The 144,179-nt window shown below is 38.3% G+C and overlaps 1 protein-coding gene across 1 annotated transcript; it reads left to right on the top strand.

Moving 5' to 3' along the window:
- The first annotated feature begins 37,325 nt into the window (after positions 1–37,325).
- On the top strand, positions 37,326–98,981 carry IFT57 (intraflagellar transport 57). The gene is made up of 11 exons (XM_021669064.2): positions 37,326–37,640; positions 40,210–40,372; positions 41,193–41,311; positions 45,810–45,900; positions 53,691–53,759; positions 68,043–68,165; positions 91,878–91,949; positions 92,745–92,876; positions 94,222–94,284; positions 95,986–96,052; positions 97,057–98,981. Exons 1-11 carry the CDS (start codon positions 37,429–37,431, stop codon positions 97,233–97,235), a joined length of 1,290 nt encoding a protein of 429 aa, XP_021524739.2. The 5' UTR covers positions 37,326–37,428; the 3' UTR covers positions 97,236–98,981.
- The last annotated feature ends 45,198 nt before the right edge of the window (positions 98,982–144,179 follow it).

Raw genomic sequence — 144,179 nt, 5'->3', positions numbered from 1 at the left:
CTCTGTTGATCTACACTTGACATGTTCATTTCTCACTCAGGCTTGGAGCCTGTTTTAAGCCACAAAGATCTGGGGGATGTTTGGTAGTGCAACATAGTCTAACCAATCCTGACTGGTAAAAGAACCAATGGGGAAGATGAAGGAAAAAATAGGGACCGTTTTCTTTTTTTACACAATCCCTAAAAAGTATAAAATTATGGGCTTCTCATTTTAAGGGCTAGATATTAATGGTACTTAAATTTGTTCTTCCAAAGATATTTGCAGGATATAAAATTGATGAGAGATTAATATTTAAAATGTATGAGACAGAAACTCCATGGCAAAAAAAAATTGTGCAAAGTATTTATCTATTGGCTATTCATGGAAAAGAAAACCCAAAACACTAGCAAGAATATAAGAAGATACTCAAACTCTTTAGTAATCAGAAATGTAAATTTATGAAACATATGACTTTACACCTATTAGCCTGGAAATAGCAAGCTTGATAATTGTTGAGTGTTGGCAAGAACGTGGAGATATGGAAGTCCTCAAGAACAGCTGGTGGGAAGTTGACTAAGTGCAGTCTTTCTCTTTCCACAGGGCAATTGGTCACTAACGTAGTCAAGTGAAGAATCCTTAAAACTAGTTCTGGGTGTAAAAGGTATTAAATATAACATAATAGAATGAGATAAACTATTTCCGTAAGCTCATAGATTTATGCAGAACAGTACACATTTTATAAGAACATATGTAAAAGAGGCCTGACATTAAATTGATTAGAATGTTTGCCAATGACACCAGAGGGCAATGGGAGTAAAGAATGAAGATAAATGGAAATGATAAAAGCCTTAATGATAATGAGCCACAAATTGATTAACACTACCATTTGCACTAAAGATCTATCCCGAAATAAGTAACTTTGTTATTTTCTTCATTCCAACCGGTTATGGCAAGAAGGCAAATAATTTTTTCAGTAGTTGTCATATGACAAAAGACTTTATGTCCTATAAAGAAACTCTGAGAAAGCCAAGATCCTCTGAGTGTAATCAAAGGCCAGTAGCTATAGGAGAATGATTTTATAACCTTTAAACAGTAGTTCACAGATAAATGTTTAACAGCCGGCTCTGGGTGGGAGGAGTAGAGACCTGATTTGTAGGGCTTGCTGATTTCTGTGATGTAAATATTCCCATCATGAGCTGACTTTAAATTATCAGCAGTTTAACCCATGCAAAATTCTTAAAAATTTAACAACTGACCTTCACGAGCTGGTAGGAGCATGCTCCAGCACACTGCCTTTGAAACTCCAGAATCAAAGCACAAGACCCAGTATAATTTAAATGTAGACGTGCTAAGGGTGGCGCATAAAACACTTAGAGATTTTCTGTCCATAATATCTCAGAAAGTAGTTCATTTCACTTGCATTTACTCTCTACACTGAGCTAAGGGAAACCTCTTTCATTGTTCAGATTGAAATGTTTATTGTACAAACTTAGACCCTACTGTTTAACAGGGATCTAGCTAGACCTGAATCAAAAAGCCTAAACCTTGGGTGGTCTATTTTGTTACTACCATAGGGAGCAAAGTACAACAGTTGTATATTCTTACGACTTGGACAAAAGATGGCAGATCAAGTTAAAAAGCACAGAGTGCCTGGACCTACCAGTTCACAAATGCTTTCCATTTCCCTCAAAACATACTGATGTCTCTCACCCAGTGAGCCTGCTGGCCTATTCAACAGAATGAGTAATTTCCAATATGCCCCATTTCCAACATTCCGTTTTCTCCTTGTTCCTCTTTTTGGCAGATTCTGTTTTTCAACAGAGGTACAATTTCTCAGAAAACCATTTTCCTCCACTATTAAGTGATGACAGTACTTAATAGGAGATTCCTGAAAAAGCTTTTATGAAATTAGATTCGGAGGTATCAGTAGAGCCTTGGTAGACGGTAAATACTTACATATCAGTTTTTCTTTTTAAGTTTTCTTATCTTAACCTACCTTTGTGGACTAAAACAATGAGAACAAGAAGAATGTAAGAGCAAATTAGTTTCTAATCTAAGGTTTCCTGCTGTCTTCTTTGCTAATAGCTACTTTACTCCTTAAGAACATTTTTGAGGCCCCTTTAAAAAATATGACACTTGTTTAACTTCAGCTCTAAAACTCTCATTTCATCAAACATATATGTTATATCCTCTTCTGACACCAGGAAATCATTACAAAACCCATTTGTCCAAACTTCCATTTTATAAACTCAAACAGCTGAAACTTACAATACTCTTCATGCAAGGGTAAAATTCATAGATTTAGGCTGAGTGGTTCTTAGCAAGTCAGGTACTGTAGGTTAGGGGCATCTTGGAAACATAAGAGCATTTTTGGTTGTCTGATGACTGGAGACAGAGATATAGAAGCTCAAGCATTTAGTATTTAGGAGCTGGGATGCTAGATACTGTAAAACACGCAGGAAAATCCAATGCAGGAAATACCCTCTTGCACAATGTTTTAATGTTTCCTGATGCCAAACCCACTACAAGTATAAATCAATGATACTTTACTAGATGAAATAATGAAAAAATTTATATATATTTATGCAAGAAGTCAATGTAATTTTTTTTTTTTTTTTTTGGAGATGCAGTTTTGCTCTTTTTTGCCCAGGCTGTAGTGCAATGGCGCAATCTCAGCTAATTGCAACCTCCGCCTCGTGGGTTCAAGCAATTCTGCCTCACCCTCCCAAGTAGCTCGGTGGCATTTGCCACCACACTCGGCTAATTTTATTTATTTATTTTGTATTTTTTAGTAGAGACGGGGCTTCTCCATATTGGTCAGGCTGGTTTCAAACTCCCAACCTCAGGTGATCTGGCCACCTAGGCCTCCCAAAGTGCTGGGATTATAGGCATGAGCCACCATGTCCAGCCGAAGTCAATGTAATTTAAGTGAAGAATGTTATAGTCAGAAAAGCTTAAATGGGATAAAGACATTATTTTGAAACTATTGAATAATTTATTTACTCTCTGCTTTCCATCTACTCAATAGTATGGCTTTCCAATTGCATATTAGTTAAGTAGAGTTTTAATGCAGAAGTGAAATTACTGCCAAAATGACAAGGCAGATTGCAAATACATAATAGGTGTGAGACTTCTTTTAAGTGACTTGATGCCAAATATTACTAAATTATCAGAACGCATGGGGAATCTCACTACATTTCACTATAAAAATGTTCTTTAATTTCATATTACAATCTTACATTATTTTTGTAGTACAAGGATAAAAACTTATGTTGTAAAAATAGCATTGAAACTACTCTGGGGTTGTCTGTTTTCAGTTCTTACTCCACCACTATCCCTGATGGTTTACCACACAATTTCTGTATAGCCTCTTATTTTACTGTTTCTTTCTAATCCACTCTATAATCCCTATTGCTTACTCAAGAATATAGCCTCCCATGCCTTTTTAGCTGAGACTGAACATATGCTCTAATATGTAATGGAATTTCAAAATAGGAGATGTGACACTTTGTCACTATTTATATCTTATATCATAATATAGGAAATTCTAACACCATATTTGTAATACTGAGCTCGTTTGCAGAATCATATGTCTTCATTGTTTCCACTTCAAGTCTATAATTTATTCATACTTTGACTGGGGTTGTACCCTCTCATTATATACAAATAAGCCCTTTTTTTCTCATACACAAGAGTAATACTAGATTTTATTCCAGTGTCTGCCCATACCACTTTTAACAGGCTAAATGTCTGTGCCCCCATCATGAATGGGATTAGTACCCTTATACCAGAGACCCCAGGGATCTCTCTAGCTCTCTTTCAGTCAAGTGAAGATAGAATGGAGAGTCAGCAACCTGCAGTGGGGAAGAACACCCTTACCAGAAACCAACCATGCTGGCACCATGATCTGGGACTTACAGCCTCCAGAACTATGAGAAATAAATGTTTAAGCCACCCAGTCTATGATATTTTTGTTATAGCAGCCCAAATGGACTAAGATACCACTGCTTCAATTTCTCTATTTGTCTTATATAGAATGACTTTCGGTCTTCTTACCTGCTTATTCAAGAAGGTACTGATATCTAACTACTTCATTGTCTTTTAATGTGATTAAGACTGAATATTTACATATTGGGACATAGAATTTCTTAATTTTTAAAAATTTCTCTTTTACATAGCAGGATATTATGTTGATTTATAAAAACTGTATAGTTACGTTATATTATTGATAACTTTCATTTTGGCATAGCAAACGTTTGTTGTAAGGGACCATTGAGTCCGACAGGGCTGAGAACCATAGATTTAAGGGAATGTTTTAAGCATGAGCTCTCCCAGGCTTTAACGCAAATTCTTTAGCAGTGAGGTCAATCCTCATTTTGTAAAATGGAGGCCAAGTCAGGGATTCTCAGTGTTCGAACAGGGATTCTCAGTATCTTTGCCTTAAATTCTACTGCATTGTCAGAAAAATAAACAAAAAATGCTGTCTTTCAGTAGTTTTTAAGAATAAAAATATGACTGACTACTACACATCAATTGTAATGTCTAAAATTTAAAACACAAACATAAAACCAATTGCTGGTGAGGATCTGGAGCAATAGGAACCCTCATTCATTGCTGGTCGAAATGCAAAAAGGTACAGTCATCTTGGAAAACAGTTTGACAGTTTCTTATGAAGTTAATAGTCTTAGCATACAATCTAGCAATCATGTTCATAGATATTTACCCAACTGATTTGAAAATTTATGTCCACACAAAAATCTGCACATGAATGCCTATAGTAGTTTTATTCATCATCACAAAAGACTGAAGGCAACCAACATGTCCTTCAATTGGTGTTGGACAAACAAGCTATGATACATCCATATGCACCATATTGAATACTATGAATATTAATTTTATAAATGTTAATGAGTGATTAAAAAAAGAAATGAGACTTCAAACCACACAAAGACATGGGTGGATCTTAAACACATATTACAAGGTGAAAGAAGCTAGCCTGAAAATGCTACATACTATATGATTTTAATTACATGACATTCTGGGAAAGATAAAACTGTACAGACCATAAAGAGAACCATGGTTGCCAGGGAGTAAAGAGAAGGCTGAATAGGTGAAGTGCAGGAGATTTTTTTAGGACATATGTTCTTTATGATAATGTAACTGCAAATATGTGATATTGTACATTTGTCAAAACCCACAGAACTTTATAGCACGAAGAGCAAACCTTAATGTACCAAAATTTTAAAAATGCGTTTAGAAGGTCAGGAAATCCCAGGACAGAATGCAGACGGTGATAAAATAATCCAATTGTATTACAAATATATGTAACAGTCTCACTGAAGAGGGTGAGGAAACAGATGTTGACGTAAGTAACTTCAGAAATGAGTGGAATCTCTAACACTACAGTAAAAGTTACTGTACATAAGCACGGTGCTCTAGTTAGTAATGTTATTTCCCACTGGGGTACAGCCTAACAATTCTGATACCACCACACACGGATACAAGAATGAATAATTAACTAAATAGATGGTAGGTAACAGGAGTCAATTTTCTTGGGAATTTACAAGTAAGCAAAGAAAGGAAGATAGAATGATCCATGTGGCAGTAGATTAATGTGGAAGACATCAATATAAAGTCACATTTAGCTTAATATATAGATGTTTGCATATAAAATATTTATAGATACATATATGAAAACTTTAGTACATGGGTTAGTGTATTTTCTTCCTCTGTGGACTGGTAGACTCTAAAAGCAATGACACATCATTAACAATGAGCATGCCTACACCCAGATCTTGGTTTCTAACACCATTCTCCAATAAAAGAAACAGGGGCTCCTTAGAGAAATTGCCGATTCTAACACCAGGATAAGAAATGTCCAAGATAAGCCTGGCCTTAAATGTAAAATATAAAACTGTAAAACTTTTTAGAAAAAAAATATGACAAAAATCTTCAGAAGCTAAAGCTAGGCAAAAAGTTCTTGGACTTGACACTAAAAGCATGATTCCATTAAAAAGAAAAAAGTTTCAAATTGAGCTTCATAAAAATTTAAAACTTTCACCCTGTGAAAAATTCCATTTAGGGAGGCCAGACACAGTGGTTCACTCCTGTAATCCTAACACTTTGTGAGGCCAAAGCAGGAGGATTGCATGAGGCCAGGAGTTTGAGACTAGCTTGGACAATATAGTGAGATCCCATCTCTACAAAAAATTTTAAATTATTAATAGCTGAACATGATGGCTTATGTCTGTAGTCCCAGGTACTCGGGATGCTGAGGCAGGAGGATACCTTGAGCCCGGGAGGTCAAGGCTGAAGTGAGCTATAATCCTGTAACTGTATTCCAGCTTAGGCAACAGAGTTGAGACCCTGTCTTTAAAATAGAAGAGAACGAATTTTTAAAAATCTACAGGCTGAGAGAAAATATTTGTAAAGCACATTTCTGGCAAGGGACTAGTATCTTGAATAAATGCAATAATAATGAAAAAGCAAAGACTACAATGAGATAATGAGCAAAAGACATAAAAAAAACCATTGCATTCAAGAGGATATACAGATATCAAATAAGTCCATGAAAAGATGTTTGACATTATTGGACATCAAGAAAACACAAATTAAAACCACAGTGAACTATCCCTACATGCCTTTCAGAATGGCTAAAATAAAAAATGATGACAACAACAAACACTGGCCAGGATGTAGAGAAACTGTATCATTCATACATTGCTGATGAAAATGTAAAGTGATACAGCAACTCTCGGAAACAGTTTGGCAGTTTCACTGAAAACACAACATTCAACTACCAAATAGCTCAGCAATTATGCCCCTGAGCATTTATCACAGATATTAAACCTTAGTCTTACAAAAATGTATACAGTAGTGTTCCTAGCAATTTCATTTATAATATCCAAAAATTGGAAATAACCCAGATATCCTGCAATGTGTGAATGGTTAAATAAATTGTGGCACTTCCACACCGTAAACTACTACTCAGCAATAAAAAGGAATTAACTATTGCCACATACATCAACCTGGATGAATCTGCAGAGAATTAGGTTGAGTTTAAAGAGCCAATCCCCAAAGCTTGCATATTGTATGATTCTATTCACTTAACATTTTTAAAATGATAGATTATACAAATAGAGAACAGCTCAGTAGTTGCCAGAGGTTATGTGGCATAGGCAGGAAGGTAGATGTGGCTACAAAAGGTCAGCATGGGGGAATCCTTGTAGTGATGGAAATGTTCGTATTTTGGCTATCAATGTCATAATGTAGTGGCAATATTGTACTACAATAGTTTTGCAAGATGTTACCATTGACGTATACTGGGTGAAGGGTATGTCTGAGCACTTTGTATTATTCTTACAGCTGCATGTGAATCTAAAATTGTTTAATTCAATAAAAAAAATTGAAGGGCTGGGGAATGGAGTTTTATTTTTATAATTATTTGCCTAATTATTACATAAATAATTCTGTAAGGGGCTTCTATATTATCCAAGTACTATGCTATGGAAGAAGTATGGTGATGTTGTTCACTTTGTAGTAGAAAGATTATGGCTTTGTCATTATAGACCTTGTGTCAAATATATCCCATCACATGTCAGCTGTGTGACCTTGGGCAATCTCTCTGAGCTTTAGTGTCCTCATCTACAAAGCACAAGATTTCTTTTAAGGCAAGGTAATATCTAAATTAGCTACATAAAACACTGTACTTTGAACCCTGGCACTGTGCCTCACACATAATAAGTTCTTAAACGCTAGCTGTCACGAAGGAGAGAGAATCAAAACAACTACTTAGCAAGCAACTGTTTCCTCGGTTCTCTGTGTTATACCTGATAAGTGATTATTAAACAGATTCTAGGATAAGGTGTAAAAACAAGAAACTCAACTAGGCATATTACCTACACAATGAGTAGGTTCAGTCACTTAGGGGATATCAGCCCAATGACCACAACCAAGGAGGATTTAATAAGGGAAACTAGTAATGCTGTTAACTCTTTATGGAACTGGTAATGTTGTTAACTCTTTATGGAACTGGTAATGTTGTTAACTCTTTATGGAACTGGTAATGTTGTTAACTCTTTATGGAACTAGTAATGTTGTTAACTCTTTATGGAACTGGTAATGTTGTTAACTCTTTATGCCTTTACCTAGAACCAGATGGGGATTTTATTACTTGTAACAAGTAAGGAGAACACTGGGCATAGTTCCCAAAGCAGTGTTTCCCCAAGCTGGGGCTGGATCAGGTCTTACAAGCAGAGTAATGAGCCGTGACCTGACTGGATCCTGCAGTGAGGTGATGCCAGGAGGTATGATCTGACTGGATCCTGCCATGAGTGACACAAAAGCAGTTTGGATCTGCTTATTAATTTAGTTCCCACTCCTTGGCCCAAGTACTTAGAGGTTTTCCTCCTGTGGTTACACACGTGGTTCATCTGGGCATGCTCAGGTTGATTGACCTGTGTCCATAGCAACTGAAAAACAGCTCACAACTTTGTTACATAAAAGTTGAACCAGATTGGCCTGGTGCAGCTACACATTTCCCCCTTTTTAGGTCCATTCCTCAATCTTGAGGGAACACGATCTATGACTACTTTAGCCATTTCCTGCTGATTGGGGGTGTAGAGCTTGGTCAGAGGAGTGAAATTGTTTAGTGCCCTGGCATCAGAGTTACATTTCAGATGTTCTGATCTGGTTCTGAGTAAAGACATAATGAGTTAGCAACATTACCAGTTCCAGAGAACAAAGAGAACACTAGGTCTTATGGCAAAAGTTTCCATCCAGGTTCCAAATCAAGATTGTCTATGCAAATGTAGGGTTGAAACTGGAAACTAGCTTAGATGCTTAGATCTGAACAGTCAATACAGCTAAGCCCTGATTAGCCAACTTGGGTAAGCTTTAATTGACTGCTTTAGGTGAATCCTGAAAGCCTCAAAGTTAAACGCTGCAGGCTTTCCAGGAACTGAGAGCATGTATGTCACCCCTACTCAGCAAATGGCTGCTTTGCTCTATTTTAAATGGAGGCCCAGTTAGCCACTCAGGATCCATCTTGAAGAATTGGCTTAAACCTGTTGGCGGACAGCATTGTCCACCATGACAGAGCAGAGGTAGTTGACTACCTGCTTCAGGTCCATCCGGTCCCTTACAGGGATTCTAGAGGGAGGACAGTGGCCAACTGAGCAACTAGAGCCACTTACTTATGAGAGGCACTAAGGGACCTATTAAATTTGAACTGAAGTCTCTTGGGTTAAGTCTGTTCTGATTTCCAGCTGGAGTGAATTTAAAGTCTCAAAGATTGCATGAGCAGGATCTTGGTGGGGGTCTCTTACAGACATCTGTTAAAACAGGCTAGAACAATTTTAAAGAGGAGTTAAATGCTTAGCTCAAATATAAGGGGAATCATTAAGACTCGTAGTGTGGAACACAGAAGAAATCCTATAGTGGGAGAAATCCACTGAAAATATCTGGACATTAGATGGAAATTGTACTAACTAGGTTCAGGCAGGAGAATCCCTGAAGGTGCCCCTTTCAGAGATTTGGCTAGCTTTAGGCCTTAGGTGTTCCCAATTAAACCTGACTGGAAACATTTACCCAGGTACAGCAACAAGCGTTAGCGACAGCACAAATACCTCCCTGCACAGTGGGGTGATAGTCTAAGGCAATGTGGTTATCTAGGGACCTCTGCTGTGCCCTGATGCCTTGGGTGGTAAAGTGGGCAACTCTATTAACAGTGCAGGAAAGGTTTCTGACCATATATCCATTCCAAACTGAACCTAGTGCAAACAGGACCCCAAAAGCCTTCCTAATTTAGCTCCTTCACGAGAGTTAACGCCTCTGGGAAAATCGCATCCTTGAAAGTGGCCCCAGTTATAATCTTTAAGGTTATCATTGGTGTTGGGCTGTGCCCCAAAACTCTCATGTAGCTCTTGGAAGGCAGGATAGGTAGCACTGATGAGGTCAACTGAATAGAGAGGCACTTGGGTAAGAGCTATTTCTATGGCCAAATCTCCTGGTAAGGATAACTTAAGTATTATTTCCCCCTTTTTGAGAGAGGGAAATGTGGGCCTAGCAGCTTTCTAAGAATGTTTGTATGGGTGAAGGGGAACTAAAGAAAAGGTCTCCTTCTTTTAGCCATGGCTCTTTTAGCTAAGGAGTCATGGGTCTCCTTCTTTTAGCCGAATGCTGCAGATATTCACCAACTGGGCTTTATTATTCTGTTGGTCCACAGGTCTATTTCTCTAGTCCAGAGGACTAGGGGTGGTAAGCCCAATGGAGGTGTTGATAAATAGTCAAAATTTTGCAACATTTGAATAATTTGCCCCGTAAAATAAGTTTCTCAGTTACTATGAAGCTCTCAAGAATTATACCAGGTTGGTATAATTTTTCCAATAGGGTCTTAGTTGCCTCCATGGATGTGGCCTGTTGATACTGGCCTTTTTCTTTTGGCTAAAAGACATGCCCTGGTAAAAGCATGCAGTTCTTGTTGGGCAGAGTGGGCATGAGGAAAGCTAAAAAAAGTGGTAAGATTAAGCAAGTTACATTGGGTGCTGGTAAGGTGAAGTGAGGATAGAAAGAGATCTGCATAGTTTGCTTGACAGCTTGTGATGTAAATTGAGGAGTGCCTCAACAGAGCATGGAACACAGACAATCAGCAGTGGCCCCATAACTATCTTCTCTGTGGCTTTTACAAAGGAAGGGACAGCATCAACTGCTTTGAGACAAGGAGACCCTAGTACCCTAAGAGTCTAGTTTGTCCCCAATTCTGACATCAAATTTCTCTAGTTGGACAGATTTAAGAAGGAGAACTCCCCTGAATGTCAATAGAGCATTCCTAGCCTGGATTGAAGGAAGAGGGCTGGGGGAGTTCATCAGGAATTAGTTAAAACCAAATATTAGGGAAACTGAGAAGAATTCAGGATCTAGTCCAGTGTACAGGCAGATAACAAGAACTTGAAGACAATGCACAGGGTTACAATCTATTAAGAGGTGGACTTTTGCTTTCTTTAGAAACATAACTTTTTCTTTCTACGTTGATCATATAGGAAATCTCAGGTTGCAAGAGGTCCTAAATCTAATTTAGGACCTCTTGCAACTAGAAATCCAAATCAAGAAAAGCTTTAGATTTTACTTACTGTCTTAAGGTTCTTGGGCCTGCTAGAAAGTGACAGTTTTCATTCAGTCATTGTAAAGCTGGGAACTCTTAAAACCAGGCATTTCATGTGCATTTTAAAATGTGACACTTCAGTCCAAATTTTAGTAATATAACCAGTGTTTCCAACTGTATCCTGTTTATAAAGAGATTTAATTGGACTTACATAAATAAAAAGAATACCCACAAAAAGTTTCTGAATTTTGTAGAAGTCAAGAAATCAGGTAGAAAGAAACAAATGCTTCCACCATTGTTCACAAAGGATACTCTATCCGATTACTGCAAACTACAGAGAGCTTACAACAAAAAATGTCCTTACATTTGGAAAATAAAACATTTAAGTCATAAAACATTATCCTTATCAATTACTTAATTTCATGTCATTAATTTTGTTTTGCACAGTCTTAATTGGTAATTTTGGACTACAGCCAATTGCAAATGCTTCCAGACAAGAATTTAAAATAATTAACTATGGATGACAAAAACCTAGAACAGACATATTCAGAGATCTGTTGAGAGTTTACAACTGACAAGGAAATTTACATATTTCTTTGGCATTTAACCGTCCAACACCATAATCATAATTATGACGTGTATCTTGGCATATCAGTATTTTATGACTCTCATACAATTTCACACATCTTAATAACTTGAAGGAAGTTAAGCATCATTCCTTATTTGACAGCACTTCTTTATATTATTTACTAAATAAGTTCAATCATTTAATAGCTCCACAACATGAGAAATATACTCTTTAAGGCTCTCCAGGGGGCCCACCTGGAAAAATCTCAAAGTTAATTTTAGGCTAGGAGGGTTGAATTCAGATTTGGATCCTGGAAAATCTGCCAAAGATGAAAAAAAAAAATCAAAGTACTTCCTTCAGTAGAATCATAGGTTGCTTCTAAATAATAGTTACTCATTGAACCAGAGTGACAATCAAAAGACTTCTATAGGAACACAGGAAATCCCATGGATATAAAAACCTTAACCTTTTTAAAGCTCAGTTTTCCTAAGCAATCTTTCCTTTTAGGCCAGTAGCCTTGAGCAGGGGAACACACTTAGAAACAGCATAGATGTTCTGGTTTCATAAAACAATTCAGACACATTAAGACAACACTAATACAAAATCAATTTATACTGGAGTAAGACATTACTTTTCTAAGACCTTCAAGATAAACCTGAAACCAGGGAAACTAGACAGTTCTCAGGAAGGAATGTGACAGAAATAGAAACTAATTCATAATTCAAAGAAAGGCTGTTAAAAAAACAGATTTCAGAATTAAAAATCAAAACCTCTTGCAATCTCATTAATAACAAACCAGTATTTTAAGAAACCTCTGTTTTAATATAGGGAAGCCAAAATTATAAGTTCTGTATCAATGTGTTTTTACATCAAAGTTCATTCTATAGAAAGACTGTTATAAATAATCCTTTACTTATAGCCAACTTAATCTCACCCCAAATTTCCTTCAGAAACTTTTTTTATGAACCTTATTATTACTTACTCACATGGTCAACAACAGGCTTGGACTTTCTGCCTTATTCCTTACACTAGGAAAAAGATGTACTACACATAAGTATTCCTCATACAAACTATATATCTTCACATTTATCACTTTCTTCACAACTCTCTTTCTCTATTTGCTGGCTCCCATCTATCTTGTTTCCAATTTCTTCTTAAATCCATATTTTAGACTACCCTTTAAATAACTTTCAAATAAGACAAAATTACTCTTTATCAATAAAGAACACATTTTATGTCTTTCTTATAATTTTTTTCATTAATAACACATCTACTTTTGGCACACCTTATAGAATTATAAATTAGTTAGAATTTTTTTTTTTAACTCTCAGTAGTCCAAGATTTTATTAAAAGCAGAGGAACCACAAAAACTTAAATTGCCTATATTAGTATCATAAAAAAAAATTTTATAGTTTTTAGAAAAACGTTTTCCTTTTGCATAATTTTTATGCATATTTATAGACTCAAACATATTTAGTCTTTGAATTAGTTTGTTCTCACACTGCTAGTAAAGACATACTCGAGACTGGGTAATTTATTAAAAAAAGAAAAAAGAGGTTTAATTGACTCTAGTTCAGCATGCGGAGGCCTCAGGAAACTTACAGTCATGGCATAAGGTGAAGCAAACACATCCTTCTTCACATTGTGGCAGCAAGGAGAAGTGCTGAGCAGAAGTAGGGGAGGGGCCCCTCATAAAACCATCAGATCTCATGAGAACTCACTATCAAGAGAAGAGCATGAAGGTAACCAACCCCATGATTCAATTATCTCCCACCAGGTCCCTCCCACAATACTTGGGGACTATGGGAACTACAGTTCAATATGAGATTTGGGTGAGGACACAGTCAAACTGTATCATTCTGCCCCTGCCCTCTCCCAAATCTCATGTCAAATTCTAAACAAATTCATGCCCTTCCAACAGTACCCCAAAGTCTTAACTCACTTCAGCATTAACTCAAGAGTTTAAGTTCAAAGTCTCATTTAAGACAATGTAAGTCCCTTCTGCCTATGATGCTGTAAAATCAAAAGCAACTTAGTTACTTCCTAGATACAATGAGGGTAGAGGCACTGGGTAAATACATCCATTCCAAATGGGAGAAATTGGCCAAAACAAAGAAGATATAGGCCCCAGACAAGTCCAAAATCCAGCTGGGCAGTCATTAAGCCTTAAAATTTCAAAATGATCTCCTTTGATGCCATTACATCTAAGGGCACACTGGTACAAAAGGTGGGCTCCCATAGCCTTGGGCAGTTCCACCTCTGTGACTTTGCAGGGTATAACCCTGCTCCTGGCTGCTTTCACAGGCTGGTGTTGAGTGTCTGCGGCTTTTCCAGGTGCACAGTGCAAGCTATCGGTGGATCTATTATTCTGGGGTCTGGAGGACAGTGGCCCTCTCTCCATAGCTCCACTAGGCAGTACCCCAGTAGGGACTCTGTATGGGGGATCCAACCCCTTTTCCCTTCTGCACTGCCCCAGAAGTGGGTCTCCATGAGGGTCCCAACCCTTTGCAAACTTCTGCCTGGACATCCAGGCATTTCCATATATCCTCTGAAATCTAGGCGGAGGTTCCCAAATCTCAATTCTTAACTGTGCACCTGCAGGCTCAACACCACATGGAAACTGCCAAGGCTTGGGGCTTACACCCTCTGAAGCTATGGCCTGTACTCTACCTTGGCCCCTTTTAGCCATGGCTGGAGAAGCTAAGATTCAGGACACCAAGTCTCTAGGCTGCACATAGCAGGAGGGCCCTGGACCTGGCCCAGGAAACCATTTTTTCCTCCTAGGCCTCTGGGCCAGTGATGGAAGGCGCTGCCTCAAAGGCCTCCGACATGCCCTGGAGACATTTTCTCCATTGCCTTAGTGATTAACATTCAGTTCCTTGTTACTTATGCAGATTTCCACAGCAGGCTCGAATTTCTCTCCAGAAAACAGGGTTTTATTTTCTGTTGTATCATCAGGCTGCATATTTTCTGAACTGTTATGCTCTGCTACTTCTTGAATACTTTGCTGCTTAGAAATTTCTTTCACCAGATACCCTAAATCATCTCTTTCAAGTTCAAAGTTCCAAAGATCACTAGGGCAGGGGTAAAATTCCACCAATCTGTTTGCTAAAACATAGCAAGAGTCACCTTTATTCCAGTTCCCAAAAAGTTCTTCATCTCCATCTAAGACCACTTCAGCCTGGATTTCATTGTCCATATCACTATCAGCATTTTGGTCAAAGCCATCCAACAAGTCTCTAGGAAGTTCCAAACTTTCCCACATCTTCCTGTCTTCTGAGACCTTCAAGTCTATAGGAAGTTTCAAACTTTCCCACATTTTTCTTTTGAGCTCTGTAAACTGTTTCAATCTCTGCCTATTATCCAGTTCCAAAATCACTTCCACATTTTCGGGTATCTTTACTGCAGCACCCTAACTCTACCAGTACCAATTTACTGTATTAGTCTATTTTCATGCTGCTAATAAAGATATACTTGAGATGAGTAATTTATAAAGGAAAGAGATTTAATTGACTCACAGTTCAGCATGGCTGGGGAGGCCTCAAGAATCTTACAATCACATAAGAAGGGGAAGCAAACACATTCTTCTTCACATGGCAGCAGCAAGAAGAAGTGTCAAGCAAAAGCAGACAAAACCCCTTATTAAACCATCAGATCTTATGAGATCTCACTATCATGAGAACAGCATGAGGGTAACTGCCCCCATGATTCAATCACTTCTCACTGAGTCCCTCCCATGACATATGGGGATTATGGAAACTACAATTCAAGATGATATTTGGGTGAGGACACAGCCAAATCATATCAATCTTTCTATCAAATATAAGAAGCCAATCAGCAATTTGTTCCAGCTTTTGCCTAATTTGGAACTGAGCCACAGATTCAATGAGTAGTCATTATTTAATTTAGGATTTCAAATTACATTAACATTTATAGATATTTATCCCATTTACCTTTACCTAATTTTTAGCAGTTTACCTAGATTACTTATGAGAACTGACATATTAGACAAAGTTGGTCATCATTACAAATTCTCTGTTAATTACCTTATATAACTGCATATCAGGTAAGTGTCATGAAAGTAAGAACCTTAAAGTTAAATTTCAAAGACATCCATCCCCATCAAACCAACAGTTTTATTAAGACTTAAGACTAGTCTTATTCTCTAAACAATTACTAAGGCATGTGAACATGAGAAACATTTGCTTTTATTTGCTTAGTTTATAAGAACTCATTTTTTTATAAGCCAATGTGATGCCATAGGCAAATACAATCAGACCCGTACATACCACCAGATGTATAATGATCTTGTAGCATTAATTTTTTAAAGCTTTAACCGTGGGTTAGGTAACACTCACTAGTTAAAAGGACAGATTCAAACTGTGTCTCTGTAAAACTAGCAATTTTAGCTGAAATTAATCTATCCCACATGGCTGAAGCCCTTCATCAAATTTTAGAGAGAACAGGGTAGCAAAAGACAGAGGCAGAGCAGCAGGAAGAGGAGGCTAGTGGAAGAAGTTTAGCTCTAGTGTCAGAAAGCCCATGAGTCTCTTTCCCACAGCAATTGTTACACAGGGTTCTCAGATTGTAGAGGAGCCCTTGACCCTCAGGGTCCCATTATTTCTGGTTACTATAAGCAAACTGTGGCATCTAGTGGGCTGATTTACGGGAAGCCTCTTTTTCCTCCCTCTTCTATCCCTCGGAGATGGTTAGAACACTCCTATTTCTAATTGCCCTCTAGTTTACTATATGCACACTGTTGTGGCCTCGAGGGTGGATAGCCCTTTTGGCTAGGCAGTGGAGACTCTGGGGGTCTCACCCACGACTCTGTCTTTTCCAGTAAATGCCTTGTGTGCTGGCTAACTGCAGTTAAGAACTGTGGTAAGCAGCATAGCTTATTGTCTCATCTCCAGTTGTTTTTGTGCTTCCAGGACATGGTCACAGCTGTTAAATGCCTTAAAATAAAAGCAATCTTGACCAATTAAGATATCAGCATTCCCAATCCCCCTTGTACTTTTTGTAGTTTACTTGTGAGGCTTGTGCTGCTAGAGTCCTGCTACAATGTTCCCCATTTCCTAGGATCTCTATTCAGGGTCCAGTGTGAGCCCCCAGTGGCTTAGAGGCAGGATTGGTGGTGACACAAATCCCACAACACTTGACCCACTCCAGATTCAACTTTTTTTTTTTGGAAATGGAATCTGTTACCCAGGCTGGAGTGCAATGGTTCCATTTCAGCTCACAGCAACCTCCACCTCCCGGCTTCAAGTGATTCTCCTGCCTCAGCCTTCCTAGTAGCTGGGATTACAGGCACCTGCCACCACGCCCAGCTAATTTTTGTATTTGTAGTAGAGATAGGGTTTTGCCATGTTGGCCAGGCTGGTCTCGAGATCCTGATCTCAGGTGATCTGACCACTTCGGCCTCCCAAAGTGCTGGGATTACAGGCATGAGCCACTGCGTCTTGCACTTTTTTTTTTTTTCTTTTTTGGAATCAAATGACAGAGCTCCAGTTTCTGGTGGGTGACCCAGGTTATGGCAAACAGTGGGCTCAGGGAAACCAAGCCCTCCATCCTCCTATGAAAATCTGTCTCTCAACAAAACTAATTCCTAAAACTAGTCCCACAGTCAGCTATCTAGCTCCAGATTGCCGTTGTCAGGACAAGGATGTTTCTCAGTCTCCCATATCACAAAGCAGCCAGGGACAGAAACACAATCAGAGGTGTGCTATGTTTGGTCAAGAGATCTCACTGCTAGTTCCAGAGAATTACTCTTCTAATCAGCCCACAGGGCAAAGTCCACTTACTGCCCAAATGAATGCCAAAAAAAAGGTCCCAGTGGTCCATCAGGGTAGGTCCAAGTGACAGTCCACTGGACTGGACACCAAGCTGGAGGTCCGTGGGAATAACACCCAACCTCTCTGAGGCAATGTGACTTTGTTAGGTCAGGCAAGCTACTCTGCCTACTGTTTCATTCATAAGGAGCCTTTGAGGAGTTTGGGTGAGGACTTGAGTCTCAGTTCCATCTAGGTCACCAGAATTTTGTTACCTCCACAGTGGGTGGGTTTGGACACCTGGCAGGTATCATCAACCCAATGACCACAACGAAGGAATATTTAGCAAGGGAATTTTATGACTTGTAATAAGTAGGGAGAACACTGGTGATAATTCTCAAAGCAATGTTCCCCCAAGCTGAGGCTGGGTCAGGTTTTATAAGCATAGGATAATAAGCCATGACCTGATTGCATCTTGCAATGAGGTGATGCCAGGAGGCATGATCTGACTGGATTCTGCCATGGAACGATCCCAGAGCTCTATCTGATTGGATCCCAGATCTTGTCATGCAATGTCAGCTTCTTAATTCAGTCCCCACTCCTTGGTCCTCGCACTTAGCTTCCCCCTGTGCTTGCACACTTGATTCATCTGAGCGTGCGACCTAAGATTATATGATGTAAGAGTCCATGGCAACTGAAAAACAACTTACAACTTTGTTACATAAAAGTTGAAGCAGATTGGTCTGGTGCAACTACAGGCAGATCACTGACAGAATGTGTATATGATAAAAATGATCTAATAAATTTTCATTATTTATACAGTAGGATATGATGATAGAGACTTTGGAAAATTTAAAAAAACATAAAATAATCATAATAAAATAACTTAAAAATCTAATTTTTGTATGCATATATTTTTAGAACACTTTTTTAACACAATTTTCAGATGTACTTTTGTATTATGTAAGTATTTTTCCATTAAAACACCTTTTTCAATGTTGCCTAAATTAGCACCCATATATACAGTTAAACATTAACTATGGACCACTGGACACATTAGTTGATTCCAATTTTTTTTCTATTATAGAAACTAATTAAAATTCTATCTACATAAAATCTTGTCTGAATTGACTATTGATATAGAAAGGTTTGTATAGAGAGAATATAAAAAAAAAATAAATTCAAATTCTTGATTTGCCTGGCAAATCCTTCAGAAAAGAACGAAGCAAGATTTTTAAGAAGCTGGTTTTTTTTGGAGAAAGTATTTGTTCCCCTTGAATTCATTTCACTCTGACCAACATAAATTAATGCATTTTGAAGTAGAAGTAATAGAAACTTTGAGAGAAAGTGAAAACACCTCACAATCCATTATAACCAAAGAAAAGAATGTCAAGCACACTGTGAAAAATGTGCCAGATATAAGAAAGGTTTACTTCAAAACATTCAGAACATTGAAATGTCAGATAGCCTATTATTTGAAAGACAGTTCAGTCCTGATGGGAGGCTCAAACTAAACCTGAATCACTTAGCAGGTAACACAGGAAAGAAAAAAGAGAAACATGTAAACAAATTCAACAACTCAGATTATAGTTTCAAAAAAGGATATAACAAAAAACAATAAAGATTTGCATCAGGAAGTTGAAAGTAGGTTTGCAGAAGACACGAGTAAAGACAGAATAGACTTCACTGCTTGAAAAATATGATTTTTAAGTGAAATAAGGTAGAACTGCTTAATTTTGGTTTTATTTTCTCTTCATAAAGAAGAAAAATCTTTACTGTAAGGTAGAATGGTATGTATAGGAAGTCAAAGCCCAGGATGAATGGAATGAATTGACAACTAAGGAAGGAAAATTCACATTGCAAAATGTCACCAGGAAGTGTAGTTAATCTGACAAGCAGTAGTTTGTGAAATAGAAAGAAGATGGTTCTGAATTCTTATCCATGGCAACAAGATGCAAGCTAGGAGCAGTGACTTTCCTTGGAGGATAACTCCTAGTTGCATTTCAGAGTTAATGGTGGAAATTTAAACATATAGATGTACAGCCTCCATCCAAACACCTAAGTCAGAAGGCCCTTGGTGGTGGAGGATGGGCATCTACGTAGCAGCACAACTGCTGTTTGGTGAACTGGTTTTCAGTGGACCAGGATCACTTACACCACGTGTTTGAGAAGGCTCCCATCAAATGTTAATTTTGGTCACTAAAAGGATTAATTCTCAATTAATTACATTGGCTTAGTAGCTAGAAACTACCAAGGATAAATAGGTATCACAAAATACATGTATTTGTGAATATACATTGAATGATTGTGTTCTCTTAATACTCAGGTAAATTCAATAAGTTTCTCAAACTAAAAAAAATCTTTATTTTTGCAGCCTTAATTGATGTCAGACATAGCTGCCCTGCTTCCCCTCTCTCTGTAATTCTTAGAATTGACCTCTAGTTGGGATATAGCTACCCAACTAGAAGCTTTTTGGATTCATAATGCTTTACAATATTATTTTAAGCATTCAACTCAGTAGAATTTATGCTAAAGCAACGTAAAACAGCTACTATCTCCCATCTCCACATATATATTCTCTCTTTGATCAGGACTGCCAGAAGTGAGATAGGAAGATCATAGAGACAGCAGGCCACTTGGCTCTGTTCTAGTCTGACTACAAAAACAAGGGAACACAAGAAAGATAAAGGTATAATCCTACCAATCTGCAAGAATTACAGGACTAATTCCAATAATTACATTCTGCACAATTGAAGGCTAACCTATTGCTTTATTAAATCAATTATAAAAAGCATGGATTGGTAGAAAAGCTGTTTTCCTAATTTTAATACATCTTTGTTTTGTCTTTAAAATTGTGTAAATTTCTTAAATTATTGAATGTGCAAATTGTCACTTGATGAATAAATGATGTCTATCGCTCCACAGGACTAAAATGAGAATTTTATATTTCCTGATAGGTCAAAGCTAAGTCTCTAATAAGGATTTCATTGTGATATAGCTTTGTCCTGAGTTTTAGCTAGTCCCTGAGCCAATTTATTTTAAATGGTGGATTTTCTTATCTTCCCAACTCATTTTAGTTTGGAAAAACTGGTTTCATTCTGATACCTCCGAGTTCTCCAAACAATATCACAAATTAGCTAGCTCTTCATGTATAAATCAGAGATTAAACAAACTCAAGAGTAATTTGATGCATAGCCATAAGATGTATTTCACTTCAATCTCATTCATTTCCTGTTGGTTCTTTTGTTACTTTGCATTTTAACCATTGTGCAGATACAAATTAAATACTTTATTTTATACTTTAATGTTTATTTTCATTTTGTTAAGATTTTTAGAGGCGATATGACTAGTAAAAAGCTAAAGAACTTTTCTGAACATCCTTCAGGACAAAGTGCTGTCATTCTTCCCAGCTCTCCTACAGTTCCCTCACAGTGACTGCACTGAGAACACCCTTACAAAGTCATAACTTACCTATTTGGGGTCATTTAATTGCTTTTGGGTAAGAACTCAGTTCCCTAATTCCCAGTTTAGATAGGCCATTTCTGGAGGCAAGTTTGGGTTTTGTTATTTTGGGATAATACGTCAGATTGTTGTTGAAATGTTTATCAACCACCTCAGAAAAAGAAAGAATCCTGAAACATTTCCCTATAATTTGTTATCTGGATAATTCCTGGATTTCATTAACCTGGATTTAATTTATAATAGATGAGAAATCAAAGAAAACTTAGCTCTTATGATATGATTTGGGCCACATGAACTTTCAATTTTATTAATCTATCTTATACACTATTATTACGTATATTAGTTTTGTGTCCAAAGTAGATTTAAAAGAACAGTCAATTAAGTGCCTATTAAGCACCTGTGTACCAGGTGCAGGGAAAGAAGGAAGACTGAAACAGAAGCAAATAGGCAAGACAATACAATATAATTGCACTGTATCTTCAATACAAGCTGAAGATGGGTGTGATGAGTGCAGATCCAGGAAGCTCGCAATGGCAGCAGAGTTGAGAAGCAACAAATCAAGCTGCAGGTTTTCTGAACCTTCCTTACAGGAAGCCCGTTGGCTGGCTGTGCTAGCTTAAAAAAAAAATTGCCACGAAATTATGTGGTACTCCTTCCATCAAAAGGTGAATAGGGAGTGAACAAGATGGTCAACTAGAAGCAGCTAATGTGTGTGCCTCTCACAGAGAGCAATGGAAGGGGCAAGAAAATACATCACCTTCAACGGAAACTTTCAGGTACTTGCATTGGGACTAATCAAGAAACAACCTGGCCCATGGAAAAGGAAGAAAAGCAAGAGAGGACAATGACCCATCTGGGAGCAACACAGAACCAGGGGAACTGCCCCTGCCCAGGGAGATGGTCAGTAAATATACAACCCTGGAACCACACTTCTCCCATGGATCTTTGTAACCCATGGATCAGATCTCTTTGTGAGAACTCTCCATCAGGGCTTTCAGTCTGACACACAGAGCTATGTGGAGTCTTGGTATAGCACTCAGGCATGTGTGGAGTCCCTGGAGCCCTAAATTCTCGGGCTTTCCGGCAAAAGTAGCTGCAGCTCTGGCAAAGTAGGACAGACCCCTGTACGTACAGGGGAGAAGGCTGAATCCAGAGGGCTGAGCAGTAACAGCCTACAGGCTGCACTTACATGGCACCTCACAAAATAAGATCCACTGTCTTGGTATTTCAGCCAGCGACAAGTAGCAGCATTGCACCTCTCTGAGAAGGAGCTCCTTCAGGGAGGGGCAGGCCTCCATCACTGGTGTTTGTGTGCCTTAGCCATTCCAGCCTTCAGGCTTTGAAGAGTCTGAGCCGATTGGGGGTGGAAGGGATCCCCCAGCAAAGCACAGCTGCTCTACCAAAATGTGACCAGACGGCTGCTTTAACAGGGTGTCCGATCCTGTTCCTCTTCACAGGGTGGGACCTCCCTTCTGGGGCCTCCGGACATCCCCATTGGTGTTCTCCAGCCAACAGAGAGTTAAATTCTCCTTGGGACAGTGCTCCCAAAGGGAAGGGTGGGCTGCCATCTTTGCTGTTTGGGAGACTTAACTGTTTCAGCTTTCGGGCATTGTAGTGTCTGAGCAGACTAGGGGCGAAAGGGATCCCCTAGCACAGCACAGCTCCTCTACCAAAACATGGCCAGACTGCTGCCTTTTTTTTTTTTTTTTTTTTAAAGACAGAGTTTCACTCTTGTTATCCAGGGTGGTGTGCAATGGCACAAACTTGGCTCACTGCAACCTCTGCTTCCTGGGTTCAAGCAATTCTCCTGCCTCAGTCTCCTGAGTAGCTGGGATTACAGGCACGTGCCACCACACCCAGCTAATTTTTGTGTGTGTGTATTTTTAGTGGAGATGGGGTTTCACCATGTTGGCCAGGTTGGTGTCGAACTCCTGACCTCAGGTGATCCATCTGCCTCGGTCACCCAAGGTGCTGGAATTACAGGTGTGAGCCACCACGCCTGGCCCAGACTGCTTCTTTAAGTGAGTCCCCAATCCCATTCCTAGTCACTGTGTGGGACCTCCCAACCAGGGCCTCCAGCGACCCTCATCAGTGTTCTCTGGCTGACAGATTTGTAACTGCCCCGGGATGGAGCTCCCAGAGGGAGGAGCAGGCCACCATCTTTACTGTTTGGACAACTTAGCCATTCCAGCCTTCAGGCTTCAGAGTGTCTAAGGTGACCGGGGGCTGAAGCAGAAATGCAAATCAAAATCACAGTGAATACTATTTCACACCAGTCAGAATGGCTGTTATTAAAAAGTCAAAAAGTAACAGATGCTGGTGAGTTTGTCGAGCAAAGAGAACACGTCTACCATAAAAACACATGCACAGAAATGTTCATTGCAGCAGTATCCACAGTAGGAAAGACATGGAATCAACATAAATGCCCATCAGTGACAAACAGATAAGAAAATGTGGTACATAAACACCACGAAATACTATGCAGTCATAAAAAAGAATGAGATCCTGTCTTCTGCAGGAATATAGATAGAACTGGATGCCATCATCTTTAGCAAACTAACACAGGAACATAAAACTAAATACTGCATGTTCCCACTTCTAAGTGGGAGCTAAATTATAAGAACTTAGGAACACAAAGAAGGAAACAGCAGGCACTGGGATCTACTTGAGGGTGGATGGTGGGAGGAGGGAGAGAAGCAGAAATGGTGACTATTGTGTACTGGGCTTAGTGCTTGGGTGATGAAATAATCTGTACAACAAACCCCCATGACATGTGTTTACCTATGTAACAAACCTTTACATGTACCTCCAGTCTAAAATCAAAGTTTTTTTAAAAAAGTTATTTTTGTTCCCTCCTCCTAAGACTGAGTAGGCTTATGATTGCATTGACCAATACAACACAGTAGATGCTATCATAAATGATGTTCCTTTCTTACTGGAATGCTTAAACTTGAAGGCCTAAGAAGTCTCACTACTCTGAAGTAGTCAGATATTTTAATGCTCAGCTAAGGCAAATCAATTTTGCAAGTATCAGTTCCCTGATGGAGAAAACCTGGAACTCTGAAAAAAGATACTGAATGTTCTGAGGAAGTTGACTCTGCAACCTTCCAGATCCAAGTTTGCAGAGGTAGCCCACCCTTCCTTAGTAAGAACTAGTATTTCTGCAGCATCTGCCAGCACAGCAGGAGTCTCACCCATACAAGGCAACAGACAATGCCCTCAAAGGCTACCCCTACCTTAGCTGCCAGGCCAATAACTAGGGTTAATCCCAGTGTAACCCACCTGGGGATGTGCTGGGTCTTATAAAGAAGGAAAGAGACTTTATACCTGAAGAATTATGTGAATGAGCTGGCATATATGAGCAGGAGTCAGCAAATTCCTCCCGGAAATGGGTTTTAGAAGTGCTTGATCAAAGGGGCCAGAAAGTACAACTGCATAAAAAGAAATCATTGACTTGGGAGCACTTTCTCAAGACCCAGGATTTAATACCCTAGCAAGAACCCTAGGGGATGGGTAAACTTACAGCTGGTGTAGCTCCTAGAAGCCAAGCCAATTCTTAATCAAGTGGGAATATTCAGGTGCCCTATAAGTAGGTAGATGAAGGAGCTGAGGCTGAGGAAAGCGGACATGTGGAATGGATATATGCCACAAGGCCAGAAAACCCACCAGAAGCTTATGTTCCTCGGAAGGGCCTAGAGAACACACAGTTCCCCAAGGCCATCGGGAATATACTGGTGATAGGAACACCAGCACCAGTAAGGAACTATGTGATGGTTCCCTCTGCAGGCAAGGGATGATGATTCTAGAGGCAGTCACATAGCTGGCCTGATTAATATCATTAAGATGATGGGGCCTTGACGTAATAGAGGCCAGATGGCAGCACTTATCATCAAGAGGCAGGAGGCTGTAATTACCATAATGACTGGTAAGGCCAGGGGGCAGCCAAGGCTGCCTGACCCACAGGGAATTGTGGAGATGGTTAATAGAGCATCATAGTTCTAGGGGCAAGACAGATGGGCAGTTAACAAGGGTGCTGCTTAACACGACGACGAAATGAAGACAAGAATGGAGGGGCAGGATGCTGAATGGCTGCCTAACAGTGTCACGATTGCTTGCTTGGTCATTCCCAGACCATAACAAAGCTTCACATCTATAACTCATAGACTAAAGAAGGGTCTGCGGCCTTGGGAGAAGAACTCTGCCTCACCACAGCAACTATGTTTCCTGACAATAGAGTCCTTGATGCATCAATAAAACTGATACATTTGGTAAGTAAAGTAATTCCCGCACTAGGTTTCTAGCCTGTGGAGTAAGAGCTATCACAGTGGGAACCGTCAAATGGAAACTTCTGAAAATGCCATCCCCAAACAGTAAATAAATAACAACATAGTATCACGTGGAGAAGCAAGACAAATATGTGTGACAGTATCAGCGATCTGAAGGATGCAGGGATCATGGTTCCTATTGTGTCTCTATTCAATTTGCTACTCTGGCTCCTTGAAAAACCAAATGGTTCCTGGAGAATGACTGTAGAGTATCACAGGGTCAACCAAAAAGTATCCTAGTTTGTAGCTATTGTGCCCAGCATGATATCCTTGATAGAATAAATTAGTATGTCCTCAGATACACGTTATGCAGCCAGGGATCTAGTAAATGCATTCTATTAAAGCACAATCAGGAAAGAGGATCAGAAATAGTTTGTATTCACAGGAATAGACAACAATATTTATTTAAAGTTTTCCTCAGAGCTATGTTAACTGTCCTGTCCTCTGCCGTAAGAGTCCAAACAGATCTGGACCTTCAGGACATTCCAAAGAACATGACACTGGCCTATTACATCCATGACATGATGCTGACTGAGTGGGAGCAAGAGGTGATTAGTATGCTGGAGGCCAAGGTAAGATGCATGCACTCCAAAGGATGAGAAATTAACCCAAAGAGTCAGGTGCAGTCACTTCAGTTAAGTTTTGGGGATCCAGTGATTGGGGGGCCTGATGAGACAATGTCTCCAAAATAAAAGACAAACTATCATATCTTGCATCTCCTACACAAGGAAGGAAGCACAGCATTTTGAAAGCCTTTTTGGTTTCTGGAGATAACATATTCCAACCTAAGAATATTGATCTGGTCCATATGTAGGGTAATGCAGAAGGCTGCCAGCTTTAAGTAGGGGCCCTTAGACCGCATGGCAGCATACAGCAAGCACTTTCACCCAACCTTGCTTCCCTTTACTCTTCACTTGTGAACAGTCTTACATCAAGATCTGACCGTGGTCCCTTCCCATGTTCCATCTCAGGCAAATAGCCTAATAAAATTTTTACATATCTAATCCTATTTGGCTTCTGCTCTTGGAGGACCCAACCTAACATAGATACTTTGAGAAAAGTCACACACAAAAAAGAATAAGGAATCACTGCTTTTTTTCTTTTTTTTAAAAAAAGAGGCTATAGAAGAAACAAAAAGGAGGACTTAAATTTACAGTGTGAAGAGAGGATGATTATATAGGGTAGGACAAAATAATGACAGAATATGTGTAGTACTCCTATCATTAAATCTTCTCCAGTTCCAACTGGGAAGATCCCTTGTCTGGCATGAGGAGTTAATCATAGCACCATGAGCATGACTTTAGGGGTATTGACTGCAGTGCCAGACAAAGGTGTAAAAGATAACAGAATCCAATCAGCCACCATTAAAATATCATGAAGAACTGTGACTCAGCCAGACAGAAAGATTGTTAAATAAATGTTTTAACCAGATAATAAAGGATTAATACAGGAAGCTAGTTGCTGCCTGGGTAGAGGGTTGTAATCTCAAATCACAGGAAAGTAATTTAACTAATTTTATTTAATTAGGTAAGTTAGGGGCCAAACTTGAACCTATATGAAAACAACTTAGTCTGAAAACCATGAGCCTAATATTCTCCTTATAACGGTGACTATAATAAAGGGTCAGCATGTCTATTTCTTGATAGGAAGCACCATTCTGGCCATATGCAGCTACCTTAACTCTTGAGTTCTAGTCAGAGATCTCTGGACTATAAGCAATGTCAGCTTGTTGGATAGTTACTTTATCTTTATCTTTATTTATTTAAGACAGACTCTTGCTGTGTTGCCCAGGCTGGTCTTGAACTCCTTAGCTCAAGCAATCCTCTTGCCTCAGCCTCCCAGAGTGCTGGGATTACAGGCATGAACTACCATGACCCAGCCTATTTTGGTCATTGATCTGGTGACATCACTTCATTTGAGATAATAAAACAATTCCTTAGTGGAGGTAGATGTAGCAAGAGAGTAGTGCAATTTATGTTTTAGGGAGCTTTGCTTGCATGCTCCCTTCCAAAGTACTGTGGCTGATTTCCAATTCAAAATTTTCTATTTCTTTTTATTAAAAATTATGCCTCCCCACCCCCACCAACTATATAAGCTTCAAGCCCTACAAACCTGAATCTGTCCCTGGAGTTTACAGAGCAAGCTAAGAAAATTGAACGTTGTCCTTAATAGGGGAACTATGTAAGAATGTCGGGTAGTACAGAGGCATGTCCATATTTGCATTTTAGGAAGATTACTTTGGGAACAATGTAGACAAAAGACTGAAAGAGGGTTAGCTCTGGAGGGAAAACTATAAGGAGGCCGTCATTGTATCCCAACCAAGAATAGAGACCTTTTGCCTTTTATTTTATAAAAAGAGTTGGTGTTTCCTTTGAAAGAGCAAGATCCTCAGAGGCATTTCTAATTTTACTTATAAAAGCTCCCTCTTCCCATTTCAGAAATATTATTCTTCCTCCAAGAAGCTGAGGAGATTAAAACCTTTCACAGTATAATAGTCTGTTCTTGCCTTCATAAAATATGAAATTTTCATACTCAATAATGCTAACTTACTAGCATAAGGAAAATAGCAAGTATTTGTTTTAAAATAAAATGTCAGCGTAATAATAAAAAAAAAATGAGAGTTCTTCAGTGACCTTTTTAGCCCAATAAGAGACTCAAATAGTATACACTGTATCCCTGGATGATGTACTCAATATTATCTTTTAAAAGTATATTTAGAGTGTGTGTATATATATTTTAACATTAAATACATTTAGGGTTCATCTTAAATAATAAATGTATTGTAATCAAGAAGACTGAGAGAAAGGAAAAGGTGGGGGGTTCTACCAAAGAACAGATCTTACTCTAAAGCCACAAAAACAAAAACAGCTTTAGAAGGCATAAGAATAAGCAAAAATATCTACTGAAGTCATTTTGAAGTTTGAAGTCTAGAAATAGAGCATATAAGCTGTCTTAGTTCACTTTGTGCTGCTCTAAAAGAATGCCTGAGACGAGTAATTCATAACAGACAGAAATTTATTAGCTCAGAGTTCTGGAGGCTAGGAATCCAGTATCAAGGTGCTGGCATCTGACAAGGACCTTCTTGTTATGTCCTCACATGGTAAAAAAAATGAGATGCAGAGATAGACCTAGAGGGGGCTGAACTCATCCTTTTATAGCAACCACCAATCACACTAGGAAGATGAAGACTTGTGGCCTAATCACCTCTTAAAGGTCTTACCTCTTCATACCAATTCAATGGCAATTGAATTTCAAAGTCACTTTTGGAGGGGTCAAATATTAACACCATAGCATACGTGTAAACATTTCACATTAATAGAGAAAGAATGAGCCGGTAGATGATCAGCCATTTTTGCACAACTCTATGAGGTAAAAGGCAAATCATCAATGACTTCCACTTTATGAGTAAACTATGGAGAGGATCTCCCCTTGTTTCTTGGGGGTTAGACAATCACAAAGACTACATTCAATTGTCTACTCTTACTCAGAAAGTTGCTATTACAAATCCACACTCTGCCCTGTGGTAGTGGGTAGAAGGGAGAAAAGTCTTTTACAGAGCTTATGAGTATTCCTCTGAAGTCTGTAGTTACAATTAAAAGAAAAAATACATACTTGGCATGTAGATCAAGCAAAAGATCTAATGAAAATTGTAAGTTGTTAGAAAATCATTAAAAATATTTTAGTTTATGCTTTTGATTAAGATTATTTTTGGGGTGAGTTCTTTGGAATGAAATTAAACACATTCCAATTAGAATTCTTAGTGGATAGACATGTTGCTTCTAGATTCTGGAAATATATGACTATATATGGCAGACCCCTTACTGAGTTCTTAACCAAAGAGAGTCAACTTATGCCCCTGTACACCTAGGCAAAATGGTAAACAGCACCAGCCTCCATATTAGACACAAAAGAGAGGAACCATCACCTTTACTCTGAAGTTTGCCTCTCCAGGCAGGATAGCTACTTCAAATACATTGCTTCTCCTACTAATTTCCCTTGCCTAATTCTTCCTGATCCTTCCATGTACAGGATAAAAATGAGACTCCAGAGAGAGGAAGTACCATAGGCTATGGGGGTGCAGAAGGGAAGAAATCAATTCTGTTTTTTGGAGGGATTAAATGTCTGGAAAGCTTCTTGCCAAAACACTCTCTACCCTCTATCATACTATGTTTCAGTTGCCAAGTACATGTGTCTCTGCATTAAAGCATGAGCTATTTGGGCATAGACACCAGGCCCATGAGCCTTTGTGTTACCATCCAGAACCTAGTGCCTGACATATTATATGTACTAAAGTGTTTGTTGTAACAAAATAAATAAAGACACACATAAATCTTAGAAAATACTCTCTCCCTCTCTCTGTGGTTGCCAAAAGGCCAAAATCTGATCCCTGGATCTATTAGTTTGGTTTTTCACAGTCTCACCTTCAAAAGAAAAGACTCTCTCATTAAAATCTTACTAGACGCAAATGCAAAATGGATTACTTTTTTTATTTAGAAGCAAAGTGTACAGGTGTGGAGTAGGAATTCATCTCCACAAATAGGAAGGAGCTAGGAATAGAAATAAGGAATTTGGACTTAACATTTTATTACTGTGTAATGGTTTGGGCAACCGTTGTGAAAACCTCAAGATAAGGTGCCAATAACTACTTGTGAAACAGGCCATCAGAAAGTCTGGCATACTGTGCATCGAGATCCAGAGTTGTACCATGAAAGTATGGTAATTCCACAGGAGGCAGCATCTAGCAGATTCTGCGTTTGTTAGGCTCTAGGGAGCCCTATTAAGAGAGCTTTCTCCTATGACATTTATTTTTAACTCTACTCTCTGTGTTAAATCTAATTTTTCCTTAGGGGAAAAATGCTGTCCCAGACTGTAAAATAAATTGAATCTTTTAAATCTAGCCCTTGAAGAATAAACCAATTTCTACCTAACCTTCAAAACTCTGACAGATCAGATCCATCCTTCTTGTTAGTACCCAAAATGTATCAAATCAAAGTGTTACTAATATCACAATGCAATAGAACTCGTATCAGGAAACTACGCTCAATGGATCAATATTTGCAGTTACTTATATGCTATTTTTCCTATCTGACAGTTTGTAGGGTTTGTATGTTTAGCAACCTTATTATTTTTTCTAATCTAAGTTTCACTGCTTCAGTACATATCCCACATAAAGAAATTCAGAAGAGCTGTATTTTAACATCAACTACTGTAGCAAAAGCTGCTGGTGCCTGCCCAGATTCCTCTTTTATCAGGCCGATGTACTCACTCTCCAGCTGCTACGAGTATTGGCTGTTCAGTGTTCACAGCTGCATCTTTTTTTCCAGAAAATTACCCGTGGCCAGTAAGAGCCACCTTACCCACAGACGTCTGGGAAAGCTCAGAGAGTTTCCAGTGATACAGGGGTATAAAGGCTAGCTTTCTTGCCCGAAAGTGGGCCAACTTCATAGTGCCTTTCATGCCTTAGAGAATATCTCATGGTGTCAGTTACTAACTTCTGTTGAATCTGCTTCCTAAAACCTGTTAACTATCATATTTCAATTGGCACGCAGCCTAGTTTAGGACAATCTCTCATCTAATTATTCAAAAAAGCTTCTGAATCGATTTTCACCTTTTTATAGTCCCTTCTCTACATTATTGCCAGAACTCTAAAATGCAAATTTGAATGCCATCTACCCCAGCCCCCACCAGCACACATTGAAGCCCTTAAATAATCATCCTCATCACCTACACAGGGCTGGTAAGCTGAAGTCACTTCACACATACATTTTGTTTTTCCCTGAAGAAAATGACACCACAGAGCCAAAGAAAGCCTTGTAATATGCACAATATAATTGGATGGCATTTGCCTACCTTGAGAGCAAAACTCAGCTGAAGCAGTTAACTATTAGGTTGCTGCGAAAGTAATTGCAGTTTAGACAAGGATTTCTTCTACACCTGGCTCAGGAATCTCACAGTATTAATACACTGGATGGGGAAATTTCCTAATCTTATATTGGGATAATAATTCTTTTCTAGGATGAACATATTTTGATCCTGGAACGTTTTGGCATTAAGTACAATAATGATGAAAGTAAACCCACAGCAGTGATAATTATGTTAAAGAATAATGTGCGCATGTCTGATATTTAAGTATCTAAAGGTAATATCTGGGCCTATTAAAGAAACAGACTGATTTGTGGCTCCAGTTTATAACATGTAATTGAATAACTTTGACTTTTGGTTTTACATTGAAAGCTATGTTTACAAACAGTATTGGAATACTTAACAGAGCTTACCCACTGAGCTAGCCCACCCCCGCTCCACCTCTTTTTCTTTTACTTTTAGATTTAGGGAATTTATCAGTATCTCGAATGGTTTGTCAGACAATATTAAAGAGATATAATGAATTTATAAACAAGAAAAGCCTCTACAGGAATTTAAATTGTAAACTCCCTCCTAAATGACTAACAAATTCACTACATTTATAAACTGAACAAGATTTGAATGTCAAATTAAGAAGTTCAGAACAAGGTTTCTCAATTTTGAATTTGAATGCATTAATAAAATATGTTTAATAACTAAAGTGGCCCGTGAAATATTTTCTGTTCAAAAAGGTAACCCTCAAGAGCATTAGAATCTCACATTGACATACAAATCTAGTTTCAGATACCTGCAAAATCAGAACACACAGCAAAGTTGGGCTGCATTCTTACCTGACACAAACATCCCCTCCTCAAGCTGGTGCATGAATCCTCAGGTTCCTCAGAGCTCTCTCAAACACGTCACTCATTTACCTTTACATGCCTGGTCCTTATAAAGGCAATTTCCACTCACGAATTTGGAGCAGTGTTTCTCAATCAAGTTGATTTGCCTCCCCACGCCCCGCCCCTCACCACCCACCCCTACCCCAACCAGGGGCCATTTGGCAACGTCCAAAGATATTTTTAGTTGTTACCATTAGGGGTGGTACTAATGGCAACTAGTGAGTAGAGGCCAAGGATGTTGTTAAACATCCTGCAATGCACACAGCAGTCCCCTAACAATGATCCAGCCTGAAATGGAAGCAGTACTTAGCACAAGAAACGCCAACCTAGACAAACACATCTACCATCCTCTAGAATGGCAGAGCCTTTGCAGTGATCTATCTGTGTATCCTGGAGCTCAATCTATTGATACTATATGGGTCACAAATACCTTCTTTATTCACTGTTATAGAGCCCTATTTTGTATCTGGGTTCTTAAATTTTTACATGTTTCTTTTTTTAAATCTTTTATTTCTTTTACGAATTCTTTCCCCACATTAAGGTTAAAGAGGACGCTTTCTTCTACACAAGGTACAAATATTTTACATTTGTCTTCAATCCATCTGAAATTTATGTGATAGTAGTCGATATAATTTTATTTCCATATGGATAGCCCATAGTTTTAACAGCATTTTGTGAATAGCTCATTTTTCTCCACTAGTAGGTAACACTGATTCTGCTGCTTAAAGTTTCCATATGAATGCTCATCTGCTTTCAGGTTATTTTTTATATATTCTTATATCATTAATTTTATACTTTTATTAGAAACCTTGCTATATGACATATCATAATTCCTTTCTCATACTTTTATAAAATTTACACTTACCTATGAATTTCAGGATGGCCCTCCTGAAATTATAGTTGAAATTATACTAAATTTATAGGTGGAGCAAATATGCTGATTTTTCTCACTATGAACATTGTTTTCTATTTGAATTTTTCCAAAACTTTCAGTGAAGTTGAACAATTTCTCTATAAAGATGATATGTTTGTTCCTGGGTGCTATATGTTGCTTATTATGAGTTTTTTTGTTTTTCTATCATCTCCAATAACTTTTTGGGTTTTAAGTGCTTTTAATTCAAAACAGTCAATAGAATACTATGCATCGAATAATGTTTTTTAGTTTGGATCTCATATAAGGCAAATTTGCTGAGCTGTCTTCATAGCTTGTCTGTAGATTCTCTTGGGTATTTTACTTGATTAATCATAACACCTGCAACAGTAACTCCTATTTTGTCTCAGGGCACTGGTGCTGATCTATAGAACAGTTTTGAAGAGGTAGTGTCTTCACATTGCTTTACAAGATATCACTTTTTAAGATTTACATATAAATATGACTTTTTTTCTTTCTAGATTTTTGGGAGACACTTTTGATTAGGTTGAATGGGGCTTAGAACATGCCACCCCAAAATATGCTGCTGTTGCATACTGATTATTGTGATCTGAAGGCACCTACGATACAGCAGATATATGAAGGGCTCTCTGACCTTCCTCTTTCTACTTAAAAGCAAGTCATAAAATTTTCCATGAGTAAGAAGACATCCCTGTATCAGGAAAAGATAACATTTTTATGATGGGAGACTGGAAATTAATGCTGAAACAGTCTGCAGAAACAAACCTATTAAAATAATCCTTATCTTCCACTAATTTTACTCATATTTTTCCTGTTCACTTCTGTACAATTTGTCAAGTCTAAATCCCTTTCCCTTTGTCTTGTCACTTCCCTACAAATGTAACATTCTTTCTTTGTCTTTTTTTTTTTTTTTAAAGGCATATAAGCTCTCGGTCCTTTCCGCTTATAGGAAATGCTCCCATGTGCATGTAAAAATATTAAATCAAATTTGTGTGCTTTTTTCCTGTTTACCAATATTATGTTCATTTAATTCACAGGCCCAGCTACTGAACCAAAGAGGGCAGAAAAAGTTTTTCCTTCTCTATAGTTTCAAGGAAGATTTATTCAGTTAGAGATTTTCTAAGTTTTTAACAACCTGAATGGCTGATACTAAGCCATTTATAACACAGCGCAGCTTTGTTCTTTAAGCTTACCCAGTTTGCCTGAAGGACTTGCTCTTCTATTTGAAGATGCAGCTGGAAAGCCTTCCTCATTCTAGAAGCTGCCTACTTTTCACCCCCAGCCTTGTTAAGCACGTCTCAGGGAAATCCATTTGGCTTAAATCAGCTTTGACTGGGATGCTTTTTTTTTTCTGAGACAGAGTCTAGCTCTGTTGCCCAGGCTGGAGTGCGGTGGCACCATCTCTGCTCACTGCAACCTCAACCTCCTAGGTTCAAGCAATTCTCCTGCCTCAGCCTCCTGAGTCGCTGGGATTACAGGAACCCACCACCACGCCTGGCTAATTTTTGTATTTTTAGTAGAGACGGTGGGAGGGGAGGGGTTTCACCGTGTTAGCCAGGCTGGTTTTGAACTCCTGACCTCAAATAATCTGCCAGCCTTGGCCTCCCAAAGTGCTGGGATTACAGGCACGAGCCATCATGTTCAGCCTGGAATGCTATTTAGTTTTCAGAGTTTCACAGAAATACCCAAGAGTTTTACCTTCAATTACCTCAGTTTGTAAGACACAAAAGTCAAAGTCAGAAGGCCAGCTATTAATAGTGGTCAATGTCGGCTGGGCGCAGTGGCTCAAGCCTATAATCCTAGTACTTTGGGAGGCTGTGGCGGGCGGATAACGAGGTCAAGAGATCGAGACCATCCTGGCCAACATGGTGAAACCCTGTCTCTACTAAAAATACAAAAAAAAATTTAGCTGGTCATGGTGGTGTGCACCTGTAGCCCCAGCTACTCAGGAGGCTGAGGCAGGAGAATTGCTTAAACCTGAGAGGCGGAGGTTGCAGTGAGCCGAGATTGTGCCACTGCACTCCAGCCTGGTGTCTGGCAACAGAGTAAGACTCTGTCTAACAACAACAACAAAAAAAAAGTGGTCAATGTAATAAAACCAGGAATGAAATTGAGATTCTTTACAGGAAGAATGAACATGGCTCATTCTCTTCAGGCTCTAACTCCTTAGTCAACAAATAAGCTAGTCCTGCCAAAACAAAAACAGAAACAACAAAAAATCTGGAATCCAAAATAATCCCCAAAGCTTCCAAGTGGCTGAAACAGCTAGAAGAGGATTTGAGTGCATTTACACTCACATGAATAAAACTATCAAGGAAAAGACCTTTTGATGTGTTACAAACTATTACGGGTAAACAAGGAATCAGCAAAAATCATCCCTGGGCCTTATAAAACAATGACGTTTCAGTGTTCTTTCAAACATTTTTTTATTGGAGAAACATGCAGTGTTGAAGAGTTAGCTTTTTTGTTCTCTTTGTGCCACAATTACTGAAAATACTTTCTATTTTTGTTTTTATTTTCTTCTTCACAATTAAGGGGGGAAAATTATTCTTTATACTGCTTTCAAGCCAGCCTGCGTCAGTATTGTACCTGGGAAGGAAATGGCTAAGGCTCTGGGAGTCGTTTTGTTTCCCCCAAGTTAAAATGCATACGTCGTTGGAGGATTTATCAGCTAAAAATCAACGTTTGACTATTTGATACTGTGTTACATAACTTCCCGAAAATGTCAGCACATCGTAAGAAGGCAGCATGCCCTGCGAAAACATCTCCCTGAATGTAATAAATTTACTTCCAAAGTCTGAGAGCTTTTTGAGAGTCATTTACAAAGCCACGGTTGGCTTGTTGGTTAACTTAGGACCCCAAAACATATATCTAAGCTTTCACTCTTCAGTCTTCTAAAGCCATACCTCTATCTTACACTACTGTGACTGTTATACAGATATGTAACGCCCAAGCCCTGCACATGTGGTGTTGATTGGGGGTATGGACATATCAGGGAGAATCACTGTTCCAAAAAGGCAAAAACCAGGAAAGATCAATTTGGTAGTGGAGTAACATCAAACCCCATTTTCTCACTCAACTTTATTAAAAGCAGCTGGCTCATGACTTGTGGTAGGCAAACAATGTTATTTATTTAAAAAGCAATTCTCAGTGGGCTTCCCGTTCAGGTTATTCTCTACATAAGTCAGTAATTTTATGTACTTCCTTTAATGAATAGAAACGGTATTTGCCTTTCTGACTTTTCATTTTGATAACCTTAGAAGTATCAGAAACAAGTTAGCTGTAGACTGATTAAAATGAAAAGTGTGTTCTCATTTTTCTAACAAAAACAGGATATTGTAGATAACATCTCAATTTTTAGTTATCCAAAAATGTGGCCCTTCTCTAATTTGTAGTGGCAGATACAAGAGATCAGAGAGTCCTTAAAAGTCACGTTGTAAACATGAACACACGTTCAACCTCTTGTATTTTTTTCCAAAAAACTACCAGGCATCTACCACCTACCTCACTTTTTGCAATGGTTAAGAAAATTGCCTGATACACAAGCCTTTTGAAAACTATAAAGCTGGGCCCTTTCTGTGGTCAGTTATGTCCCCTTTCTTGAATTTTCTGGGTCAATAACTGCAGAACACAGTAGTAACACCCTGTCTTCAGCCACACTTTAGGGCACGGAAATTTAGAGCTTTAGGGCAGGGAAATTCCTTTTAAGACCATCTCTATTCTGTTAGATTTGGCGAGGTACCCCAAAACTTTATACTACACGTAATGGGTTTGAAACAGATTAAGCAGCAGGATGGAAGCTTAGTGTTCTTGTTTTTGAAGTAAAACAAATCCTTCCAAACCCCTCCTTTGTTCGTTGTCTTTTTCCTCATCCTTCCAACCACTTTCCTAGCACTGGAGTAATAGAATAGCCAGGCAATGTAATACAGTACTTCAAGCTTTATAATATACTGTTAAGTACAGCACTGCCTAGTGAGAAAAAAAAGTTAAAAAAATAAAGAACGAGAGAAACCTCTTGTTGGAAAGCCTGCAGTGAAAGTGAAACCTGTGGTATGGACTGTCTTTACAACTATGAAAAACTTTTCAATTCTGAGAAAATAAAGGTATCAGTGGGCTACTGCAGGCTTCTAAACTGCGCGTCTTCATCTCCCTTCAAACTTTTTAACAGCTACTAGTTGACCTAGATGCCCGCTTAGCTGCCTTTAGCAACCACCAGGTCCAACACACCTCACGCCAGTTCAGTAACCAGGCAAGCTGAGCAGAATCGAAAACAGCCCCTCCTCTGTCTTCCACAGGCCGAGGGAGGAGATGCAGCTGGGAGTGCGGCGCAAACGCCACGCCTCCACGAGGGGCGGGGCTGCTTCCCAACCACCTTTTTCACCGCAGAGGAGGGGCAAGAAGCGGGTCACAGGTGACGTCATTCAGGAAAGCCGCCCTGATTGGAGGGAAGGAGGCGGAGTCCAGTTTCCCTGGTGACGGGTTGTCCGGTGGTCGCCTGGTAACCGGTCTTGGCTGTACTGGTGGCAGCAGGGCGGCTGGCGTAGTCCGGAGGTCTCGGGCCCGATCCCACGCTGGACTCTCCGTCCTGCGATGACTGCTGCCCTGGCCGCCGTCACGACATCGGGTTTGGAAGATGGGGTGCCTAGGTCCCGTGGCGAAGGGGCCGGGGAAGTGGTCGTGGAGCGGGGGCCCGGCGCGGCCTACCACATGTTCGTGGTGATGGAGGACTTGGTGGAGAAGCTGAAGCTGCTCCGCTTCGAGGAGGAGTTCCTCCGGAAGAGCAACCTGAAGGCCCCATCCAGGTGGGTACCCGCGTTCCCGATCGCCTGAGTGCGTCCTCGGCCCCTGGGAGACACCTTCCGTGGTCCTACTGGGAACCAATTCCGTGAGCGCGGGTTAGCAGTTCCTTGCCTCCGTCTTCCTAGCCGGGGGAGGGTACTTCACCCCAAACTCCGGGGAGGGTCGTGGAGCTCACGCAGCCCTGACTTGGTATTTTTGTAGAGAAAATAAATAAGTTTTGGAACGGCAAAAAGGATTGGAAGACAGCTTACCTGTTTTTTAAACACACATGCATTACCACAAAACACAAACTATATTTTCTGATTATAAAGGTAATGCAAATACTCATTGTAGAAAACTCAGAAAAACACAAGAAAATGTGTAGAAAAATTATAAAACCGCCCACGATCTCGTCTCCAGAGAGGAATGCCATTATCATTTAGGGCTTTTATTCTAGTTTGGGTTTTTCTTGTTGTTGTTTAAGACCCTTTTCCTACAACTGCGGACCGTGGGTACTTAGGACCCTGTTAAAGAGCACTTTAAATGCGGTTAGTAAACTTGACTACTTGCTATGGTTTAAAAGACTTCTGCCTTTGCGATAACCATACTTCCAGAAACTGAAAAGTGGAAAAGACAAATGACAACTATTGAATTGTCCCGTATCATAGAAACCAAAGTTCTACCCTTGTTCCGGTGGGGGCAAAGTGCAACATATCCTGAAAGCAATGCCATTACTTGCTGAGGGTAGTGGTCAGCTAGGACCTTCTCCTCAAATCACTGTAGCTTAGCAATAGTCAGATAAATCAGTTTTATAGCCTTTCCTTCACTTATTACTTACATTTGTTTATTCCATAAAAGGCAATCAATATTAAGAATCTATAGTACTTAACGTGTACAGCCAGGCTCAAATAATTTCCCTTGACAGTTTTAGTTTCATTCCACTATTCTCTTCCAATAACTTGAATTGAAAGATATGTAGACTTTACGTAAACTGTTCATATTAAATTAGTCCATGGTAGGAGAAAAGATAGAGGAAAAAGTAGTGTTGCTTGACCCATGTTAGAAAAAGGTAGTCTTGGGATTATTACTGAAAGTGAACTGATCAGGATAATATAGACAACCAACATTTCCTATGTTAATAAAAAGGCATTTTTTTCCAAGTATATTTTTCAAATGAAAAGAAAATGGCCTTCAGGTTCTGTTGATATCATCTCTTGCACTGTGTCCCCAGGGTTTCAGCAGGATACTTTGAATCAAGGATTTGTGTGGGGACATCCTAGTCCAATGGTTCTCGAAGTGTAATCATCAAACCAACAGCATCAGCATCACCTGGGAACTTACTAGAAATGAAATTCTTCAGGCCCTTTCCCAGGTGTACCTTTTCAGTAATTATATGAATGGGGGGCTAGCAGTCTGTTTCAGTAAGTCTTCCAGATGATTCTGATGGATACTAATGTTCGAGAACCACTGTCCTAGGCTTACAGTATCTATTGGTGTTCCTTCCTCTGCCCTAGAGGAGTTATCTGCCGATAAGGAAAAGATGACTTTTTGGTGGATGGGTGCTTTGAAAGGGTAGTGAGCATATACCTGGAAGGACTTCATGGCCTTTTTCCTTTCCAGCATTCTTTTATCTTCCAGAACATTTATACTGCAGGAAAAAGTTTGGGAAACATGAAGGAGTACATAACTTTCTTATGACAATGGTTATAATTGTTGTAAATACATTGTAAACATAATAATGGTAGCTGCACATGAACAAAAAGAATAACATCTTTGATTAAACTGACTTGAATGTTGTTGCTAGTGAGTCTTATTCCTATAATGTTTTGGTATAAATCATACTGATTCTCATAGAACTGTGTTTAGTAAACTAGAGGATTAAGCAGGAGCCTACAGATGTTTGTTAGACTGGTGATGTGACATTCACAGGTTCTTAATCCTGACTACACCTTATGAACATGTAGGAAGCTTTTGAAATATACCTGAAATATACCTCATACTGGGTCTGCATTCACAGAAGTTCTGATTTAATTCATTCATGAGGGAAGGAGCAGTGTATGGCCAAGTACCAGTATTTTTATGAGCTCCTCAGGTGATTGAATATGCAGCCAAGATAAAAACAAGTGAATACCATGGTAATAGGTTAGAAACAGTAAACATGCATAATAAATAATCTTTGAGATCTTTTTTGAACTGAGAGTCTTCTAAGTTACCATTTTCATTCATAAGTTACTCACATATTATTCCTGACACTTAAATCATTTTGGTAAAAATTCTACGTACTCTGTGCACTACATGTCCTGGGTGTAAGGTCTTTGATCTAATATTTTGGATACAGTAGTAATTGCCCTAATCCTGCTGATTTAACAACTTTAATGTGAGTGCTGTGGATTACTGGAAACTTCAAAGGGTGAATTATTCAGGTCTTTTGATTTGATGGCCATGTTGGGGGAAGAAAGGTTGTTGGGCAATTGTGAATTTGGCCCTGTTAGTTATTATAGATTTATTTGCATTATTTATAGATTTATACATTATTTATAGATTTGTTTGCATTATTTCACATCCGCCCCATTCCTCCTTGTTTTGAAACAGACACTATTTTGCACTGCCTACCAACCCTGGCGAACAGTTCTACATGTTTTCTACTCTTGCTGCTTGGCTGATTAATAAAGCAGGACATCCCTTTGAACAGCCTCAAGAATATGATGACCCTAATGCAACAATATCTAACATACTTTCCGAGCTTCGGTCATTTGTAAGTGTAAACGACTGTTCTTTCTCCATATTCTCAAGTTACGAATTTTAATATTGGTAATTTAATAACAAATGCTAGCCATTTAGATGACTTCTCTGTAAATATAATTATGTATGAATTCATTTTGAGGTAAGGCCTCAAAATAGTTGATATTATAACATTAATGTCACTTCTGAAAATGTTCAGTGTATACTCTTTATTAGCCCAAAGTAGTATTTTTTTAAAAAAAATCTTGATGTGTCTGAGAAGTAGACTTTTGGGTGATTAATTCTTGATCTAAAAAATGATAATTAAACCCTATAAAGTCAAAACACTTTCTATTCTGAAAGGGAACTTGGACTTAAGACCATGATAGCATTGTACTTTTTCATTTCTGACTTTTCCTGGGCAGGCAGTAAGATATTTTTGGCACAAATCTTACTAATTTTTGACAAGTGAATATTCTGTCCTTAAACATATTTGTTTAAATGGTTTTACTGGTTTCATTTTCCCTCTAATAAGATCAATAATTAGACTAGAAAACACTAGAACTTATTCCTCCTAACTGTAACTTTGTACTCACCCACATCAATATGCTATGATGCTATGATGTTATTACCTTTTAATTTCATACCTTTAACAATAAAAGTATTTCCAGTACTTTTATGTATCAATGGATTACAAACACTTAAAATGGATTTCTAAGAAACAATGTAACTACAGTTATTGTAAATCTTTGAAAGAAAAGTGATACATCTATTCAGCAGTTCTTTGCTTAAAATATTTAGATATTTGGAGTATAACTAACAAATAACACCCTGTTTTATCTTTTGTTTTTCAGGGGAGAACTGCAGATTTTCCTCCTTCAAAATTAAAGTCAGGTTGTGGAGAACATGTATGCTATGTTCTTGATTGCTTAGCTGAAGAAGCATTGAAATATATTGGTTTCACCTGGAAAAGGTAAAAATTACCCAACCTGATAATAGTAATTCTATGTGCATAGCATTTTCCTCTGAGGGTGCAGAGCTGTTCAATTAAACATAAAATAATTATTTCTTTTTGACTATTCTAAATTGAAAATGCCACAGATAATTAAGAAAAGCCAGTATAGACAAAATTAGAATGTCTGATGTCTTGAAAATTAATTCTGAAGGCATTACATATTATTGTGCCTCTTCCCCATTCAAATATGTAATTATTGAAGGTTTAACTGTGACTATATATCTTTGTAAATTCTGGTATTTTTTAAAAGTCTCTCTTACATATATTTATATACAAAAACATAGTATGTACACGGAGGGAACTGATAGCTACAGATTTAAGGAAAAAATGGAAATTAATGTAGTACTTTAAGTGGGATTTTCTCCTTTACTTATAGTTACTGGGCAGGAATAATGAAGAAACTACCTGACCCTCTCCTAGACATTGTTCATTGCTTTTGTGTTCAACTTGACAGTGCTTTGTTTATTTCTCTTATTATATTGCATTTATCCTATGGTATTAAAATTGTTAATTTCTTTACTGTTCTGACGTTCTTGCTAGAAATCATGAAATCTTCACAAGTACTCTGGAAGTTAGCATGATGCGTGATGTATCTTAGATGTTTAATAGATATTGAGCATATAGATGAAACAGAACATTTGAAAACTCAATTTAAAGAGGTTATAATTAGAAAATATAAATTTTATGCTCTGCAGTTTGGGATTATTAATAGGTTAGAATGTAGAAGGCACTATGCAGGTAAAATGTGAGTAAGCAGTGTTTTTTTAATTAGAACTAACTTCTGTAGAAAGATATATATATATTATTTCCTGTTAACATTTTAATGTATATTCAGTTATATTCTTTTAGATACAATCTCCCTATTAAGTTTCTTTAATAACTTCCTTGAATTAGGTTATTGGGATGAGCCATATGAAATTACTCATATTCATCTATTTTTAAACTAAAAAATGGCAATTTCATATGCTTCAATCCAAACATTCAAGAGAATATGTTATGAGGTGTGCTGCTGTATTTAGCATTTTCAAAAATTACTAAATCCATATCCCAATATATTCTAAATTCACCAGAAGCTATTGTGTAATATCTCAACCACTAGTCTATTTTGCACTTCCTTTGTTTCTTGACACATCTTATTCCTGGCCTATGTATTGTAATTTGGATAATTTATTTTTTAGTTTTGTTTTTAATTGACACATAATAACTGCAAATTTGGGGGTACAGTGTGATGTTTCAATGCATGTATACAATATACAATGATCAAATTAGTGAAATTAACATATCCATCATGTCAAACGTTTATCATTTGTTTGTGGTGAGACCATTCCAAATCTCTTTGAGCTATTTTCAAATATATATTATTGTTAACTAATATATAATATTGTTAACCTGTAGTCACCCTACTGTCCATTGGAACACTAGAACTTATTCCTCCTAACTGTAACTTTGTACTCACCCACTTTGACCAACTGCTCCCCTTTCTCCTTTCCCCCTACCCTTCCCAGCTTATGGTAACCACTGTTATACTCTCCATTTCTGCAATATTTGTATTTCTGTGCCTGGCTTATTTCACTTGACATAATGTCCTCCAGGCTTATACGGGTTGCTACAAATGACAGAATTTCATTCTCCTTTATGAATAGTATTCCACTATGTAAATATACCACATTTTCTTTCTCCATTCAACCTTTGATGGACACTTAGGTTGGATTCCACGTCTTGAGTATTGTGAATAGTGCTGCAGTAAACATGGGAGTGCAGATATCTCTAACATACTGATTTTTTTTTTTTTTGGATATATAATCAGTACTGGGATTGCTGGATCATAGAGTAGTTCTATTTTTAGTGTTTTGAGGAACCTCCACAGTGTTCTCCATAGTGGCTGTACTAATAATGTACATACCCACCAATAGTGTACAAGGGTTCCCGTTTCTCCATATCCTCACCAGCTTTTGTTATTTGTCGGGGCGAGGGGTTGAGTAACAGCCATTCTAACTGGGGTGAGATGGTATCTCATTGTGGTTTTGATTTGCATTTCCCTGATGATGTTGGGCATTTTTGCATATATCTGTTGGCTATTTTTATGCAAGTTTTGAGAAATGTCTGTTAAGACATTTCTTACAGACATTTCAATGTCTATTTTTTGCCCATTTAAAAAATTGGACTACTTATCTTTTTGTTGTTGTTTTGCTACTGAGTTGCTTGAGTTTATTACACATACTGGGTGTTAACATCTTGTCAGATGGGTGGTTTGCAGATATTTTCCCCCGTTTTGTGGGTTGTCGCTTCACTCGTGATTGTTTCCTTAAGTTTGATGTAATCGTATTTGTCTATTTTTGCTTTTGTTGCCTGTGCTTTTGAGGTCTTATCCACAAATTCTTGCCCAGATGATGTCATGAAATGCTTTTCCCCACATTTCCTCTAGGATTTTCAGTTTCAGATTGTATATTTAAGTCTTTAATCCATTCTGAGTTGGTTTTTGTAAGTGGTTAGAGGTAGGGGTCTAGTTTCATTCTTTTGCATGTGAATATCCAGTTTTCCCAGCACCATTTATTTTTCTTTTTTTGTTTTTTAGCACCATTTTTTGAAGAGACTATGACTTAGATAACTCATGAGGACTATGTATAAATGAGGACTAAAAGGAGGGAGCTGAAAAGTTATCAAATTTAGAGAATATATCAGCTATGTAACATGTAAATAAGACAGACGTGACATATAGCTGAATTTTTCATATATCTAAATATGTCATAATGAATTCTAGAAGAATATTGCTTTTGAGATATTTTCTAATTATAATTAATGAAAAATTAGGAAATTATTTAAGATGATTGATTTGGTTTTCAGTATTTTGCATAATAGTAAATATGGATTTTTGTACTTTGTTATCATGATTGAGGCATGGGTTTTCGATTTTAGGACAGGGTCTCACTCTGTTGCCTAAGCAGGAGTGCAGTGGTATGATCATGGCTCACTGTAATCTCTGCCTGCCGAGCTCAAGCCATCCTCCCACTGCAGCCTCCCACATAGCTGGGACTCCAGGCGTACCACCACTCCCAGCTAATTCTTTACTTTTTTGTCAAGATGGGGTTTTGCTATGTTGACCAGGCTGGTCTCAAACTCCTGATCTCAGGCAATCCACCTACCTCGGCCTCCTAAAGTGTTGTGATTACATGTGTGAGCCATCACACCCAGCCAGGTACTAGTAGTTAATATAAGTTTTCTCTTTAGCTTTGTTACTGGAGAAAAAAGGAAAAAATAAAGTAAGTTTTCACAAATAAGCCCAAATACATTCGAGTACTTTTATTATAGAAAATGTGTCATTAATCTTGATGAAGAAATGATTTTTCAATGCTTAATGTTAGGACCACTAATTAGATTTTGGAAATAGGAAGAAAGCTGGAAACCTTCTTATTACCTATGTTAAAATAAACTTCAGATTGATTAGAGATATAAATGTGAAAAGTAAAACTGTAGAAGTATTAAAAGACCAGAGGAGTACAGGGGTTGTGGTATGACAGAAAGCCTCAAATATATGATGTTAAAGCTAGGGTCTGTGCACGAGAAGGTTACCAAGTCCATCTAATGAGAACTCTAACAATCTTCAATAGCCAAGGTTATAAGTAATACACTAGGGTAACTATTTTTGAGAGGTTAGGCAAAACATTAATTTTCTTAATATACAAAAAGCCAAAAAGTAACAGGTATTAATAGACACTTCACCAGAAAAGAAGTGAAAATAACCAATTAAAATGTGAAAAGATATTTAATCACTTTCATGCCAAAGAAATGCAGTTAAAACAAGAATGAGATTTTATTTAGTTGATTAGCTAAGATTAAAGTTTGTACTATACATCAAATAGTGATATATATGGTGAATATATGGAAATGGAGTCACTCTCCTTCACTACTGTTGGGAGTCTAAATTAGGGTAACATTTTGGAAGCCAATTTTGGCAGTATATAGCAAAACAATAGCATGCAGAAAGTTGTTTACCCAGCCAGTTCACATGAACAAATTTACTCTAAATGGTATATGTAATGATAAATGTACAAGAATGATCTTTGCAATATTGTCTAGCAAAATACCTAGAAACCTCCATGTTTAGTCATAGGCTGCCAATTACTTTAATTATGGTACTGATTGTTCAATGAAATACAGTATAAGTATGTAAAAAATGAGAAATACATACATATTTAAATATGGTATATTTGTGAGAAGCATTACATGGGATAACACCATGCATAGTATCAACTCATTTTTTTGTAAATTTGGAGATAAACACTTTTGCTTTTTGCATAGAAAGTTTTAGGGAAAATGCATGAAATATTCAACAGTGATTATGGAAAAGGAGTGAAAAAGGACAAAACCTGGCACAGAGGAGATAATATTTGCATTATGCTTTTTTGTCTCACTAAATATTAAAATTCTCATCTCATGTTTAACCTTGTTATTTTAGGCCAGTATACCCAGTAGAAGAATTAGAAGAAGAAAGTGTTGCAGAAGATGATGCAGAATTAACATTAAATAAAGTGGATGAAGAATTTGTGGTATGTGTGTAGCTGAACTTTCTGTTCATTTTCACCTTTAGGCCCCTTTCCATTCACTTAATTTCCCCCAGACTTCCATTATCTGGAATATATTTTATGTCATTGTTTCTAAAAATGAAAAGCTTTTAAATACAGTGCTAAGTATCGTCATTTAGACCTTTGGTTAAGTTAATGTTTGTATTCTCTAATGATTGAGATCTGAATTTTAGCAGAGGTTCTTAAACTGTTCATGGAAATATATACCATTGATTATATGAGTGAATACTTTATTAACAACCATTCATGATCTTAAATAGACTGTGACTAATAAAGAGTTTAAAACAGAACAATATAATTGAGGATTAATACATTCTGCTTTATATGAATACTGTTCATTTCTAAGGAATTCCTTTATTCATCTGCAATTAGGATGAGTAGGAATTTTTTTAAATGCTTTTAAATAATCAACATTATTTAAGTTGTTTGGTAGAATCTGGACCTTTTTACATGCTTCACATGTCATCCATAGTGTGACTCTACGGATGACAGAGACAAAAGAACTTTTTCTCAAGATAATTCTCAGAATTAGAATTAGATTGACCCTGGTATTTTAGGAAGTGTACCTGTGATCTGAAGCAGAAATGGTGGGGGAAAGAAACCAACCTTATAGTATACAGCTGACCCTTGAGCAATGTGGGGGTTAGGGGGCATTGGCTCCAACACAGTTGAAAATCCACAGTCTGGGCACAATGGCTCACGCCTGTAGTCCCAAATGGGAGGCCAAATTGGGTGGATCAACTAAGGTTGGGAGTTCGAGACCAACCTGACCAACATGGAGAAACCCCGTCTCTACTAAATATACAAAAAAATTAGCTGGGCATGGTGGCACATGCCTGTAATCACAGCTACTCGGGAGGCTAAGGCAGGAGAATTGCTTCAACCTGGGAGGCAGAGGTTGCGGTGAGCCAAGATCCTGCCATTGCACTCCAGCGTGGGCAGCAAGAGTGAAATTCCATATCAAAAAAAAAAAAAAAAAGAAAATTCACATATAACTTTGGACTCCCAAAAAGTTTTACTAAATAGCCTACTGTTGACTTGAAGCCTTACCAGTAACGTAAATAGTTAACACATATTTTGTAAAGTTATATGTCTTATATACTGTATTCTAACACTAAGCTAGAGAAAAGAAAATGTTACTAAGTAAGTCGTAAGGGAGGGAACACGTATATACTATTAAGTGGAAGTGGATAATCATAAAAGTATCTTGCCTGTCTTTATATTGAGTCGCCTAAGGAAGAAGAGCAAGAGGTTGGGTTGGTCTTGCTGTCTCAGGGGTGGCAGAAGTGAAAGAAAATTTGTGTTTAAGCGGACCCATGCAGTTCAAACCCATGTTGTTCAAGGGTCAATTATACTTTGCTATCATAAACCAATTAAAATTTTTAGGTGATTTTTTAAATCAATAGAAAATTATTTTAAAATAAGTTTTTAAGTAATTGAAGTTTAGCATTTAGGTTAATATAGTATTTAAGTTAGTATATGCTATAGAGGTTTTAATCACTGCATAATTTTAATAGCAAATGCTGAAAAATGACCATTAAATAGATTAGATGCTATCAGAAAATTATACAGCCATTTATTTTAGTCCATTTTGTGTTGCTGTAAAGAAATACTTGAGACGCTGGGTAAGTTATAAAGAAAAGAAGTTAAAGGCCGGGCGCGGTGGCTCAAGCCTGTAATCCCAGCACTTTGGGAGGCTGAGGCAGGTGGATCACGAGGTCAAGAGATCGAGACCATCCTGGTCAACATGGTGAAACCCCGTCTCTACTAATACAAAAAATTAGCTGGGCATGGTGGCGCGTGCCTGTAATCCCAGCTACTCAGGAGGCTGAGGCAGGAGAATTGCCTGAACCCAGGAGGCGGAGGTTGCGGTGAGCTGTGATTGCGCCATTGCACTCCAGCCTGGGTAACGCGCGAAACTCCGCCTCAAAAAAAAAAAAAAAAAAGAAAAGAAGTTTATTTTGGCTCACAGTTTTGCAGACCGTACAAGAAGTGTAGCAATGGCATCTGCTTCTGGTGAGGGCCTCAGGAAGCTTACAATCATGGTCAGACAAAGTGAGAGCAGGCATGTCACATGGCCAGAGAAGGAGTAAGAGACAGAGAAGGGAACATATATCCAAACTACACCATTACAAATTGTTGAGTGGGCATGCTGACTCATACCTGTAATACCAGCACTTTGGGAGAGGCTGCGGCAGGAGGATTGCTTGTGGCCAAGAGTTTGAGATCAACATGGGCAATAGTGAATCCTCATCTCTACCAAAAAACAAAACAAAAAACAACTGCCATGTGTGGTGGTGCATGCCTATAGTCCTAACTACTCAGGAAGGTGAGGTGGGAGGATCACTTGAGCCCAGAAGTTTGAAGCTGCAGTAAGCCATGATCATGCCACAGCGCTACAGCCTGGGTGACAGAGAAGACCCTGTCTCTACAAAAAAAAGTTTACAAAGAAATGTTACTGACATGGGAATGTAACTTGTACTCTACTGTATGCTATAAAATTAACTGAGAGGATTCCAAAGTTTATGTTATTATGACAATTATTATGTAAAATATGTTTAAAATTATTATATTAGCATTAATTATATATGGGTAGAGGAATTAGGGATGATTGTTTTCTATGCTTTGTGTTTTTAAGGTTTTTAACATGTATTTTTTAGCAGCAATGTAAACATTATTTAAACAATATGTAAAAAAAGATGACTGTTACAGTTAACATTATTTAAACAATATATGTAAAAAAAAGATGACTGTTATTTTTAAGGTTTTTAACATGTATTTTTTTAACAGCAATGTAAACGTTATTTGAACAATATTTGTAAAATACGATGACTGTTACAGAAGGAAAAAGACCATTGTAAAACTTATCAATTTAAAAGATTTTTTGAATGTGATAAATTTTAAAAGTCAAGACAGATATATTTATTCATTCTGCATATACGTATTGAGCACTTGTTACTTAACAGGCATTGGCAAGGCCCTGGCTGTGTAGCATGTGCCAGAGCTTTGAAGGCAGGAAGAAGCTTAGCATGATCAAGGATCTAAGAGAAAACTGCTGTGGCCAGAACTCCTGAGTGAATGGGAGGGTGACATAAGATTAACTGGGAAGATAGACCAAGTTCAGATTGTTTGGGCATGAAAATTAGTTTAGACTTTATTCTTTGTATAACAGATCTTTCCATTCAAGCTCAGAAATTAAGTACTCATATATGTCCAGTTCACCTCATTTATTCTGCTCAGGTTCATCTCATTTATTCCCCCATCTTGTCTTCTTACTATTTAATAGTTATGAATAGTTTATTAACAGATACCTGGTCGTAGTACATTAACAAAGTACATTAACATTTAACTTCAAAGGCATATAACTCAAAACTGCTAGTCTGGGGAATAAAGGAAAATAAACCCACTAGTCAGAAGAAAAATATCTGCGCGGGCAGAAACCGTGTCTAATTTTTCTTATTGTGTGTCTCCCACTTATTGTGCAGGGCCTGGTGCATAGTATATACTCATTAAATATTTGACCATAAAATCAAACTGTCAGCACATCATTGTGTAACATTTAGAAACTATAGCTCATTTTAAAGCTAGGAACCCTTTAAAGTTCAAGGCGCCATTATTGGGAGTGTGAATTTAGAGAAGTATACTGGAAAGCCACCTCTTCACGCATTTCTTTTTTTTTTTTTTTGAGACGGAGTTTTGCTCTTGTTACCCAGGCTGGAGTGCAATGGCGCGATCTCGGCTCACCACAGCCTCCGCCTCCTGGGTTCAGGCAATTCTCCTGCCTCAGCCTCCTGAGTAGCTGGGATTACAGGCACGCGCCACCATGCCCAGCTAATTTTTTGTATCTTTAGTAGAGATGGGGTTTCACGATGTTGACAAGGATGGTCTCGATCTCTTGACCTCGTGATCCACCCACCTCGGCCTCCCAAAGTACTGGGATTACATCTTCACGCATTTCTTCCCAGCCATGAGGTGAAGACCTTCTACTATCATAAGAGCAAACTGAAGGCCTTCCTCAAAGGGGTTGACCCTGAGGCTGTTCATTCCCTTGCATCATGTCTCTTGAATTTCTTTTCTTCTTTATTGTCATCATATTATTCTAAGGGGTCCTCTGTTACTTCTACTCCTCTCTCTAAGGAGGACTGGGTCACCACCTAGAAGCCTGTTGATGGTGGGATATTACTTGATTCTGTGGTCTGAGTTTGTGGCATTGCTCAAGGATGGTAAAGGTTGGCCAGGCGCGGTGGCTCTCACCTGTAATTCCAGCACTTTGGGAGGCCAAGGCTACCAGATCACTTGAGGTCGGGAGTTCGAGATTAGCCTGGTCAACATGGTGAAACCCATCTCTACAAAAACACAAAAATTAGCCAGGTATGGTGGTGCGTGCCTGTAGTCCCAGCTACTTGGGAGGCTGAGGCATGAGAATTGCTTGAACCTGGGAGGTAGAGGTTGCAGTAAGCTGAGATTGCACCACTGGGTGACAGAGCAAGACTCTGTCTCAAAAAAAAAAAAAAAAGATTTCTGACAGTCACAGTTCTGCTATAATCATCTAGAAACTAGTAACCTTCAATTTCGGACTGCTCATATTAAGCTAGGACACAATAATTATTTTTATAAATATGTTGGTCATAACACAATATATTCCCACCTGTTGTACGTAATCATATCCATGCTAATTGGCAGTCAGAATTAAGAGGGTATATTAGACAAATAGGAAATTTTTGAGTGTCTTCTGAATTACTGAGATTAGAATCCTAATATATTCTAATAGTTTGAAAAATAATTTTCTAATCCTGCTTACATTTGAATTCCTCTTGAGTGCTCTCAATAATACTTAGTAACTTAAATCCTTTTCCTATAAATTAGTTTGGGTTCTCCAGAGGAATGGAAGCAATAGGAGGTACACACACACACACACATAGAAAAAGACTAAGGAATTGGCTCACATGGTTATGGAGACTGAGAAGTCCCAAGATCCACAGTTAGCAAGCTGGAGACCCAGGAGAGCTGCTGGTAGTTTCAGTTTGAGTCTGAAGGCCTGAGGACCAGGAGAGCTGAGCTGATAGTTTGTTTCAGTCCAAGTCAGAAGGCAAGAGAAGGCTAATGTCTTTAGTAACAATGAGGCAAAGACAATAAATTCTCTTTCTCAGCTTTTCTGTTCTGTTCAGGCTTTCAATGGATTGAATAAAGCCCATCCGCATTGATGATGGCAATGTGCTTTACTCAGTCTACTGATTCCATTATTATCGCATCCAGAAACACCCTCACAGACACACTCTGAATAATGTTTAACCAACACCAAGGAACCTCGTGGCTCAAATTGACATACAAAATTAACCACCAAAAGTCAACCCTTCGTCAACTTAGCTCTCATATACATCTTCTTAAACTACAATCTTCAAATAAAGACCATACATAGCAAGGTCATAATTTCATCTGATGGAATGTAACTGTTCTGCATACAACATATTGCTGTAGTCCCTTCTCCAGAAAAGGAGAAAAAGTTCATAAGTGATGTTTACTTCTCCCTGATATCACTTAAATATTATAATGTAAAAGTAACAATACTTAAATACTATGATATAAAGTCAGTATATCTTATGTTACACGATAGTGGAGTAAGAGAGTAAAGAAAACAAAAATACAAATATATTCATAACAATTAGGAAATATTCATGACAATCACTGCTCATTTCTGTAACTGGTCGCATGCTTGTAGTTAGTGTTTATAACTACCATCTTTCACTACCTATTCTGTATTCCCTCAGCTGGTTATTACTCTTTACCTGGTGGGGTGACTCAAACCTTTATTCCTGAAGGGTCTGGGCCATTAATTAGACCTGCCTGGATTTGGTTGTTGTATTTTTCTGTTTACTTTTAACCACAGGGTATGGTAATACCATGCCTTAAAGGATCCTCCTGTATTTAGAATACTCTTCCTTCCATTTTGGAGTAGTCCAATGTCCTGTTAATAGGATCAGTCATGCCAGTCAGTACAGTAATGACCTTCTTTGCTATGTTGATTCAGAGTGACCAGGTGGTAGTCTTAACTTCCCGTTCAATCAAATCATTGTTGAAGAATCTCCTGGTTGAAGAATTCTTCTTTTTGGAACTAAGACCTCTAGGCCAGCAAAGCATAAGATGAGAACAGGAAGCAAGAATTTTGCTAGCAGGCTACTAGGGGTAATAACAAGTGGTTCCACTCCCATTTCCATCCCTTGATTCCTGGACCTGTAAATTCTGGCTGTGGGAGAAATAGCACCATATGGCGGTTGCTGATTAATTCTAGTACCTACCATTAAAGCTTTTTACCTGTTAGTGTTCAGTCCAGTATAGTTCAACAAGTATCTATTGATTGCCTATATAAACAGCACTGATCAAGTTATTGTAAAAGCGTTACAAACTTGTCTCTTCTCTCATGAGCATTGAATCATTGGCATTTCAATCATTTACTCTGGTTGTTAGGTAGACTCTTACTAGTGCAAACACAGACTAGACCAAGCCATTTGTCAAAAGCGTATACCTTTGCTTCAGTTTTAAGATACAAAGTGATCACTTTTGTCTACACTTCTGTCCTACTACCCCACTCTAAAAAAAAGTAAATGTCACTTGAGTGTATAGAATCTACATTTATATTGTTTCCTGTTTTACTAAAATCTTTCTGGTTCTCCAAGGTTTAGCATAGTTCTCATGCCTTACCTTAGTCGCTCCACCCCCATAGTTTCTGAGGAGATATGGGATAAAGCCTTAGAATTTCCATTCTAAGGAGTACCTCTCAGAACCACACTTGGAGAACCCAGTACCTTATATATTTTCAAATTGTTAAGGATAAGGATTACCTTTGAAATCTACAGCTTCATACAATTCTACATATGGAAGTGTTCCCCAACTGACATTTTCTTTTTTCTTTATAAGTTGATGACTTGAGGACCAAGTTCCATTGGCTTCATTACCACGTCCTTAAGGTTGAAATATCCTTGTTAAATTTGTGTTACTATGTCACTTGTCACCACAGACGTTATGAAGAAAAGGAGAGCTCATGTTTTCTCCTACATGCTCATAGAACCTGCTCGGACTCCATATTTACTGCATATTGGAGAGAGAGTTGCTTCTCAAAGGGTCACTTTCCACCCTCCTGTCTATATCCAGTTGGTCTGCAGATTAGGATTAGCTTGGCATCCACCTAAACTATCCTTTTTAATAGATTTAAGTACCATGGGCCAACCAGTACTGCTAACCATGATTTTATCAAGCTTGAACATAGCAGAGTCGAGATGTCAAAAATATTTATAAATGTGATTGGTCCCTGGAGCAAGTGAGAATATTCTGTGTCTGTCTACCTCTCATTTTTGACCATTTCAGTCATATTGCTCAAAAATATCCATTAACTCCTATTTATGCCAAATATGCCAGCCACTTGGGTTTGTTTCCTGCCCTGCTTTTATACTTATCTGTAGTTCTCCAGCAGTGGCTCTGTTCTGTTCCCTCCCTGCAGTTTTTTTCCTTTCTTTAATGACTGCAAAAATGGTCCTAAGTAAGTAGTAGTACCATCAAAACCTCAAAAAACACTTGAACTGTTAGTAATATTGTGCCCTCCTTTATGCACATGTTCACTAGGCTTTTAAATATCCTTTTCTACACTAGGCTTTATATCAAGCTTAGTATAGCTTATTATAGCACGTAGGTGAAAACTGGAAATATATTTTTAGTTATAATTTTTAATAATTTTTTAAAAAATTGTTTCTATTTCTAAGGAAGAAGAGACAGATAATGAAGAAAACTTTATTGATCTCAACGTTTTAAAGGCCCAGACGTATCACTTGGTAAGTTTCATCAGATACATGCCGGACCAACAAGCAACGAATGTACATGATGTGCTGGAAATTTAAATGAGTAGAAACCGTTGTTGGCCATTGTTTTGTATGCTGTTTGTAAAGTAGCTCTCCAAATTGCTTTGCTGTATATAAAATGTTGTAATTATAGCAAATATACAAATCCAGAGGAGAGAGTGAGGCAGCCTCCTGTCTATACCATGGAAAATTGACACAGTGCTACTTATGCAGACTAAAAATAATTTGGCTGGTGGCATTTTTTATTATGAAGAGACATCAAATATTCTATTTCAAGTTATTTTACATTTTAATGGGCAAAGATTTAATGATCTTGATTATAGGAAAATATTTAAATTATAGTTCTTTAAATAAAATGGATCGACTGGTAGTTATATGGATAAGTAATCGGACATTGCTTTAAGTCTCTTTCAATTATGAAATATAGTCTCTAAAAGTGCATATTCAATGAGATATTTCAGATATTTACGGTATTTTTACATTTGCCATGTATATAATATGTATATTATATGTTATATATTAATAAGGGATGTATACCTATTGCACCCTCAAAAAGTACATATGGAAAATAATACTGTTTTAGTCCTTTATTTAATTTTTCTTGTGTGAATCCTCAAAACAAGTTTGAATCTAGTTTTAGTTTCATATCATGAGGATTTCCTTGACTACTCCCCAGGATGATCTTTGTATTTATCATGCTAATGAGGATTAATAATACTAAGGCAGTACGGATGACAACTAGTTATTATTAATGATGCATATATGTGTGTGTGTTTTCTGCCCAACTTGAGATATAATGTTGTGGTCAACTTGCCTGAGTTTATGACTTGACTCTAATACTTACTTGGGCAAGTTTCCAAACTTCTTGTGCCTCATCTTTTTAAACTGTAAATGAGATAAAAATATGACCTCTGCCATAGGATTTTTGAAAATTAAAAGTTACTGCATGTAAAGCACTATAATATCTGTCACATAGAAAGTACTCAGTATTGGCAAAAACCAAAACCACATCTTTTTTCCATATTCCCCCCTCTGAAATCTGATTTGTAAGCTCCTTGATAACAGAGATAGCTATCCTTTTTAATATTCCCCATAACGTAACACAGAAGGTACCAAATAAATACCTCTTAAATGAATGAAGGTATCTTTTATTGATCAATTGAAAATTATATCAGAATAATATGTTAAAATTTAAATCTTTAGTTGTATCAATACTGTACATTTGCAGATCATTTTGTAGTTTTCAAGTACTATAAAACACATTCTTTACTGACCTTTTAAAGTATTTGGGTAGATGTTATCTCCATTTTACAGATATAAACACTGAAATTTATAACCTTGGGACAGTTTAATCTTTTAAGAAGCTTATAAATCAAAGTACCCGAATTTAAACTGCTTCTCCAAACTCCAAGTCTATTACTTTTTCCTCTTTACCTCATAACAAGAGTTGAACAAGGTGTAGATATGTTTTGATTCCTGCCTTTAGCAAGGACATTGTAATGTTGGTGTTTATGTAATGTGTGTGTTGAAGACGATGATGACAAAGTGCTCCTCAACTATGAGAAGAAAAATAAAATAGAGATACACATAATTATTCTTGGAAAGAAACTGTGGTTTGTGTTATTCATTCTTATATTGACGGTGTAAATAGAGAACTGTGAAGGCCACCTGGGATTCCTTCTGGACAAGTAATCTGAGTACTGAGAAGGAGCAAAGTAATTTAATGTGCTTCTGCCACTGTGCCAATTCCTTATTGGTCCTGATTTCAATTTTTCATTTCAAGCTACATGAGGAAGGGTTTTTCTCCAAATGGTGCTTTTGTAAATTATCTAAGTATTAGATTCTTTGGACAAAAATTATATAACATATAACCTTTAGAGCTAAGACTATGTGTAGTTATATTTCCACAAGAGGAAGAAGCATGAACACCAGGTGTCTGTGGATGGTCAACCATGGAGTACTAATGAGGCAGAAAACCCTTTCATATTTTAAAAAACCTGGCAAGCTCATGATATTGCCCACTAAAGCCATCTGCCTGAGACAGCTGTGTCTGACTACAGCTTATGATGGTTCGGGCTGCTCTTTCCCCAAGACAAAATTGCTATATAGGTTAGTATCATAGATTAAGATTTTATGTCTCATGCAGCAGGTGGACTTCACAATGCAGAGGAAATATTATTTTAGGAAAGTTGAGCATGATGAATTCTTCACTAGAACGATACATACTGTCAAGGAAAGTGACTTTCTAAATGTATATGTGACTGTGCAAGCCCAGCAGTGTATGGATTACAGCAATCCCTCCCTGTCTATGGTTTTAAAACAATAAGATGTTTCTCCAATCATTCTCTATCGTTTCACCCTACTTTTTATTTTTCCTCACAGACCCTGGTATTGCATTATGCTGTGTTAATTACTGGTTTATTTTTTCTGTCGCAACCACTAGCATGCAAACTCCTTTAGAGTAAGAGCTTTTTCACTGCTTTTTTCACCTGTGCCTTGTGTATAGAAGTTGCTCAATAATCAACAATATGGTATGAATACATGACTGAATGTGTGCCATTTTTGTATTTATAGTTTTATAGGCTATTTTCATAGAGAAAAGAATTTATCACCAGTAATTATATCCTCTTCTGTGTACCATGTGGGATAGTCCAGGGAGAAATCTACCTATATTCCTTCCTTTCATTAAATAAAGTGAAGTCTAGACCCTGAAAAGTGTGCTCTTTAAGTATCATAATAATTCCAAGACTTGAGCCTACACGAGCATATTCCTGAGATTTGCAGTAACATGAAGTGAGAATGCAAGTGAAAAAGACATGTCATAAGCAGGTTTGTGTTCTCTGGATGCAAACACTGAGACAGTTTAGAGTGCAAAGTGTTTATTAGAAATAGACACGTGTGAAAGGAAGGGAGAGGAAAGCAGGATTGGGCAGAGGGAGAAGTCATGCTGCAATACAGGCCTGACAAAGATTGGCCAACCTGGTAGAGCCAAGTTTTACCTGCTTAGCTCACCCCCTGGAGGCCGGTTGCCCTGGGAAGGGCAGGTGAGATGGCTCTCTGCGGGAGCTGACAGCAAGAGGCTGTCTGCTGGCCATATTCCCTGCAACTCAGCAGCAAGATCTTCCTTGAAAGAGGACCTGGTAACCCATCTTCCTAACTACCACAGCATAGTTGAAGCCTGTAACTGCTGACTTGAAGAATTTGTAAATAGATACCATCTGCCCATTGACTAAACTTTAAATGTCTGCCTAAGTGGATCATGACACAGCAGTAGTTCATGAACATTGAAAAAGATATGTTCCTCCTACTGATGAAGAATGCTTATAACAATCACATTGGTTTGTTTTGGAAGCAGTTGCTTTTCAGATCATTTATCTGAGGTTTAAAAAATGTGAAGTCATTCTTATTGTGTGATTTTTTTCCCCCTCTAATTCCCTTACCCCAATTAAGATTTTGCCAACAACTGCAATTAGTGAGGCATTGCTTCATCTTCCACAATTTCACTTATAATTTAATTACTTGGGTTTTGAAATAGCTTTTCTGAGAAGGAAAGCATTATGAACAGATGTTAGACTTCAAGGCTAGTCCACAGAGTTCCACATTCTTTATGTACCTCTCATTCCTGAGTGTTCTTGAAATCTGAAATTTAGCCAAAGCTACCCTAAGAGTGGCCATGAGAAAGGGCGTTGGTGTGGAATTAACGTTCTGACAGTTGGGCGGGGCCTGTGATGTTAAGGAGTATAGTAGAATATTCCAGAGCGGTAGGGAGTGGAAGCAGGAAAGGAAGACTCTAGTGATGAGGTGGTAGCAAGGTGTGCTAGTAATTTCCATTTCTAATTTGCATATGTCAGTTGGGCACTGCTTGCGTGTTCACAGTGGCTATGCTGTAATTACGAGTTGTCTTTGTGTCTCCCATCACCATTGTGAAACTCAACAGAATCACGGAAGCAGCATTCTGGCAGCATAATGCAGATATGTCATTCACCTCCCCCAGTGAAAAAAAGGGGAGAGGGAGCTATGCACTCTGTGAATTCTATTTTTAAATGCCCATCACTTCATTTCAAAACATTTTTTTCAAACATGCCATAGATACTATTCTTCCTTGAGATGCTAAATTTGAGGTTTTGGAAACCAAATCCTGAGTTACACAGCGTAAAACTAAGTATCTCAAAAGGTTTAAACACAGTTGGTTTTTAATTACTTAGCAAGAAATTCATTGTACCAAGTAAGAATGAAATACTTCAGCTTAAAAGGAAAAAGCCGAAAGGAATATGGGCTTAGAGTAAAAATGTCATTTCAGTTTTAGTTTAGAGTTTCATCTAGGCAAGACTGCAGTGTTGTAATCAAAGAGAGGAATAAGATGGATTTTTTTGGTTAATATCTTAAATATTTTTTTTCATTTTACATATATTTTATATTTTTCTTCTAGATAAAATATCCTTTCTGAGTAATATAAGAGAAAAAACGGTTCTATGTATAGCTTGCCCTATCAGTTGCCATTAATTTTTGATTCTTGCTTAAGGAGAATATTTTTTCTTCTGCTTTCCTGCAATAGTTGAGTGTTAGGCCTCCTATCTATGAGAGAAGTCTACAGTTGGTATTTCACGGGAGAAATTCAAATGCCACATGTTAGAGTGTGATGGAACAGATTAGGACTGAGTAACTGCTTTTATTTCTCTGGTAACTAACCCTTACCACCCCCATCAGTTTTACATCTGGAGGTGAATAGGAAATGTGGGCTAGAGAAAAAAGCTCTGCTTCTCCCTGCTCAGCAGAGGCTCAAATGGCATTTCTTGCTGGGTGTAAAAGACAGAGTTTTGCTTGATCTCCAGTGTAGCTTTTCAACCCACATTTGAAATGAGATCCTTATTTTCTTACTGGTTTCATTGTGGGCCTAGCAAAAAGTAGGAAGCAAGGACTTTTCAAGGTCCCTTCCAGATCTGAGTCCATACCTTCAAGGTAGATTCTATGGCAGAAGTAGCAGCTGTGTATGAATTCCTGTGTGTCACTCGTCCCATGCAAGTGACCATAGCAAGTTAATTCACCTCTGTGACTCTGCTTTCTTATCTGGCAGTGGGGCACAAATAATTCTACCCAGTCTTGTTTTGAGATTATTATAACCTAACTTGTGGACAGTACCTGACATTGTGCTGGCATAGAGTATGCGCTTTGTGCATTTCTTATTTTGTATAATTTTTTACCTTTCCTAGAAACTGGAATTAGTTACCAACATTCTTATGTGCCATAGAAGAGTAGAAAAAGCCCCAATCCCTCAGTACAAATAAGTCCCTAGATTGTCATGAGTATTTTTGAGTAAGAAGCTTACATAGGATATAAGTTATCAAGAAGCTTGCATTTCTATGTAAATTGGGAAGCCATGGTGATGTCATGGCTTTATTTTTGTAATCGGTCACATGGATTATTATTGAAGGCCCACTAGACTAAATTTGCTGTTACACAAGTTCTCCCCTACAGAAATGACTCAGGGAGATCTGATGAAAAGTAGTATATATATATATATATTTAGATATTATTTGAGACCTATCATTCTATAAACACCTGTTTATAGAGGGATATATTTCCTGTCCCTCAACACTAGTAGCAGATATTTATTATATAATTCAATATATTAAATGGGTACCAGAATATATGCATTTCTTCAGTCTTCTATAACTCTATTTTTTAAACGCACCCATCTCTCAAACCTTTCATCACCACTTACCACTTACCCCTGGCAGTGTTAGTGCTTTGAATATATATCTGATTCATTTTCACCCAGGCCATCTAGGTAGTCATTAAGACCCATGGATGCTGCCTTTGAAACATCTCCCATATCCATCCCTTCAGCCATCTTTCAAGGCCATTTCACCCTAACTTCTCTGTCTGAGTTACTGAAACATGACTATTAGAGGTCATTCTGAATTCAATAATGTTTTATGGCTTTCATTGCCTACAGGTCCATTTATATAAAGTATAGAGCAATAAAATTTCGACCTGGCTTTCAAGGCCCTTAGCAATTTGACTACTGTCTACACAGCTAACCTCATTTTCTTCTGCAAACCTTTATTCCAGTTAAATGGGTGCCCTCATAGACTTTCAAACACCTTGTGAGCATATCTGCTCCCCTCCAATCCTTCTCTTTCCTATTGTCTCTTTTCTAAAATACCTTCCCACTGTCTCTCTACCTGATTCAGTAGTTCAAGGTTCAGCTCAAATTCTGTCTCCTCAGTGACACTTCCCATATCACCTTGTCCCATTTAATCCCACAGCCAAACCAAAAATCTACGGCCCATAAATCCTTATAAAACATAACTAGCATATTTTGTTCATGAGGATTATTGTTTTAGTCACTATTCCTGGACTGTAACAGTATGTGGAACATAGTGGGTACTAAATAAATATTTGTTGGATAAATATTAATAAATGTGGTAATTATACTTTGCCTATAATTTCTTGGCTCTTTTCTGGCTTGGAGGTCAAAATTCATATTCCTTACCCTAGATTTTAAGTTCTTCCGCAATGTACTTAACTCTATTCCTCTCCAGTATTCACCTTTTTAAGCCCCCAGATTCTTTTCATTCCTATTTCAGTATTTTGGCTTATGCTGTTTTCCTCACTGTAAATACTTGGGTTGTCTCTTTTCTGCCTATCTACATCCCATACATTTTTGTAAGGCTAAACTTAAATCTCATTATTGCATTAAAGCATACTTGTCTTTCTCATTCAGATTCCTATAGCATGCCACCTGTACCAGTGAGTTTTTGGAAGTTAATCAAATTTTATTTTTACCTGCTTATGGAAAAAACTTTATTCTTTTTTAAAGTGAAATATGTTCCTTGTGTTTAAAAAAAAATGAAAGCATGAAGGAATATAAAGAAAAAAGTGAGAAGTTTCCCAAATATCAGCATCCAGATATAAACATTGTACCCCTTTATTCATAATTAGCCCAAAGTTATTTAAGATGTGAACATTTGGAAGTGGTATCTGAATGAAAGGTGTATGGAATTTTTTTGTGTAATACTGATGCAATTTTTTATAAATCTGAAAATATACACAGAAATAGATTAATGAAGTAGTATAGAATCTATAAGATAATACACATATGTAGTCATGTTAGTATATGAAGCAATTTAAATCAGCGAGGAAAACAACTATTCAGTTAAATGGTGAAGAGATCACAGGCTAATCCATTTGTAGAAAAAGCTGGATTCCTCCCTCATATATTATAGCCAAATCAACTCCACATGGATCACAATAAAAAATAATAAGGCACAAAAATAAAATAAAAACACGAGGCCAGGCATGGTGACTCACTGCCTTTAGTCCCAGCACTTTGGGAGGCTAAGGCAGGTGGATCACTTGAGGCCAGAAGTTGGAGACTAGCTTGGTCCACATGGTGAAACCCCCATCTCTACTAAATAAACAAAAATCAGCCAGGCATGGTGGTGCACACCTGTAATCCCAGCTACTCGGGAGGTTGAGGCAGCAGAATTGCTTGAACTCTGGAGGCAGAGGCTGCAGTGAGTCAAGATTGTGCCACTGCACTCCAGCCTGGGCGACAGAGCAAGATCCCGTCTCAAAACAAAACAAAACAAAAAACCACACACACACAACAAACATGAGTGTCAAGTATTAAAGTTTGTAGTAGGCATAATTGAGCATGACAAGAAAATCAAAAACAGAAAAGACAAATCTAAATGCATAAAAATTAAAACTTTATATAATGGGAAAGCAGAGTGGGCAACACTATAGAGTTAAAATGCAAGTGATGAGCTGGAGAAAAGTCATTACAGCCTATATGACAAAGGGTTGATAGACATATGGTAAGGTGTTCTAGAGCTTGTGCGCTAGAGTAACACTGTCTGCCCTACCACTCACTATATATGACATTGGAAAAGTCACCTAACTATTCTGTGCCTCAGTTTCCTCACTTTAAAAGATGGGAATAAGACTCCTTGTTTCATGGTGTTATTATTGGACATTTAACCCACTTGTAAAAGCATCTAGTACCACGTTTAGCATGTAATAATGATGATAATAACTGCTAAAGTATACCAGGGATTAATATGTATTATACACTGTACAAGCCTTTTAAATACATCATCTCATTTAATGCTCACAGCAACCTTTCCAATGAGGAAGTTGCTGTTGTTATTCTCATTTTACAGATAGGTACTCTGAGATGTGTAGCTTGACCAACAGCTAGTAAGTCATGGAGGTGGGATTTGAGCAAAGATGTGATTCCAGACCCATCCTCTTAACATTTATGCCATACTTTTGTGACTCTTAAGACAACTTGATTCCCTTTTCCTTGAGTCTTGGGAGTATTTAATCTTGACTGTTAATTGGACTTTCAATAGGTGGGTATATGAATTCAATAGGTAGGTATATATACCTCTGGGTAGGTATATGAATTGAGCTCCTTAAATGAATCTGGACACTAGTGTATCCATGAGGTTGCCATCTTATACATGTTTTTACAGAACATAGTCTTTCTTTGATGCTTGACCAAAGATGACTGGAACAGGATTCTGGGTAGGCTTTTAATGCTGTATGTTTGATTCTTGAGCTGACTTCCATGGTGTGCCCCGCTGTTTGAGCCCAAGGTTACTTTATGGGATAGTGTAGACAGTTATTTTCAATTCTTCTTTTGGCAGTCAGGATCAGTTCCCATCTCATCAGTTTCTCTTTTTACGTAGAACCAATTATTACTCCCATTAACTGGCCTCTGACTCTTCCTAGTAGGCTACAAACTCTGCAGGCAGCAATTAAATCCTTTTATCTTTCCACACCAAGCACAGTGCCTAAATTCTTACCTTGAATGCTGTAGTTTAACAAATGGCTTATTGGTTTAATTAATTAATTATAAGTGAGACTTCTAGATAGCTTGTGTCTTATGAGCTTCGAATTCTTTCTTCTGCAGTAACCGGAAAATGAAATTTCCCAAAAGCAGTGCTTTATCTTAGTTAACGTGTTAGAGAGGGACTTTGTCATGATGATATAAAATTTAGATTAAATGAAACAGCAGTTTATTTCTCTTTTACAAATGACCCTACATAAAGTACCATTTGTTAAATGGAAAAACGACTGGGAAGAAAAGTTTTCTCAAAGTATTATAACCAAGGCACAGTATAGTTTTAAAATGATTTATACTTTATATGTAGGGCTTTCTCAGTTAATGTATCCAGTTATTAGGCATTAAGAAATGTTGAGTGAGGAATGAGATTATGAAATAGATATGTAAACATGGATGTAGAAAGAAACTGTACAGTTTGAATAAGTTAATGCTACTCTGCCAAACCTAATGCTCTCTTTTGGCCCATTATTCATTTAGTAACTGGGCCATTTCCCCTAGTATATTAATTATGGCCTACAAGTGAGTGAAAATTTTAAGCTCCTACATTAAATCATTTTAGGACATTGGGAGTAGGAGTTAGGAAGTCATTGCTTAAGGTAACCAAATAATAAGCTAGTAAGGGTAAATGCAACTTACTAAAGGGCCAAACATAAACACAAATAGCTTATGCACCAGAATATCTTAATGCAGTGTTTCATCTTTATGTACCCTACTAACACAGATCCTAGGTCTGGTTCAAGTGGCCACTGCAAACGCATCTGCCTTTATGAACATGCCCCTCCTTCAGTAAAACATTTTGAATATGTTATTCACAACTTGAACAATCCCATATCCAGGCCTGAAGAAAGTGGGAGTATGGATGGGTGTCCCCCCTTGTCTTGTTTGGTGATTGGGACTTCAGTCTTGTACAGAGGGAAAGAAAGAGGGGGTGGAAATGAGGGGATGGGGTTTGAGAGCACTGGCTTTGGGATTTAATCAACATCATATAGCTTCAATTCACCAACTGGTGCTCCATAAATCAAACTTATTTATTTTTTAATCTTTAGTTATGAATACATAGTGCATAATTATTGGATGTATGTGATATTTTGATACAAGGTATACAATGTATAATGATCAGATCAGGGTAATTGGAATATCAATCACCTCAAGAATTTATCATTCTTTGTGTTAGGAACATTCCCATTCCACATGTTTAGGTATTTTGAAACATGCAATACATTATCCTTAATTATAGTTGCCCTATTGTGCTACTGAACACTAGGTCTTATTTTTTTCTATAAAACTAATGCAGTTTTAAATAACTATATTTTCATACCCACTAACCATTCCCTGTTTATCCCTTCCCCCCTCTACCATTCTCAATCTTTGGTAAGCATCACTCTCTCTCTACCTCCATGAAATCTACTTTTTTTTTAGGTTCCAAATATGAGTGAGAACATGTGATGTTTGTCTTACTGTTCCTGGCGTATTTCATTTAACATAATGACCTCCGATGCCATCCATGTTGCTACAAATGATGGGATTTCATTCTTTTTCTGTCTAAATAATATTCCATTGTGTGTATATACCATATTTTCCTTGTCCATTCATCCCTTGATCAACACTTAGGTTGATTCCATATCTCGGCTATTGTGAGTAGTGCTGCAGTAAACGTGGGAATGCAGATTTCTCTTCAACATACTGATTTCCTTTCTTTTGGGTATATGCCCATTAGCAGCATTGCTAGATTATATGATAGTTATATTTTTAGTTTTTTTGAGACACCTCCATAGTGTTCTCCATAGTGGCTGTGCTCATTTACTTTCTCACCAACACTGTACAAGTATTCCCCTTTCTCTACATCCTTGTCAGCATTCGTTATTATCTTTTTGATAAAAACCATTTTAACTGAGGTAAGATGGTATCTGGTGGTTTTGGTTTGCATTTCTCTGGTGATTAGTGATGCTGATCTTTTTTTTAATAACTGTTGGCTATTTGTATGACTTGTTCTGAGAAATGTCTATTTAGATCTTTTGCCTGTTTTTTAATTGGATTATTTGAGTTTTTCCCTACTGAGTTGTTTGAGCTCCTTATATATTCTGATTGTTAATCCCATTTCAGATGCGTAGTTTGAAAACATTTTCTCCCATTCTGTGGGTTGCCTCTTCATTATGTTGTTGTTTCCTTTGCTGTTCAGAAGCTTTTTAGCTTGACATGATCCCATTTGTCCATTTTTGCTTTGGTTGCCTGTGCTTTTGAGGTCTTCCTTAAGAAATCTTTGCCCAGACCAATGTTTGGAGTGTTCTCCCAACGTTTTCTTTCAGTAGTTTTACAGTTTCATGTCTTAGATTTAAGTGTTTACTCCATATTGATTTGATTTTTGTGTATGGTGAGAGATAGGCATCTAGTTTCATTCTTCTACATGTGAATATCCAGTTTTCCCAGCACCATTTATTGAAGAGACTGTCCTTTCCACAATGTGTGTTCTTGGTATTTTTGTTAGAAATGAGTTGTCTATAAATGCATAGATTTAAATCTGGATTCTCTATTCTTTTCCATTGGTCTTTGCATCTGTTTTTATGCCAGAACCATGCTGTTTTAGTTACTGTAGCTTTGTAGTATAATTTGAAGTCAGGTAATGCGATGATTCCAGCTTTGTTCTTTTTGCTCCAGATTGCTTTGGCTATTCTGGGTCTTTTGTAGTTCCTTGTAAATTTTAGATTTTTTTTTTTTATTTCTGTGAAGAATGTCATTAGTATTTTTATGGATTGCACTGAAACTGTAGATTGCTTTGGGTAGTATGCATGTTTTAATAATATTTATTTCTTCAGTCCATGAACTTGAAATATCATTCCCTTTTCTGTGTCCTCTTCAATTCTTTTGTCAGTGTTTTTGTAGTTTCGTTCTAAAGATTTTTCACTCCTTTGGTTAGGTTTATTTCTAGGTATTTTATTTTAGCTATCGTGAATGGGATTACTTTTTTGGTTTCTTCTTCAAATTGTTCACTGTTGGCATATAGAAATGATACTGATTTTTATATATTGATTTTGTACTCTACTGAATTTATCATTTAATGCAATATCTGCATTCTATTAAGAATCAATCAAAACTGCTGCTGAGAGGACATGCTCTCTTGTTTCAGCCTGGTTTTGCAGGATTGGGATGTGGGGGAGGAGTACCCTGTGTGTATACCCTGGCAGGAGTAACCCTGTGTGTATACCCACACACATGCCCTGAGATCAGGACTCACATACCATTAGTAAGGCATATGTCCTCCCTACCATGGACCCTACTGGTCTGTCCTGTGTGGTATAGAAAATGAGAGAATTAGGTTTGTAGAGCCTAAGACATGTACCCAGATGTGCCAGTGAGTGTGCATATACCTAATTCTTCTGAACATATGCATCTTATTGGGGCCAGTGTGGGTTTACATGGAAGAGAACCTTCCCTATTGCTTTAGGTTTCGACACAGAGACCCATTATCTCTTTTCCTGCCATCATACACATTCTCATATAACTTCACACGTCTACTTTGTGAATGCTGCACCTCCTTTTCCAGCTACTATATTCTTGTGCTACCCAAGATCCAATTTATATAGAAGTATAGAGCATTAAATACTCAAAATAATACATTTCCATATTTAAATGTTTAAAGTAGAATATTGAACTTTTTTTTTAACCTAGTTTTTTTCACATCTTACTTAATGTTTGTTTTTTTACACTTCTGGTTTTCTAAATGGAATTAACTGAATACATTCAGATCATATATTATAAAGTATAAAAGCATGTATCAGTTATCTGTTATCAAGTGATGAGGTTAGAAATATATAGTCCCCTGAATTTCTGAACAAAAAGCAGTATAGGCTTTAAAGGCTCTAAGTCTAAACAGGACTTGATGTTGTGAGCCAGGAGGTAGGAGAGGCTTTCTTATGTTAGCACTGTCCCAGAGTCTCAGCTGGGAGTGAGTTCAAAGCCTCTAAAGACCTCAGGCTCCCACAAAAATGCAAACCCTAATGTAAGGTTAATCTTCTGATTAGTGTTACATCTGATTGGAAAGACTAATACAATGAACTTTCATTTAAGAAATATGATTTTTGTGACATAAATTTATATTGGGAATGTAATTTCATCATGAGGTTGTTCACATAGTTTTTATTTTTAAATTTTGTATTATGGAATGTTTTAAACATATACAAAATTAGAATAAGATAATGAATATGCCACATTATCCACTTTCAACAGTTATTAACATTTTGTCAATCATGTTTTATTTAAAGCTGCCTCCCTGTTTTCTTTGCCCCATAATATTTTAAAGTAAAATTCAGACGTCTTGTCAATTCATCTGTAAATATTTTAGCATTTATTTCTAACTTATAAGTCCTTTTTAAACAAAACCACCATGCCATGTCATACCTATAAAATTAGTAATTTTATAATATCATCCAGTATTCTCCCATATTAAAATTTCTCTGATTATCTCAAAAATATCTTTTTATAGATTATTCAAATTAGAATTCATATATAAGATTTATACTGTGTGTTTGCCTGTTTATATCTCTTGGGTCTGTTTTTCTCTATATAAATATTGATATTTTAGTTTTTCTTTAGATTTACTTATAATTTATTAAAGGAGTTAAAAGGGAAAAACTGGTACCAAAATTATTGCCTTAGATGTTATTTTTAAATCATTAATCTGTACATTCTTTATATTTTCAGATACATACATAATGCTGAAATGTGAAGGGCTGGGAAAAAAGAGAAAAGAGTGGACTTTTTTTTTTTTAGGTAATTTGAAAACAACCATGATTGATTTTTATTATTCCAATGCAAAAATCAAATGCAGAAATTTGACATCCACCCTATTTGAGTTCAAGTATGTCTATATTAAATCACACTTTAAGCTATATTATAATTTGATCCAATAAATTATTAGTTCAATTATGAATACAAATTTTGTAATAGTGAGTCTTTGCTTCTAGAATTTTTAAAATCTTTTCTCTTGCATATTTGGGGTTTCTCTTTCAGCATAATAAATTTAGGTGTTTTCTTAACAAACATGAGTGACTTTTCTTACCATACATCTTTCCTATTGTTATCAGTTAACACACCTAAATGGCTTGTTGGTCCATTTGATGGTATTCCTGTTAAGTTCAATCTGATGTCTCAGAAACATTTTTCCTTGTAAAAATAGTTGAATCACATATTTGCTTCTTTTTTAATACGTATTTTGCTATTCTACCAGGTTGGTGCGTTATTTTCTTTCAACATTATAGGAAGACAAAAAAGAATTTCTTCTTCCACTATAATTTTAACACTACTAATTCTTGATTTAAATTGTGCAGTACTGCTAAAATGCCTCAAATTTTTACCATTTCTTTTTATAAACTCTCAATCTTGTGGTATCTTTCCTTTCTTAGGATATGAACGAGACTGCCAAACAAGAAGATATTTTGGAATCCACAACAGATGCTGCAGAATGGAGCCTAGAAGTGGAACGTGTACTACCGCAACTGAAAGTCACGATTAGAACTGACAATAAGGTATCAAAGAGGGAACACATTTTCTTCAAAAAAATGTTATAAGGCAACTTCAGGGTTAGGGGTACTCCCAGTTATAAAAATTATTAAAGAAGGGCAGTAGGATTCAGTTTTCAGCATTTTGTCTTAATAGGGATTTAACAAATTGTGTTGAATAACTAAATAATGTAATGTGGTCCAAAAAGCAAAGCAAAGATCTTCAAAAGAGTGATTTGGAAGACATCTTATTTGCCTGGTGTTTAGGGGTATTTTCTCAGAAGATTTTCTGGGAAATCATATTATGTTTAGATGAATAGGAATTCCATGACCATACCAACTGATCAGAGTTATAAGATGGTTTAGAACTCTGCTGGATGGCAAAATGGAAAGTAACCTGGAAGTGATCTTAGATAATCTAGTCAATACATGTGATTAAAAATAAAATGTTAAGAAAATAATCAAGAAGTCATATTTAATAAGATTTAGGGATTAGACCAGATTAACTCACCCATCGTATGAAGTTTCTGCTTCCTTTCTAGTTACAATTTTATAGATACTGTTGTATTAGTTTGTTTTTGTACTGCTATGAAGAACTGCCCAAGACTGGGTAATTTATAAAGGAAAAGTATAATTGACTCACAGCTCAGCATGGCTGGGAAAGCCTTAGGAAACTTACAATCATGGCAAAGGCCAAGGGGAAGCAAGGCATCTTCTTCACAAGGCCACAAGAAGAAATGAACAGGGGAAATGCCAGACAATTATAAACTGAGAACCCCAAGGGAAAACATCACATTCATAATCCAGTCACTTCCCACCAGTTTCCTTCCTCCCTTAACACGTGGGGATTACATTTCAGGATGAGATTTGGATAGGGACACAGCTAAACCATATAATTCTGCCCCTGGCCTCTCCCACATCTCATGTCCTAACATTTCAAAACACAATCATGCCTTCCTGACAGTCTTCCAAAGTCTTAACTCATTCCAGCATTAACATCCAAAGACTTGTCTGAGACAAGGCAAGTCCCTTCCACCTAGGATCCTGTAAAATCAGGGTTTGAAGTGCACAGGTCCACTTATAGGCAGACTTCCCAATAAACGTTACACCCAGTATGCCTGGCGTTCTGCATCCTCTTCCACCTCCTCTACCCCTTCTGCCTCTGCCACCTCTGAGACAGCAAGACCAACCCCTCCTCTTCCTCCTCCTCAGTCTACTCCACGTGAAGAATGAGGATAAAGACCTTTCTAGTAATCCACTTTTACTTAATGAATAGTAAATATATATTTTCTTCATTGTGATATTCTTAATAACATTTTTTAGTTTACTTTGTTGTAAGAATGCAGTATATAATACATGTAACATAAGGAATATGTGTTGTTTATATTATCAGTATCACTTCTAGTCAAAAGTAAGCTGTTAGCAGTTAAATTTTTGAGAAGTCAAAACTTATGCATGGATTTTCTACTGTACAAAGTGATTGGTGCCCCTGGCGATCAACCTCTGCACTGTTAAAGGGTCAACTGTAATGACTTCAGAATAAGTTAATAGGTTACTAGACAATACTATTCTAGCAGCAGTATAAATATCTCTACAAAAGGGGCTAAAGAAACATCTAGATAAGGAAACTTAGGGAGGATTTTCATCCTTGGAGGTTGGACATAAGCCCCTACCATTATGGAACAAGGTTCTAGAGAAGCTTATCACTCTGAAAGTGTGATCCTGTGTCTGCTTCCAGAAAAAGAAAAAAAAATCTTACAAACATTGCTGTTTTCAGAATGCCCTAGAAGCTGATTTATTCTTAGAATGTCTGGATTCGAGCTTGTATAACTGTATCTCAGAGCAGGTAGGAAGTAAGCTAGACTCCTACAGCAGTCCCAGGATAGGGCGAGAGCAACAGAGGTCTTACTACACTGTGAACAGCTGTAGAACAAACTCTATTCAAGGTAAGAGGACAAATCCTACAGTCTGTTTACCTACTCATTATGGTGGACAATTATTAATTGATTGCATTGCAGGTGAATTATTTGTAGAGTTTTTATATCTAAAAATATATTAATAAGAATTTCTTCTTCACTGATTAAGTGAAATCTCCTAGAAGTCTTCATTTGCAAAAATGTGATTTTTTTACAAAAATGTAATTTCTGATTTTTTGGTCTTGTCAGAACAAATTCACTTCATAAAATAAAAAATCACTATTGTTGTGATTCTGGTTAGATTGTTGTGTTGAAATAATTATATAGTTGGAAACTCTCAAGTACAGCTTAATCCCACAAGGAAGCAAGTTTAATTTGTTTACTTTCAAGCTAAATAAACTCTTGAAGTCAAACGTCTCATTTAGAGTCTAATAGGGATTTTTTAGAGTGCAGTTATTAATTTTTGCATTAATAGGAGAAAAAATATAAATGTAACTGCTAACACACACTCTTTTTACAAAACTATGTGCCGGTCAAATTCTATAGCAGACCAGTATTGCCATCATCAAAATCCTGAGTTTTTAGATAATCAGTGTTCTCCTGATTTGGGGAAGAGTTAATGAGTTGAAAGTTGGACCCTTATTGTCATGCCACTCTGTCAGCCTTAATCTTATGAGGATATACTCTGTCAAATTAATTACAAATTTAAGTTTTATGGGCAGCATTCCAAAATCAGTTAACGGGTTTTTTCATTATTTTTTAGAATATGTAGATATCATTTTGAATTTAGATCTTTGTGATAAAAACTACTGACCAAAGTCATATTTGATTGCTTTTTCAGAATTCTTCTTTAGATCATTTGGTCTTTGTATCTAGTATTATTTTACAAACTCCTCTTCTAAGTCTTTCAGATATAGCAACTGGGAAATGCACCTTTAGGGTCAGGTGAATTCTTTATACAGTTTATTTAAAAATAGATATATATACTGGCTTGAGAAAATAAGGGGCTAATGAAAAGTTTCTCATATCTTAGAAATAAAAATAAACCATCTGGTTACATATGAGCTCTCTTCTCACAGACTCATTCTCCTCCAGAAGAGATGGACTCCAGCATTTATGGTCAACCCTTTCCTTCTCCACTGCTTGCTCTACCCTTTCCCTTCCCTTTGGCCAAAATAATAATCTTTCACTCAACACAGGCTATCTAGGATATCTAGGTCCTTTGTGTTTGAAAGAAAAAAAGAAAGAAAAGAAGTGTATTATTTCGGGATCAGTGTGTTTTACTGGTCAGTATTGGATTAACTTTTAAGTGGTTTAGAGGTGAGACAGACAATTAGGAAAGGAGCGCTGTTATTTAAATTTGGTAGTGAATAAGTCCCATATTTATTTGGCTCTGGATCATATATGTGTTTTGCTTTTTTCTCTCACACTTTTTTTTTTTTTAATCAGGCCTTCTGAGCCATGGTAGGCTCAGAGACTCCCCCCGCCTTTTTTTTTTTTTTAACTTACATGAAATCAAGTTTCATTATTAGAGAAAAAACGAAAGAATGGCTACTCCATGGGCAGAGCAGCCTTCTCTCACACATTTAGTTTATTCTTTTTATGCTTCCTAGCAGGGAATCACAAAAAAGTAAATCTCCTTTTCTATTCTTTTTATGTGTTTTAATATATGTGCTTTGATGAGATCTTATCATATACCATATACCAATATTTTATTTTGTATACTCTCCATAGTACTGCAACAAGGTTTTTACTGCTAAACTAGCTTATTCCTGTTGTCTGGCTCCCCTTGCTACTATTGCCAGTTCTCAAAGAATGCAAACTCATTTTAATATTAGCTTAAACAGAATACAATTAGGAAAGTCAATGTTGCCAAAAATACAAATGATATGCTTTACAACTGAAGATAAAGAATTTTTGTTATATGCTGATTCGAATGGACCGTGTTAATGGTTCAGTTTTTTGCATTGATTATAATGTTCCTGGTAATTACAGTTGACCTTTGAATGATGTGGAGGTTAGGGATGCCAATCCCTGTGCATTTTAACTTTTGACTCTTCAGAACTTACCTACTAATAGCTTACTGTTGGCTGCAAACCTTACTAATAACATAAACAACACATATTTTGTATGTCATATGTATTATATTCTGTATTCTTACAATAAAATAAGCTAAAGAAAAGAAAATATTAAGAAACTCATAAGGAAGAGAAAATATATGTATTATTCATTAAGTGGAAGTGGATCATCGTAAAGGTCTTCATCTCCCTTGTCTTCACATTGAGAAAGCTGAGAAAGGAGGAGGGACTAGAGGAGGAGTTGGTCTTGCTGTCTCAGGGGTGGCAGAGGCAGAAAAGGTGGAGGAATAGGAAGGGGAAGCAGGAGAGGCAGACACACTGGTGTAACTTTATGGAAATACATTCTAATTTCTGGCTGTTTTTGATTTTTCATTTCTCTAAAAATGTTTCTGTATATTACCAATTCTTCCACAGTTTGCTTTAATTTTTCATAAAAGGGTCCGCATCACAAAAGTAGTCCAAAGCAATCTTGAATCATCAGAGCCCTCCTGCCAATTGTCCAGTGTCAAAATTTGTTTCTGGTACTGCTTCTTCTTCGAAGTCTTCCTCATTATTTGACACTGGTTTGGAAGCACTTATCTCCATCAAGTCATCAGTTAATTCCTCTGCTATGTGTATGAGCTCTTGAATTTCTCCAAAATACATATTTTGAAACCTGTTATCCCCACCAACATTTTTTTTTTGGCCAAGTCACAATCTCTTTCATGATTTCCTTGACTGTCTCTATCATAAATCCTGGGAAGTCATGCACAACATCTGGCACAGTTTTCTTCAGCAGGAAATGGTTTTAGACTTGATGGCTTTCACAGGTTTTTCTATAACAACAATGGCATCTTCTTTGGTATAATCCTTGCAGACTTCTATGATGTTCTCTCTATTGGGGTTCCACAGTGTTGACAATTCTTTCCATAGACTACTATGTATAATAAGACTTAAAGATCCTTATGACCCCCTGATCTACTAGCTGAATTAGAGGTTGTGTCTGGGGGCAACTAAACCACTTCAGTGTCTTCGATGTTGAACTCCTGGGGTTCTGGGTGACCAGAGGCATGGTCCAATACCAAAAAACTTTAAAGAGCAGTCCCTTACTAACAAGGCACTTCCAGACTTCAGGGATAAAGAATTGATGGAACCAGTGCAGAAAAGGGGTTCTCATTGTCCAGGCCCTTTTGTTGCACAACCAAAAGACTGGCAGCTGGTGATTATCTCTTCCTTTCAAGGCTCAGGGATTAGTAGTTTATAAATAAGGGCAGTCCTAATCATAAACTCAACTATATTTTCATAAAACAGTAGAGTTAGCTTATCCCTTCCTGCTTTAAATCCTGGTGCTAACATCTCTTTCTTATTAATAAATGTCTTTGTGGCACTTTTTTTTCATAATAGGGCACTTTAGTCTGCATTAAAAACCTGTTTATGCAGATAACTTTTCTCCATAGTAATATTCTTAATGGCACCTAGGAACTCATCTTCTGCCTTTTGGTCATCAGAAGCTGCATCTCCTGTTATCTTGACACTTTTTAAAGCCAAACCTCTTTCAAAAATTATCAAACCATCCTTTGCTGGCATCAAATTCTCCGGCTTTAAATCCTTCACCTTCCTTTTGCTTTAAATTGTCACATAATAACTTCATTTTTTCTTGAATTATAACAGAGGCTATTTCTTTCTTATAGAAATCCTACACCCACATAAAAGCTGCATTTTCAGCATAAGAGAGAAAGTATTTTGCAAAAAGGGAAAGGTTTTTGTGCCTGCTGTCATAGCTGCACTGATGGCTTCATGAATTTTCTTTTTTTACAATGGTTCTTATGGTGGATTCATTTATCTTGAAATGACAGGCATCCTCAGCTGCAGACCTCAATCTGCAGTACATATCAAGCAATTCATCTCTTTATTGTAGTGTCAGGACTTCTCTCTGCTTCTTGGGAGCACTTCCAGCATTGCAAGTGACATTTGTATGGCTCCCATGGTGTTATTCAGGGTTTATGCTAAACATGGAAAATACATGAAGATACTACACTAAACATGAAAAGTACATGAAAACCCCAAGAAATTACTTTTTACTGTGATAACACAGTTTATATACAGACTAAGTGCTCATTTGGAGCTGATTAGCCTCACGCATTTTAAACAGGTATTTGCAACACTTGAGCTCATCACAATAATAATAGATGGCTACAAAATTATTATAGTACAGAATGTACTACAGTTAATTTTATACACTTAAGATTTACTACTGCACATCTACCTTTGTTTACATTTCTGTCAACTGCAAATGGCTCCGCATACAGTCTGTGTGTGCATAAATTTTGGTAAACTTTAACTTTTTATAATAGTTTTTTTGGCATATTTATGGTAGTAAATGATAACAGACTAGTATCTATGTATACTTTATGTGTTTATAACGTATCTAACCTTTTTAAAAATTTTTCAACAATTTTAGCCTATGTGGTTTATATGCAAGTTTTTTCAAATTGTTGCAGATTTCTAGAAATTTTTTGTATGTATTTATTGAAAAAAATCTGCATTTAGGTGGACCCATGGAGTTCAAACTGGTGTTGTTCAAGGGTCAACTGTACTTCTAGGGTGGTTTTATATCCAGAGAACAATTTAGATCTGCCCCAAGTTGGAATAATGTGTCTAAAGATGCAGCCAGAAGTTCTGCTAAGGGAGTAAAAATCAGCCAAATCCTACCTCATAACACTTTAGTAATGCCTCACTCATGACCTAATGAGTACGGCTCATGAGTCAGTTTCTTAGAAACTGACTGTCTGAGGACACCTAAATTAGCGTAGCACTTTAGGACAATTATTGAAGGATAATATTTTCCTACATAAGTAAAACATTTTAAATTCCTTATATTAAGATATATACTTTTAAAATTTTTAAATGAATCAAATGAAAGTTGCTGAGTTGAATATAACAATAGTTGAAGCTGAGCTGCCAAAGAATTCTCCATGTTCCATATTTCTGGAGAAATAGAAAATGTGAATGCATATTCATATAAATTTTTACTTCCTGTAATTTTGATTAATTTTGAATTGTTAAAGAAATATTTAATGTTGTGTTTTGAGGAAGAATATTCTATCTCTTTGAGTTTTCTTTTTACTATAAAAAGCAAACCTTTGACTTTGTTGAAATAAATGTTGACCACCCAAGTGAGACCAAGCAAAGGCAATTTATTTAGAGCTTGCTATACAGCAAGGGAGTCAGCCACCATCATTTGTGTTTGGCAAAGACTCAAAAGCAGGTAGGGAAATTTAATGATTTTTAGTGGGAAAAAAAGGGAAGACTTCCTATATATTCAGATATGGCTGGAAATCTGCAGGTGAGCTAAACTAGAAGTGAGGTATGATAGGACTGGCTGGTTAAGGGAGGGGGTATTTGACTTTGTCTGGTTGGTCCTACGTTGGAAGTAGGTGGCAGGCAGAAGTGGAGAAGTTAGTAGTCATTGATTAAACCCTGTTCAGGGCTGATTGCTACAGAGGTTTGCTACAGAGGCTGTGGTTTTACTTCCTGGTCTGGCTGCTGCAGATTGTGGGTCAGGGTTATATTTTTGTATATGAGCTGGCTGTTGTCAGTTATTTGTATAGTTAGTGTCTCAACTTCATTTATTGACCCAAAGGAAAATAATGGCTTCTTAAAATCATCAATCTTATTGGTCTTTATCAAGAGAATGACTTTTTTTCAAGTCAAGTTTTTTTTAATCACAGTGAAAACCAAATAATCATTAATAATATTTATTCCTGTTCTCTGGAAATAAGGAAGAGCAGAAAGTGTGAAATCAGTTTTCAACTAAACCCTACTTAGGCCCTTTTCTTCAATTATGCCATACTTATTACTAAACGATTGTGCATTATAGTGATTTAATATTAGGTATTTAATGCAATGAAAAAATGTTCTAACATGCTTTAATGCCCTGTGGATATTGTAATTAAAATTTTGATTAATGACTTAAGTAGATTTTTTCCAAATTATAATTAAATGTTTCCTACTTTGTTGTTTTAAAAGGCAGTTGGGTAGGTATCCCCTTCATTCCACCAAAATGTCTTTAGAGTTACTAATTATGTAAATCTTCAGATTCATTACAAGGAATTTAGACGAAGAGATTATTTTTAAAAGGCTTTGGAAGTATTATAGCATGTGTTTTAATTATTTCAAACCTTTGATTTACTCAACTGCTTTTTCAGTACCCTTACCTATTCATTGAGTGTCTGACTTTCTCAGAGTACAGTTGTAAAAGGAACCTTAAACTTTAAATTTCAACTCCAAGCCATTGGATTTTGTTTTAACATAAATAAACTGTATAAGCATTGCTTTGAGTGATTCACGGCAGGAAATATTTCTGGAAGAGTCATTGTTCTAAGGATGGAATCACTGCAATAGTCTTGAGCCCCTGGGGCTCTCTAGTCACTGTGAGAGCCAAAACCTGAGAGGGAGAAGAGAGGCATCCATTAATCAGCAGGTGGAATTCCATTTAAATGAACCTGGAGGGGCCACAGAATTGCTATATTAGATCTAAGTCTCTTAGAATTGGAAGCTAAATCCTGCAGAAACTTACAATGGTAGGCTTTCTCATATTATAGACAAATCTGTGTCCTCTAGAAACAATAGAGGATTTTTTTTCCCTCATTCCAAAGCAGTAGAGAGAGTAACTTGATTTGACCTTCTGCCATCTCTGTGTTTGAATGCAGTATAAGTGGGTATTAATAAAATTTAGCTTCTTTAACTATTTTTGAGCTGCAGGGATTTATAAATTGTTATAATTAGGAATAAAGAGCCTTTGTTAAGACTTATACTCTGGTTGTTAGTCAGGATATATTGATAGGATTCTTGTATTCATGAGCAAAAATGTATATAATCTGTGGCCTAAAATATGTGAATATGTTTTAGGTATATAATCGTTATTAAAATGGGACTTTGCCTGTTATTTGAATAATGGAGAAACTACAGTTATAATTCTTACGGATTTTCTGGTAGACTGTCTGTTGAGAAATATTCACATAATTTAAAGAAAAACAAGGTGCCAAATAAAAAAAATTAGCTTTTACAATTACCAGTAACAAATGTAAATACAGGTGGCAATAAGTCGGTCTCCATGTGGCTCTATGCAGGAATAATAGCTCCAATTACTGTCACAAATGTTTGTAATTGTATCTATTGCTGCCAGACAATAAATGCTTTTTAATATAGTGAGGCCATAAATGTACATACTGCTGTTGTTTAAACAAAATACAATTTTCAGCAAATTTATCCTTGAAACACCTGCTATAATCAAAAAGAGGTGAATGCTATCAAAATAAACTGCCTAAATTAACCAGACACATACATTTTTAGAGCAGCTTGTATGATTACTCAACTGCCATGATGTCTCAAGAGAATGGGGAAATATTCACTGATGGACTTTTACAGACAAGCTTTCTTTAAGAGAGACTACACGAAACAGAATATTGTTTTGGGCTGTTGTATTTTTAAACAAGTGTTATTTTGTGGACTCAAAGTCGTATTGCAAGGTCAGCTGTTTTTTGTTTGTTTCATGTGGATCCTGGGTAGATGTCAGAATTGTGGGAATATTGTGCTTAAAATTATTCAAGTAACTAACACAGATTTTTAGTTGCTTCTGTCACAGTCATGTTGAACATGCAGGATATTCTATGTTTAAACATAGTTGATGATGCCTTCCTTCCTATTTACCCTGAGTGTGATAAATGTTTCAACTGGATCAGAGAAAGGTTCCATTTATCACAAGTTGAAATAAGAGAATGACTGTTTTTGCTTTAGAGATTACCATCAGTTGTAACTAAAGAGCATCAACAGTGGTAGCAGACTTTAAGGAAATAACCAATAGACTTCATGTCATATAAACACTGCAGAGGGAAGTTGCCAGTGCCGCACAGCTGATATACCTCAACTAGACATTTGTGATTGAAAGCAGTGAATCAATACATATTGATTATAATTAAAATTTCTAGACTACCTAAATATTTTATTATTGCAAAGAATGACTTAATTTTTTAATTAATTAATATGAACTATGAATTGAAGCATAGAGCTTTTGTCATATGGACCTTTCTGTAAAATGTACTTTTTATTGGCTTATCTCATTTTTCTCATCAACTATATTAGAGCAGTTCTCACTATCAGTGAGTTTTATTAAAAATTTCTTAATATTCTAACAAATTTTACCCCCATGGTTTTTATCCTATTTATTTGATTCTGTTTTCTTGTACCAAGTAACAATTTATATTTCTTGGTTCTTCAAATATACAGGAGATAACTATTGTTTCTTAGCGTTTTTTGAGCTGGGGGGATGTGGGAGTTTTATCACATAGAGATCTCCAAAAATAGAGATCCAAGTTTTGGTTCATACATTCTTGAAGTTGGGAATACGATCAGGTCACCTGTTCTGGTGTTCCACTGTGGTTACTTAGCATCTTATAATTTGCTCTCTGAGTGTTCCCACATTCTCAGAGACCCGATTCACTCCCTGTCTGACTTGCCAGATCTCTTCTCTTTGCTTGTAACTACTTCTAAAGCCTGGGAACTCTCACTCAGAAGATGGATGTGGCCATATGAAAGGGGTGTTAGTGGAGTAAGCATGAATAATAGGTCAGAGTCAACATAGGAAAACTTTTTAGTAACAAATGGTAGTCAGTAAAGATAATCTCTGAGCACAGTTAGAAATGTAATTATTTAACTAAAAGGTATTATATTTAGAGATTATTGATCTCCAGTTTCAATTCTGTGATAGGTGAGTGTGAGAATACCAGTGATTACCATCGCCTTGCTTACCCATGATGTTTCTCTACAATGAGAGGAATTTCTAGAAAGCAGGAACATCCCTGAGGAAACACATATTACCAGTGATCATGACTATTCCCACATTGCCTGCAACAAATAAACTACAATATACACTACACATAGATACTCAACTGTTTTTAAGTAATATGTGTTCTTTAATACATAAAAATAAAAATTATGCTTTTACATCACAAGAGTGTACCATAGAAAACTTTAAGCTGTTGGCAATGGAAGAATAAAATGTCAGATTAAAAAATTCAGGAAAGCCACATTCTATAATTATCCTACAAACTAATGGGCATTTTTCATTAGAAAAGTAATTCAGTCTCATTTTTAAAAAGTTATTTAATTGAATGGACAGTCGCGCTCCCTTTTTTTCCTCTCACACACATATACACTCACATACACAAATACATACACAAATGGGAGCAGTAATGAAACTGGAAGCTCTGAGAATGAGAACAAGAAGAAATTGCAAATCTGCTTGTGCCAAGTGGCAAAAAGAGAATACAGATAATGTTCTTTTATTAGGGAAGAGAGGATTTTCTGTAGAGGAAGGAAATATGCTGCTCATATCCCTGCAGGAAGCATGATAATTTATAGATTTGTTTGAGACGTATTTTCTAGAGTGAGCTTAGATATATGCAAGGTATTTTCCTTGCCCCTTATACTTAATCTGATTTTCTGCAGTTCAGATTTGCAAAGAATTGTTGACCCTAGATGTGTTTTTAGACATGTCACAGGAAATCTTGAGACTTGTCACTTTTGAAATATAGCCCTCACTTGACCCTACATTTCTACTACTGCAACTAAAATTAAAATTTTAGTAAATAAGTCTCTTCCTGTGGTTGAAGTAGAGATTTGCTATCCAGATCCCCCAGGGCCTTGCTGCCCAGCCACAGACAGTATGGTCAGCAGACAGCCTCTGGCTCTCTACTCTTTCAGTGACAGATTTGCCTAACCCAAGGTCTCATCCTTCCCTGGGCAGCCTGCATCTGAGTATATGTGAGTTATTTCCAGTTTGGGACTATTATACATAATGCTGCTATGAAAATTCTTCTATATGTGTTTTAGCACTTCTACATATGTTTTAACCACTTTCAAAATTTATTTGGCAGGGTCTACTACAGCTGATCACATACATACACCATGACCTAGCAATTCCACTCCTACCAGAAATTCCAGTAGAAATGTGTACATTCCAGTAGAAATGTGTACATAATGCTGCTGTGAAAATTATTGTATGCTAAAACACATATAGAAGAACTTTTATATAGAAGAATCCTTCTACATATAGAATTTTCATATAGAATTCTTCTATATGCTAAAACATATATGGAAGAATTTTCAGAGCAGGTGAAAATTCTTATATGCCAAAATACATACAGAAAAAGTTTCCTATAGAAGAATCCTTCTATATACTAAGACACATATAGAAGAACTTTTATATAGAAGAATCCTTCTACATATAGAATTTTCATATAGAATTCTTCTATATGCTAAAACACATATGGAAGAATTTTCATAGCAGATGAAAATTCTTATATGCTAAAACACATATGGAAGAATTTTCATAGCAGCATTATGTAAACATTTTTACGGGAATATACACATTTCTACTGGAATTTCTGCTAGGAGTAGAATTGCTAGGTCATGGTATATGAATGTGATCAGCTATAGTAGACCCCGCCAAATACATTTTGAAAGTGTTTTAAAAAACTTTATATTCCTGCCAGCAGTGTATGAAGTTCCAGTTGCTTTACATCTTTGTCAACATTCAATATTGTTTCAGTCTTTTTTATTTTAATCATCGTGGTAGATATGTTATAATATCTCATTATCATTTTAATTTGCATTTCCCGGTTGACTTAGGAGGTTGAGCCACTTTTTCATATGCTTATTTAGCTTTCGGATATCTTTTGTATTTTGCTGTTGGGCCATCTGCTTTTCCTTTTGATTTATAAGAAGTTCTTTATATATTCAGGATATGAATCTCTTGTCAGATATGTGTACTGTAAATACCTACTCTAGCTCTCCTTTTCCTTTGTGTATTATGACAAACAGTAACTTAATTTTAATATACTCAAAACAATTTTTTTTGAGGGAGCAAGTATGGCTAATACTTATGTTTTTAGAAATCTTTGCTTACCCAAATTTGAAGATATTCTCAGACTATGTTTTCTATTTTAAGCTTTATTTTTTTGCCACTCAGAAGATTTAAAATCCATCTAAGTTTAATTCTTGCGTATGGTAGTGAGGTAGAACTCAAGACTTACTTAGTTTTCATATGTATGTGCAACCGACCCAGATAGTTTATTGAAAAGGTTATTATTTCACCAGTACACTGCTTTGTCATAAATCAAGTGAGCATGTATGTGTGGGTCTGTATTTTATCACTTTAGTCTATTTGTTGTTATTTGCTACTATTGAAAATGATATCTTTTAAATTTATTTTATGTTTATTTGTTGCTGGTATATAGAAATATAATTTTTTAATGTATATCTTTATCTAGTTCTGTGTGTGTGTGTGTGTGTGTGTGTGTGTGTGTGTGTGTAACTTGCTAAATTCACTTTAAACAGTTGGCCTGTAAATTATTTTGCCTTTTCTGATTTACAATTATGTCGTTTGCAAATAACATAAATCTACTTTCTTTGCAAGCCTTATATCTTTTTACTTTATCTTGCCTGCTCTACTGGTTAAGAACTGTAGTCTAATTTGGGTGTAAGTGGTGTTATCAGGGAGAATGCTTTCAGTATTTCAGTTTCACCATAAATATGATGTTATCTTTATGTCTTTTATAAATATCCTATAATACATTAGGGAAGTTCCCTTTTGTTCCTTGTTTGCTAAGAGTTTTTGTCATGAAAGGACATTACATTTCTTTTCAAATAATTTTTTTTATACAATTTATCTCATCTCCCCCACTCCTTGTGGTGAATCATATTGATATATTTTTTTTTGGTGTTAAATTAACCTTGCATTTTGGAATAAATGCAACTTGATTATGATATATTATTTTCCTTACATACCACCAGGTTTGATTTGCTAATATTTTAAGGCTTTTATGTCTGTAATTACAAAAGGTATTAATCTGTAATTTGTGTTTGTTTTTAGGGATCTTTGTCAGATTTGGATATAATGTTAAGCAGGTCTCATAAAACAAGTTGGCAATTGCTCTCCCTTTTTTTCTGTTCTATAGTAGAGCTTGTGTAAGGTTGTTAATTATTTTTTAAATGTTTGGGAAGATTCACTAATGAAGCCATCTAGGGTTTGGATTTTTTTTTTATGAAAACATTGATAATGACATGTGTTTATCCTAAGAATGTTTTCTATTCATTTTTATTGCACTATTTATATATAAATAACCTTGTAAGAATTCAAATATTACAAGTGAAATAAAGTCTCCCCTAACCATTATCTACTTAAAATATTTAGGTATACTTTGCTGCATTTTATCAAGAAAATGATGTTGTGATATAGTGGTCATTGCAAGTTTGGGCTCTACCATGGATTGACCTGTGTGAGCTTAGACAATCTACTTTAAAAATAGCTAAGCCTCAATTTCCTCATCCTAGTTGACTTTTTAAAGAGAATTATATGTGATGATGTACCAGTAGTGCTTAGCATGGTGCCTGACATGTAGTAAGCATTCTGTGAATGCTAACATTATAATTATCACTATTAGATTTTAAAAGATCCCTGGAGGGATGTACTGTTGAGGTACTACTTCATACCCAAGGAAGGAGAGAAAAAAAATTTCTAAGTAACTAAAGTAGATATCACAAAAGAAACTACTAAAGCTTATGCATTTTGTTTGCAGGAGAGTCCTATAAATTCTTCTTTGGGACTTATTTATCCTTGTTTTAGTGATGGTTCTAGCAAGGTTATTTTATCTGGATTGTCTGTCTGCAGAAGATTAGAAGCAGAAAGCTTTCCTAGTGTTCATGTTTTAGCAAAATAACCAAGATAATAAACACTCATTTAATGTGCAAACTTTAAATTGAGAGTTATGAGAACTTTTCTTACTTCTTATTGAAATTGGGTGACAAAGAAAAAAAATGAAAGAGGCCGCTTGATGTAATAGAAAACCTGTAAGTGAGAGAAAGGATATTTGGATTCCTATTACACAACCTCGATTTGTTACCAAATCTGTGAAATGGCGGTATAGGATTTCTTTCCCATACATTAGAGTGATCTTGAAAATCTCTAGAGAAAGTGAATTCTGTGTTGAAACAATGGCCTGAGAAAAATGCAGTTAGATGTCTTAAATGGAGCCTATAAGCGCCCTTGTAAATAGTTTTATGTTGACTAAAACTGCAAAACAGAACATTGAATTAAGATTTCATCGGTAATTATAATGGAATTGTAATTACCATTATTATTGTGGGCAGTGAGAATAGAGAAGGGTAGAGTCAATGTCAGAATAAAAGTAACATTTTTGTGATGGGAAGTGATTCAACACACATCAGAGCCTTGGAGCTCTGCTATTGCTTTTTTGTAGGGAGAAGCAAAAGGTGCGAATAGATCTCCATGAACTGCTACCATCAATTGTGGCCTGGCGTGGATTTTTTCTGAGCATAGGAAAAAGCATCCCAGCAAACAGGAAGTTGGCTTCCTTGGCTTTTTTCTATCAACAATTCTTTAGCACTATGCCTCTCCACTCATAAAGTCAAACTTGTTTTTATTAAAAAAAAAGAAAGAAAACAGGGTTTGGTATTTTACAAGTTGTAAATTAATGAAACCTATACACAGATATAAGTTCCATTTACCATCTCTAGCTCGGCTCATGATTTAGTTTCTCTTTTTCCTGCAGTTTCAGAGAGAAGCTTTAAGCATTGAGTTGGAGATCTAGACAAAGAAACAAAATGTCTCTGCATATGCAAAGAAATCTTTCAGGTGTCATTGTGTTGAAGTAGAACCCAGAGATCCTTGCAGTCTTATGAGTCACCTTAACAGCTGCAACTCGATCTCATCCTTTTTGATTTTATGGTGTATTGCGAATCACCATCTGCAGATATTTCATCACAATTTCTCAGTTTCTGAGGAAGGGAGATAGATAATATAATTTGGTGGTAAAGAATTTGGAGTGGGGAGGAGATCTATGGTTACAACAATATCTTTGCTATTTACCTAATAAGTGATAGTATTAGATATGTGATTTTGAATGAGAGGATTTTGAAAAATAGAAATTCTAAAGAAATTATATACTGTATTATTAGTGTTCTCAATTCCATTGAGAGAGAAAATATGCGAGACTGGGTGAAATATTCATCTTCAATAGAGAGGAGAAATGATGCCTAATGAACATGCTCTAGAGCCCTTTAGGTGACCAGTAGACCCTGGTAAGAACTTGATAAATAGCAAAAAGAATTCCTGGTTTACCTTATAAATTCTTTGGTAGTTCATTTTATCCCCCCAAAAGCATCATGTATTATGTGGAAACCATACTGTTTTGAGATTGCTTTCCATTTTTCAGACATGAAACTTTGCCAAAGTCAATTCGCCTATCTGATTCTTAGTTTTTCTCACTATATTAAAAAATATATGTATATAGTTAATTTTCCTGCATAACAAACAACCCCCAATTCACAGTGGCTTACAATAACACATTTATTTTCACTTACAATACATATCTGCTTCAGCTGCAGCTCTGCTCAAGCTGAGTTCTATGTTTCTTACTCCCAGACCCAGGCTGAAAGGATAGTCCCTATGTGGGGCATGCTTATTACTATCACGGCTGAAAGAAAGAGCTAGATAGCTGGTAAATGGATGCTTCTGACAGATTCTGCACAAGCCTAGCATAGATCATGTCCACCATCATTGCACTGGCTAAAGAGAACCACATAGTCAAGGCCAGCATCAATGAAGCAGGAAAGTATACTCGTCCCACAACCAGCCAGCAAATCTCATAACCCTCTTACAGGGAAGGTAGAAGTCTAAGAAGAGATGACAATATCTACTTATCTCTCCAAACTTTTGTGACTCTCAAATAAGGAAAGTCATATAAAAGTGCATTGTAATCGAATGGATTCTCTACTAATGTACGAATTACTCTCACCGTTGAACAGTTCCTTTTAATGTTACTTAGTTTAGGGATCCAGATAGATTTCAAGTCCTTACATATCATTAAAACCCATTTCTTCTTCTCCATTTTTTTTTTTTTTTTTTTGAGACGGAGTTTCGCTCTTGTTACCCAGGCTGGAGTGCAGTGGTGCGATCTCAGCTCACCGCAACCTCCACCTCCTGGGTTCAGGCGATTTTCCTGCCTCAGCCTCCTGAGTAGCTGGGATTACAGGCACGCGCCACCACGCCCAGCTAATGTTTTGTATTTTTAGTAGAGACGGGGTTTCACCATGTTGACCTGGATGGTCTCGATCTCTTGACCTCGTGATCCGCCCGCCTCGGCCTCCCAAAGTGCTGGGATTACAGGCATGAGCCACTGCGCCCAGCTCTTCTTCTCCATTTTTACACAAACCTTTGTAAAGCTTTTAACTATCTCTGTTGTATTAATAGTTTTTCAAAAGATATGTATTTTGCCATTTTATATTCATGTTTTTAAAATGCCTCAGTTATCATTTATATTTTTTCCCACTAAAACTATATTAAACTCCTTTCAAGAACTTCTTGGGCATCTAGAAGCCTTTTGTCTTTTTCTTCCTGGCAATTAAACTGATAAAGTTTCCTTGCAGGAAATTTAGAAAATTCTGAAATGGTAAAGAAGAAATTTAAAAGTACTCATATTCAAAGCCCTGTCTTCCACACACACACACACATACACACACATTCAAATATACGCAAATACTAATTTTTAGTAAATTGGACACCTAATGAAAATACTCTTTTTGAGACTTTATTTTCCACTTTAATATATGTTGTTAGCATGCATGTTTGCTGTCCATTAGATATTTTTTGAGAACATGAATTTAACATTTTAGTATTTAATATTACTGGATATAATATGCAATATATATATGCACAATCCCTGACTTACTACCATTGTTCAACCTAACAATTTTTTGACTTTACAGCAGTGCAAAAGTGATATGCATTGAGTAGAAACTGTAGTTTGAGTAGAAAACCAGACAACCATTCTGGTTTTTAATTTCTGTACAATATTCAATAAATTACATGAGATATTCACTATTTTATTATAAAGTAGGCTTTGTGTTAGATGGTTTTGCCCCACAGAGGCCAATGTAAGCCTTTCAAGCACGTTGAGGGTAAGCTAGGCTAAGCTATGATGTCCAGAAAGTTAGGTGTATTGCATGCAGTTTTAACTGGATATTTTTAGCTTATGGGTTTATCAGGTTGCACCCCATCTTAAGTTGAGATGCAATTTTAATTATGAAGCCCAATAATAAACCCATCCCCAACTTGAGAACTAGACCATGACCACTTGAAGTTAGCTGTGTGCTCCTCTGCTGCTGCCCCTTCCCACTCACAGTAACCACTCTCCTCGAGTTTGTGTGCAGTGTCTTTTTTTTTTTCAGTGTATTCTGAATGAATATGAATAAACATGAATATCTTACATGTTTATATCTCCAAACAGTGTATCACTGAGTTTCACTTGGTTTCCAGCTTTATAAAAACAGTATCATACTGCATTATTTTTAGTAGTAGAATGAATATTACAAAATTAGTTTAAACTGTCCTTTGCTGTTAGATATTTAGTTTTCTGCTGTTTTACTTTTATCAAGAACTTGTACATTAATCTTTGTGTATTCCAAGTTATTTCTGTGAGAATAATTTCTAGAAGTCAGGGTAAGAATACTTTTTGACTTTTTCTAACTTTATATCAGGAATGTGTCCACCTAGAAGATTTTAATAAAACAAATATTCAGATTTGCCTGGCAGGTAATTACAAATCATCACTAGCTTAACGCTTTAAAGGGTTTGTAAATACATGAATGTCCCAGTAGCTTATCAAACTTAAGTGCAAACACAAATTCCTAGTATCTGTGACTTCCCTGAAGTCTGTTCTGTTCTTGTCACACTGTAGTATTAATATCCCTTCAGTTGCTCAGGCTAGAAACCTCAAAGACACATTCTCTCTACTACCTCACCTTCACTTCAGTCACCCCAGGCACATACCTCCCTTTAGTCAGTCTTCAAGTTTTCCTAGTTCTGCCTCCAAAATGTCCCTTGAATCCATCCCTTCTCTTCTATTCGCACAAGCACTGCTCTAATTCAGACCCTGCTTATCTATGTCATGTGAACTATTAGCCTCCTAACTGGGTCCCTACCTGCCTTCAGCCTCTTGCCTTTCTAATCAGTCCTTCACTCTGTTATTTTCTCAAAACACACACTTATCTTTAAAACTGAAACCAAAAACATCTGATAGCTCCCCATTATCTGCATAATAAAATTTATCTATACTCTCTAGTTGTTGTAAGCAAAGCCCTTGATCTAATTGAATCTCCCTCCCTCTCCAACTTTATTTTCTCATGATCTTTCCTCCTGAACCCACCCCAAGAACTTTGTGTTTTCCATGCTAGCCACCTTTAGGCTGCTTGTTCTCCATGTATTTTCCTGGTTCCTGTTACTCCCTCAGCTGAGAATACTCTTCCTCCCCACATCTTTACAGCCTGTTGAAATGCTACTTATGCTTCCAGGTTCCACAGAAATACCAGCTCCTCCATGGAGTTTTCACATCAGTGTGTGCTATCATAGTTATACATAGATGAGTCAGGCATCGTTGCTTCTCTCAAAATGTTTTAAATGTCAATACATGCAAAAATATATTTATAAATAATGCTGAGTAGAAATAGCAGAACACAAACTATTTTAACATATCTATTATAAGTTAAAAACTATATAAATATATATATAGTGTATGTATATATATATGCATTTCTCTACCTACATATATATGGAGAGAAACAGGCAAAGAGAAACAGACTGATAGGAAGAGGGAAGCTCTGTAAATACTTGAGCTTGGTGTTTGTTAAGGCCTCTGAAATTCTTTTTAGAACCAGGCAGGATGAGTACTTTTTCAAAAAATTAATGATAATGATGCTTGTTAGGTGCATTTTCTTTCACAAGGGTGCTGACTTGGGCTTCGGTAGGTTTCCATTTTGAGGTTTACCCGTATTTGGTCCAGGTGCAGGAGGCCAGCCAGTTGTCCCTCCTCTTTTTTCCAGTGTTGATTAGCTGACTCGGAGGGGCCTTGTTCTGTTGCCAACTCTGTGTAGTCATAGTCACGGGTGGTGAACAGTCTCCTCAACTATAAAATGAAAACATTACACTAGATGACTGTTGAGTAGGTGAATGGATGATCTCTAAGGTTCTTTTCAGCTCTCCAGTTCTGAGATACTTTTTGCTCATGAAACAGAAAAATACTTGAGGATAAAGGAAGGTGCTGATTTGTTTTCTGCTCTAGCACCCTCATTATCAGGTAGCCAGTTGCCCCTTTTCTTTACTCCAAACTGCCAGTACGTGTTGTGTTTAAATTAGTACATTTGGCTTCAATCCAGGTACAGTAATATCTGCGTGGTCTTGGGTGGGTCCTTTGCTGTCACCAGGCCTCCGTTTGCTTATATGCAAAATGACAAGGGTAAGACTGGATGCTTTTTGAGGTTCTTCGCAGCTTTAATATATTATACTTTTACAACTGGTATGTTTGAAATACCCAAGAAGTTTTTTACCCTGGAGTCACTAGGCCATGTCAAAGTTAAATAATAGGTAGAATGGGACTGTTCACAAAATATCCATCCCTTTACTCACAAAAAAGTGTAGATAGCAAAGTGCAGCATTGGGGTATGCAAACAGATATGCGCAATGAAAAAACAGCCAAGTTCATCACTTACTTTAACTTACTACATTTTTCTTTTACAACAGATATTTCTCAAACCTTTTAAGATTATTACTTTGTATTAAATAGGGAATTCTTTCCCCATTGCTTGTTTTAGTCAGGTTTGTAGAAGATCAGATGGTTGTAGATGTATGATGTTATTTCCGAGGTCTCTGTTCTGTTCCATTGGTCTATATAACTGTTTTTTTAATCAGTATCATGCTGTTTTGGTTACTGTAGCCTTGTAGTATGGTCTGAAGTCAAGCAGCGTGATGCCTCTGGCTTTGTTCTTTTTGCTTAGGATTGTCTTGGCTATATGGACTCTTTTTTGGTTCCATGTGCAATTTAAAGTAGTTTTTTCTAGTTCTGTGAAGAAAGTCAATGGTAGCTTGACTGGAATAGTATTGAAACTATAAATTACTTTGGGCAGCATGGCCATTTTCACAATATTGATTATTCCTAACTATGAGAATGGAATATTTTTCCATTTGTTTGTATCCTCTCTTATTTCCTTGAGCAGTGGTTTGTAGTTCTCCTTGAAGAGGTTCTTCATGTCCCTTGTAAGCTGTATTCCTAAGTATTTTTTTCTCTCTGTAGCAATTGTGAATGGGAGTTCACTCATGATTTGACTCTCTGCTTGTCTATTATTGATGTACAGGAATGCGTGTGATTTTTGCACATTGATTTAGTATCCTGAGACTGCTGAATTTGCTTATCAACTTAAGGAGTTTTGGGGCCAAGATGATGGGGTTTTCTAAATATACAATCATATCATCTGCAAACAGAGACAATTTTACTTCCTCTGTTCCTACTTGAATACCCTTTATTTCTTTCTATTGCCTGATTGCCCTGGCCAAAACTTCCAATACTATGTTGAATAGGAGTGGTCAGAGAGGGCATACTTGTCTAGTGGCAGTTTTCAAAGGGAATACTTCCAGCTTTTGCCCATTCAGTATGATATTGGCTATGAGTTTGTCATAAATAGCTCTTATTAAATGAGATGTGTTCCATCTATACCTAGTTTATTGAGAGTTTTTATGATGAAGGGGTGTTGAATTTTATCAAAGGCCTTTCTGCATCTGTTGAGATAATCGTGGTTTTTGTCATTGGTTCTGTTTCTGTGATGGATTACATTTATGGATTTGCATATGTTGAACCAGCCTTGCATCCCAGGGATGAAGCTGATTTGATCATGTGGATAAGCTTTTTGACATGCTTCTGGATTTGGTTTGCCAGTATTTTATTGAGGATTTTCACATCGATATTCATCAGGTATATAATTGGTTAGCCATATGGAGAAAACAGAAACTGGACCCTTTCCTTACACCTTATGCAAAAATTAACTCAAGATGGACTAAAGACTTAATATAAAACCTAAAATCATAAAAACCTGAGAAGAAAACACAGTCAATACCATTCAGGACATAGGCATAGGCAAAGACTTTATGAGTAAAACACCAAAAGCAATTTCAACCAAAGCCAAAATTGACAAACGGGATCAATTAAATGAAAGAGCTTCTGCACAGCAAAAGAAACTGTAATCAGAGTGAACAGGCAACATACAGAATGGGAGGAAATTTTTGAAATCTATCCATCTGACAAAGGTATAATATCCAGAAACTACAAGGAACTTAGACAAATTTACAAGAAAAAAACCATCAAAAAGTGTCCACTTTTTGGATATGAACAGACACTTCTCAAAAGAAGCAGCCAACAACATATGAAGAAAAAGCTCATCATCAGTGATCATTAGAGAAATGCAAATCAAAACTACAATGAGATACCATCTCATGCCAGTTACAATGCCGGTCATTAAAAAGTCTGGAAACAGTTGCTGGTGAGGTTATGGAGAAATAAGAACACTTTTACACTGTTGGTGGGAGTGTAAATTAGTTCAACCATTGTGGAAGACAGTGTGGTGATTCCTCAAGGATCTAGAATCAGAAATACCATTTGACCCAGCAATCCCATTACTGGGTATACACCCAAAGGATTATAAATCATTCTATAAAGACACATGAACACATATGTTTATTGTAGCACTGTTTATAATAGCAAAGACTTGGAACCAACACAGATGCCTATCAATGATAGATTGGATAAAGAAAATGTGGCACATATATACCATGGAATACTATGCAGCCATAAAAAATGAGTTCATGTCCTTTGCGGGGACATGGATGAAACTGGAAGCCATCATTCTCAGCAAACGAACACAGGAACAGAAAACCAAGCACCTCATGTTCTCACTCATAAGTAGGAATCAAGCAATGAGAACACATGGACACAGGGAGGGGAACATCACACACCAGGGCCTGTCACGGGGTAGGGGATAAGGGGACGGGGGGAGCATTAGGACAAATACCTAATGCGTACGGGTCTTAAAACCTAGATGATGGGTTGATGGGTGCAGCAAACCACCATGTCATGTGTATACCTATGTAACATGCATGTTCTGCACATGTATCCCAGAACTTAAAGTAAAATAAAATACAATAAAAAAAGTATTAGTAGTAAACTGAAATATTTTTAATATATTTGGCAGGAAAATAAAATGTTGATTTTTAATATATTTTGTAGGTAATTAAAATGTTGATGTAGACTTCAAATATGCACACTAATTCAGATTAGTCTAGTAGTAATAGACAGTATTTTAAAATACATGAACCCCAGTAATCATTATTAACTTTCTTTATTAAGAAAGAGACTCAAAAGTCTTCATGAAGAAGAGGGCCCCATTTTCATTTCCAAGGGACAAACTAATCTTTGATATATGATGTTTGAGTTCAGAGTTGCTTTTGGGAGCATAATTGTTACTGCTTAAACAAGTAGTTCTTTTCTAGTAATTAGAATTTTTTTTTCACTTTGATGGGTAGTCATAAATATTAACCACCAGCAGTGCAGGCATAATTTATATTTCAATTGTCAGACATCACTCTGTGAACACATAAAATAATTTACATTTATTTAGAGCCTTTTATCTTAAAGTGCTCTACACTTTTTTCTTTATAATCTGATTGCAAAGTATAAATAGGACTCTCCCACCTGAAATAGGCCAGGAAGTAATTAAGATAAAGGATACAACTTCACAAGAAGTGGGGGAAAGAAGGAAAGGTAGTATTTTTTTCATTATTTCTATGTGCTCTATGCCTGTAGGACTGGAGAATCCATGTTGACCAAATGCACCAGCACAAAAGTGGAATTGAATCTGCTCTAAAGGAGACCAAGGTATGTGAATTACTTCAGGTGAATCAATATACATTTACTCATTTGTGGAACACCTGTTATGAGAGAACATGAAAGAAGAAAAGACACAGTTTTTGCCTTTAAGGAACTTACTAATTGAATGTACCATATTATATTTCAACTGACCTAACATTTAGACCAACTAAAGAAAGCTAGCATATATTAATAAAAGCTGTATATATACATATATGTATGTATAATATATATCTAATACATATATTAGAAACATTTCATCATTCTTTCCTCTCTGAATCTTAAGTAAGGAGAGAACAGAACACCAGGCCAACAATGCCTATAACTTACAGCCTCCCAGGCTTGCTGCCCTGCCAGAAATAGAACTTTGGAGAATGCCACAAAGAAGCAAAGCTAGAGTGAGAAGTTATATGTCCCAGGCTAGAGCTATAGGCTTACGAATCTATTTCCAACTGGAATACTTCAGTCACCTTGAATTGTGCTATAGGAAACTCATGTTATTCCCTTACCTACTTTGACTGGAAACATATAAAGCTAATTATAGTCACATAAATTTTATGTATATATAATGACAAATGAATTGACTAACACTGGTAGGTGCTTTTTTATTCTAAAATTCTTCAAAGTATGATTAAAATATTTCTCATCACAGAGGTTTTGTCCTATTGAAAATTTCAAACTGTCTTCTTTTGCACATGTTGTTGATTATTTATAGAATTGATTGAGATTTAACCCATTTTTAACTATTTTTGAAAAAAATATGTTTGTGAATTATTTTATCTGCAAATCCCATGGAATTTCTAGGGATTTTTGGACAAACTCCATAATGAAATAACTAGAACTTTGGAAAAGATTGGCAGCCGAGAAAAGTACATCAACAATCAGCTTGAGAATTTGGTTCAAGAATATCGTGCAGCTCAAGCCCAGCTGAGTGAGGTACCTTACAAATGATTTCCAGGGATTTATTCCAAGTTAACAACCCTAAACCCTAATCTTGACACAATATTGTTCATTTGAGAATCATGAAATGCTTTTCATAAACAGCAAAACGTCAACTCTCTACCCACTTTAGGAAGCCAAGTTAACTTATTTTCGTTTTACATGTAATAGAAATTGTTTTCTCCTAGAAGTCTTTAAATGCACATCTTCATTTGAGTTAAGTAAATGAAGGCATATGTTGTTGGGAAACATAGCTTAGAACAGGAACAGAGTATCAGGACACCTGGTTTTGTTTCTAAGTCTGTTGTTAGTTTACCATAGGTGTAGGAGGAAGAAGAATACTATACATTTACATGTGTCAAAGGAAAAAGTCCTTGCCGTTCTGGCTTACTACCACATAATAAGCAATGTGAAAGCAAGACACATTCAGAGACTAGCAGCTTAATTGATAAAATGAGATAAACTTTTCATTCTTTCAAAGTTTGAGAATTTTAACCAAAAAACAAAATCACTAGCCTTTGAAAGCACCAGTTCTGTGTCCCAGCAGTAGGGATCTAAAAGCTCTCCTTTGGGATTTATGCCCTGTATTTTCTGATGTTAAAGAAGACTCGTAAGGATACTTGTAAACATCAGTTGAAGGCATTTTTTTTGTCTTTACCAGACAAAGTTGAGGAAGAGAAAAAAGTAGAAATAAATTTGAGATACTTCTATTCTTTAAAAAGTTCTCAAAGACCAAATAGAAATCTTCACTTTTTGATTATATTATTTAATATGTGTATGTTTCCTCATATACACACTTACGGATATTTTAACTATCAAAATGATGTAAAACTCTCTGATTGAAGCCACCATGTATCTGTCTAAATTAATATTATATAATTGATCGTTAGCTTCCAAGAACATACTCCAATTGATTGTCCTGTCATACCGTATGTTAATCTTTATTAATTGCTGAACTTCATACTCTACTTTGATTGATTTTTTTGAACTGATTTTCTCTGCATAGCATGCAAATTAGATTGACCAAGAGCCACGCTCCTAAACTGTTTAGGAATGACCAAGGACAGTTTTTATTGTGAACCATGCCCATGAGAGATACACAGTCAGTTTGTGAAGGTTAAGGTAGTTCATCATTTTGTAGCGCTTTAGTTAAATACATGGTGCCTGTTAGGGACATAAAAAGGCTACAGTTAAATGTCACTTTCACAAATGTATTCACAAACAAGGAGTGGGGGTTGTCATAAAATAATAACATGCAGAAATTGCAAACACAAAGAGGTCAGTTGTATTTAATCTGCTGCCGCTTTGATTTTGCCATTAAACAAAATGTGTTTTCTCTCAGGCAAAGGAGCGATACCAGCAGGGAAACGGAGGAGTAACGGAAAGGACCAGACTCCTGTCTGAGGTACACACCAGTACTCTTGCCCTGCTTCTCGTGTGTCAGCTGGGCCCCAGCCATTGAGAACCTCCAGATGGTTTAACACTGCTAATTTCAGTTGCTTCCTGTGCCTTTAAATAATTTTCTCGAGGAGATAATCCCTAACTTTCCTATCAGTGAATCAATAATTGATACATTTCTTATTTCCACAAGATGCCTGAAGTTTCTCTATTCAAATTCAACATAAAACCTGCTCATCATATTAGCACACTTATAACTTTCCTCAATATCTTTTAAATAATAATAATTATTAACATAGAGAAAAGGAGGTAAATCACTGACTCAGGGAATCTATAACAAATTTTAACATTAATCTGTAAGATATCAGGTTTATTTTTAGTGACAGTTATCAATAACTTGTGCGTGTCCTGGGTATTTCTCTGTCTACAATTGGGTGTGGCTTATAACCTCCTCCTCCTGAGAACTTCTAGAATATTTGCATAAAAATAAATAGTTGCATTTATTTTTATGATCTTGCAAGAGAGGCAGGACTTAATATGTATTCCCATTTTTCACTAAAGAGCCGAAGGAGGAAAAAACTATGAAAAAAGGTCAGCAGTTTATTTGGGACTAAAATCCAAGATGATCTTTGGTTACAATCCAGTGTAATTAAAACAAACCTTACTGTTTCAACAAGAAAGAAGTAAGCCCCTTTCATATAGATTATTTGAGAAATAAAGTTATTTTAAAATACTAAAAATATAACACTAGAAATATTTAGGCTCCAATCCTGTGGTGCTTCTAAGCAAATAAAACGGTATGCAGAAGTAAAGTGCTCACTTACGTTAGGTAAATTAACACTTGAAAGGAGTCCAGGGAACCATTTACTTCTTTTGGAGTCGATACTTATCCCCAGTTGTAACATTTCAGGTGCCTGAAAAAATTAATTTGCTTTACTTGGATGAGCACTTTATTCCCAGGGAAGGTTTTACTCACCAGTATTATAAAAATAAAGCCTACTAAGTCACAATAATTATAGCTTAGTTCTAGATCATATAAAAATTTTTCAATTTCTTAAAGATGGTATTTTCTACTTATATGAATGCTGGTTTGGAATTTTGCTAATAATAGAGGCTATAGTAGTATAATCACCAGATAGAGTGCAGATAGGAACCAGCGTAACAGCACAGTATGCCTCCAGGAGTTTGGAGTTCATGATTTGGATAGAGCATTAAGAATATTGTTATACATAGCCATATGATATACACATTTTTTTAGTGTCCTGTAGAGGAAAAGGTGACATAGTGTCTTATAGACCTATAATATTAAGAAAGATATCCAGAAAACCTTTAGAAATCTAAAGTCTCTTTAGGATGTTTGTACTATTTTAATTAACAACCAATTGTTAGAGAATGGTATATGCTATGATATAATTGTGAGGTTTGAGTGCCTAGTGACTAAAACAACTTTGATTGTATTTAGTATATTGCAACATGAGAAAGCTGATGTTACAGTCATTTGGTGAAGTTTAACATTAGGAGCATTCTGAAGCTGAAAAGCTTTGTATATCTGCATACTCTATCTTATTATTTGAATTATATTCAGAATATTCCTAATATCTTTATTTATGTGTGCTTAATATCTAAATTAAATTTTCTTAATACATAATTCAAAATTTTTGAAAGTTTCTGACAATGTAAGGCTCATGAAAACATTTTTTCATGAAAGGTTATGGAAGAATTAGAAAAGGTAAAACAAGAAATGGAAGAAAAAGGCAGCAGCATGACTGACGGTGGTAAGTACACGCTCATTTTAGGGGAAAAAGCAAGAGAAAAATAGCTCTTCAAGAAACCTACTTAACAAAATTGCATTAATATATAGAGACTGCTTTTTAAAACAAAATATTTGTTGCTTGTGTGAAGAAAGATTTATGGTGCAAAAATAGTCTGATATTCAGTGTACTGTTTTTCTTATTAATCAGCTGAGAAGGTAGTAGGCTTTTTTTACTATAATTTAGAGGTTTTAAAAATTCAAACTGTATTGATTGAAAGAGTGGGAAATATTAAAATATGTGCTTTGTTATGCCAATTTAAAAAATACTGTATTCTGTTTTCATCAAATGAGCTTTATTTTTTCTATTTTATGTACAAAAGGGCACTAAGTCTATGCCCAAATGACACTAAGGCAGTGATGTAGTAACCCTTAGATTATTTTCCCTCCTCCCCAGTAGAACTGACTGGGCAGGGGTCAAATAGAGAAGAATTAATCATCCCTCCATTGTGAGTGGGTTACTTTGATATGGGCCAGTAGTGATTTCCGAAGGCTTTTCTATGCCCTAGAAAAAATTTCTCGAGTTCTATTGATATATACTGAATGATCTTGCAAAAGGGAATGCTTAGGGTTTGTTTTTCTTTCAATATGTTTTAAATGGGCCCATTATCTGTGTCTCAAAGATAATTCTCTTTTCCCCTTTCCCCACTTTGTATTTCCTTTTCCTACAGACAAATATACTAGCTCATAAAATCATCTTGAACACATCCTTAAACACCTGTTTAGCTCTTCCCCTAGAAAAGGAAGAGAGTTTCGCCTCAGTACATCAAATACTGCATCATTTTTTCATCCTAAAAATCTCAGGTGCTTAAAATGCCACAACAAAACTGTGTGAATGTCAGTAAGTTGCTGGCTATGTTTTTAACCCTATTTTTGGCTTAAGACAAAGTGAGGAAAATGTCATACAATTCTGTAATGCACTGATGTTCCAAATGAACATTTTTATTTCATGTTATTTTCATTCTGCAGCTCCTTTGGTGAAGATTAAACAGAGCTTAACAAAACTGAAGCAAGAAACTGTAGATATGGACATTAGAATTGGTATTGTGGAATACACATTACTCCAATCAAAACTGAAGGAGAAGTCCAACATGACTAGGGACATGCATGCAACAGTCATTCCAGAACCAGCAGCAGGCTTTTATTAAACAGAAACATACTGTTTCATGTTTCTGAGTAGTTGGGTTTTTTATATCAAACTATATTTCATGTTGCATAGATTTCAAAACATAATTTTATGTTCAATGGGAATTTTTTTACATATGTACTCACATATTATATGATGGTGATTATGATGGTTAGAGCCTTTACACTGATGTAGAGTTTAATAAGATAATTACAAATACTCACTTTCTCACTCATATATTATATGATGGTGATTATGATGGTTAGAGCCTTTACAGTGATGCAGAGTTTAATAAGATAATTACAAATACTCACTTTCTCACTCATATATTATATGATGGTGATTATGATGGTTAGAGCCTTTACGCTGATGCAGACTTTAATAAGATAATTACAAATACTCACTTTCTCGCTCATATATTATATGATGGTGATTATGATGGTTAGAGCCTTTACGCTGATGCAGAGTTTAATAAGATAATTACAAATACTCACTTTCTCACTCATATATTATATGATGGTGATTATGATGGTTAGAGCCTTTACACTGATGTAGAGTTTAATAAGATAATTACAAATACTCACTTTCTCACTCATGTATTATATGATGGTGATTATGATGGTTAGAGCCTTTACACTGATGCAGAGTTTAATAAGATAATTACAAATACTCACTTTCTCACTCATATATTATATGATGGTGATTATGATGGTTAGAGCCTTTACAGTGATGCAGAGTTTAATAAGATAATTACAAATACTCACTTTCTCACTCATATATTATATGATGGTGATTATGATGGTTAGAGCCTTTACGCTGATGCAGAGTTTAATAAGATAATTACAAATACTCACTTTCTCACTCATATATTATATGACGGTGATTATGATGGCTAGAGCCTTTACACTGATGTAAAGTTTAATAAGGTAATTACAAATACTCACTTTCTAAGAAGCTTTCTCTAATCATTACCTATGTTAAATCTCCTACCTGGTGGCTCATTTAGCATTTCTTGTGCAAGCCAATGTATCTGCCCCACATTTTCTGTAGATGCTGCTGCTGTCACAACATGGACTGCTGACACAGTCCTTTGCACTGCTTCACCTCTACAGTGATCGTAAATGCTTTGCACCCAGAGGCAGCTAAAGATGGGTAGGCAGGATTCTTCCCAAGAACCTGAATTACCCTTGCCTCACCTTTATGGTTACCTAAAATTGCCACTTTTTTAAGTTAAAAAAACCTTCAGTATCCTCATTAACATTTGAAATTTATTTCTTATGAATATTTCGTGGCTAAAATGATTTTATAGGGAATCTATCTTCTATGATCTAAAGTCACTAAATAAATATAAAAGAAAAAACGGTAACTGAACAATCCGTCATGTTTGACTCTGGTCTTAGAATGAAGAGAAGGTGCATATGCATGTCTCAATTTCTACCTTTTTCTGTGGTATCAGCTATACTAGGGAAGCATTTTGTAGAAGAAGGAACGATGACAGATCGCATGAAGATTAGCCTCTAGTACCGATAATCTTTACTTATGCATTTTCCTGAGCAACTTTCTAGGCTAGGATTTCTAAATTGGTGAAAAAAGCAGCATTAGAGTGCCAGACTTAGAACTGGGGGAAACTGGCCAGGGGAACACAAAGCAGGAGATAGCCTACATTTCTTTTTTTAAAATAATTTTTAAAAGCAGTGGTAAAATTTGATAAGATGCTTTATGTTTAGGACAACAAAAATAATAAAACTGTTATCACTTTTTACCATAATACTTTTCTCCTCTGAATTTTTTTTTCTTAGCTTTTACTCTGTAGACGTATACCCCGACATGCTCACGTACACAGACCATTCCCTTTCCTTACTAGACCTCTGACCTCTCTCTAGTTTAAGATAAGTTTAGATAGGAGAAAGTTAGCGTATGTAAACTACCCAAGAGGATGACAGTCAATACAAGGACAAGCCAGTTTAATTTGTTTAAAAAAAAAAAAAAAGAGGGAAGAAAACCCATTCTGGGAAAAATAAGCATTTTTAAAAATCTGAAGTTGCTCTTTCCTGAATGGTCTTTGGAAGGAGTCTAGTACAAAAAATGAAACACAACCTTTGAGCCTGGGAATTTATTTGCATGGCTGTTGTCATGGCTGAGCAGTTTTCTGATGAATTCAATCAATGCAGAGAACACTTTTAGATAAATCAGAACTCTCCATAAAATGTATTTCTACTCAGAAGCAAAATACACTCTTTATTTTATGCAAACACGTAAAAATCTAAAAATTCTTCCAATGAGTAGTATAAGATGGCTATTTTTACTTCCTTCTCTGAAATAATTCGGTTAACTCAGGTTGGGCTCTGTGCTCTCTTCCTATAGAACACTGGGCATACCTTGAATAAAGATCTTATTATACTATGTTATTATTTTCTTCTGTCCTGCCTAATGGATTGAACTGCTTTAGGATAGGACAAAATCTTTTCTTTCCATATTCCTTGCCAAGTGCCCAGCACACACAAAATGTCTAGTAAATGTATTGAGTACATGACTGGCACTATGTGGTTCCAGTATATCTTCTAGCACCTGTTCTACAGCATGAAGAGTTTAATGATATTAAGCCTGTGTGCTTGGTATAGTTTCAAGACAGCAATTAAAAATTACGGGTTTTTTTTTCCTATTGTATTGGATTAGAATTAGAAGCATCAGTATGAATTCATGAGTTTTTAAAAATATGTATAGGTTAATATAAATACACAAATATTTAAAATGTAGAAATACATACACACATACACACATGTATTTCCTAGTTCCGTCCTCTGAGAGAGCCTGGTAGCAGTGACAGTCCAGCAACAACTGTGGGCACTCAGATCTTGGTGTCTAAATTCTCTACTTAAAAAAAGAGGAAGTCTTAGATGTCTGATTCCTGGGCTGTGACAGGGAAAACACAAATGAGTCTAAAATACTTGCTCTTCCAGAAAGGAAGTACTCAAATAATGATGGGAAATATCTAAAGGACACAGCCATTGAGGGTTTAGCACTGGCCAATCTGGGACAATTTGAGCATCAAAGTAGATCATCATAGTAATGAATAATAACACATGGAATAAGAAACCATGATTCCACACTGATATGAATGAATGAATGAATGAATGAATGAATAGGGAGCTGAAGAAGGTCTTCCTGCTCATGTAAAAGGAATGCTGGATTTAGAAAATCACATGGCATCTACCATGGTAGTAATTGTTTGGAGCAAGAATCATCAATGGACGCTAAAATTAGTAGGTGAAAGTTTGATGAGAAACAGGATATGTACATAGTCTCAAATTATGTAAGACACTCCACAAGGAAAAAGTTGTTTGCAGTATAGAAACCTAATAGACACCACTTTAAGTGATAAAAGTTAGCACCACTAGTAGTGAGACAATTAGATACCGTATGCCTGCTGAGAAGAGCACACACATGGTTCCTGCTGAAAATGCATACATAACCTGAATCTACTCATGAAACATCAGATGAATCCAAACTGACAGATTTGTACAAAATAGCCTATATTCCTCAAAAATAATGTCATGAAAAACAAATACTAAGGAACAGTTCCAGAACAAAGGAGACTGAAGAGGTATGACAGCTAGATGCAGCAGGGTATTCTGCGTCAGGAAAAGAAAAAATATATACATATGTATATTTTTAATGTGTACACATATCTATGTGCGTGTATATATAATATATAGAACATTTATATATATACATGTGCGCACACACACACATATATACATATATAAAAGCAGTGGTCCCCAACTTTTTTGGCACCAGGGACCCCTTTCATGAAAGACAATTTTTCCACTGACCAGGGGCAGGAGGGCGGGGGTGGTTCTGGGATGAAACTGTTCCACTTTAGATCATCAGGCATTAGTCAGATTCTCATAAGGAGCACGCAAGCTGGATTCCTCCTATGTGCAGTTCACAATAGGGTTCCCGGACCTATGAGAATCTAATAATCTAATGCTGCTGATCTGACAGGAGGAAGAGCTCAGGCAGTATTACCTGCTGACCTGCTGCTCACCTCCTGCTGTGCGGCCCAGTTCCTAACAGGCCAGGGACTGAGACTGCTACTGGTCCATGGCCCCAGGAGTTGGGGACCCCTGTTATAAAGGACATCATTGGCACAACGGGAAAAATTTGAATGAGGCCTGTGGATTGGATAATAGTATTAATGTTAATTTCTTGGCATTTATGCTGTAGTTACATAAGAGAATATACTTTTAACAATACACACATGTATTTGGTTTTAAAGAGGCACCGTGTCACCAACTTACTCTCAAATGGTTCAGGGAAAAAAAGTGTGTGTATTTGTATACATATACAGAGAGAGGGTAATGAAAAATGTGGGAAACTACTAACATTTTGGGAATGTGGGAGCAGGAAATACTGAACTCAGTTGTACTTTTAAACACATTTCTATAAATCTGAAATTTCAGAATAATAGTTTAAAAAATGATAGTTCTTAAAGATTATATGCTCTATGTGGAAGTCAGTCTCTCCCTGAATCAAATAGTTAATCAATTTGTTGAAATAATGTGTCACTCCCAATAAGATTCCACGGCCCACTGAATACAACTTTAAAAATTTTATAGTCATTGATGTGCTGGCCAAGTAGAACAATTTTTTGGCAATTCTAAGGAAGGATTTTTCTACGGCCCTTTAATTTATCTAGGTCAGCACTTCCCATGAGTTTTACCCATAAACAAAAGTTTGTGTAATCAGGGAAATCTGAGAATGGTTTCATTTTCTTCATGATTTCCTGTCTACATTGTGAATCTGCAATCAGCAAATGTCCCATTATTTTTCACAAATAGATACAGCCTCCTCACAGTGTCCTTGGGAGAATTGGTTCCAAGACCCCCCGAGGATACCGAAATCCGTGTATGCTCAAGTCCCTCATGTGATATTTCTGAGCTCCCTTCCCCTCAATTTGTATTTCATCGGCTTGGGGAGGAATGAGAGGGGTGGGGTCAGAAATTTTAAAAAGCTTCTCATGTGCCTTGATGCAGCTTATTTAAGAACCACTTTAGGAAGCCACCAATCTAGAATTTTTCCCTGGCTGTGTGTAAACAAATCATCTTAGCTTAGAAGAGATCTTTAAAAGAGGATCTAAATTAGTGATTCTCAGTGCGGCCTGTGGATTCCCTTAACACTAGCTCTGCCTTGGCAGATTTTTAATAAATACCTTAGATGACTTAATACACACTGGACTTTAAGACATGTTGATATTAAAAACTGTCACTTAAAAAAAAGTCAGGAAACCAAAGAGCAGGGTAACCAATTGCATGGCTTCTGAAATGGTTTTCAGTGTAGTTTAGAGCAGCCCCCTGAGAACTTCATGACCACAGCTCCTGTAACCCATCCATATTCTAAGGCAAGATTATACAGTCATGTTTTCAACCATGCCCAGTGACTTTTATCCTACTCCCTCTGTGAAGCTTTGTGTATAGAATACACTGGGAATCCAGACACCTTTATTCCAATCTCAAATTTGCTAGTAAAAGGAAAAAAAAAAATTTTTTTGTACTCATAGCACTTCTGACACCAAATAAGTGAGTTTTTTTTTTAACACCAACAACAAATTCTCCAGCTCTTCGAACACCCAGTGTCCAACAATTCTATTCATTTCTGACACTAAACATCCAGTGTTAGCACAGACCCCAATGATTAAGAGCTCAGTCCCACAAGACTGCTCCCATTTTAGATGCCAATCACAAGTCAAGGCCACATACACTTCTGAACAACTGGGTGTAAGTTGGGGATTCCCATGATGATCTTCTCAGGTTTGAGCATTTGCTACAACAGCTTATAGAACTCAGGAACATACCTATGTTTGACAGTTTACGATACAAATGAATAGCCAGATGTGAGGGACATGGGGGGAGGTATTAGAAGGGATAATGGAGTTTCCATGCTACCGTCCCAGCATCTCCCTGTGTTCACCAACCTGGAAGCTCTCTGACCCCCTTGAGTTTTTATGGAGGTTCCATGACATGGGCATGATTGATTAAATTATTGGCCTTTGATGATTGAACTCCATCTCCAGGCCCTCTCTCCCCTCCCCGGAGGTCAGAAGGTGGGGTAGAAGTTCCTACTGTCTAATCACATGGTTCTTCAACCCCCTATCCTTCAAGAGATATGTCATCAGCCTAAAGTCAAGTATGCTTGAAAGGGGCTTATTATGAATAGTAGCTGATGCTCCTTTAATGCCGATCACTCAGGAAATCACAAGGGCTTTAGGGGTTTCATACCAGCAACCTACAACAAAGACCAAATGTCTGTTTCTTCCATCACAATATCATAGCAGTAACTTTCTGCCTGACTTTTAGGACGTCACTATTCTTCAGTTTAATCTTTTTTTCCTGCAAATTTAGGGGTAGGACTAGAATATTCTAAACACTTTTAGTCCTAAACTTCCAGGACTTTACATTATTGGCAGACTTTTTTCATTATTTACAATAGCTTGCTGTGGTGTGCTGGAGGGCACTCAACCATCTCCGAAAAGCAAACTGTCACATAGTCAGAAACTTTGAAAGCTGGCTGTGAAACCATTGTCATCTTAAAACCAGCCCATTATGAGAGTGCTGTATTTATACCATGGAAGTAGGAAAACATTAGAAATCAGGGCTTTGAAAAACAAAACAAAACATAGAGCCAGTTTACCAGCATACCACTGATAACAAGTGTTACGATGTTCCACAGACCAGAGCCAAATGCAGTAGATACGTAACAGAATGCCCCACCATATTTTAAGGTAGATTATTACAGTACTAATTGAATTACAGCAGATTTGTAAATTGTTCTCAAAAATCATTAAGTCTGCATAAAGCTATTCAGTGTGTCAAACGTGCATCCCCTGCACAATTTTATTGATATTACTTTACCGCCCTCCTATCACCAGTTCCTTTCACTGCTCCTCAAATCAATAGGCTAAAGCCGCCCAAGCATCTTCCTATAAGATAGAGTCAAATATCATGTTTGTACAACTGAAATAATGTAGAATGCACAACTAGCCCCATTATACGACCATAAAAAAACTAATTCAGCTCACTGCATCATTGATCCATTTAATTGTGTAGCAGCTTCCTATTGATAAGAGGAAATGTCCCTGACCCGATCATGCTGAAAATGAAACTGGCCAGTTTCCACAACCATAAATTTCAATAAGGATTCTACATAATACACAGGGACTAGAAATCATAGCCAAAGTTTATTAGTTTTTTCTTTGTTTTACTGACCTATTTACCTTACATATGACCCAATTTCTCTTACGCTTCCTGGACTTCATTAGTCATTAAGTGTTAGCCCGCACTCTTGTTCGCGACTGTTTGTTTGTTTGTTCATTTTGAGACAGAGTCTTGCTCTTGTCACCCAGGCTGGAATGCAATGGCAGGATCTCAGCTCACTGCAACCTCTGCCTCCTGGGTTAAAACGATTCTTCTGCCTCAGCCTCCTGAGTAGCTGGGATTACAGGCACACACCACCATACCTGGCCAACTTTTTTTGTTTTTTAGGAGAGACGGGTTTCACCACGTTGGCCAGGCTGGTCTCGAACTCCTGACCTCAGGTGATCTGCCCACCTCGGCCTCCCAAAATACTGGGTTACAGGCATGAGCCACCGCGTCTAGCTGTGACTAGATATTTTATTTCAGGGAGAGATTGTGATATATTTTAGACTATCTTTTCATTTGGAACTTGGAAAACATTCAGCGACCCACAAGCATTACAGAGGGGGCTATGGACCCGGAAGCATCACTTTTAGTCACATTTCTGGCCTCTTGGTTTAGGCAGATGTGACATAGTACATCTATGTCATGCAAAAACAACAAACATTTGATGTATACCCACTATATTTTGAACACAGTAATGGGTACTGAACAAGGCATAATCCCTCCCTCCACACACTCACAGTCTAATGGGAAATATATGTGTACATAATTAAAATGCTATAAAGGTGAGTTTAATAATAGAGATACAAACAAGTATTATTGAAACGGGGGTGAAGAAGGAATTCTAACATGGAGTAAACAAAGAATTAATAGAGTTGGTCCTTGAAGGATGAGTAAGATCCTGGTAGCAAAGAAAAATGGGAAGGGCCATTCTGGGCACAAAGTCCTGAGGTCTGGAAGGGCATCAAGGGGTCACGTGGTGGAGGGGAAGAATTAGAAGAACACTGGGAGAAAAAGAAGGGTAACGTGGAGGGTTCTGAATGCTAGGCTAAGGAGTCAAGCAGGAAAAGAGGGCAAAGCAAATAGGCATAAGACAATAAAATAGCATAAGAAAACTATGCACAGTGGAGCGCAGTTAAGAAAGTATGTTAAGCCAGATCTTTTAGAATTTTTCAAAATGGAAAAGAGGAGAAGCAGCAGGAAGAGGAAGTAATCTCTACGTGTGCCAGGCACTGTGCTGACACATTATTATCTCCATGTGTGCCAGGCACTGTGCTGACACATTATTATCTCCATGTGTGCCAGGCACTGTGCTGACACTTTATTATCCCCATGTGTGCCAGGCACTGTGCTGACACATTATTATCTCCATGTGTGCCAGGCACTGTGCTGACACATTATTATCTCCATGTGTGCCAGGCACTGTGCTGACACATTATTATCTCCATGTGTGCCAGGCACTGTGCTGACACTTTATTATCCCCATGTGTGCCAGGCACTGTGCTGACACTTTATTATCTCCATGTGTGCCAGGCACTGTGCTGACACATTATTATCTCCATGTGTGCCAGGCACTGTGCTGACACATTATTATCTCCATGTGTGCCAGGCACTGTGCTGACACTTTATTATCCCCATGTGTGCCAGGCACTGTGCTGACACATTATTATCCCCATGTGTGCCAGGCACTGTGCTGACACTTTATTATCCCCATGTGTGCCAGGCACTGTGCTGACACTTTATTATCCCCATGTGTGCCAGGCACTGTGCTGACACTTTATTATCCCCATGTGTGCCAGGCACTGTGCTGACAAATTATTATCCCCATGTGTGCCAGGCACTGTGCTGACAAATTATTATCTCCATGTGTGCCAGGCACTGTGCTGACACATTATTATCTCCATGTGTGCCAGGCACTGTGCTGACACATTATTATCTCCATGTGTGCCAGGCACTGTGCTGACACTTTATTATCTCCATGTGTGCCAGGCACTGTGCTGACACTTTATTATCCCCATGTGTGCCAGGCACTGTGCTGACAAATTATTATCTCCATGTGTGCCAGGCACTGTGCTGACACATTATTATCTCCATGTGTGCCAGGCACTGTGCTGACACTTTATTATCCCCATGTGTGCCAGGCACTGTGCTGACAAATTATTATCTCCATGTGTGCCAGGCACTGTGCTGACACATTTTTATCTCCATGTGTGCCAGGCACTGTGCTGACACATTTTTATCTCCATGTGTGCCAGGCACTGTGCTGAGCAGCTGAGGGAGGTATTATTTCCATTCCACTGATATGAAACTGAGATTCAGAGAAGATAAGTAATATGCCCAAGGCCACATAATAGTGGACTTTCTATGAACCCATTATGCCTTAAAACCTTCAGTTTGAGAAATATAATGATACATAATATATGAGGACAATAGTAAGTCAAGCTTGTTATCCTGTAATTTTTTTTTTTTTTTTTTTTTTTGAGACAGAATATTGCTCTTGTTTCCCAGGCTAGAGTGCAGTCATGCTATCTCAGCTCACTGCAACCTCTGCCTCCCAGGATCAAATGATTCTCCTGCCTCAGCCTCCCAAATAAGTAAGGGATTACTGGCATGCACCACCACACCCCGCTAATTTTGTATTTCTAGTAGAGACAGAATTTCACCATGTTGGCCAGGCTGGTCTCGAACTCCCAACGTCAGGTGCTCTGCCCGCCTTGGCCTCCCAAAGTGCTGGAATTACAGGCATGAGCCACCACACTCAGCCATAAAATTTTTTAAATTGTTAATACCCTTTATTGAGCAGCTACTATTTTGCGAGGAAATTTAATACACACACACACACACACACACACACACACACACACACACGTATTAAACCAATAGCTTGAAGAAAAAAATTGACCAAAGTCACCTAGTCAGTAGCAAAGCTAGAAATCCCTGCCACATGAAAAGGGAGGAGGGATCTTGTGAGGGAAGGGAGGAGGACTCCAGTCTACTTTTTAGAGAGGTATCAGTGGAAAAACAGCAAAGAAGTTTCAGAAGCTGTGGATGACGACTACAGTATTCTGTGGTTACTGCCATTGACCTTTCTTACATAATGCAAACAGAAAAAGATCCTGATTTGGGGTCAAGAGGGAGACCCTACGAGATTTGAATTTTGTTGAATTTGAAGCATATTGGAAATATCCATATGGATATTCTCAGTGAGTCAGCTGCAAATAGCATCAGACAGCATTTGGTAGGGGAAAATCTCATAATAAGCAACGGTAGGGTAACCAGACCAGAAACTAAAACAAAATGTGAAACGATGGGCCAAGCTTCCATTCCCTCGGAGGAGGCCAATAGGGATGTCATGATTCGTTATGGGATGAGGAAGTGGCAGTTTGAGTTTCAATCCAGGGGCAGCAAGCCAGGTATCAGGGCAGAAGAGTTGGTATGATACCAGATACTAAACTCTGAGTAGCACCAGATCGTGGAGAATGAGAATGAGGGAAGACATGGTCTTCCCAGCGCCTGGGGCTGGTGGGGAAATAGCAAGTACGTAAGGATACTGAGTGAGATACTTTTGGAAGGGATCCAAAAAGTCCAAGACATCAGAAAACTCTGTGTGGCTCTCAGAAACCATTCAGCAGCCCACAAGCTTTACAAAAGGCACAGATCCAGAGGCGCCCCCTTCAGTCATATTCGTGATGTTTGGTTTCAGCAGATGGTATTTCGTCCTAAACTTCCTGGGATTCTGGAGAGCTCAGAGGGACTTCCTGAACAACACACTGGTTGGCCATGAACAGTCACGCCCACTCATTTATATGTTCCAGCGGCCTCCTGGGAGGGGGCCAGGCTGGCACAGTTCTTGCACTTGTGGTAGAATCAGAGCTAGAAATGGAAATCGTTTGTCTATCTGGAGGCTGTGCTTCAGTCCCAGAGTGGGCAAGATCGGTCAGCAATAGAGGCTGAGAAAAGGACCAAGGCTTGGAAATGCTTCCCCTTAAGGACCAGTCAGAGGAAGGAAACTAGGTAAGATTCGTCAGAGAAGTTAAGGGAAGAACGTAGCTTCCAATGTTTCCTCTCCCTTCTTCCCTCATTTCCTGTGCATCCCACTTATTTGTAGTTTTGATTTGTAATTGGAACAAATCTTCAGAAAGAAAACTGCCCTCATTCTCAGCAAACTGACACAAGAACACAAAATCAAACATCGCATGTTCTCACTCATAGATGGGTGTTGAACAATGGGAACACATGGACACAGGGAGGGGAGCACTATACACTGGGGTCTGCTGGGGGGAAATAGGGGAGGGACAGCGCGGGGTGGGGAGTTGGGGAGAGATGGCTTCGAGAGAAATGCCAGATATAGGTGAAGGGGAGGAAGGCAGCAAATCACACTGCCACGTATGCACCTATGCAACAATCTTGCATGTTCTTCACATGTACCCCAAAACCAATAAAAAAGAAAAAAAAAAGAAAAAGAAAACACCCTCTCTGGAAAATTAAGGTAATGCTACCTCCCTCGTGGGGAATTTGTGAGAATTCAATGGGATAATGTAGGTAACTGCACATATTTGGTGCTCAGATGTCTATTAATTCTCACCACCCAGCATCACTGCCCACTGCCCCCTTCCCGGGGGTTTACCTGCCTTCATTTATTAGTCCTTTGATCTTATCATCAAAACAGAAACAAGTCTGATTAAACTGGATGTGGTTGATTTCTACATACAGGTTTAACAGTGAGAGAGAAAAGAATCAAGCCTTTGGTTTTCAAATCAGCTTTCACAGTGTACTGAAATGGTGTTCTTTGGCTATACCCTTTTATAGGTGAGAAAATTAAAATAATCAGCTGAGCAGAAGTGCCTTCTCCAAATTCATAGTTGTAGTCTGTGCTCTGGCCAACACTTTCTTGCCCATTGCTTAGCATTTGGGAAATTCCAGAAAGTGGAAAAAAGCAAGCCAATGCATGAATCATTTGATTCTGTTTATCCTTCCAATTCTGCAGCAAGCCGGTTCCCCAGAATCATGTGGTAAGAGGTCTGTTGCTTAACTATTGCACCCCAGCACTGCATTTTACAAGTGCAAAGGTGCTAATCATTGGCCTGTTACCCTCCCCCTTATTAGAAGTAGGTAGTGTTCATGATTACTGGAGTCGCCATTAGTTCTGCTTCATGGACCCACATTTCCTGTAATACAGCTCATATAGTTTATCTTAGAAACTCACATGGCTTCCAAAGCATAATTCCATTATCCACATGTTAACTCCCTATGGCCAAGAGGACCCGAGATACTGGACACAGCAAATGGGAAATCTAAAACAGTTCTAAAGCAGTGTTCCTCAGCTGCCAGTCCCTAGAAAGGTGACAGATTTTTACATCTTGGCCCAGAAGCCCCTCTCCTTCCACCCTGGAGGTTGGGCTGAGCTCCAGGAGAGCAGAGGAAGTAGAAACTCAGGATCATGTTGCTGCAGTGCTAGGCCTCTTCCTCTCTTGGCCTGGTACCATCCTCTCCCCTTCACCACCAGAGGATTCAAGGGTCCCCAAGGAGACCACCCCGGTTTGCCTCAGGTCATGATTTGTGGCTGTAAGGGTATGAGTATCTGTATACACGCACCAACAGTCAAAAAAGGAGATTTTCATATAAAAATCCAGATTGCCGATACCCTAAAAAACAAAAGACGCCACAACGCAAAGCCTGCGTTCCCCACCTGTGACAATCAGATCAAGCAGAGTGCTGCTCTCCATCGTACCTCAGTCCTCACCACTCCCTATTGTCTTTCTGAAACGAGGCCGTCAGTAGCAGTTCTGAGTACTAAATATAATGGCCCTGGATTATAAGAATTCTTACCTCACCTGCTTTACTCTTCTTCATTAACTACTTAGCCCAGGTGGCATTCAAGTGGAATCTAGAGAATTCTCACTGCCAGCTAGACTCTAATCATCATGGTAGCTACCAGCATCACCAGCTTCCATGCAGCCATCCATTTTCAGGGGGAAAAATAAAAGATCAACAGGTTTTCCTCTCATTTAGTCCCTAGAGCTCTCATAATAAAACTCTACACTAGGCTCCCAAGACCATCCAAAGGCCATGGGACTGTCCCCCAAGAATGCGACGCATGCTGGCAGGGCTCTGGGTTTCACATTGGACCCCTTTAACATTTCCTAACTCTTCCAGGGGATGGAAAGCCAGTCCCCGCAAAGGCCAGTTCAATGTGCACTGGCTGAAAAGATTTTGCTGTTGTTGTTGTCATTACTGAACTATTATCCCTATATTTTATATCCATATGTGCATATTTTACATATCTCTTTTATACATGTTTTAGGCACATAGAATTAGGCCTACATGATTTTGAGATATCACAGTAGAAAATTTAGATATGTTGCTGGATTGTGGTTGAGTTGATAGGAAGCCCTTGCCTAGAGTATACTGGCCTCATTTCCCAACATCTCAGCTTTCTTTTTGACTTGAAAAGTAACCTGTGTAGACATTCATAGTAATATTAATCTTTAATGGACCTTATTCTACTGAACAACCTTGTACATCCATTCTCGTTGAAATTTCCCATTCACCCACAAAGATGCATGTGGCAGGAGCTGTGTTACCTTGATGTACTGAAAAGGAAACTAAGGCTCAGGTAAAGTACTCAAGGCCATTCAGATGGGTGAGGTGGAGCCAGAGAAAAGCAGATTTCCTTGCTGGTAGCTCAAGGCTCTCTCTGAGACCAATGCCTCCATCAGAATTAGGTGAACATGTACAACCTACCTGCTAAATGGATAAACTACCCGCTAAATGGATAAACTACCCACTGTCTTTCGCAGTTAGTACATAAGAAGATAAAGCAGAGTATTACAAATACATCTGCACTGTAGTGAAAGTTCCTAGGTATTGTATTGGAGTTAGAGGCTTAAAGCAGTTGTCAAGGTAGTCTTTAATGAAAAATGGTCCTGGTTTGAATGTGCTCCTTTATCTCACTAATACTATAACCCAATTTTTATCAAAGACCTCAGGCCTGAAGAGCTCAAACTGCATTTTGAAGCTTATCTAATTAATACTCACCACCACAACCTCAAAGGGTATGGGGCATGTATCATTATCTTCACGTTTCAGATGGAAATAGGCAGTGAAGAGAAGCAGAGCCCCGTGTGTCTAGGTTCAGGAATCGGAGACTGTTTGCTCTTAGCACCAACGCCCATGTCTGATTCGGCTTTGCCCTCCCCTGTAAGAAACAACGCTGAGATAAACCACGTGGGGTACTGTCATTTCAGCTCGATGTCCCCAGTGTCAGAGTCTGACCAAAAATAATAAGATCAAAGCCCTAAGGCTGTGATGAAAATGAAAGGCTGTGATAAAGGGAGATTGGCAAAGAAGTCATTATGCATAGGCCTGGGTACTCAAATGTCCTTAGATAAATATCTAAAACACGGATGTGTATTATTATACTATGGCAATTAAAACCTAAACCTCACAGTTAAAACAGCCAGCTTAGAGATCCAAGCCGTGGCCAGACAAGAGCTGGGATTTTAGATTTGATTCTGCTCTGATCATTCAGCATCACAATGAGCATCCATGTCAGTTTCACTGCTTCCAATGCTTCTCACTATTTCTCATTCTGCAAAATCTCTCTGCATTTTTTAAAAAGCAGGCCAAAGACACCTGGCATTAGCAATCCCCATAACCACTGAAAGAACATAGACAGTGTCATACTGGGTAGATTAGTGGTCCATTTGATCAAGAATTCTGTCACCATCATCTGAGACATTCGTGGGATAGCATGACTCCTAAAAACTAGTATTGCACTTCTGAAAACTTTATCCTGCAGATACAAAAATCACACAAGGAAAAATCATTGCATTGCCATTGATAATAGCAAAAACCTGGGAATGGACTAAGCAGTTCTGAATAAGGGATTGGTTGACTAAGTTGTGGTACATATATAATGGAATATAACTCAGCTCAAAAAATAAAAAGAATAAATAAAATCATGTATATCAATAAAGAACGATCTCAAGCATGTAATGGTAAGTAAAGCAAGTTGCACACACTCAGGTGTGTATAGGATGCTGTATTAGTCTGTTCTAACATTGCTACAAAGAAATACCTGAGACTGGGTAATTTATAAAGAAAAGAGGCTCATGGTTCTGCAGGCTGTAGAGGAAGCATAGCATCATCTGCTTCTGAGGAGGCTTAAGCAAGCTTCCAAGTATGGCAGAAGGCAAAAGGAGAGCCAGGTGCATCACACGTCAAAAGCAGGAGCAAAGGGTTGGAGGGGCAGAGGGGCGTTGCACAGTTTTAAATGACTAGATCTCACTCACTGTCAGGACGACAGTACTCAGGAGGATGGTTCTAAACCACTCATTAGAGATCCACCCCCATGATCCAATCACCTCCCACCTTCCCCGCCTCCAATACTGGGGATTATATTTTAATGTGAGATTCAGGCAGGGACACATATCCAAACTATATATGATGATACTAGGTGTTTAAAATTGTGGGGGTAAATATTTTTAACCACTTAATGTATATTTATTGAATACCTTCTGTGTCTCACGGACCATTCTAACTACCAGGGACATGGCAGTGAAGAAAACGGATCGAACGTCCTGCCCTCAAAAAGGTTATTATAGTTGCTTTTATATGCATTTAAAAAAATCTTTGAACCAATACGCAAGAAACTGATATCAGTAATTTCTCTCTGGGGAGGCAGGGACTGCACAGACGTGGAACAAATGTGAGACAGTGGGTTGCCACTGTGTAGACTTTTATGTTTCTTAAATATTTAAACTAAATAAAATACAAATGAAAAAATTGACAGGTAAATATGAAGCACCTTTCTTTGTTAATCTAGTACTGATCTGCACTCATTAATTCATGCAAACCTGTCCTGAACCTCTTTATCGGTTTACCTTAAGTATTACACCTTGTTAACATAGCCTTTTCCATATATTTACCTGTGGAATTCAAATAAAACAGTATTCCTTTTGTTTCTCTTATAGAAATGTCTTTCTTAATTTCAAAACGCCCCTTTCATCTAATATTCTGAGGTTAAATGAACATATTCATGTTTGTTTTCCTTGAAACATCCATTAACCTATTGTGATGGTTAGTACTGAGTGTCAATTTGATTGGATTGAAACATAGAATTAATCCTCGGTGTGTCTGTGAGGGTGTTGCCCAAAAGAGATTAAAATTTGAGTCAGTGGACTGGGGAAGGCAGACCCAGCCTTACTTGGGTGGGTACCATCTAATCAGCTGCCAGCGAATACGAAGCAGGCAGGAAAACCATGAAGAGGTGAGACTGGCCTAGCCTCCCAGCCTGCCTCTTTCTCCTGTGCTGGATGCTTCCTGCCCTCGAACATCGGACTCCACGTTCTTCAGTTTTTGGACTCAGACTGGATCTCTTTGCTCCTCTGCTTGTGGGACATTGTGATTGTGTTAATACTTAATAAACTCCCTTTATGTATATATAAATAAAGGGCTGTGCAAGGGATACGAAACATTTATGTGTGTGTGTGTGTGTGTGTGTGTGTGTGTGTGTACATATATATCTCCTATTAGTTCTGTCCCTTTAAGAGAACCCGGACTAATACACCTATAAAACTTAATGAAATCTCCCTGTCCTGTTATCTTTGCCTTCTCTCAGAGAAGAGTTCTGATTCCTGCTAACAAATTCATAATTTCCATCCTGTTAGTTATATAAACCTTTATGTAAATAAAACCATCTCTGTTTATAATCTGGGTGACTAGGACTCCATTTCTTCCTTCTACTAAAGCCGCCAGCCTCACCACCCCAGGACTACCTTTTACCTACATTTTTATCCATGAATTCTTTTCTCTCAGAAAACATCCAAAAATGATACTCTTGAAGCACAGAAAATGGTTTCGAAATCCTAACAATAAATTCACCTCTTCCTGTCCTCCATCCTTCCTCTAGCCCCCAGTTTTCAGCCCAACTCTGGCTCCTTTGATATCCTCATCTGAGAAGATGCTGTGCCCATGCGCCTAACGTTGAGCTTCCTATTCCAGCCCAGCTCCTAGTAGCACCAACATGCCTGTTTTCTCACCCATGCCTCTAATTGCCAGACTAAACGACATTTTCCCACTCAGATCATCCTTAGCTCCGCTGCAGTGTTTGACGCAGTGTGAAACCGCTTATCCCAGTCACAGATCACAGGCTCTTATCATTAAAAGAGTCCTTGCCTGCTTGTTAACCTCCCACATCCTCGGCCTCTTACAGACCCACCTCTAGAGGATCCTGTGGTCCTGGTTTACCCTAGTTTGGAGATATTCATGCACCCACTGTAGGAGATACTATCAGGCTCTGCCCATGACTACCGGGATCCTTTTCTAGAGTGGCCAGCTGTTCAGTTTGCCCAGGACTGAGGGAATTTCCAGGATGCAGAACTTTCAGCTTTAAACATGGACAGTCCTAGCGAAACCAGAACAGACTGGTCACCCAAGCTTATGGTCGTCACACAGACAGCCTCTGGGTGTGCCTTCACTTCCAAAGACTGGCACCTGCGTCTCCCTATTGAAAGACTTCCCGTAGGCTGCCAAATGCCCCAGTGTCTACTTCCCTAGTGAGTGGGCCATGGGGACTGTTCCCCAGGGATGCACTTCTATGAAGTGGCTGTGAGTTTTCATATCCCCGACACGGCTCTTAACCAATGACTAATAGCTAAGGAGTGTAGGTACTCTAGTGCCTTTGACCCTGATTGGCTAATGCTGAGTTATGACTTGCACTGTCTCCAAAACTCCCTGCAGGATTAAATCAAACTTACCCTCCCCAGAACTTTGATACCACACTTGCTTGGTTTGCTTCACTTTACTATCCCAATACTCCATGATGCTTCTGGTTTTCCCTGAGAACAGGTCCTAATAAATCACTTCCTTATCTTAGAGCCTGCTTCTGGAGACCCCAAATGGCTTGGTGATCTGTTGCTGTATAATAAACAACTGCAAAATGTAGTGATCAAAACAACTTTTTAAAAATTATTTCTCACAATTCAGTGGGTTGGCTGGGCTCAGCTGGGAGGTTCTTATATTTCACATGATGATAGCTGTGACTGCAGTCATTTGGGGGCTCTCCTGGGCTGGAATGTCTAAGATGTCTCATGCCAGCACACTCATGTGTCTGAGGCCACCTTGAAAGTGCTGCATACTGGAATTCCCTCAGTCTTTGAGAGTTCAGTTTGCCTCACTTGAGGTCTCATATATGGTTGTAGTCAGACAGCAGCTGCTGCTAGAGTCATCTGAAAGGTTAACGAGAATGCTGGCATAGATGGTCTTCATCCCTTCCTCTCTTGGCTTAGTTTCCTAGGGTTGCCACAGCAAAACGCCACAAACTGGGTGACTTAAAACAACAGATATTTGTTCTCTCACAATTCTGGGGGCTAGGAGTCTAAAGTCAAGGTATTGGAAGGGCCATGCTCCTTCTGAAGTTTCTAGGAAGAATCCTCACTGGCCTCTTTTTAGGTGGTTGTTGACAAACTTTGATGCCCCTGGCTTGCAGCAATATTACTCCAATCTCTGTTGCTGTCATCACGTGGCCCTCTCTCTGTGTGTCTGTGTCTTCAGATAGCCTGCTCATAAGGATACCACTCACTGGATTTAGGCTTTGTCTAAACGGTATGATTTCATTTTAACTTGATTTTATCAGCAAACACCCTGTTTTTAAATAAGGTCACATTCAAAGGTTCCAGGTAAGCATGAATTTTGGAGGGACACTATTCAGCTCAGTACACCTCTCCATCTGCTCTCTACATCTCTATAAATTCCATCAGAGAGGGAACTTATAGGCAGTTCAAGTTTCTCAGAAGCACAAAAGTGGAAGCTGCAAAGGTTTTCTTAAGACCTTTCAAGCACTAAAAGAGTGCATATTTTAAATGCTAAGGTGACATTGGCAAACAAGATAGGCAACATGTCTGCTATCATACAGCTTCCATCGTATAGAGAGAATAGCGTTGATCATTTCCCTTAATGTGTTGTGGTACTGCGGAAAGAATAACGAAGTACATCTGACACCTGGACTCCAGTCCTGCTTTGGTTTCCAAACAGAATAAAAGATAATGTTGCCTCTCTCCTGGCTCAGTCACATAATATCCCTGGGCCTTCATTTCCTCATCATATAATAGAGAGTTGGAACCAGATTATCTGAGGTCCTTCCAACTCTGATGTGTCTCCACCATTTATTCAACTGCATTCCTTTATAAAACAACTTTCTTCTTTTTATCTCCTTCAGAAAGAATTCCATTTGACCCAGCAATCCCAATACTGGGTATATATCCAAAGGATTATAAATGGTTCTATTATAAGGACACATGCACAGGAATGTTCATTGTGGCACTGTTTACAATAGCAAAGACTTGGAACCAACCCAAATGCCCATCGATGATAGACCGGACAGGGAAAATGTGGCGCATATACACCATGGAATACTATGCAGCCATAAAAAATGATGAGTTTGTGTCCTTTGTAGGGACATGGATGAACCTGGAAACCATCATTCTCAGCAAACTGACACAAGAACAGAAAATCAAACACCGCATGTTCTCACTCATAGGCGGGTGTTGAACAATGAGAACACATGGACACAGGGAGGGGAGCATCACACACTGGGGTCTGTTGGGGGGAACTAGAGGAGGGACAGCGGGGGGTGGGGAGCTGGGGAGAGATAGCCTGGGGAGAAATGTCAGATATAGGTGATGGGGAGGAAAGCAACAAACCACATTGCCATGTATGTACCTATGCAACAATCCTGCATGTTCTTCACATGTACCCCAAAACCTTAAACGCAGTAAAATATATATTTAAAAAAAGTCTCTGAGAGGAGCTAAAGCTTTGTGGATAAGTAGAGCAGGGAATGAAAACTTATAGAGGGAAAGGAAGAAAATGAGTTTCCTGGACTGTTGAAAATTGCCTTTCCCATTCCTTCCATATTCTTGTACTCTTAAATTGTGATGCTTCCCTTAATTCTTAATACACATCTGCTCAAATTGTGGTCTCCATTTCAACTGACCCACTTGGCAGGAGAGACAGGCTGCAAATTGTGATGTGGGCTAACATCACATGATTCTTTTACCACTGCTATCTCTAGCATACACCTGTTACAGAGAACGCCAGGTGTTAGTCTACAGGTGTTCTTCAGATTCACAAAGAAAAAGTGGTAATTGCTCCTGTATGCTTCTTAGCACAAAAATACAATGATACCCATTACTGTACTGTAATGATACTGTAACGGAAGGGACCTGTGGATCAGCCCCCTTGATGGCATCTGTGTATGTTGTTCCAAGTAAGTCATTAGAAATGAGAATATAGTAGGGTTTTTTTGTTTTAAGAATAAGGGTTAATGCTGTTTTGAATAAAAGGTATCTCTCTTTCTTTTTTCGAGACAGGGTCTTGCTCTGTCGTCCAGGTTGGAGTGCTGTGGCAATTAGCTGGGACTACAGTTGCATACCACCACACCTGGCTAAATTTTTTTTGTATTTCTCATAGATACAGGATTTCACCATGTTGCCCAGGCTGGTCTTAAGCTCCTGGGCTCAAGTGATCCACCTGCCTCAGTCTCCCAAAATGCTGGGATTACCGGTGTGAGCCACCACACCCAGCCAAAGATTCTTATCTCTATGCCAGTGTTTCTTCAAACTGCAATACAGGGACCAAATGCCTTGGAATTACTTGAACTGCATATTAAGATACAGATTTCTGGGCTAGTCTCAGAGGATGAGAGTTGGCAGGCCTGACACTTAATCATTTTCCCCAAAACACATTGAAACTAGAGAATGAGATTCCTACTAGCATCTCATTCTTCCATGCAAATCCCATCATTCCCTGTCCTTTCTTCCAGACAGTTGGGATTTCAGGTCAGATCTTCTCAAATTCCCCTACTGCCAGGACCCAGGAATTAGCCCAGCCTTCGGTATTACCACCACCATCCCTTTGCCGCTACCAACCCCCAACTCCTGACTTCTGCTGAACCCATAGGAACACAAAATTCAAAAAATAGAGTTTGAGGAGTCGCTTCAACCAAGTAGGTTCTGACATCAAGGCAGGAAGCCGAGAACCCCAGAAGGTGGAGATGCAGGGACGTGTCCTGAGTGTGATGGAAAGCAGCCAGCCAGCCAGTGTCCTGGAGCAGCCTTCTCTCCCTCCACACATCAGAGTGGGGACAAGTCTCAGGACCCAGGGACAGGAAAGACCAGATCATGTCTTTCTATCGCATGCCACTGAGAAAATTAAAAGGATTATACAATGAGATATGAAGAGTTTGTTAAGACGTTCATAATAGAAGAATGGAGAAACACTCCAACTGCCGTAAAATTTAGTACATGGTCTATCATTCACCATAGATTTAGTTTTTATCCTTTAATCTGTTATATCTAAAATTAACTGCCAGGCACAGTGACTCACTCCTGTAATCCCAGCACTTTGGGAGTCTGAGGCAGGAAGATTCCTTGAGGTCAGGAGTTTGAGACCAGCCTGCACAACATAGTGAGACCCTGTATCTACAAAAAATACTTTTTTAGAAAATTAGCCAGGCATGGTGGGGTATGCCTATAGTCCCAGCTATTCGGGAGGCTGAAGTGAAAGGATTGCTTGAGCCCAGGAGTTTGAGGTTGCAGTGAGCTATGACCATGTCACTGCACTTGAGTGCCGTTGACAGAGTGAGACCCTGTCTCAAAAAAATTAAATTAACTTTGTTGCGTTTTTAGATTAATTCATTTAATTCATTCAATGAATATATATCCAATGCCTACAGGGCATACAATGCTCAGCCGACGCTGACATGGTCCCTGTCCGTGTAAGTTTATAGTCCACTGGAGAAGGGGCCCATTGAATAATCACATAAATAAAAGCATAATTATAAACCGTACTAAGTTTTATGACAGTGAGGTTTATGGTGTTGTTTGGGCATGTAACAGGAAAACCTAACCCAGTCTGGGAGGGGGCCAGGAAAGATTTCCACAAAGAATTGACATATGATCTAAGAACTGAAGAATGAGTGAAAGTTACCCACACTCAGGGGTAGAGAGCCTTTCAAACAGTGGGGTCAATAGCATGTGCAAAGGTTCTGTGTTGATTCGAAGAGGTCCAAATGACAGAAGGTGAATGTGCCTGAGCGCAGAGCAAGGGAGAACAGATTTGGATGGGCCTGGAGCGCCAGGCAGAGGCCAGACTTTGCAAGGTCTCATGCCAAGCGGGTTGTTCTGTAAGAACAATGAGAACCATTAAAGAGTTGAAGCAGGAGTTGATGTAGTCAGATGTGCATCTGGAGAAGATCACTTAGACGGCAGTGTAAAGAGCAGATGAAAGGACAATGCTATATATGAGGAGACCAGCCAAGGATTGTGACGGTTAATTTTATGTGTCACTTTGTCTCAGCTAAAAGGTGTCCAGATGGCTGGGAAAACACTATTTCTTGGTGTATCTTTGAGGGCATTTCCAAAAGAAAAGATCATTTTAAGTGGGTAGACTGAGTAAAGAAGATCATCTCACCAATATAGGTCGGCATCATCTAATTTTTTAAGAGCCCCAATAGAACAAAAAGGCAGAGAAAAGACAAATTCACTCTCTCTGCTTGAGATGTAACATCCATCTTTTCCTGCCCTCATAAATTGGTGCTCCCAGTTACTAGGCCTTCAGATTCAGACTGGGACTTAAACCATAGGCCTGCTTCTCAGGCCTTTTGGCCACTGACTGGCTTGGGCCTCCAGTTTGCACATTTCAGATTGTGGAACTTAGCCTCCACAATCACATGAGACAATCCCTCATAAATCTCTTTTTATACATCTATATAGAGAGAGGCTCCTCAGCTTATAATGAGGTCACGTTCCCATAAACCTTTTGTAAATTGAAAATATCATAAGTTGAAAATTCATTTAATACATATAACCTCTAAAACATCATAGCTTAGCCCAGGCTACCTTAAACATGCTCAGAACATTTACGTTAGCCTACAGTTGAGGCTGTAGGCTACGTCAAACAGTAAGCCTGTTTTATAATAAGGTGTTGAATATGTCATGTAATTTATTGAATATGTACTATATTATGTCAAAACTGAGACAGGTTCACACTATTGTAAGGTCGAAAAATCATAAGGTGAGCCACCATTTCAGTCAAGGACTGTCTATATAGCCTATTGTTTCTGTTTCTCGAGAGAACCCTACCGAGCACAGAGCTACCCACTAGGTTGAATGAAAGATAATGTGGCTTGGACAAAGGTGGTTGCTGTGAAGGCAGAGAAAAGAGGACTGCTTTGAAACAAATTTCAGAGGTATTACTCCCTGGACTTAATAATGGGTTGAATACAGAACTGAAGGAGAGTGATGAGCCAATGTTGACACCCAGGTATCTGGCTCATACCACGAGTGGAAGATGATTTCCTTCACTGATGAAGGAAACACGTAAGATTGGGTTTGAAGGGGTTGGGTTATCTGAGTTCACTTTTCAATGTGTTTAGTTTGAAGTGTTTTTGAGACAATCAAATGGTGACGTTGAGTAGGCAACTGAAGTTTGGGAGTCATCAATGCTTTGATGTCAACTGAACTCAAAAGTGTGGATGAGATAATTTAAATATTTCCGTATAAACCAATGGCAATATCAGATAGTGGTTCAGAGCACGAGTGCAGGAATGAAGCCACCTCAGTTTACAGCCCGGCTCTGCTACTTTCTAGCTGTGCAACCATGAAGAAATTACTCAAACACTCCAAATACCCATATATTCAAAAGAGAACATAATATTTCCTACCTTATAACGCTGTTGGGAGTATTAAAATGGCTTGTTGCATTTTAAACTTTTAGCATAGTTCTCAGTATTTAGTAACCACTCAATTAACTACTCAATAAATGTAGATTTTCCTTCCTTCAGAGAGCACACAGAGTTAGTAAGTAGGCTTCCCTAGGACTAAGCCTTGAGGAAATTCAACGCTTAACAGTTAGGTAAAGAAGGATGAGGAACAACCACAGTATGGTCTGAATCCCCACTGTCCCAAATCCACCCACGAGGGAAACTAGGACAGCAGCTGCATGTAGAACCTGCTAGGATGCTTATCACTCCTCACAAAAGTGTATGTGCAGCCAGAAGGGAAGGAGCCAAGAGTTCTTGAAGGGAGCCCAAAGTCAAAGGCCTGGTCCAAGGAATAAAGGGGGATATAAAGTAGGAGACTATAAAGCCAGGTCAGGAACAAGCTGGAAACAGGATAGTAGCAGGTCGGAAACCAGAGATACAGGGGCTGGGAAATTACAGTGGACCCTTGAACAATGTGGAGGTTAGGGACACCAACCCTCATACAGTTGAAAATCCAAGTATAACTTTTGATACTCAAGAACTTAACTACTAATAGCCCACTGATGACCCAAAGCCTTACTGATAACATTAACAGTCAGTTAATACATATTTTGTTTATGTATCATAGACTGTGTTCTTACAATAAAGTAAGCTAGAGAAAAGAGAATGTTATTAAGAAAATTACAAAAAAGAGAAGATAAAGTTATTATTCATTAAGTGGAAGTGGATCAATCTTCAAGGTCTTTGTTCTCATCATCTTCATGTTGAGAAAGCAGAAGAGGAAGAGAAGGGGGTTTTGCAGGAATAGCAGAGGCAAAAGAAAATCCATGTATAAGTGGACCAGGGCAGTCAAAACCCATGTTGTTCATGGGTCAACTGCATTTCTAACAAATGAGATGCCCAGGGCATCCTAATAAAGGTAGGGGCACAGGATTGGAGAATCCATAAGATTTCATAATATTCTTAAATACATAGATCCCTACTGCTCAGAACTACCTACCCTAGAAATATTTAGAGTGTTCCTGCACATAAAGAATGAAATAGGCCAGGTGCAGTCACTCATGCCTGAATGGGAGGGCGGATCCCTTGAGGTGGGGAGTTCAAGACCAGCCTGGCTAACATGACAAAACCCCGTCTCTACTAAAAATACAAAAATCAGCTGTGCTTGGTGGCACGCACCTGTAATCCCAGCTACTCAGGAGGCTGAGGCACAAGTATCGCTTGAACCCAGGATACGGAGGTTGCAGTGAGCTGAGATTGCTCCACTGCACTCCAGCCTGGGTGACAGAGCAAGACTCCGTCTCAAAAAAAAAAGAATTAAATAACAAAATTTCATAACCCCTCTATCTAGTTCAATGATTTTAAATGTTCTGTGGCCAGGCGTGGTGGCTCATGCAATCCCAGCACTTTGGGAGGCCAAGGCGAGTGGATTGCCTGAGGTCAGGAGTTCAAGACCAATCTGGCCAACATGGTGCAATCCTGTCTCTACTAAAAATACAAATAAATTAGCCAGGTATGGTGGCGTGTGCCTGTAATCTCAACTACTCAGGAGGCTGAGGCAGGGGAATTGCTCGAACCAGGGAGGTAGAGGTTGCAGTGAGCCCAGATTGTGCCACTGCACTCCAGCCTGGGCAACAGAATGAGACTATTTCTCAAAAAAAAAAAAAAGCATTCTTTGTTATATCAGTCATGCCACCTCTGCTGGGGGGAAACAGGGGAGGGATAGCGGCAGGTGGGGAGTTGGGGAGAGATAGCACGGGGAGAAATGCCAGATATAGGTGAAGGGGAGGAAGGCAGCAAATCACACTGCCACATGTGTACCTATGCAACAATCTTGCATGTTCTTCACATGTACCCCAAAACCTAAAATGCAATTAAAAAAAAAAGAAATTTTGATACTTATACATTATGATAATATGTTACTTTAAAAACTATATCTTCTCTGGTATTTTCAGTTACTGTTATTGTTTTGGGAAATAATATATCAGACAAGAAGTATTTACTTTAACCAAAACCCAGCTGACAGACAATTTCAAAATGTTTGTTTATTGATATGTTGATAATGATACCAGTAATATTGATGTCATCAGTGTTAACATCAACATTGTTTACTAACAACAGGAACTGGTTAAATGTGATATCTGTGTTATGAAAAGACATACTTCAGAGATATTGTGAGTTCAGCTCCAGACCAAAGTAATAAAGCAAATATTACAATAAAGTCAGGTTTTTTTTTTCAGTTTCCCATGGCACATAAAAATTATACTTACACTGTATTGTAGTCTAAGTGTGCGATAGCATTACGTCTAAAAAAACAATTAAAATATTTTAATAGCATTACAGGAAAAAAACATTAAAAATATTTTATTGCTAAAAATGCGTCACAGAGGCAGGAAGCGAGCATATGCTCTTGGAAAAATGATGCCAATAGACTTGCCTGATGCAAGGTTGTCACAAACCTTCAATTTGTAAAAAACACATTATTTGAAAAGTGCAATAAAGTGAAGCTCAATAGAAAAAGTGTGTGTGTGTAGGGTGTGTTCAGAGACAGAGGAGTGTGCAATGGCAAGAAAACTTAATTTAAAGCAAATTTGGATTGAGACCAAATATACAGTAATAGAATTTGCATTATTAAATAAAGTATTGATACTGGCTCATGCTTCTAGAAGTCTATTCTCATTATTATGATAGCTACTCTTTCTCCCATTAGATTGATGAACTGCTGAAGGAAGCAAAAAGTAAATTCATCTCAGTAAGTGAAAATCATTTCATTGCAAATGAATTTTTTGGGTCCAGCCCCATACTAAAATAGTCACAGGTTGAATACCAAATGGTCTCTAGCCTAGGCCGTTCTCAGTCAAAGGCAAACATACAATGCTTGTTCAAAGGAAGAAATATTACTACCTGAAATTTGACAAAGATCTTGGAAAATATTTAAATAGACTAAAGTGACTTCTAATTTTTTTCTCCTGAGTAGACATGTTGTTCTGAAAGGTCTTCAGGCTGACATTGTCTGTTTACTTATTGACTGCGTCTTTTTCACTGTGCCAACAGCATTCTAGCCTCAGGGGTCACTTTCCAATGTAGCTTTTTAAATGTTTTTAATTAGGACATTGTGATGTATTATTAAAGGCAGGCAGAAACTGAAAAGTAGCTATCTTTCCACAGGCATCTTAGGCAAACACACACTTCAAAGACATTCCCTCCTGTCCCTCCCCCCCAGTTTCAGTCTCCCTTTTGCTGCCCTGCCCTTGGTTTCTACTGGAGTTTGGGGGCAGCTTGAAAAAATCACTCATCCAGCCCTCACCTTCCAATTCCATGCAGTTAAGAACTTGGCAAAATGAGCAAGCAGAGTATCAAAGCGTATCAGCTTTAGCAGTGGTAAAGCTGGATTGGATAACACTGCACGTTCCAAGCACATATCAGCTATAGGCAATGGGCCAGAGAGCACAGGGTACTTTATTAAACTGCAGGAAATGCAGCTGGACCTACTTCGCTTCTGCTGTATGTCTGCAATGGGGACTCACTGGATTAGGACTTATTAGCCATCTTGAAGTGGAGAGGCAAGAACAAGAGACCTAGCAGGACCTACCTGTAACAAGCTGACCACATGGGGACACAAGACAGGCATGTACATCTTCTAGGGGCACTTGTGAGGCAGAAGAATAGGGTCTGGAGGCAGGGAATCTAAGGTCAATCCATGCTGACTTTCTATAACTAAATCAAAAGGAAAACCCCAACTTTCTATGCCCAAGTGCCCAAGTAACAAAAGGACCAGAGGCTACTCCCTTTGCAGCATCCCTTCCGGGGCTGTTTTTCTGCATGACAGGTGAAAAATTGAAGGTACCTCTGACTGATCCCCTCTCACAACCAATCAGGTTGATTATGCACCAAATTTTCATTTGCATAGGAGTATTACTTTGTAACTTCACTTCCGCCTCTAACTGGTCACTTTCCACAACCAATCAGATGCCTACATTCTGATTGGTCCCCTTCAACCAATCAGACTGATCACAAGCCATTACTTTATTAACATAAGGTGTACACCAAGTAACCGATGGAAACTTCTAGAGGGTATTTAAACCACAGAAAATTCTGTAACTGGGCCCTTGAGCTGCTTGCTCGGCCCACTCCCACCCTGTGGAGTGTGTTTTCATTTGCAATAAATCTCTGCTTTTGTTGCTTCATTCTTTCTTTCCTTTTTTTTTTTTGAGATGGAGTCTTGCTCTATCGCCAGACTGGAGTGCAATGGCGCAATCTCGGCTCACTGCAACCTCCGCCTCCTGGGTTCAAGCGATTCTTCTGCCTCAGCCTCCCGAGTATCTGGGACCACAGGCACGTGCCACCATGCCCGGTTATTTTTTATATTTTTAGTAGAGACGGGGTTTCACCATGTTGGCCAGGATGGTCTCGATATCTTGACCTCGTGATCCACCCGCCTCGGCCTCCCAAAGTGCTGGGACTACAGGTGTGTCTTTTCTTGCTTTATTTGTGTGTTTTGTCCAATTCTTTGTTCTAAGTGCCAAGAACCTGGACACCCTTCACTAGTTGGGTCTGAGAGATGTAGAGAAAAAGAGAAATGACTCATCAACACTTAACTTTGCCAGGTAAAGAAATTTGGCACAGTAGGTATCAAGTTTTCCCCAGTCTCACCAATCAGAAAAACCATCTTTCTCCCAAGGAAAGAGATGAGTGAGCAGGGAAGGGAGGGACTATAGTACTTTTACCAAGAAGGCCATAATCCTAGATGCACGTGGTGAAACAATTATATGCCATTTCTCCATTAAAAATAATACACAAGTTTTATTTTCCCCTCTTTAATATCAAGCACTGGTTAGAGATGACCCAGAAATGCAAAGATGGAAACAAACCTTTCTGAGGTAAAGTTTATTTATGTTCATCATTTTGATGATTATTAAACCCTTTTTTTCAATCAGAAGCAAAGGATTTTTAGATGGGCTAATTCAGTCTCTCTGAGGAGCGGATACAGTTTGTCGTAAATGTGTTTTGCTTCACAGACAATAGCGCTGTGATGGAATGGTCGGTCCGTGAGTCTGTGAATAAATGACTAAATCACACACCTGTTAAATTGTGTGCTGCACATAATGAAGGGGTTGTGATGTTGTGGGTTTTTTTTAAAGCAAAGATGTTGCTTGTCTTCATTTGCTGCTTCTAAACAATTTCTAAATGTAATGTCTTGTGTTTTCCCCCATTTAATGAAGTTCAAAGTACTTCGTGGTGCTCACACACGTGAATTCTAAATCTACTTATTGTTCCAATCAATTCTTAGAGCTGCAAATATAAGCACTGTGATTTGGCATAGGAGCAAATTAGCATATGCCAACATTCTAATGCTGCCCCAGGTCGTATTGTCAGGGTTAGAGAAGTAGGGGTGACAGAATCTGACATGGCACCATGAAGCATGCCACTCACCTGCACAGGCTCCCTGTGGGAGTGTATAAGGCGTGTAGGATTCTGGAGGAATCTGCAAAAGTCCTGGAGCCTTAGGCCCCCATGCCAGAACGCCTACCATAAATGACATGTCCATGCCAGGAACGTGACCGTTGTGTCCACTGGCCAGGCCAACAGAAGAAGGAAACCATGAAGTTGCTGGGTTTTAAAGCTTGTGCCTGGATAGCTTCCAAGTTCTTATTTGTATCTGGTAGTTTTAAAAAGTGTCCTCTTCCTGAGCAGGGAACTGCAATCCATTATGGATGAAGACACTGCATTGTTATCTTAGTAGACAATAATTACAATATTGATTTTTGCGTACTTTGTACCTATTATCTCCCAAGATAGTCAGGGAAAAGGGTACAGACTCTGATGCTTCAAATTCATGCTCCACACTCTAGTTGTTTGTCATTGGTCAAATGACTGAGCCTGCCTGAATTTCTTTACTAATCCTAAAAGGAGGGGGGCATAAAATTTTTATAGAGTAGAGGGGTTGAGGGAATTAAATGAGGCTGTGTGTGTGTGTGTGTGTGTGTGTATAAAACATGTAGAAGTTATAGGGTTTGCTGGGTTTGGCCACTTTGTGTACTACCTGGTCCATATATGTCTATATCAACATAGAAAGAGATTCTTTAACTTGAAGTATGATAGAAAGAGAGAGAGAAAATGAGAAGGGAAAAAGAAAAATGAAAGAAAAGCAGAATTGAAAATGACTTTTGAGTGAGGGATCACTGAGAACCACATCCAGTTGATGATACAGCTGTCTTAGCCACAGTGCATTGCTAAACTCTTATATTACAATGCAGCTCTAATATAAATCCACAATTTCCCCTCACTAACAACTGAAGAAGCCTCCCAGGAGAAAGGTTAACAGAGTCATCTATAGTCAGGGTAAATGTTTAATTCAGCCGAGCCTTCACTGCATGCTCTGAGAGTGCATTTTTCTCAGCCCACCCTTGTTTTCATTGTTTCCTCATTCACTTGCTCCAAGTTCACTTTAGTTGGAGAAGAGCCCTTGTCACCGTGTTGCTAGTACATTGAGCCAAAACCCTAGCCCTTATTTACTCGCAATATCATTGAAATACTTCCTTGGTTTTGTTTTCCCAAAGCCTTCTTTCTCTTTCTTATCTGAACATTCTGTGTCATCGCTGTGGAGATGAGGAGATCTTATTTTTGTTTTCATTCTCTGCTCCTTTTGATGGAAGGAGTCGTTTCCATATTAGTTTCCATTTGAATGGTGGATTTCCTCACTGGGTAAAACAAGGATACCATGACACTTTCTGTGTAATTTCTGTATATTAAGTGTACCTATAGCAGTAGCACATCAAGGCTATCCTCCTTAACCACTTACATCCAATGCTGAGTCTAATTCTAAAGCACTTAAAACTATTAAAGTGGTATTTTCAGAGGTTTGTCAGTTATAAAATAACCAAGTAGGAAGCATCAGTGAAAGCCATCTGACCTTCAAATACTGCTCTTCTCTCTCTCTCACTCTATTATCTTCCTATAGCTCCTGAAACCCTTAGCATCGTCCATTCTTCAATCGCCGGTATTTATTAATGTCCTCTATGAGTTCCATCCGGGAGCTGGGTGGTGGGAGTTAATATACATGGGGCTGTACCCTCAGAGCTTATTAAACAAGTGCTGTCAGTGACAGGTGCCAAGTAGCATGGCAGGAGAAGCACGCTTTACTTGGGAGCCTTCCTAGGAACTTGTAATCCATGAGGATAGCGGGAGGCAGAAGCTCCCTGGAGGAGTGATATTTTTAACAACCCTATCCTGTCATTCTTTTGAACCAAGGCATTTATTTATCCTTGTTGAAATGCAAACCACTTACTACTTACCCAGAAGAATAACACTTTTAGATCATAAAAACTCTGAGTATGTTAGCACACATTAGCTTGTCCACAAGCTGAGGCCCCGAAGAAATGAGTATTAGAATTGTTACATTTTAGATGGCAGCAAAAGGAAGATTAAGCCCAGGGCTCTGTTTAAAGATCAGGAGGCCACTTCTATGGGAAACTTTTTGTCTGCAGAACTTTGGGGTCCTAGGGATTAAGATAGGGTTTAGGCTCAAGGCACTAAAAGAAGATTCAGGCTACATGAATGATTTCACACACATTACAGTTTTGCCTAAGCCTGTTCTACTCTTGAGCTAGTCCTTACAACTCCCACTCATCGGGGAAAATGCCTCCACTTGGCTTCTAGATAGTGAAAGTGAAGTGTGAAGTGTAAGAGGAAAAGCATCTTTATAAAATCTGATATGCCCAAGATAGTTATGCAGCAAGACAAGTTTAGTTGGAAAAAATTCCTCTTCTGTTTTCCTACAGGTTATCTCTATGATCTCTCCTTATTTGTAAATTATTTTTAAGAGTGTGATTCTAAAACTCAAGGTAAAAATTAGTCGTTCACTTTTTGTTTACGTGAATACGTGCCAGCACCTACACTTCCTCATGCTTATAGCATTACAAAAATGCCAATACACAGGTCTCCTGTTTATTATCTGGGGAAGTTTTCAATGGAAAATCCCCATTGTGTAATTTATACAGGCACTTTGAGATGTAATAAAACTCCCTAACCCTAATCTCAACCTCTGACCTTTTAAAATCCAATTCAGAATACTTGTCAGGTGACTGACTAGAAAGGTGCCTTCTATTAAGCAAATGCCAGGAGGTGTTTTGTTGTGAAAACAGAGTTAGCAAATGATCAGCAACTAGGAATTTTGTCTCGTCTCTACTTCCTGCTGTAAGAACTCTAACTCTGAGCCTGGATTCCTGGCTCCTGCTATTACGAGTTTGTGTGTGCGTGTGCGTGTGTGCATGTGTGTGTGTATGTGTGTGTGTGTGTGTGTACATGCATGCATGGTGATGTTTAGAGTGAAGAGGAAATTCAACTCCGAGTTTCCACTTTTCCTATGGGATAAAGATCTGTTCCTTGTGTTCCCACATGGCCCTGTGGAAATGGGGCGTGTGTCACAGAGAGGATAACATTTTATAGGCTACAGGGCATAGAGTACTTTCACTTTTATCTTAACAACAAACCTGCAGAAAAAAGTAGGTTAGTTACAGATGTTCTTCAGCTTACCAACTGTCAATCTATGGATATTCACAGATAAAAACCCAAGCTCTTCTGTGACAACATACTACATGGTGCCAGCAGATGATATGGAATATATACTGCTGCCTTTTGAACTCGAAAACTGTTCACAATCAATGCATTTTGCTGTGTTTGTGAGAGTTTTTTTTTTTCTGAGAAGTTTTCCCAAGCATTATTAACCCCATCAGGTTCAATAAATCCAACAAAATGGAGTGTTCAAAGTCCTTGTTGATATATACAATTACCATGGAAACAGAAGAGACATCTAAAAACTAGAAGTGATGAGAAAAAGAGGAACTCTTCACACGAATATAGGATGAATTATTCAATAGTAGAAATTATTATAAAGGGCAAAGAGCAAATCGTGCAACATACAAAAGTGCTGTGCCTGTGCCAGTGGACAATATCAGCAAGAGAATGGAAGAAGAAGACAAAGGATGACTTTTCTTGAGTGGGCACCTCGATGCTAGATGGACAGAGGAGCCTCCTGTTCATTCCGGGGAGGGCTAGCATGGGAGAAGGTTAAGGGCTGGCAGAAGAGACTCTGCTCCTAAAACTCTTGCCTCAAGGCAAAGGGAATGCCTCTTCCAGTCTGGTTCACATCCCATGAGGGCGGAGGTGATGAGAATGCAGGCTGTGGCTCCTAAGGTCCTCCTCAGAACACTTGGGAGATCCCCAAAGAGAACAGTTATCTGCCCCCACAAACTTCCAGCAGAGACAAACGACAATAATTTGGCGGAAAATATCCTCCACTCATTCAAAAGGTACATTTTTAGTGCCTTCTATGTACCAAGCATTATTTTATCACCTAGGCAGACATGACATTGAACATGTATAAACAAGAACACCAGCTTTTATTAAATTTTTGAGAAACTGATTCATACTCCTATTCCTGGAAGTGCATTTGTGACTGCAAGCTTAGTCACTTTGGAATTTCCAACAAATGGATTCACTTACAACCATATTGTAAGCAGAACAGTTTCTGTGTTAGTAGTTTCCAGTCTAATAATGAAGAAACTGGGCTATGCAGGGCTTAAGAGACTCGTCCTAAGTAGTCAGAGGTGGAATGGAAATTCAATTCCAGCTGCTGATTTCAAACTAGTGCTCTCGTCTATACATCATAACTGTTTACAATATGATCCAACATACTGTCCTATAGATGGACCAAAAACTTACTCTAAAATTTCCTTTCTCCAATTCTTGGAAGCCAATGACATGCAATGTCTTCAATTTTATTTTTTGCATATGATGTAAAGCTACTTTCTAGTAACTTACTAAGTATTTACTAAGGATTACTAAATTATGGCATAATGATCTAAAATTAACACATTATTACAGTTTGCCAAGGACTTATTTCTGTACTCTATTAAGAAGATTGCATAGCACCAAAGAACTGTTAATTCTGGCATATGACCCACTTAGAGACATGGAGATAGTTTGGAACTTCTATGATTTTTAGTAAATATGCAATACATTTTGAGTGTTGTCACCATGAGTGGGCTGAAGATTTCAATTTCTGCTATTCTTACCTTTAATTATAACACATTGTTAATTTAATTTTTAAATTCTCATTTAATTCGTAGTGGGTCGTTGGTTAATCCTACAGTGAATAGTAATGTATCAACAGCATTTCAGCTTAAATCTACCCAATGACTAGCTTTTAAGACAAAAGTCTATTAAAACTCAAAGTAGGAATTTATTTTGCTAAAGCACAAACATGTAGAATCCACACTCACCCACCAAATATACAGAGATGCTCATTATATTTATCAAATTCTTTCTTATTAGAAAGTGGGAGTGAGTGAGTAGAGGAGTAAACGCAGGATATTTCTGCTCATGCTCGAAAACATTGAGTATCGTTTTCACCGCTGGAGAAGTAGTACTGCTCTCTTTTAGGTCTAAGTGCCATTCACTATCGGCAAGCTACCCAAAAGCTATGTCTAACCAATTCTCCCTTGATGTCTCCAAGCATGGAGCCTGGAAAATAAAATCCGTGCTTTCCTCCTCTTTCTCGAAGCTAGGGACAGTCATGTGATCCTGTCTGCTCCATGAAATGTACATGGAATTCTTCTGGAGGAAGACTACTTAGAGAGTTTTAAATTTCCTGATGAATAGGGGCACTCTACCTCCAAATAATATTGAAGACAATGCCTGGAACAACAGCCATTCTGTAACCAGAATCACAAAAATCTGTTGCTAAAATCCTGAACCTATGCTGATAGTTGCCTACCTACGGATCTCTTTTTATGGGAGAAAGAATAAACCCCTATTTGTTAAGATCAGTGAGCACTGAGTTTATTGTTAGGATCCAGAAGCAAATTCAGTAATACTTATGTATAGATAGGTAGGGATTTAGATGCTGACTTTTGTAAATAATCCTTATTTGTAATATTGTCTCTGGGAAAAAGGTATCCTGGGTTCAAACAGATGTATTAATTAAAAAATTAAAACATAACCTTCTAATTGATAAATAATTTCAAGTGTTTATTTTCGTTATATCTCCCTCAATCTCACACTCTTATGAGCACCCACACAAGCATTTGTGCACACACACACCTGCTCCAAGACCTGTGTTTTCCTCTATTACCTAGTGATGGGATGATAAATTGGTTTCATCTTAGGTGCCAATGGTGATAGATTGGGAATGGCTGTCTGGATCACAATGTTGAAAATAATTTTGAGGCAGACAACACAACTCATAAGGAAGAGTGCTGTGATCAATCGGCCAAGTCCACCAGGGATGTGAAAAATGGAGTGGCAGCACCTGTATTTTTGTAACAGTTGACCTGATCCAGTGTATCAAATTTTAATTGCTCAATCTAGCATAATCCCTTCTCTTCTCTTAACCCTGAAGGTAGGAATTTTGTATTTTCAAACTGGGACATTTAGTCTCTATGTTGGCTATAGTTCACTAACTAGAAAGTCAGAGTATGGTAAATAAAACAATAGCCAGCTAGAGTATTGAAGCGGGAATTGTATTAAAAATGTAAACATACAGATATGGGGTGCACCACTTGCTTCTCCCTTCAAGGAAGAACTTGTTCAGCTGCAAGACGTGCAGTCAGCTGACAGCATCCAGCCACGTCGCCTGCAGAATCCATCTTAACTTTCAAGCCAAGGCCATGCACATCCTAGGCAGACCCAGACACTGCCTGAGCCTGGTGGAGGTTCATGGCCAGACCAGGCCATTTCTATCCAGTGTGGGGCTCTTTTGCAGGCAGTCTTTGCTATGGGACTTTCACAGTATTGGCTAAGACTTCATCACATCTACATCATGGACTCCCAGTTCCATCCTGCTTCCTTCTGCCTCTCCTTTCATCAGCATCCCTGTCTGATATGGCTGAGCTTTGTGTCCCTACCCAAATCCCATCTTGAGCTGTAATCCCCGGGTGTTAAGGTAGGAAGCTAGTGGGAAGTGATCGGATAATTGGGAAGGTTCCCAAGCTGTTCTTATGGCAGTGAGGAATTTCTCATGAGATCTGATAATTTTAAAAGTGTGATACTACCTCACTTACTGGCTCATCTCTCTCCGGCCACCATGTGAAGAAGGTCCTTGGTTTCCCTTTGCCTGCTGCCATGAATCTAAGTTTCCTGAGGCTTCCCCAGCAATGTGGGAATGTGAATCAATGAAAGGGCTTCCCTTTATAAATTACCCAGGCTTCGGTATTTTTTTTAATAGCAGTGTGAAGATGGACTAATACATTGTCCCTGCTTTGTCGGTCCCCCTTTATCTTTTCCAGGTGTGACCCCCTCTTCTTCATACACTCCTAATTCCATCAGGGTGTCTGCTTCGTGGAGAATCCAAACTGATACCCATACCTACTATGGATATACCTACTTAGATATACAAAGTATTTACATTAAGTATACCACGTGCCCAAGGAGGCAAAGTGCTATGCTGGCTTTTGCATCAGAGGATATGGATGAAAATCCCAGGCAGAAATCATAAAGTGGCTTTGACCTAGTGTCTAATTCCTCTTTTTTTTTTTTTTTTTTTTTCTGAGACAAAGTCTCACTCTGTCGCCCAGGCTGGAGTGCAGTGGCACTATCTTGGCTCACTGCAACCTCTGCCTCCCAGGTTCAGGCAATTCTCCTGCCTCAGCCTCCTGAGTAGCTGGGATTACAGGTGTGTGCCACCACGCCCAGCTAATTTTTGTATTTTTAGTAGAGACAAGGTTTCACCATGTTGGTCAGGCTGGTCTCGAACTCCTGACCTCGTGATCCACCCGCCTCGGCCTCCCAAAGTGCTGGGATTACAGGCATGAGCCACTGCACCCAGCAGAGCTAGTGTCTTAATCGTAAGGTGAGGATGATCATGGTGATGCCTGATGGGACTGTGTGAGCAGTAAATGAGATAACCATGAAATGGATTTCTAAACTATTAATCACTGTATTACTTTTAGTTATCACTATTGTTTTATAATTTCAAGCAATTTTGCATATCAATTACCAGCTGATTAATTAGCATTCCTTTATAAATATTTATTAAGCCTTCACCATATAACTGGTACTGATCTAGGAATTGAGAAAGACAAAGTTCCTGCTTTAGTGAATCTCACATTTTCTAAATTAATCAAGTAAATATAAGTTGCATTTAAAATAAACTAAGCAACAGGTCACTAACACGGGTGGTCCTATCTGTGGCTTGGTTCGATTCTGATAGCAGTTTGGATTCATCCCAGGATTTGTCTTTGTTGACGTTTCTTGCTGAACTGCCTTTTCTTTCTTTCAGTTTCACCATCCCTGATGCTGTGAATCCTGCAGGGAGCTAACAGGCTGGTGCAACAGCTTCTCACTACACCTACGGCTCAGCGGGTCCTGCCACTTGCTTTATACACTTGTGATTTTCTCTTTGCTTCTCTCTCTATCTGATCCCCTTTTCCTGAACGCTTGCTACTTCTCCCCTCTCTGCCCCCTACTTCTCTTTTCTTCACTTTTGCTTTACTTCTTTTGCTGCCCCCTTCGGTGTGAGACCTTCTCTCTGTTTCTTCAGGTAGCCTTGTTAATATAGAAGAACAAACTTCTGGTCCGGAATACACCAGTGGTACACAGGAAGACACCCCTCCCAGGAAACAAGACACTGACACTTTCGGGAGGCTTGTAGCCACAGGAACCAACACATGTCTCTGCAACACTTCAAATTAACCAGGCCTCAACAAGGCAGAAAGGGATGTAGCCATACAGGCGTGGTCAGGGCCAGCTTATCACCATTCACTGGGCTATTGGCTGCAATGTGGCTGTGCCGAGTGAAAAGCCAAATGTCTGCATAACAGCAGAGCCCTCCGGTCCAAAACATGAATGGCTTACTACATTCCTCACTCATAATTTTTGAAATTAAAAAAAAAATCTTTTACCCTAATGTCTAGTAAGCTATTGAACAGTGGCTATCAAATTTTTGTACCATGCTCTGAAGTTAGAAATAAACGTGTGCCTAAATATATAAACACCCTTACACATATGTATATTTTTATATACACAAGTATTTTTATATTTAAAATTTCACAAAACAATACTTACCCTCATTATATGCAGAGCTCAAATTTTTAAATTTCATTATAATCTATCTTAATAGCTCTTTAAAATGCTGGTTTTGACCTAGGGATTTTTAATCTTGTATGTGTGTATGTGTATATGTGTTTGTGTGTATGTGTACCTGTGTGTGTGTGTGTGTGTGTGTGTGTGCATGTGCCATTTCTACCCCATGTAATGAAGCCTATGGATCCTTTCTTGGACTGTTTTTAAATGCATGAAGCAAAACTCGCAGGCTTACAAAGGAAATCAATGATATTGAAATACAATTCTATCCTTTGTCCTCTAGTGGGGAGAGGGCAGTGTCCATGGACCCCAGGTTAAGAATCCCTCCATGGGTAAATTGATTTCTCAGCTGACTGCTGAGCTACAACCTGCAGTTTGGAAAATATGGCTGTACAAAGCCTCAGAACATTTTGTGGTAGTTAAATATTTCAGATGCTTATTATCCTGTCATGGTTTCAACCCTCTCTTTCTTTTCCCTCCCTTTTCCCATGCTCCCCCATCCAGTCACGCACACATCCCCACATGTATGCACACTCACATACATGCACACACATATATGTAGCCATATATACACATACACATAGGCACACACCACATACATGCAGATCTTAGGTCACATATCTGGAATGAGACGAAGCACAAGACCACTGGGTCCGGCCCCTTGCATGGCCCCAGTCCCACTCCCTGCCTGCCTCTGGGTCCGGCCCCTCACACGGCCCCAGTCCCACTCCCTGCCTGCCTCTGGGTCCGGCCCCTCACATGGCCCAGTCCCACTCCCTGCCTGCCTCTGACTCACGGCTCCCCTGGCTCCTGCCTCAGAACCACTCCAGTGGCTCATTATCTGTGCAGGCCAGTGCTCACCATCGCGACTCTCTTGTTTTCTTTCACAGCATTAAGAGCCAATAGGTGCATTCTGCCCGGTAATAGTAGTAAAGATAGTGGTGGCGGCACAGCCCAGAGCCCTCGACCTTTACTTTCTCAGGCTCCAGTGAACCTTCTGTGGCAGGTGTTTCCCTTTGATGGACCCAGTTCCTCCCTGGGTCACTCCAGGCTGCAGCTTAAGCTCTCACTCGGCTCACAGCGGCCGTACTAAACACACTGCCTCCTAACATGGCGTGCCATGGCGAGCCTAGCGAGGGCGTGCCAGGAGGAAAGGTGGTTGCTGCCACAACCGAATTACACGGTTACCTTCTCCAATGGTTTGCCACTGTCGTTTCCTGCTGCCATAGCAAAAATGCCCAGGGCAAACTGTTTTCCCCTTTGCATGTAGGAAGATGATGGTTGTCTGGAGTGACCAGGTAATGGACAGTGATAGTTCCCTTCTCTTGAGGTATGTTATGGATTGAAGTGTGTCTCCTCCCAAAAAGATATTATTGGAGTCCCAACCCCTAGTGTTTCAGAATGTGACCTTATTTGGAGATAGTGTGTTTACTGAGTAATCAAATTTAAATGAAGTCATTAGAGTATCTAATCCAATAAGACTAGTATCTTATAACAAGGTGAAATTTGGACACAGAGACAGACACTCAGAGGGAAGACAATGTAAAGGGACACATGGAGAGGGTGGCTGTAGTAGTCCATTCTCAAGCTGCTATAAGGACCCGAGACTGGGTATTTATAAAGGAAAGATATTTAATTGACTCACAATTCAGCATGGCTGGGGAGACCTCAGGAAACTTCAAATCATGGCAGAAGTGAAGTAAACACGTCCTTCTTCTTATGGTGGCCGGTGGCCGGAAGAGGAGTGAGTAAAATGGGGAAAATTCCCTTACTGGATCTCCTGAGAACTCACTATCACGAGAATAGCGTGGAGGTAACTGCCCCCGTGATTAAATTACCTCCTTTCATGACACCTGGGGTTTATGAGCACTACAATTCAAAATGAGATTTAGGTGGGGACACAGCCAAACCGTATCAACGGCCATCTGCAAGCCAAGGAGAGAGGCCTGGAACAGATACTTCCCTCACAGCTCCCAGAAGGAGCCAAACCTGCCGACACCTTGATTTCAGACTTCTCGCCTCCAGATTGTGAGACAGGAACAGCAACTCGGCCTGTGTTCTCTGCCCTTGAGGTTGAAACGGGGAGCAGAAGGTTTTTTTCCCCCTGTGTTGCAGCATGGAGTTCTGAATGACAGATGAAGGGCTGCTTACCCCCCACGCCCATGCTAAGCCTTATGGCTTCATGGGGTTCAGGCTTCCTGTGTTCAGTCTTCTGTGTTGCCAGAAAAATTTGCATACTCCCATGAACAAAGAAAGCAGCAGAGGAGAAAGAAGAGCTTACAGTCACTTCCTCTTTGGGGTGAGAGCAAGTCTGAATGCTCTAGAGTTGATTCTATTAGAAACTCTCTGACCCCAAACGTGAATATTTTCACCACACCCAATACTCGTAATTTTAAAAATAGATGTTCTGAGTTTTACCCTGACTAGTAACCTAAAGACCGCGGACTTTCGATTTTTTTTTTTTTTTTATCATGCTCTACAGTTAGAAATGCAAACATACAGACTAGAGAGGGCCACGGGGTGCTCGATCCCATTGCTTCATGTAGTTAGGAAGACACTGAAGTCCTGAGAGGGGTTGGAACTCGTCCAAGATCACACAGCAGGCAGAGCAGGTCAGGGCCTCAAACCCGTATCTTCTGCCCTCTCCTCCCAAGGCCTCCATCACTAACACCCTGTCACGGTTCATTAGCAATCCCATACCTTGAAAATTAATTTTTTTCCACTCACACTTTACCACCCTTCCTTTCTGCAAGCATTTGGAAGTTGAAAGGTCACAGTGGGCTTCATGAAATCAACCAGAAGAACTGAAAGGAAGCTGATGACAAAAGTCCTTCAAAACCTCTGTTTCCATGAAGACAGCTTTCTCTCCCCCAACCCCCACTCAGATCAAACTGAATTTTTATTTTTCTGGTATTCTTCTAATTGTGCTTTTTAAATGTGTTTGAAATAGTTCTTTTTTTCCCTATAGATTAATCACCTTTCAATGCTCCCCTTTTAAAAAAGTCTAAACTTTAAAATTTTCATTTTTTAACTTTCAGTCCTTCTCCTTTATCATAATTCACTTTTCCTATCATGTTCAATGAATTATACAATTAATTACTTTTTCAGCTTCCAAATGGTTTGCTATTGTACATGTCATGTTTTTTTTTGGATGAGAAAACACTTATTTCACACAATAGTGCCATTGCTTTTATTATTCTTCCTGTCACTGAGAGCGGGGAAAGACCAAGAAGCAAACAATAAGACTTTTATTTACAGCCACTGGAGAGCTGTCCTGAAGGTCACTACAAGCCTCTGCCGTCGTGTGCTTCCATCTTGGACGTGCCATCTGAAATGCGTAGAATGCCAGTGGTCTTTTAGAGCACGGAGTCTCATCTCATTTCACAGTTGAAGAAACTGAGGCTCATAGGTCCTCTCAGGGCCACACAGCTACCTAGTGCCAGATCCAGAACTAAACCTCAGGTCCCTGAGTTCCAACACATTGTCTTTTCCACTGCCTGGAAAATCCCAGGAATTTTTTCCAAGCTCCCTGAATTCACCCCAAGCTAGTGTTGCAATCTATTGGCTTTTATCTCAGCAATGTTGGAAGAAAGGGCCTGTCGTGATTCCTGGCTCAATAATATGAGTTTGCATAATAATTTGCATAATCTGGTTGATGAGTTTCATATTGCTCCAGCTCCAACCTTCAAGTCGTCTTCACGGGTTGTTTTGTGTGTCAGAATCCAGAAGCTGTCAGCAGGATTCTGCATGTGGCCTTGTCGGGGTAAGAGGATGGGATCTGGCGTCAGACCTGGGCAAGTAATTAACCTCCCTCTGCCTCAATTTTCCCTGATATAAAATAAGGAGACTGATAGCACCTGTGTCATGTTGCCTTTTTTAAGGATTACATGAAAAAAAGTGAGTTTAATATTTACAACAACTCAATAAATATTATTCTCGCTACCTATGAGGACATACTACTCGACAGTGGTTTAATAAAAGTTTATAAGGAAATATAAAACTGTAATTAGTGCAACTGCAACAGCTGTGGTGTGGTGCAGTAGAAATCATCCTGGGCTATGAATTAGGATATCTGAGCCCCAGATTCAACTTCACCATGAATGAGTCACGTGGCCAGCATGGAGCTGTCTCACCTCTCTGGATCAGTTTCTTAACCAACAAATCTAATCCTAATCTTTAAATGGGAGAAAGGAACTCCCTGAAAAGTACAATTTAACTGACTCACAACCTGTCAAAGCAACCCAATCTCACCCTAGAAGAAGGTGAACCCCTGCCAAGAATTATCATCCCCTCCTCAGTGAGGAAGGTGATTCCTTGGTCTGCCTTCATGAGGAAGATAATTGTTGGGCCATCACTCTGAAGCATCCTGGCCCCAAAGCAGGAATAATTCCACCCTTGCCTTCATGGGAGCCACCTGCCTGAGCTCGAGCCGGAGAAAGGAGCAGATGAACAATGAATGTCACAGCAATTAGTTTTGGCAATTAGGCAGGCAATTAGTTCTGCAGCATGTAGAATGGGAGGAGAAAGTAAATCAGCACTGAGAGGTGACAGGGAAATATGATTAGGACATCAGGTGCCAGTGACAATCAGGTGGAAAGTCATGCATTAGGGTCCCAGACTCCCCTTCCCCACCACCGACTGCCACAACAAAGGAGGGAACTGTCCAGAGACCCTGGAAAACAGCTGCTTTAATTGAAGAGACGTCCCACCCTCTGTTCTAGGCTTTTTCTCAAGGACATCTCATGCCTCCAGTGTTCACTCCATGCTGTGATCGTGCTGGTTTCTCCCCCAAAATTCTGCCCACAGTGTCAAATAAATGAAGCAGTAGTTTCCTGGAGATTGTCTTCTCTTAGTTGAGAATACATTTGTTTTCTTTTGTTTTTATAGCTTTGGTAGCTCTTCATTAAACATAAGTTAATGAATTAAAGACAAGTTCACATTTTTCTTGGGGGTGGATAGGAGGCAGATCCTAAATCAGTGTATGATATTGTGGGACATGGGGTGGTGCTTTAAAATCAAGGACCTGGAATTAGATTCCAGCTTCACTCAAGATCAGACCTGGGCTCTGACCTTTAGTTTCCACAGCTGTAAAATGGGCGTAACAACAGGATTTCCAGGTAAAATACATGACACTTCCATATCTCTTGTTCACAGACATATTAATTTCATACTTTTGGGAGTATATGTTTTATTAAGAAATTATTTGTTTTGATCTGAAATTAAGATCTAACTGGACATCCTCTATTATTATTTGCTACATCTGGGAACCCTAGAATAAAATAATAATACTTACATCAGAAAATTAATAAGAAGCTTAAATCAAGCACTGCATTAAAAACCCCTAACTGTGTGCCCAATTGGGAAGCCGAGGAACAACTAAAGTTTCTTTCTTTTCACTTTCCTCTGCCATTCTCATCTGAAAGGTTAGGCATTTTCTATAGAGCCTGGAAGTATAGAGCAATGCCAGTAGTGGTGGACTGGTTTTGCCTCAAAATAAGGAAAGACCTTTCTAATGGGTTGACTGAGGCAAGGGGTCCAAGCCCAGGCCCAGATGCCTCTTGAAGAGAAGACTCAAGCATGAGAAGAGTAGCTGGACGTGATCTTTAAGGTCTCTTTCTACTTGAGCTTCTGAACTGGTATTTGGAGCTGCTCTTCTTATGATTAAGCACTGGGAACAGCTTCGGAGGACCCGGAAGTACAGTTAGGAAGTGTGATGACACAGGAGCACCTGGTGCAGCAGCAGTCTGTTCAGGGCATTCACAGTGATTCTTAGGAAAAGTCAGGGATGGAATCCAGTGCTCGATTTCACACTGCGAGACACTCAGCTGGTGTTCTGCTGACCCACCTCACCAAAGGCACCTTCAGGTTTGTGAGAGGCATGAGCCTTACACAATTATGGGACCCTCTTTAAGAAAAAGAATGCAAAATTGCAAATACAAAATTAGGCATGAAAGCGAATATTTACTTAGAATGAGAAATTATATCATGACAAATTACAGGAGTGCTGGAGAATTAGTTCCTTTTCTTCTGAGATCCCTTTAAGCAATTTACCAGAAATGCTGATGTAGAAATGTTTCCTGATTGTAACCCGGCTTCCTCTCCCCACCTGGAACTCTATCACTCTTAGCAACCCAGGCTCTCACAGGTGCCCTGCATGGGAAAGGATCTGTAACTCACATTTTATTCAGTTTATGAAAGATGTTCTCTTGTAACCAAATACTTTTTTGAAATATAATTTTATTCTTTTATTTTTAATGGATACATAATAATTGTACATCTCTATGGTGTACATGTGATATTTCCAGACCTGTATATGATGTTTAATGATCAAATAAAAGTATTTAGCATATCCATCATCTCAAACATTTATCATTTTTTTTGTGTTGAGAACATTCAAATTCCTCTCTTCTAGCTGTTTGGAAATATACGATAAATTATTATTAACTATAGTCACCCTACTGTGAGATGGAACACTAGAATTTATCTAACGTAACTACTCTTATTTTTTATTTTTATTTTTTTGAGATGGGGTTTCAAAAACACTTAAGTCTGTCACCCAGGCTGGAGTGCAGTGGTGTGATCATGACTGACTGCAGCCTGGACCTTCCCAGGCTCAGGTGATCCTCCCACCCCAGCCACCCGAGTGGCACGTGCCACAATGCTTGGCTAATTTTTAAAATTTTTGTAGAGATGGGGTTTTGCTATGTCGCCCAGGCTTGGTCTCAAACTCCTGGGTTCATGCTATCTGCCCACCTCAGCCACCTGAAGTTCGAGGATTACAGGTGTGAGCCACCGCACCCAGACTACAACTGCTATCTCACTCCCATCTAACTTCTTCCTGCCTAATTGTAACTTTGTACGCTTTCACCAACTTCTCCCCATTCCCCAACCTACCCTTTCCAGCCTCTGGTAACACTAGTCTACTCTATTTCCATGAGATCAACTTTTTGGATTCCATATATGAGTGAGATAAAGTGGTATATGTCTTTCTGTGCTTGGTTTATTTTACTTAACATAATGTCCTCGAGACTCATTCATGTTACTGCAAATGACAGGTTTCATTCTTTTTTATGGCTGAATAATATTCCATCATGTATATATACCACATGTTCTTTATCCATTCATCTGCTGATGGACACTTAAGTAGATTTCATATCTCAGCTACTGTTAATCACCCAGCTGAATAATTTTACAATCATGTTTATTACACAAGCGATGTTGTAAGAGTGTTAATGGAAAACAAAATAATTAAAAGGTGGAGAGGGAACTCTCATAATCCCTTCATTTCAACCAACCATCTGTTTCTTTTTTCCATGTTTCCTTTTCAGCCCATGCTTCTGTATGCACAATTTAAGCACTTGGAAAGTATGGTACAGATATAATTTCATACTCTGTTCCACTTCACATGCCATCATTTCCCTATGGCTCTCCACTGTCTTAATTGGTGTGATATTTCAAGGCTGCATGATAATCCACTATCCTGCCATTGTGAGAAATTCATATCACACAAATAAGAATTATAAAGATGGGATCTGAATTTTAGCCTGACTACAGACAGTTCTAACCACACACACATTAAAAAAAAAAAAATTAAGGGAAAGAAAGACCATAGGAACATTGTGATTCACAGAGGCATAAATAATCTGTCAATTTAAATAGAAGAATCAGTCAAACCCATTATTAGGTGTGGACAGATGAAGAAACTATCACCAGGTTGTATTTCCAGTTTTCAACTAATTTCTTCAGTTAAGCAGTTGAAAATCCAGTGAGGATGACCCTTCTCATGGGGTTATGAAGAGGAATAAATAGAGATTGTCGTGTGACTGGATACTACAGTGGATGGACATTTTTCCCCCCAAAAGAGTATTTGTTTCTTAATGGAAAGTATTTCTATTGGAGTCATACCATGGGAATTCTATGGCAATTATCTAATTATGCCGATTAGAATGCAAATTATTCTATAAAACACTATGAGGACCCTCCCTTTGAGAAACTTCTGAACAAAACATTTCAATAGTGCTCAGTAGCTTTCCCTTCCTGGGTGGAAATTACAAGTCAAGTACAATATGACTCATAACTTCATGGAACAGTTGCTGTGGGTGGACTTGTGTCACTCACGTCCCCCTTACAAGCCCATGGCTACACCCCCTTACCTTTTACTTTCTTAGCTTCTCAGTGGGGTGCAGCAACCAAACTACCCTGTTGGGTTTTGACTTTTTAAAACTCCAGTATAAAAGACAGGCAGTAAAGATGTGGCAACAGCATCCAAAGCTCCTATTCTAAATTCTCTGAGCGTCATATCAGGCAGCAAGCTCAGAGTCTGAAATGTCTTTTCTGTGGTTTGGAACTGTTTCCACAGTCTATCCAATTTATAAGGAGAGGTGATTACAGCTCATCACAACTCACTAACAGCATTATGCCAAGATGGATATAAGCTATTAAAACTACAGCTAAGTCATTTTTAGGATGGAGGCGCACACTAACGGGCATGACTCACCTTATTTTGGGATTCCTAATATGACAAAGGTTGTTGCAAAGGTTCCCTGTAAGGTTTTTAAATCTGCAACTCTCATGTTCTCCTGTTAAGGGCAGGATGGAGGATCTGAGAGCATTGGAGTAGAGGTTTGGTGCTGGGCCAGTTCTGAAAGCACAGCCTCTGTTTCAGCTGAAGGTGTCTCAGATCCTATGTTGTGACGATGTCAAGGTTTAGATACCCTAATCCTCAACCTGTAACATTCCCTCAGACTTTATGGCTTCGATTTCTTGCAATGAAAAACAGAAATTGGGGAGCAACTACAAAGAACGGACTCCACAGGGTCTCCTCATGTATTGATCTTCCTTCTGCATCAGTGACTCACCTGGCATCACAGGATGGTGATGATCAAAGGGCTTCTTCCTGGCAAAGACAAAAACATGTACAATT

The sequence above is a fragment of the Aotus nancymaae genome, unplaced genomic scaffold, assembly GCF_030222135.1.
Source record: "Aotus nancymaae isolate 86718 unplaced genomic scaffold, 86718_ANA_hifiasm-v0.15.2.pri h1tg000011l, whole genome shotgun sequence".
NCBI lineage: Eukaryota > Metazoa > Chordata > Mammalia > Primates > Aotidae > Aotus > Aotus nancymaae.
The sequence above is the reverse complement of the archived record's forward strand: the minus strand, read 5'-3'. Positions and strand labels throughout refer to the sequence as shown.

Coding starts and splice junctions, on each gene's coding strand:
- IFT57 (XM_021669064.2), top strand. CDS start 37,429: ATGACTGCTGCCCTGGCCGCCGTCACGACATCGGGTTTGGAAGATGGG. Junction 40,373..41,192: donor TTTCCGAGCTTCGGTCATTT/GTAAGTGTAAAC, acceptor TTTGTTTTTCAG/GGGAGAACTGCAGATTTTCC. Junction 68,166..91,877: donor CGATTAGAACTGACAATAAG/GTATCAAAGAGG, acceptor CTATGCCTGTAG/GACTGGAGAATCCATGTTGA.